Here is a 144,179-nt window from a genome sequence, read left to right as displayed (position 1 = left end):
TGCCTAATTTCACAAGTACTATAGAGATTGTAGTTTTCTTTCAAAGTAAAATAAATGGTTTTATTCTAGTATGAAATCAATATTTGTACATTGATATAAACAATAGTATGAGATTTGAAGATAACACTATTGGGATTTAGCCAAGAAACTGATGATCTGTTTAAATTGGTGTCTTATTTCTGTAGCTACTTTGAAAGGTTTAATGGCTGCTCATGAGCAGCAGAGGCATTAGACAAGACAGCGTCAAGAGACAGTAGATAATATACTATACATATGACTAGTGTCCATATTTCCTCTCCACCCCAGTTAGGCAATGGCTGCTAATGACTCAGTAGATAGACCTAGAGGCACCTTAAAGAAAAGCCCTTCCTAGCTCAAGAGGATCATGACGTTGTGAAAACTGCAGTACCAATAACATCTGTGAAGTTTAGTGCGTTGTATTATTATCAGATTTAAGGGAAGTATATAATTTTCAATGTGCAAGTTTAACACACCTGAGTAATCATCCACTTGGTCTGCTATAACACTACCACCTAGCCACTTACTAGAACAGCATTATCCTCAAATTGTTAATAGGCTACAGTTGAAGCATTATAATGAAATACAACTTGTATAAGATTACCTAAAGTATGTAAGCAATGTCTTATGTTGAGATATGAAAATAAAATACACATTCAAGCATATTAGACACAAAGACAGCGATTTGTGCATTGTATTTTCATAAAATAATTAAACTGAATGAAATATATTAGAATGCTAAAAATGTACACATAAAACTGGAACGCAGCATGTTATTGTTAAATTCAGCCTTAGAGTCTGTATAGTATCACAGTGAGCAAAGTATGTATGCCAAAGAAAAAGATATATGTTTCCTGCATCTTTTAGTAACTTTATATGAAATAGGATCAATATTTAGATTATTTTTTTTTCTTTTTAATATCTTTGATGCAAACTCGAGTTTTGTTGCAGAACCGTATCTCACAGTCACCCAAACCATCCCACTCTCTAGTTCACCAAGATGATGAGATTGTAGAAAGAGTCATGTAGGTCTAGGGTTGCAGACAATACTAGAAACTATCGAGTTTTGAGCAGATCTCGAGCTCCCGTCCTATAGATTGCCAGGCAGGGACGTTTCCACTAGGCTACCACTATTATTATTATTATTATTATTATTAGCCAAGCTACAACCCTAATTGGAAAAGCAAGATGTTATAAGCCCAAGGGCTTCAATAGGGAAAAATAGCCCAGTGAGGTAAGGAAATAAGGAATTAATAAATGATGAAAACAAATTAACAGTAAATCATTCTACAAACAGTAACAACGTCAAAACAGATATGTCATATATAAACTATAAAAAGACTCATGTCAGCCTGGTCAACATAAAAACATTTGCTGCAACTTTGAACTTTTGAAGTTCTACTGATTCAACTACCCGATTAAGCAGATCAATCCACAACTTGGTCACAGCTGGAATGAAACTTCTAGAATACTGTGTAGTATTAAGCCTCAATAATGCACGTGATTATAAAGCTGAAAATATGCACATGAAATAGGCAATAGTTAGGATGTAGCTCAACTTTCACCACTCGACCACGAAGGAGTAGAGTAGGTTTACGCAAACTTTTAAATACGTTCAAGAACATACGCACACACAACTTATGTAATCACCGAAATAGGAAATAGGTTTCCCTTAACATGTTCTCTCTCTCTCTCTCTCTCTCTCTCTCTCTCTCTCTCTCTCTCTCTCTCTCTCTCTCTCTCTCTCTCTCAAATTTCACTTCTGGTAAACTAGATTATTTTTTTCTGCTGAGCTTTGTGCTTTGTAAACTGTACCAGGTTCTATAGATCTGTCACTTAGTAAGAAATTTAAATTTTAGTTTCATCAAATTTTTATCTTATATTATTATTAATATTATTATTATTATTATTATTATTATTATTATTAGTTAAGCTACAGTCCTACTTGGAAAAGCAGGATGCTATAAGCCCAAGGGCTTCAACAGGGAAAAATAGCACAGTAAGGAAAGGAAATAAAGAAGTGAATAAACCAAGAGAGAAGCAATGAACAATTAGAATAAAGTATTTTAAGAACAGTGACAACATCGAAATAGCTCTTTCATGCATAAACTATAAAAACTTAAAAAAAGAGGAAGAGAAATAAGATAGAAAAGTCTTGATGGTAATTTAGAAGTAATGGACATGTGTTTGGTTAATCAGTTAATTAATCAAATAGGATCTGTCTTTATATTAGAGTATAACATTACCGAAACTCATTAACATAATCAATGGAAACATTTCTGCTCCCACTCATGTCATTTTCTATTAATCATAATTTAGGCCTATTGGAAACGTCCCTTCCTGGCCATCGCCGAACTGGGGTTCGAGTCACGGTCAAGTTGGATAGTTTCTTGTAGTGTCTGCAACCTCACCATCCGTGTGAGCTAAGGATTGGGGTTTGGGGGAGCCAATGGGACTACCTGCTGAGTCATTAGCAACCATTGCTTATGACTGGTGCTAGCTTGGGTGGAGAGTGGGTTTGAGCGCTGATCATTGTAGCTATCATTATCCTACTAGCTACGTTGCCATTGCATCTTGGCTCTACCATTCATGAGCGGACTTTAAACCCTTTAAAACAGCCAAGACGGACAATGGCTGCCCTAAACAAATTCGAATCTTGAAGTATTTTGACAAAGGACTCCTTGAAATCGGACAAGCCTCTCAAACTTAGGACCAGTGATTTAAGAAACAGAGGAGAGTAGAGAATTATATCCCGAGAAAAGAGTAGGAAGGACAGGAGAGGAGGTCAAGTCGCTTGATCCTGAGGATCGCACATCAAAGTGATGTAATTGTAATTATGACGGATGTGAATGATAATTGGAAAAATGAATGAACTCGATTGACATCTCCCTTGTATAATAAAGGGCAGATGTCTGGTTATATATATATATATATATATATATATATATATATATATATATATATATATATATATATATATATATATATATATATATTTATATATATATATATATATATATATATATATATATATATATATATATATATATATATATATATATATATTCCGTCACGCTGAGCAGCATTGCCAAATGTATGAATACTCGGTCTCTCTCCATCCCTCGGGCAGGGTAGAGGGAGTAGTAATATCCTGGTGAGAGGGTTGTAGTTAGGAAAGGGGGATGAATGGGAAGGGTTGAATCTGCGTGTGTGCGTGCATATCTAGCTTAATATTTAGCCGTTATTTTTGACGGGTTGGGTTACGTACAGTCATCGTCGTCATCATCTCCTACGCCTATTGACACAAAGGGCCTCAAGAGGATTCATTGGCAAAATACATCAAAGGATAGCCAGCTCCTTGTGATGCGCAGTGCCTATCTAACTAAGGCAAGAGACCCCTGCCGGTCCATACTAATTCTATATTCAATTTTTTTTAATGAGGCGCATTTGCACTGAATCGCAGCGGTGCCCTTATAGCTCGGAAAAAGTTTCCTGCTATCTAATTGGTTAGAATTCTCTTGTCTAACCAATCAGCGATCAGGAAATTTTTCCTGCGAGTCGGTGCAAATCTGTCTCACTAAAAAGAATTGACTATAGTAAGATCAACCGTCAGGTAACAGGAGTAAAAGCCGAAGAGACAGTTTGTATATCACCTTAAACCCAATATATCCCCCACCTGCCAGTAACTTCATCGAGATTTAGGGGGGGGGGCATTTCCTCCACACCCAAAGCTCGTATTATTCCACCAAGTTGCTCATCCGCTCATACGAGTATAACCGTTGGCAAACATTGATTGCTAAGATACACCGCCGAGCACTGTACAATAGTAAAAGTCTATTCCTATTCCAAATAAGGTAGACTATTCTGGATCGGAAAATTATCTGTATATTTCTTTTCATAGACTGTCTTAGCTCCTTTACTAATTAATATCATTGACTGTTGGCTGGGAACCTGGCTATGTTTTCTGAAATGGTATCCCATGTAGCTCCGACCATGAAGTTCCTTCCCTGGTAACCTGATCATGAGATAAACACAAATTCACACGCAAAAAAATAGATTATAATCAAATGGTTTATGGGAGAGCAAATGTTTCAAAATCCTTTGGCCAGAAGTTTGTTATTATTATTATTATTATTATTATTATTATTATTATTATTATTATTATTATTATTATTATTATTCACTCGTGTGCAAGTATCATAATTCGCATATGCTACTCATTCCAGATATATGTATCCCAACAAGATTCCTGACTCACTCTGACGTTTAACTGATTCTAATCCTAAAGAAAGTGTGAATGAATCCCAGTTTCAAACACGGACTAAATCCCTTTGACGTGTGCATGTAATCTGATTCCCATGAAATGTTGCATGATTCCGTTGTTAGCGTGCATTTAAAATTTTATAAAATGCTGCATTATGATGCAACGGCTGAATAAAAATTGCATGCAATCTTAAAATTGCTTGATATTGCATTGATCAATTCCTTTATTAAAAAGCTAGTCTACGTCTAAATATTCAGATAGATATGCACAAACATGCATATGCATCCCTCTCTCACCATAGTATGACTATTCCCTCTTTCCCATACATGTAGCCAGCCCCTTACTTTTTATTATGTCTACTGTTCTTAAAATATATATATTTTTTTAACCATTCATTGCTTCTCTTGTAGTTTAGTTATTTCTTTTTTTTTCCTTTCCTTACTGGGATATTTTTAAACAGTTGGAGGCCTTTGGATTATGGCATCATGCTTTTCCAACTAGGGTTGTAGCTTAGTTGATAATAATGATAATAATAATAATAATATGAATGATAATAACAACAATCCCCTTTTTCTATTATTATTATTATTATTATTATTATTATTATTATTATTATTATTATTATTATTATTAACTAAGTTGCAACCCTACTTGGAAGAACAGGATGCTGTGAGCCCAAGGGCTCCAACAGGGAAAATAGGCCAGTGTGGAAATAAAATATGGAAACAGATAGAATAGTAAACCTTAGTGTACCCTCATGAGCAAGAGAATTGTAACGTAAGTTTGATTTTGCAGTGGCCTCCTAGAACTGCTTACTAAGCTAAAGAGTATGTTTCTTTTTCCCTTACCAAGAGGACAGTAGCCACTGAGCAATTACAGCACAGTGTTTAATCCTTTGGGTGAAGAAGAACTCCCCAAATAGGAAGAGATGGTAAATGTTACATTGATAAAAAAATGTCGTAAAAACGGTAAAAATCATGGAATAAATGTTGCCAGGGGTTTATCGTTTTAAAACGGATATATCGACGTAAAGCAGTGGTATTACGATCATTAAACGGTAAAAGATAACAACAAATTAGGGTAGAAATACGGCTGAGAACAGTAGGCCTATATTTTTACGTAGAATTTCCGATTAAAATTACTTTTTTTTTCTTTTAACAGCGTATGTTAATTACTCTGAAGCTTCTTCCGCACAAGGAGGGGAGGGTAGAAGCTGGAAATCATAATGCGCGGATTCGAACGAATTTTGAAATCGAAGTCTCCTGTCTGCACCTACCGAATGGCTTTCAGCGTAAACACAGCCTCATTTTGATTCTAGCGTATGTGACATTTGAATTAGTATACAGTGTTCTGGATTTAGATGTTTGAGTTTATATTTCAAAGAGGCATAACTCTACCCTGATGTGCCACACTCTGGTACCTTAATTCATTTAACGTTTTTACTATATATAAAGTATGATCTCTCTCTCTCTCTCTCTCTCTCTCTCTCTCTCTCTCTCTCTCTCTCTCTCTCTCTCTCTCTCTCTCTCTCCTCTCTCTCTCTCTATATATATATATATATATATATATATATATATATATATATATATATATATATATATATATATATATATATATATACAGTACAGCATATGTGTACATACGACAAAACACATCATATTTAATAGGGATACATTTCTACCTCACCATTCTCTCTTACTTCATTAGAAATTTTATAGCTTATATAGATAATACTTATTTTGATGTTATTACCATTTCATAACATACCTTATCTATCCTTGTTTTCTTTCTCACCGGGCTATTTTCCCTGCTGGACCCCATGAGCTTATAGCATCCTGCTTTTCCAACTAGGGTTGTAGCTTAGCAAACAATAATATATATATATATATATATATATATATATATATATATATATATATATATATATATATATATATATATGTGTGTGTGTGTGTGTGTGTATATATATATATATATATATATATATATATATATATATATATATATATATATATATATATATATATATATATATACAGTATGTGTGTATGTATGTATGTATAACTATGGGTGTATATATGCATACAGACATATATAAATATATACATGTATTATTTTTGGACAATGATTTGATGTAGTTTACACTATTCTTATCCTTATTCAATTATACTTCTGTAGTTTGTACTTGTATTCCCAAGGATATTCTCATTTGATTGCAGATTTTTTTTTTTTTTTTTGCTGGCTCCAAATGAATGTGAATAAAATACAATCCATTAATTAAAAACGATGGTGTATTCAGTGCGGACCCTCAATTGGGAGGATATAATATACTTCCCTTCAATGGTAAACAAAAGAATTCCATTTCTATCTGATTTAAAACACCTATTGAATTCCGCTAATATTTGAAAATTAAAGAAGTGAAAATTCTTATATCGATCAATATTTTGGGTTTATGAGCGAATAGGTAATTATATATTGCTCAACGGCAGTTCTATTGTAAGACCACCGAGTGTCCTGTGGGGGGTATTTTTCTCACGCCTTGGGAGGGAGAACCTTTCACACCCCCGTCCCTTCTGATAGAGTTGATCCAAACGCTTATATAAGATTGGGTATTGACAGATTATAAGCGTCTGAAATTCAAATTTTGTATTTTTCTTGTATTCTTGATGTTATTAGCTCGTATCTCTGTAAATTTGATGGTTCTAGACCAAAAGCATAGCATTTTACAGAGATTTATGTCAACCATTGACGTGTCTTATTCGTGATGCAAATTTTACTTTCTCAGAAAAGCCGCGAATTCGAGAGTAAACCGTCTGATGAGTAGCTAGACTGATGGAGAAATCTCTGCTTCGCCCTCTAGCCTGAGTTTTTGTGATATGCTACTGGTTTTAAACGCTTTAAAAGGAAAGTCTACTAACCATCTAGACAAAGAAAAAGAAGAAGAGGAAACAACGCCACAAATGAAGCAATGAAAGCATTATGGGGTCCCGGGATATTGTGGGGAATGGGCGTTGGCCGTGGGAGTAACAGGGCCGAGTGGAAAGCTGGCTGGAAAGGAAGGAGAACGGAACAGTAACGACAGATGGATCGGATCACAAGAGTAGCATGATGCCACGTCCACTCTACCGTATCTCTTGCAATGGCTTCTCTTTGCAAAGCTGGGTATATTATTGGAAACTCTTGAACGTATATCTGCGTCTGTCCTTATTTGTGAATACGAATATGCACTCAAGTGAAAATTTGCCATCTATTAAACAATATAAATGCCCTTTTCCTCTATTATTATGTTGTGAGTTCATTATCTCATTTCCGTTTTCATACAGGTGTTCTATTCCTCCCTCATCTGTTATCTAGCCTTGTAGCGCAGTGGTGCCACTTCAGCACGTGAATCGAATAGCCAGACTTTCATTCCCGAAACAGACTGAAGGGTGACACGAATGGCAAGTTCCATTAAATCCAGCGGCGTGCATCTATTAACTTAATCAGTGATAAACTGTAAGGACCTACTGTAGGTTTTTAGGTGTTTGTCGACTGTTGGAGAGAGAGAGAGAGAGAGAGAGAGAGAGAGAGAGAGAGAGAGAGAGAGAGAGAGAGAGAGAGAGAGAGAGAAGGTTATCCTTATCACCTTTCGTTGCCATTCACGAGTGACCTTTAAATTAAGCGTTTAAAATTCTCACATGTCTTGCATAGAAAACGCGAAGCACTTGGCTTGCGTCTTTACGTTTCCATTTAATTATCAGAATTAAGTGTGGTATTGTTTACGAAAAAAGTTGGCTATGTTTATATTAAACTGGGTTATGTGGCGATTTGCAGTAAATGTCAAGAACTTTTCAGAGGGGGGAAGTTGAAAAAAAAAAAAAAAAAAAAAAAAAAAAAAAAAACTGTTGCCCGGCATCACGAAGGTTGTAATAAGCCTTAGACAGCTTAAGGCTTGTTACAGCCTCCGTGTTGCCTGGCAACCCGGGCTGGATTTGTATAGTACATAGATTCCTACGAGACCGTTAACAGAGAGCTGAAGATGCTGAATTCAGCCTTCTTATCGTAATTATGTATTTCAAATTTCCTTTTCAGCCTGCTCTTGCCTGCAAGCGTAGAATTGCTGTCTGTGTGGACCCAGCCTTTAACATTTTTTTTTAAGAATTTCAAAGAAAAATATCACCAAATCTCGTTCCCAACCAGAGAACACCCTTCAACTACTGAACGGTAGTGCCGCGAAGTTAACCCATATGCGAAAACCTACTTGTACTGTATCTGAATAACTTACCCATACTAAGAAACATTAACAGTGAGATTGCCAGTCACTATGGGAAGCCCTGTCATAACATTAACCTCACTGGTGGCCGATGTGTTAGCGTCCCTGACTGGTGAGCACCAGGCTTGGGTTCGAGTCCCGCTCAAACTCGTTAGTTCCTTTGGTTGCTGCAACTCCACTATCCTTGTTAGCTAAGGATGGGGGTTTGGGGGAAGCCTGTTGGTCTATCTGATGAGTCATCAGCATCCATTGCCTGGCCTGCTTTGGTCCTAGCTTGGGGGGAGAGGGGCCTTGGGCGCTGATTATATGTGTATATGGTCAGTCTCTAGGGCATTGTCCTGCTCGATAGGGCAATGTCACTGTCCCTTGCTTCTGCCATTAATGAGTGGACTTTAAACCTTTAAACTATGTCTGTCAACATAATACCATCTGAGTTCATCATTTGTGGCTAATTCAAGATCCATAACTGTGAAGAACTACAGATAACTTTGCAGAAAGAAATTGACCATCGATAACCTTAAAGGAACGTAAGAAATGCCTAGTTCGCAACCTTCCGACGACTCATATCACACAAACGTATATAAATCAGCTATAAACTGTTCCTAAAACCACATGATTAAACACAAAGGATAACGCAAAATGAACGTTTGATATGCTGAAGCTTATTTTAACCTCTTTAATGCATACTTGCTAAATTTGATCCAACATGTTGGCCTATTGTTCCTGATTGAGCACGCTCGCATGGCCGTTGTACTAACCGTGTGTCACACGATCGTACATAGTAACGACATTTCATTTTGTGTATATATTATGCTTGTACCTTCGCTGTCCCCTCGCACTAATAAAAACCTGAAATAACATGTCTGTTTTTCTTACCGTTAACTGTTAACCGGTGCGGTATCGGTTTGAACATGAAATTGCCTGTTATGTTTTGTATGCCCTTTTTTCCTGGAGTCTTTGTATATAAAAGCGAGTGTTCTGTAATAAAGTTACTCAGTTGCTTTCATCCTGCCTTTGAGTCACAACCTTGGCTCGTCACACCGTCAATGTAAAAAGGGATACAATTTTCTCACTTTGCTAATACCTTATGACTCGAGTCTTCAGGTAACTTTGCTATCAAGTTAATTTTCACTTACTGGCTGTCAACGCAAGAGCACGTGCCACACATCAAGGGACGAACGAACAAAAAGAGGTAGGCCTACAATTCTCTTCTCTTAGGTGCAACACTTGTTCTTTGGAATTATTTTGTTGTCTAATTTTCTTGTTAGTTTTCTCTCAGATAATTCAAAATATAATTGGATCTCATATTTTGTGTATGTGTGTGTAAGAAGGTTTAAAGTTAGTTCTCAGATCAGTGAGATAATAATAATAATACCAAGATGAAGAAGAAGAACAACAACGTTAGGTTGGCACTAAGAGTAAATAAATAAATGTTTACTCATGGAGATTGTCTATTAGCAAGAAAACAACATTACGTATAATTTTCCCCCAACGGTTTAGGGAAAACTAGATGTAACAGGTTCTCTCTTGATATGCTTGTCGGAGCATACACGAGTAATATGCTTCATGTGTCCTTCCTGTGTTTCTCCTTACGCGAAAGCATGGACATATTTTCCTTCTTTACGTAATTCTTCAAAAATGAATGATGCACAGTTTAACATTTTCCTCTTGTCGCGGGAAACACTTTTGTACATATATCATATTTTCATTTTCCTAGTTTTCTTTCATGACTATATATCTGGTATAGTAATGTTGCAATGTTAGCCTAGGTCTAGACATCTATTGCATTCTTGGAGATGTTAACATGGTTTTTGCAGGATATTCAAGATGTTTTTGGAGACATTTTAACACTGAAGTTATTCTGTTTTAGATAAATATTTTAGTTCAAATGTTTTAGTTGTCAGAAAGTGTTATTCTTAGATATTAGGTTAATTCGTGATATTTTCTAATCTAAGCAGATTCTCATACAAGTTTAATCCCCCTGATTATTATTATTATTATTATTATTATTATTATTATTATTATTATTATTATTATTATTACTTGCTAAGCTACAACCCTAGTTGGAAAAGCGGGATGCTATAAGACCAGGGTCTCCAACAGGGAAAATAGCCCAGTGAAAAAAAGGAAACCAGGAAATACTTAAGTTACAAGAGAAGTAATTAACAATTAAATAAATTATTTTAAGAATAGTAACAACATTCAAATAAATATTTCCTAAATAAACTGTAAAAACTTTAACAAAAAAAGAGGAAGAGACTTGAGATGGAATAGTGTGCCCGACTGTACCCTCAAACAAGAGATCTCTAACCCAAGACTGTGAAAGACCATGGTACAGAAGCTATGACACTACCAAAGACTAGAAAACAGTGGTTTGATTTTGAAGTGTCCTCCTAAAAGAGCTGCTTACTATAACTAGAGTCTCTTCTACCCTTACCAAGAGGAAAGTGGCCACTGAACAATTATTATTATTATTATTATTACTATCCAAGCTACAACCCTAGTGGGAAAAGCAAGATGCTATAAGCCCAGGGGCTCCAACAGGGAAAAATAGCCCAGTGAGGAAAGGAAATAAGGAAATAAATACATGAAGAGAACAAATTAACAATAAATCATTCTAAAAAAAGTAACAACGTCAAAACAGACATGTCATATATAAACTATTAACAACATAATAAACAAATACGTCATAAATAAACTATAAAAAGACTCATGTCCGCCTGGTCAACAGTGCAGTTAATAACCCCTTAGATGGAGAAGAATTGTTTGGTAATCTCAGTGTTGTCAGGTGTATGAGGACAGGGGAGAATATGCAAAGAATAGGCCAGACTACTCGGTGTATGTGTAGGCAAAAGGAAAATGAAAGGTAACCAGAGAGAAGGATCATAATATGTAGTACTGTCTGGCCAGTCAAAGGAACCCAAAACTCTCTAGCAGTAGTATCTTAACGGTTGGCTGGTGCCCTGGGCCCTGGCCAACCTACTACATGTGTCTATTAAGGTTGGTATACGTTACAAAGGCTCTTCATAAATTGGAAAATTAATCCACCTAGCGATTTGGAAATTAGTATTGATTGCAAATCTGAGGAATGGCAACGTACTTACATCTAGATAGAATAGACATGAACAATAAAGCATTATAATAAGAAATTCAATTAACGACATTCATAATCTCTCTCTCTCTCTCTCTCTCTCTCTCTCTCTCTCTCTCTCTCTACGCAAACACACACACACCCACATAGCCTATATATATATATATATATATATATATATATATATATATATATATATATATATATATATATATACATAAATGTATATATATATATATATATACATAAATGTATATATATATATATATATATATATATATATATATATATATATATATATATATATATATATATATATATATATATATATATATATATATATATATATATATATATATATACACGCAGAGTGGAGATACCTTACCGTGGTGAAAGGATTTGTGATCGGCATGACCAGCAAAACTGCTACTCAGAGCCACCCATGCTATGTTGGTTTGCTGTGAGCGATCAGTAAAAAATCTCCCACTATTACCAGTCTGCAATGGCCAACGTTGGTGGTGAAAACTGACCAAACCCCAGGCATGAATTGACATGTCTGAGAACTTTGTCTTGTAACAGACTAGAAACGGCGGCATTTGTGTTGTATTGGGATATATTTGTGTTGTATTGGGATATATATATAAGATTAGGAAAATGTAGACATCAATATCACTGGGGAATATCCTAACAACTTAAGATTTGCAGATAACAGTTGCGACTAGTGAATCATGGAAGGAATTACAAAAAATTAGATAAAAGATTTTAATGAAGAAAGCTGAAATGTACGACTGAAAATTAATATGAGTAAAACTAAGATAATGTTCAATGAAAATGCTGATAGACAACAAATAAGAGATATGGATGAACTTGTAGAGGTTGTTAATGAAAAGGCGTACCAAGGACAGACAGTGTTTCCCCAGGACGCCAGACCGAAATTAAAAGAAGGGTAAGCATGAATGGAAAGCATTTGGTAAACAAAATAAGATTATGAAAAGTAAAATGCCACTTTCTCTTAAGAGAAAAGTATTCACTCAGAAGGTCTTACCATTATCAACTTGTGCATCAGAAACGTGGAGCCTTAATAAAGCCTAAGAACATAACCTAGATACAACTCAAAGAGTTATGGAAGGAATAATGATTGGATTAACACTAAGAGGCAGGAAACGAGCATCATGGATACGAGAGCAAACTAAAGTAGAGGATCTTCTATATATATATATATATATATATATATATATATATATATATATATATATATATATATATATATATATATATATATATATATATATATATATATGTGTGTGTGTGTGTGTGTGTGTGTGTGTGTGTGTGTGTGTGTGTGTGTGTGTGTGTGTGTGTACGCTTACTCATACAAGACAGACGTAGGCGGTGTCAAGTTTACCTATACTAATATTAAACGTAGAACATAACCTCATGAGCAGACATGGTCGTCCAAATATAGTTTGAATGACGTCATGACTGGCAAGGCCAATAGAAACGATAAAAAGGGAACATGAATAAATACATTAACAACGGTAATAATATTAAGCATGTCTTGCCTTTTATTATTATTTTATTATTATTATTATTATTATTATTATTATTATTATTATTATTATTATTGAAACTGATCTCGTTTCCACTGAATGACCGTGTCTGAAAAGACAGAAGATCGTGAGATAAACAAATAAAGATGAATCAACAGCCATGTGTAAACAATCATACAACAATAGCAGGTATTTAATATAAGCATTATTAATCACTATTTTTGCCGACGGGTAGCAAACTGCTTAGCGGTGTCGTTGATACGCGTTTAAAGGTTTAAGGGCCACTCATGAATGGCAGAGGCAAGGGACTATGACATTGCCCTATCAAGCAGGACAATGCCCTAGAGACTGGCCATATATTATGATCAGCACTCAAGCCCCCACCCCACCCAAGAAGGGCCAAGCAATGACTGCTGACGACTCAGCAGATAGACCTACAGGCTCCCCCAAACCCCACATCCTTAGCTCACAGGGATGGTGAGGTTGCAGCGACCAAAAGGAACTAATGAGTTTGAGCTGGACTCAAACCCCAGTCTGGCGTTCACCAGTCAGGGACGTTACCACATCAGCAACCACAACCACGAGAAAACGCCAATAAGAGTTCGAAGACAGAAATAGAAATGAATTTATACTTTCCTGCGTGATTTATGTAAGGATACAGCTGCATTACCTCATTCATTATGTTTGGCTGCAGATCATACAGATGGAGGTGAACTCAAACGTTTTTTTTTTTCTTTCTTTCTTTAGCCGATGCGGTTGATGCAGGAGTATCTGGGCAGAGAAAAAAATTTCTGAAGTTAGTCTGAATGGAATTGCCTTGTTATTATTATTATTATTATTGTTAATATTATTATTATTGTTAATATTATTATTATTATTGTTAATATTATTATTATTATTATTATTATTATTATTATTATTATTATTATTATTATTATTATTAAGCTACATCCCTAATTGGAAAAGTATGATGCTATAACCCCAGGGGCTCCAACAGGGAAAATAGTCCACTGAGGAAAGGAAACAAGGAAAAGTAAAATATTTAAAGACCAGTAACAACATTAAAATAGATATTTCCTATATAAACTATGAAAGCTTTAACAAAACAAGAGGAAGAGATATAAGATAGAATAGACTGCTCCTGAAAATAGGCAGGCTATGTTGCTTGAAATAGGTATAGAAGATCACTCTTGTGAATGGTATGGTAGGAAAGAATTAACGTTGTGGTTAATCCTTGAGTTCGCGACTCCCACGGGGCATCTTTGGGACTGTGAAGCCTTCAAGCCTGACGTGTGAGACGAGGGTGACTGAATTATTATTATTATTACTATCCAAGCTACAACCCTAGTTGGAAAATCAAGATGCTATAAGCCCAGGGGCTCCAACAGGGAAAAATAGCCCAGTGAGGAAAGGAAATAAGGAAATAAATAAATGAAGAGAACAAATTAAAAATAAATCATTCTAAAATAACAACGTCAAAACAGACATGTCATATATAAACTATTAACATCAAAAACTTATATCTCATAAATAAACTATAAAAAGACTCATGTCCGCCTGGTCAACAAAAAAGCATTTGCTGCAAGTTTGAACTTTTGAAGTTCTACTGATTCAACCACCCGATTAGGAAGATCATTCCACAACTTGGTAACAGCTGGAATAAAACTTCTAGAGTACTGCGTAATATTGAGCCTCGTGATGGAGAAGGCCTGGCTATTAGAATTAACTGCCTGTGGGAGGCCTACTGCTGTGGGTGACGTGTGGGGAAAACTGAGACCGGACTTGATTGCCCAGGTAGCTTTCATGTGACTGTCAATGGAGACGAGGGACACAATGTCTCAGTTTATTGATACGGGGACTCAGAAAGTTGCTGGATATTGTACCAACCGTGTGTCACACAATTGTACATAATTCCTTTTGTATATAATATGTTTGTATCTTCGCTCTTCCCTCGCACTCAAGCGAACTTGAAAATTCATGTCTGCTGTTTTGCTCTGAACATTGTCTGTCTCTCGAACATGTTATGTCCTGTTGCCTTGAGGTTTTGTATATAAAGAAGAGTGTTCCTTAATATATAACTCAGTCTATTGCATCCTGCCTTTGAGTTCACATCCTTACTCGGCGCTGTCACAATATACAGATCCCATTCGAAGATAATTTTCCAAAAATGCTCCCGGCACATAATGAGATCTTGAGGCACTAAAAAATAACAACGAAGAGAAACAGACATTTTCATCATTTCTTTTAATGGTTGCAACGATGCATTAAATATGTTAAACTTGCAAAAAATAAAAAAATAAATTAACAAGAAAGAATGGAACGTTACTACCAGATAAGAATTGGGAACTAAAATTCAGATGTTTTTAACCAAATTAATGACATACATCCCATCAGTTGTTAATGTACCAGATAAACAACCTTCTTTAGGCATGTCTACGGAAAATCGGCGTCAATAACCTTAGATGTCACAGGATGCCAGAAACCTCAATTCAATCAATCAATCTATGGAAAAGTATTTTGAATTGAAAAAATCTGGTTATCTTAGCACTACAGTATATTCAAAGGACTCATCAATGGCCTGTATACTAATAAAACAAAGCACTGAAAATAAAACGAGTAATAGTGCGAACAAGCCTTTGTTCCTATCAGAGAGAGAAAAAGAAAGGGTAATACATTCATCAATGCCAAATTATTTTCAATCTTTGGTTTGTGCCATTGCCTGTAAACCATTCCCTTCCACAGTTATGGGTTGAAGTTCGGTACATAGGAAGTGCACTCATTGCATACTTTGTTTATTAGTCTATGTACTGTTTACTTACTGTTTTCTGTTCTATATCAGTCACTACTACAACTATACATTAACTGCTGAATCGTGGGTGGACTCCATGTACAGTTAAAACTGTTGCTTCATATACCAATACAGAAGGATAATCAAAGGTCTTGGTATACTTGGGGATGACGTCTCTGATTCATGAGTCTTGGGGCTGCAGTTTGAATCTATCTTGCAGCACAAAAAAAAAAAAAAAAAAAAAAAACACTTTTCAAACCCAACAGTTCATGTGAGATAGGGGTGAGAGCTTTGGAATGCCTATAGATCTGCCTTATGAGTCATTAGTTGCCATTAGCTGTCTTTCATTGATCTTTCCTTGAGTGGAGAACAGTCTTAGCCCTGATCATATATGTATTATTGGTTGCTAGGAATTTATCCTGTCCGTTGCCCCTACAGCTCATGAACAACCTTTAAATCATTATCACTTTAAATGGTGCATCTAATCCCCCTACACACACTGTGCTATTTAAAGGCTCATGACTGGCAGAGGCAAGGGATAGTGAAAATGCCCTAGAAACAGTACATTGTCCTAGAGACTGACCATACATAACTATGATCAGCACCCAAGCCTCCTGTCCACCCAAGCTAGGACCTGGGAGAGCAAGGCTTACTGTATGCACTCTTGTGCTTCCAGAATAGCAATAACTCTCCAATACAATACATCCTTTACATCACCTATTAAACCCTTCTGAGGTATTCCTTTTATCGTACTACCTAGCCCTTCTGAATCATACACTCATTTACTGACCCATTACGTTCCATTCTTTCTATATGACCAGACAATCTTTGAATACACTAATTCATTCTTTCACTTATGCTAACCATTTTCCTAGTTCTGCATATCACTGTAATTTCCACTCAATCAGTTTTGCTTTGTGTGAGGCACCAGTTAGATCCTGGTATTTTAGCTCGATGTTTGTTTGATAAAGTTTAGTTGCATTTACCTTACCTCTCAGTTATCACTTATCATTTCTTTGTAGCATCCCCAAATCTGGAATGGTAGTAGCATAACTGCGGCTGATGGGCATCAGTAAGTGGCTGGAGAGGTTGTTGGTCGGGGCATAAGAGAGGGCTGGTATATGTGGGTGGGGGGAGCCTTTGTCGCTGCTCTGGCACATCATGGGGTGGGCGTCTGTGTCCTACCACATTCACGTCAGTTTTGGTCAATATTGAATAGTTGTCATCTTTGTCAGGAGTGGAGGCGTTGATGGAGGTCTTGAAGTGGCTTTCCATATGGGCGTCGACTTTGGTCATCAGGTCCTTCATGGGCAAAATGTCGGCATCAGGGATGGCAGCGCGTACAGGTTTGGGTAGGTGCCTTACCCAAAGGGCCTGAAGAAGATTCACTTCACGAGGAGACACTTCTGTGGCATGTTGCAGGTAAGCGATACGGGTCATTTCCCTGAGGGCGAGTGAAGCCTTTTGGTCCCCCAACGGTTGTTAAGTGGGCTGAAAACGTTTAGCTATATGGGTGGCTGGCAATAGTGAGAACTGTTTTGAGGGTGTCGTACGCTATTGAGGTGTCCCTTTGGTCGCAAATCCAATCTAATATTTTCGGGAAAGTGTCCTCGGGGATCACTAACTGTCTTTAATACACATTCTGCTACCTTTCTTGCTTCTTCTATAATGTGACTCACTCCTCTCATATTGTCTGTGGGCACACTATATCTACCCCATTGGCAGTTTTCAAGTCCAGGTTGCACTGCTTAATACCACAGCAGTAAATAGTCTGACCTAATTCGAGTGATTGCTTTTGGCTTCAACAGGGAATGGATCATCCGTGCTAATATATATATATATATATATATATATATATATATATATATATATATATATATATATATATATATATATATATATATATATATATATATATATATATTTATACATGAAAATATGCATTTTGGTATCATAGATATCTATGATTAATCTTCAATGATATGAGCGTTCAGTTTCTTATTAAATAAGACATTAGATATTCTATTGCTACTGAAAAGAATTTTTATGTTGAATATTATCAATAGCAGGCAAAATATCACAGTTGCAGTAAATCAACTAAAGAATAGTCATATCATGATATATATATATATATATATATATATATATATATATATATATATATATATATATATATTTATATATATTGTATATATATACATATATATATATATATATATATATATATATATATATATATATATATATATATATATATATATATACATTTCTTAAATTGTGATCAAACCCTAGGTTCTTCGAATGAAAGGCAAGGTAGCTAGCTACCAATCATGCCTCCACTGGGGCATCATTCGTAGCTACCTTGCCTACATAAGATTAGGGTTTGATCCCAATGTGAGGTAGAAATTATTCCTAACGAACACGGCATTGTGTTGATTTCTTTCATATATATATATATATATATATATATATATATATATATATATATATATATATATATATATATTCCTCCTCTTTCGACCTTCTTAATCTCTTTGCATTGCAGGGTCGGCTGCTCAAGTCAACTTTTTCTATTTCTTGTATCCTCTTCACTCGGTACCATATCCTTCCTATGCACCACATAGGCTACATCTATCTGGTTTGCTGACGTCCCATACTCCTCCTACTCATCATTGGCTTGCTCTCGACTCTCTTCATTGCTGCCACCTCCTCTCTTCTTATTATATGAACATAGTATCCAAGACAAGCTTCCATAGTCTTTGCTTTTATATTACATATACCACAAATTCTTATATCTTTCCAGTGGTGATATTCCAGCACTCCATCTCACTATCCACATCTCGTTTCATTCCACCAGTACCTCTTAAGTGCTCAAGTTTCTGCCCCATATAATATTAAGGGCCTGATAACTGTCTTATAAATCTTCATTTTGAGCCTTAATGGCATTTTCTTATCTATAACCATTGCAGCTACTTCTCACCATTTTCACCACGATTTTTTCTGTCTCACTGCTTTCTAGGTACCTTCCTTCTCTGTTATTATTGAGCCTAGGTAGTGTGACGGGCCGAGAGAAGGTTGTGACTCAAAGGCAGTATGAATGCAACTGAGTGAGTTTATTATAGAACACTCTCCTTTATATACAAAAGCTCAAAGCAACAAGAAATTTCAGGCTCAAAAACAGACACCGTTACAGATGAGAAAAATAGACATGTTTATTCTGGTTCTTTTCAGAGCGAGGGAAGAGCGAAGATACAAGCATAATATATACACAAAATTAACTATGTACGATCGTGTGACACATGGTTGGTACAGTAGTTAAACTTAGTGTTCTGTTTTAGCACTGTACCATCTTCTACTTGAATGTTTTCTCCTTCATGCCCTCCTCTACTACTAATCTTTACCTCTGTGTCTCAAATATTCTTTCAATCATTTTCTTTTTGGAGATCTTTTCTTGCAGTTCTTCTTCTGTGTTTGCTATAATAATTACAATATGCACTGTATACCCCTTTTGAATGTGGATACCTTGATGCGGTGAAAGGGTTTGTGTATCGTTTTGGTCAGCTAAGCTGTACTAGTCAGGGCCACCCAAGTTGGTTTGCTGAGAGCGATCAGACAAAAGTTTCCCACCATCATCAATCCGCAGTTGGTCGGCGTGGTGATGAAAACTGGCCAAACCCCAGACATGAATAAGGACATGTCTGAGGCCTTTATCCTGCAGTGGACAAAAATGCATGCATTTGCTGTTGTTTATATATATATATATATATATATATATATATATATATATATATATATATATATATATATATATATATATATATATATATATCATCAGCTGTAACTAGTCTGTTTATGACCTTTCTATGTCAGTTTATACCAGCAAATTTTCTTAGTTCGTCAATGAATTGTCTTTTCTTTCATCCCCTGCTTCTTTTACAGTCTCTAGGGACCCATTCTGTTATTCTTGATGTCTATCTCTATCTGCCATTCTCATTATATATCCTACACATTCAACATTTACACGGAGCGAGATTGATACCCCAATTTTTTTTTTTTTTTTTCCTTTTGCATCTCAAGTTGGGTGGTAAGCCTGGAACAATTCATGGTCCAATAGTCCATTTCTTTTAGCGATGCATATTTGCACCGACTCGCAGCGTTGTCCTTTTAGCTCGGAAAAGTTTTCGGATCGCTGATTGGTTGGACAAGATAATTCTAACCAATCAGCGATCAGGAAACTTTTCCGAGCTAAAAGGGCACCGCCGCTAGTCGGTGCAAATATGCATCGCTAAAAGAAATGGACTATAGGATACCTAATCCAAACTCTGTAGCACTTAACCTCAAAGCTTTTTCTTCTTAGGCGGATCGCGCCTTTCAAACACTGCGTCAGTCACTTCTATCTTTCGCACTCTTACAGTAAAATACATTGTCCTCACCACATACACACACACACACACACACACACACACACACATATATATATATATATATGTGTGTGTGTATATATATATATATATATATATATATATATATATATATATATATATATATATATATATATATATATATATATATATATATATATATATATATTGTGTGTGTGAATATATGTACAGCATACATACATAATATATATGCATGATATTGTTCATATGTATATATATATATATATATATATATATGTGTGTGTGTGTGTGTGTGTGTGTGTGTGTGTGTGTGTGTGCATATATGTACAGTATATTTACATACATAATATATATGCATATTATCGTTATTACTATAAGTTAAGCAGCAACCCAAATTGGAGAAACAGATTGCTACAGACCCTAGAGCTTCAGCAGCGAAAATAGACCAATAAGAAGAAATAAGGAAATAAATAAACTGTATATGATTAGATAATGGAAAATATGAAGTATTTCTAGATTGGTAACAGCATTAAAATAGATATATATATAGAGTCGTAGACTATGAAAAGAGACGTGTGTCAACTTGTTAAACAAAAAACATTCACAGAAAGTTTGAACTTCTGAAGTTCCACCTATTCAACGTCAGATTAGGATGAGAGAGAGAGAGAGAGAGAGAGAGAGAGAGAGAGAGAGAGAGAGAGAGAGAGAGAGAGAGAGAGAGAGATTTTAAACGGAAGAGTAACAAGAGATAAAGCTGATTATTATTCGGGTAAAGAAAAGTTAGTATAGACAAAAGTTTGGTAGGATGAGGTATAAATGTGTTTGTGAATGTAACTTAGTAAAATGAGAAGATAAGATGGAAATGAGATTATAATAAGAGGTGAAACTAGATGATATGTGGACAAAGATTAAAATACAGATGTGGTGGATTAGATAAGGAGGTTGTCAAATTCTATGACGGAGTAATGGAGACAGCAGGGAGTGCTTGTGGGTATAATAGGTAGGGAGGGGGAATAAGAATATCAAATGGTGTGATGAGGAGATAAAAGGTTAAAAATAAGCAAAAATATATTATTTGAAACACAGTTACATGATAAAAAAGGACAGATTAAGGCATACGAGAGGATTGATAACATAGTCAAGATTAAAGAGATAAAAATGGCTAGTGATGAGAATAGAAAGGTGAACAGGAACATTATGAAAAACAAAAAGTTTCTCTACAGAAAGAAGATACAGAGACAAGTATTATTGTACAAATGGATTGAAGCGGAGGTATACTGTCCAATGTGAGTGAAGTTATTAGTAAAAGGAGTGACTGAATATTTTAAAGATTCGTTAGATATAGAGGAAAGGAGACAAGCAGATCTGAGTGATGTAACACTTGGAAGATTTAGTGAGCAGCTATGAATTATAGTGAAAGTGACTGATGAGTATGTGAGGTATGTTATCAAAAGGTTAAAGAATGTAGACATCAGATATTGATGAGACTATATGTGGAACGATACCGTATGGTTGTGATAGTAATGGCATGACTGACCAGGGTTTATAAGGTATTTCTGGATGAGGGAATCTCTCCAAAGGGATAGTTGAGAGGAATAAGTATATTGGTATATAAAGGTTAAAGTCGTAGAGGCAGTTTTTAGAATTAAATTAGGTTATATTAGGATTTTGATTAGGAGGTAGCATAAGTAACAGAAGGGCTTATGGGAAAGACATATGAACCCGGTGTTTATTATGAAACAGACATGTGGGATATTCAAAATTTGCATGAGACAGGCCTGAGAATATAAGAGCTTATACCATTGGTAGAGAGACAATGTGAAGGGTGTTGGTTCTGTATGGCACGAAAGACAAATCATTAAGAAAAATTTGAAGTCATAATGATGGAAGTAAAAGTATTTCAGAACGTATAGGCAGGAGAGTGACTGGTTTCATGTGAAAGTCAGTCTAAAAAAAGTTATGGAGTAATGTGAGAGGACAGAGGAAATATAGTAGATGTAGATGTGAAGTTGTGTAATAAAAAAAAAGGGCTGTAAGTGAAATGTGGAATTGTTAATGTTTGCAGATGATATTATGCTGATTACGGACAGCAAAAACACAGCAGAAATTAGAACTAAAATATTTAGAAGTGTTTGCAAATAAAATTAGAAATTAGAAATTAGAACTAAAATATTTAGAAGTGTCTGCAAATAAAATTAGAAATTAGAAATTAGAACTAAAATGTTTAGAAGTGTTTGCAAATAAAACAACAAATGAGAGTAAATAGGAGCAGGAGTAAGGTTTTGATGAAAATGGAAACCAGTGACATGTAACAATGAACGATGATATGGATAATAGAAGCATGGAACTGGTAAATTCACATAAACATTTGGGATAAAATAAAAGATATTAGTAAGAGGAGAGAAGAGGTTTCGCTGATTAGGTGTATCAAGAAAAGTGGGAGGTCACATGTGAAAGACTGGGAAGAGACTTACATATATGGGGAAGTCAAAACTCAGAACGAAAGAAGTGGTGGCTGCCAAGACTCGCCTGTACCGAACGTGTTTCATACACGTTCATACACTGTAATACTATTGCATTTTGTAAACTCTCACTCTCTCCCGGACTGATAATAGAAAAACATGTTTAAGCTTACCATTGCATGTTTTACATTGATTTTTTTTATATTTTTCCCTCAACTGTAAGAATATAAAAAAAAGGTTAAAGCTGTTGAGATGAAATATTTTTGCAATATTATGGTGTGAAAGGAACTGATGGAGTAAGAAGCGTGGAAATATATAGGAGTGGAGATAAATTAGCCTAGGAAAAGCTGAATCCAAATAATTGAGTGCTTTGATGCTATAAGCCCAAAGGCTCCGACAAGGAAAATACCCTCAAGCAAGAGAACTTCTAACCCAAGACAGTGAAAGACCATGGTACAGAGGCTATGGTACTACCCGATACTAGAGAACAATGATTTAATTTTGGAGTGTTCTTCTCGTAGAAGAGCTGCTTTCCATTGCTAAAGAATATCTTCTACCCTTACCAAGTGAAAAGTAACCACTGAAAAATGTGTAAAGAATATGTCAAACTATTCTGTATATATGTAGGCAAAGAAAAATGAGCCATAACCAAAGAGAAGGATCCAATGTATTACTGTCTGGCCAGTCAAAGGACCCAATGATTCTCTTGGGGAAGTATCTTAACGGGTGGCTGGTGCCTTGGCCAACCTACTACCTACTAAATATTTAGAAATCATTTTTGACTGGTTGCGGAGTTTCTGTTCAAAAAACAATCCTGTCATTGGAGGTACTCTTTTCCAGCACAAGGATATCCACAAATATATATGGACTTCACCATGTGACAATTACAAAAATCAAATAGATCACATAGCTATTTATAAAGAGATATGGAGGACTCTGAGAAATGTAAGAAGCTATAGAAATGCAGATATTGGTAGTGATCACTAGGTCCTCATTACCACACTGAAATTAAAACTGAAAGCACCCAACAGAAATGTAGACAGTACCAAAGCTTTGATACAACTAAGCTTCTAGAAGATAAGCAAAGAGAAACATTTGCAATTGAATGCAGAAATCAATTTGCAGTCCCAAAGACTTTGAGAAATGAAGAGCAGGCAATTGATGAAGAATAGTGTGATATTGAGAACGTATATCAGTCAGTTGATAGTGGAGTTCTGTGACATGCTGTTACAAGGAGAAAGCTATGGATATCAAATGATACTTGGAATACTATAAAGAGGAGACAAAGCCAGAAATTGATTGGTGAGAGTTTTCGAGGAAGTAATGAAAATAGCAAGGTACATTAGAGCATGCTAAGTATTCCAGTATAGATAGTGAAGTCAAAAGAAAACCCAGGAATGACTGGAGAGAGTTTGTAGACAGGAAAGCAGATGAGGCTGACAAAGCTATGAATTCAGAGAGTGGTTATGGTGTAAGAATTGCTCAGAGAATTATTAATAAAATCTTTATGGGGTCAAAGAAGAAGAAGCATATACTCATCAAAAAGAAGGATGGATCTGTTATAACAACAGAAAATGGAGAAAGGCAATGCTCCATGGAATGCTTTAGTGAGGTCATGAATAAAAGTTATGAAGGGAATAATTTGACTTATATACTTGAAGCTGATGAAGAACTTAATGTGCCATGAATGAATTTAGTGTGTTTGAAATCGAAGCTATCATCAAAAAACTCTGGAGATGGAAAGCCCCTGGTTACGATGAAATAACTGCGGTGCTGATACAGGCTCAAAATGAAGATTATTTTGTAGAATGTGCTATGAACAAGCAAAACCTGATGAATGGGCATTAGGAGTGTTGGTGAAAAGGCATAAAAAAGTAGACCTGACTGATTGCAAAAATTATAGTGGCCTCACATTTATGTCAGTTGTCAGGAAAATATATAGTATGCTTATTCTAAAGAGACAAGGGATAAAGATTGATGAGAAGCTGAGAGATGAACAAACAGGATTTAGAAAAGGCAGAAGTTGTACTGACCAGGTGATGAGGTGTGGGACAGAGGTAGATGAAAAAGCTGACCAGAAACATCGACCCCACATAGAAGTGGGAAAAGATGTAGACAAAGAAGAAGTTGTACTGACCAAATTTTCATTTTGAGACAAGTTGTACAGCAAAGTGTAGAATATGGAAATCCACTTGGCATTTGTGGACTATGAAAAAGCCTTTGATAGTGTGCACCGGTTAATTTTGTTGAGTTCTGTGTTATTATGGAATTCCTCTTGAATATGTAAATTTGATCACGTCTGTTCATGAACAGTAAGTGCAAAGTTAATGTTAGTGGAGTCCGATTAAATGAATTTCCAGTAAACAGTGGAGTACTCCAAGACCATGTGTTGTCACCTAAGTTGTTTATTCTCCTCATACTATATCTGTTTAGTGACATTGATGTTACTATACGGGCACGAGTCATGGTATGACTATGAAACAACACCCAACATGTTGGAGAACAAAGTCATCCCAAGAATATAGGGAGGTAAGTAGCAGGACATGATTAGAAATTAAACGAATTAGAGAGATTACTCAAGTGCCATATGTGGATGAGATCATGGTGAGTGGTAAATGAAGATGGGTTGGGCATGCTCTTTGCACTCCCAAGAGAGATTAGTTCACCAAACATTGAACTGGGCTCCACAAGGTACTAGAAGAGTTGGAAGACCCAGGCCTACATGGCTAAGGACTAAGCGCGAAGTCGGAGATGATGAATGAAGATAGAGACGACTGACGAAATCTAATCGAGGCCCTTTGAGTCAATGTAATTGTTCAGTGGCTACTTTCTTCTTGGTAAGGGTAGAAGAGACTCTTTAGCTATGGTAAGCAGCTCTTCTAGGAGAAGGACACTCCAAAATCAAACCATTGTTCTCTAGTCTTGGGTAGTGCTATAGCCTCTGTATCATGGCCTTCCGCTGTCTTGGGTTGGAGTTCTCTTGCTTGAGGGTACACTCAGGCACACTATTGTATCTAGTTTCTCTTGTTTTGTTGACGTTTTTATTGTTTATATAGGAAATATTTATTTAAATGTTGTTACTATTCTTAAAATATTTTATTTTTCCTTGTTTCCTTTCCTCACTGAGCTATTTTCCCTGTTGGGGCCCCTGGGCTTATAGCGTCCTGCTTTTCCAACTAGGGTTGTAGCTTAGCATTTAATAATAATAATAATAATAATGGGCGTAGACGATATATATATATATATATATATATATATATATATATATATATATATATATATATATATATATATATATATATATATATATGTGTCACAGATACGGACGTAACATACACGGCCAGACCTATTACAACCTATCATAAGGCAAGGATTTTCAACAGCAACAAAATATAACACCGAACAGCTCTGAAGATATCTTGAGACAGTTTTAGAAGTCAGGGATTACAGCCTTTTATACCTTTCCTGTACGCTGACCGCAAATAAAACTGACAGCATCTCACGCATTTGATGAAGAAGACTACACTGAAATCAGCATTTTATCGAGAGATAAAAACGAGAACAAAGAATGTGGAGCTCTACTTTGATTATTACGTAATGAAAACGTGGATTTGGAAATGAAGAGAGTAAGGATGTCACATTCCTTTGGGGAAAAAAGTCAGCTGAGTTTCTTTGATATTTATTCATCTTATGGAATGACAACACATACTTGAAAGTACAATAAGAAAGGCAGCAAGGGTAAGCAAATCTCAAAGAGGTGCTGAGAAAGAAGGGAGCATTGGAAGCACAGGGGAATGGCAAGGAAGGGTGGATAGTGAAGGGAAGAATGGTGGTGATGGGGGATTTGGGGTTTGGGGGCGGGAGGGTAAATCTCCCGCAAAATGGGGTGGTGGGGGTATTAGTGGTGGCGATGTAATGGTGGAGAGAGAGAGAGAGAGAGAGAGAGAGAGAGAGAGAGAGAGAGAGAGAGAGAGAGAGAGAGAGACCTGCCGCGCGCGAGAGCGTGAGAGCCTGCGCGCCCGCATGTGGGGTCCCTTTGGGGTGGCGTGAGCAGCGGTCTGTCTCGATATCATGAAATATGATAACAAAATTATTAATAAGGTAAAACATATTCTAATGTTGAATAATGGAGTTTTCTGAACAAGCTAGTTCATATATTAAGCTTAAAAAGCTTACTCTAACAGTTGTAATAAGTAAAATGGTGCCCAATTAAGAATGGGGGCAAACATGGGAGTCATGGTAAAGAACGCGCTCGCGCGCGTGGAAAAGAGAGAGAGAGAGAGAGAGAGAGAGAGAGAGAGAGAGAGAGAGAGAGAGAGAGAGAGAGAGAGAGAGAGAGAGAGAGAGCGGGCAAGCGCGTTTCTCCCCCAAGAGGGCCGTTGCGAGATAGGCTCTCTCTCTCTCTCTCTCTCTCTCTCTCTCTCTCTCTCTCTCTCTCTCTCTCTCTCTCTTTCCCACTCCCCCCTCAGTAACCTACCCCCGTCGTAACTCACCCCAACCCCCTTAATGCTGTAAATGCCATGCCTTGCCTGTTCTGACGTTTGCTTGTTTCAGCACATTTTCATTTACTTCTTTACTTTCATTGGTTACTTCTACGGTTTCCTATTAATTTCAGATATACGAAAGAACAAATACAGAACACTGACCTGCTCATGTATTATGAGTAAAGCGTTACATAAGCTATGCATTAAAATGAATAATGAAAACTCATGAATAATCTGAGCGCTAACTCAACCCCCCCCCTAACCCCCCTGGCTTATTCCACCCCCATTCCCTTTCCGCATCCACTAGAGCGGTCACGCAACTCCAACGGCCACCTCGACTGAACGACCAGTAGAGTTTAATGCCCTGGTGCTTCTGAGGTCAATTCTAAATTAACCCTTCCGAATATTTGAACCATGAGTCACGCATTTGGAAACTAACTAAAGATTATGTCAAAGGAATGCATCAGAATGGCCATTTTTCTTGTAGACATGAAGAGCAAAGGAAAATCTCCCTTATGATGCATATGGATTGTTTCTCAACTATCGAGACTATCCCGGAACGGCCCTAAAATGAAAGCGAACAAAAATTTTATTTAGCCGTTCTGGCCCCTCTACGGGGTCGCCCAAGCTATCGTGCTTCTTGCAGTGACGTCATAGAAACCCCGCCCATAACTGTAAATCCGAGCGTGCCATTGGCTCAAACGCCACGTTGATGGGCTCTAGGTTTAAGGGGGACAGAGACTCAAACGATGGCTGCTAGATCTGTTAGAACTAAAACTAATTAGTGTATTAAAAACAGTAGTAATAATTTTTTTTCTTGAATAATCAATATAATTAACACCTAAGATTCAAGTAAAGTGTAGCAGAGGGTAAATTTTTTTCTTACATTCAAGTTATGTGTATTTTATTATAATTTAATTGAATAAACGCTATAACCGAGTGAAAAACAACTATTCTGCAGATTTTACAAAAATCGCCAATACAGCAAAACGTAAAAGTTGAGGCTGCAAAATGTGATGGAAAGAGAGGCGAGTCTCGGCCCCTTTAACATCATGGCGTCCCGCTTACCGGCCGGAATTTTGCTAAGGCCCAGCGCGAGGCTAGACTGTTGCCGCCGAGCTCAGTTGTTTCTTGTAGGTGAATGAGAGAGAGCGTTTACCGCCAGCGCCGCTAAATATGTGAATTATTATAAAGTGTCGTGATCATTTTGGATTTACTCTCCTGTTCTTTGATGCAGCTGGTGCAAGAGATTCCTTCCAAAATGACAGAAAATACCACTACAGGTGAGCCACAGATGGGTTGAATATGGCAGTCGAAAACAATTTTGTTTACATTCTGCTCCCGCCATTTGTCCCATAAGCACGTGTTGACGTAAATTCCGTTATTCTTGCTCATTTGTTCGTCATTGCCGAGCTAAATATCAGTCATTTTTAAAACGGTAACCAAAATTTTAATTTAAAGATTTTAATGATTTGACTTTATAAGCTTGTCGATCTCGACGAAGGGGGAGCAGGGCTGCCAACTTGCCAGCGGGCGGCGGCAGGGGGTGTGTTACAATGTGGGTGGGGCTCTACCGGCATTTTAGAAAATCCTCATTTCTATTTGATTAATGATCTAATTGATTGTTAGCATGCACGGCTATGCTTATTAAGCATATTTGACCTTACGTAATTCGCTAGATTTGATCCGGCCCAGGAAGCATTGGGAGGGTTGGCAACCGTGGTTGTGATCAGCTGGGCTGTCAATGGGACTTCATCGTTGCATCCGAGTTTCACTGAAGCAGAATCGGCTGGAGTTTCACTTATGGTCTTACGAGTCAAATATATCTAGTTTCACTGGACCTTCGAATTTCTAATTATCTATATTCCTTGCCCAAGTATTAATAAAATCATTCTTTTCCCCGGTTGTAGTTAAGTTTTAAAAATCTTGAATGAATTTTCAGTTATTTTATATTTCGTCGTAAATAAAGTTGCTAGTTTTTAAAAATTTCCATTGCTTTTTAATTTGTCAAGGGAGACATAATTATTAAATTGAAGAGGGTATGATTTTCTCACGGTTAGGTTAGGCAAAGGGGTTGTACCGGCACATTTGTAAATAACAGCTATTTCTTGCAAAAATACCTTAACGGAAACCATATTTCCTTCGTAGTAATGAGAGGGTATTAGAATTTGCATGAATAACACCCTTTTTCACCTGCTTCATTTATTTAAATTGAAGGAAGAAGCGTCGTAATTTGACAGCGTAGACTAAAGTAAATACACTCCTTGGCAGTAATCCTATAGTAACTTCATTTATAAAGTAAATTCTATTCAAAATATTCTTGGAATACGACGCTGAAACTGCTACTCTTAGACTAGGTTTGTTTGAAAAAAGTTATGACCACTGAAGAACATAGTGTGAACAATAACAATATAGAACATGGTGTGATCACAATTTAGCTACCATAAGTTTTGAAATAATGTTTTAAAGTAGAAAATTTATTCATATATAATAAAACCAATAGTTGTGGGGTGGAGAAACCATTTTATTCTACATGCGTACCCTTTGAGCTTCTAACAGTCCGAGATCCAGCAGTTGGTGGGTATCGCAAATCCCTAGGAAGAAATGTGATAAGAGGAGAATGTGGCATTGTTAATCGGGGATAAATCAGGGTACAACTGGGAGTGCAACGTTTACGTGGTCTTGCCTGTGAATTGTTCCAGTAGTACTGACCTAACCTAAGTTCCAGTAGTGCTGACCTAACCTAACGTAGGGTGCCATGTTTTGCCTGACTTTGTTTAGCACACTTTTAAGTGGTCTTGTTTATTGCTTTCCTTATTTATAACTGGTTTTGAGTTATCATAATATGCAATCATGCATGCTGACATAAGTATAGTTTGACTATGCATTGGTGAATGTTGACAAACAGTCAATGTGCCCTTGTTGAATAATATTGTAATTGATTTTAAGGTTTTTATTCTGCACTGTATTTATTTTTTCACATTCTTATGTCAGTTCCATTGTTTTTTTCTCTTTTTTTGCGTTTTTTTTTTTTGGCTTACAGTATGTAAAGGAAGGATTACCTTGTGTTTCACAACCCTTTTAGGCAAGATATGATTAACTTGTTGACGGCATGAATGTACGTTACAGCTTATACTCGGCTGATTTATTAACCATTTCATAGCTATTGGTACAATATTCAAACAGTTATATGGACATGTATGTGAATGCTTACTATAACTGTCTTTAATAATAAAATTTGTTCCAGTCTCAATAATAATAAAATTTGTTCCAGTCTCAAAACTGGATTTGATGACTGTGTTGAATTTCAGACTTGTGTACATATGATCTTGTCACATTGTATTTCAGAATTCCTCCAGTTTGTTCTTGCTACATTGTAAATATTGCTATATAGATTAGCTTAAGAGAGTTGCCATGTAGCTTAACATATGTTTGAAAACTTGAATGACCTTTCGTATTTGGCTAGGCAAGGTACTGAAATTTGTTTATATCATTCGCTGTTGCATTGAATTTTTTTAAATGCTACAGGCTTATCTCTAAGACCAAAGAGATTTGGTATCAAATATACCACACACCTATGAATTACTACTTCAATCTTGAAACAATTGTTAACTGTCCAGCACAATTTCTTTAATGAGTTTGGCTATCTCATGCTTCATTTGATCTCATAAACTCAGTTTCTTTTCTGTCATCACTGTTCAAACAGTACACTCATGAATATGAAATAGCCAAGTTTCTAGAAATCCTGTCAGGTGAGTAAAGATATAATGCAACCATTGTTTAGCTTGCCTCTCAAGATGTGATGACGTTCTGTTGCAACTGGGAAAGTTATATACTGTACAATTAAGAACTACAGTAATGATGATTCACTTGGGGAAGGGCTTTGATGGAGTGGAACTGTTTTAGTGTTATTATATTATGATTAATAACTAAGCTACAACCCTAGTTGGAAAAGCAGGGTGCTGTAATCCCAAGTGTTCCAGCAGGGAAATAGCCCAGTTAGGAGGGGGATTAAGTAGAGATAGAATATTGTCTGAGTGTACCCTCAAGCAAGAGAACACTAAACCAATACAGTGGAAGACGGGGGTACAGAGGCTATGGGGCTACTCAAGACTAGAGAATAATGGTTTTATTTTGGAGTGTCCTCCTAAAAGAGCTGTTTACCATAGCTAAAGAATCTCTTCTACCCTTTTCAAGTGGAAAGTAGTCACTGAACAATTACAGTGCAGTAGTGAACCCTTTTGAGAGAAAAATGGTTTCTGTTACATGTACAGTATTATCTTATTGTCATGTGTATGAGGAAAGAGGAGAATGTTCGGCAAATAGGCTAGACTACTGGGTGCATGTGTAAGCAGAAGAAAAATGGGCTATAACTAGAGAAGGATCTAATCTGGCCAGTCAAAGTACCTAATAACACAAGTGGTAGTGTGGCCAGTAAACATATGCTTATATATGATTATTTGTATTATATAGTATATATCACCATCATCATCTCCTACGCCTATTAACGCAAAGGGCCACAGTTAGATTTTGCCAGTTGTCGTCTATCTTGAGCTCCTAAATCAAAAGTAATCCGCGCTTCATATTAGGCCTGGGTCTTCCAACTCTTCTTGTGCCTTGTGGAGCCCAGTTAAACGTTTGTTGGACTAGTCTCTTGGGGCGTGTGAAGAGCATGTCCAAACCATCTCCATCTACCCCTCACCATGATCTCATCCACATATGACACTCGAGTAATCTCTTATAGTTTTGATTTCTAATCCTGTCCTGCCATTTAACTCCCAATGTTCTTCTGGGGGCTTTGTTCTCCAATCTACAGAATCTGTTGGATATTGTTTCAGTGTCATACCATGACTCATGTCCATACAGTAACACTGATCTCTCTAAACTGAAACAGTGTATAGCCTAGCTTTTATATGTAATTCCAGACAGTTTGATTTCTAAATTTTATTTAACCTAGCCATTGTCTGATTTGCTTTTTTTCAGTTTTTCATTGACTTCAATTCTAAAGACAATGTGTTTAGACATATACAAATACTTGTTAAGTTTGACACTATCACTTAAATCTGCAATATTTTTAGTTGTCATTGAGATAAAGGAATTGTTGAAAAAACATTGCTTTGACCAGGTACTTCCATATTTTCTCACTTCAGGGTCAGTGGGTGCAAAAATTATTGGTAGCAAGTTCCAACTTACTTATGTTATGGCTTTTGCTGTCATTATTGGTAGCAGGTACTGGCTTGTGTTATGGCTTTTGCTATCATTATTGGTAGCAGGTTTGGTGTGTGTAATGGTTTTTAGTGTCATTACTGGCAGCAGATTCCAACTTTTTTTTTTTTTAAGTTTTGTTATCATTGTTGTTAGCGGATTCTTAACTCATGTTTTGTCTTTTGATGTCAGTATTGACAGCTGGTTCTGACTTGTGTAAGGGTTTTTGCTATCATGATTGGTAGCTGGTTCCAACTTGTTTTATGGCTTTTACTGTCATTAATGGTGGGAATTTCTAACTAGTGTTATGGTTTTGCTGTCATTATTGGTAGCCGGTTCTGACTTGTGTAATGGGCTTTGCTGTCATTATTGGCAGCAGGTTTTGACTTGTGTTATGAGTTTTGCTATCATTTTTGGTAGCAGGTTTTGACTAGTGTTTTGGGTTTTGCTGTCATTATTGGTAGCAGGTTCTGGCTTTTGCTGTCATTATTGGTTGCAGGTTCCAACTTGTATAATGGCTTTTGCTGTCATTATTGGCAGAAGGTCCCAGTTTGTTTTATGGCTTTTGCTATCAGTAATGGTAGCAGGTTCAGACTTGTGTTATGGGTTTTGCTCTCATTATTGGTAGCAGGTACTGACTTGTGTTATGGCTTTGGCTGCCATTATTGGTAGCAAGTTCCAACTTACTTATGTTATGGCTTTTGCTGTCATTATTGGTAGCAGGTACTGGCTTGTGTTATGGCTTTGGCTGCCATTATTGGTAGCAAGTTCCAACTTACTTATGTTATGGCTTTTGCTGTCATTATTGGTAGCAGGTACTGGCTTGTGTTATGGCTTTGGCTGCCATTATTGGTAGCAAGTTCCAACTTACTTATGTTATGGCTTTTGCTGTCATTATTGGTAGCAGGTACTGGCTTGTGTTATGACTTTGGCTGCCATTATTGGTAGCAAGTTCCAACTTACTTATGTTATGGCTTTTGCTGTCATTATTGGTAGCAGGTACTGGCTTGTGTTATGGCTTTGGCTGCCATTATTGGTAGCAAGTTCCAACTTACTTATGTTATGGCTTTGGCTGCCATTATTGGTAGCAAGTTCCAACTTACTTATGTTATGGCTTTTGCTGTCATTATTGGTAGCAGGTACTGGCTTGTGTTATGGCTTTGGCTGCCATTATTGGTAGCAAGTTCCAACTTACTTATGTTATGGCTTTTGCTGTCATTATTGGTAGCAGGTACTGGCTTGTGTTATGGCTTTGGCTGCCATTATTGGCAGCGGGTTCCAACTTATTTTAAGGCTTTTGTTGTCATTATTGGTAGCAGGGTCAGACGTATGTAATAGTTTTTAGTGTCATTATTGGCAGCAGGTTCCAACTTTTTTTTTTTTTTTTTTTTTTTTTTTTTTTTTTTTTTTTTTTTTTTTTGCTGTCATTGTTGTTAGCAGATTCTAACTGGTGTTTTTTTTTTTATGTCAGTATTGACAGCTGGTTCTGGCTTGTGTAAGGTTTTTGGCTATCATGATTGGTAGCTGGTTCCAACATGTTTGATGGCTTTTACTGTCATTAATGGTGGGAATTTCTAACTTGTGTTATGGTTTTGCTGTCATTATTGGTAGCAGGTTTTGACTGGTGTTATGGGTTTTGTTGTCATTATTGGTAGCAGGTTTTGACTGGTGTTATGGCTTTTGCTGTCATTATTGGTAGCAGGTTCTGACTTGGGTTGTGGCTTTTGCTGTCATTATCGGTAGCAGGTTTTGACTAGTGTTATGCTGTTAATATTGGTAGCAGGTTTTGACTTGTGTAATTTGTTTTGCTGTCATTAATGGTAGCAGGTTTTGTAATTTGTTTTGCTGTCATTAATGGTAGCAGGTTTTGTAATTTGTTTTGCTGTCATTAATGGTAGCAGGTTTTGTAATTTGTTTTGCTGTCATTAATGGTAGCAGGTTTTGACTTGTGTTATGGGTTTTGCTGTCATTAATGGTAGCAGGTTCTGACTTGGGTTGTGGCTTTTGCTGTCATTATCGGTAGCAGGTTTTGTAATTTGTTTTGCTGTCATTAATGGTAGCAGGTTTTGTAATTTGTTTTGCTGTCATTATTGGTAGCAGGTTCTGACTTGGGTTGTGGCTTTTGCTGTCATTATCGGTAGCAGGTTTTGTAATTTGTTTTGCTGTCATTAATGGTAGCAGGTTTTGTAATTTGTTTTGCTGTCATTATTGGTAGCAGGTTCTGACTTGGGTTGTGGCTTTTGCTGTCATTATCGGTAGCAGGTTTTGACTAGTGTTATGCTGTTAATATTGGTAGCAGGTTTTGACTTGTGTAATTTGTTTTGCTGTCATTAATGGTAGCAGGTTTTGTAATTTGTTTTGCTGTCATTAATGGTAGCAGGTTTTGTAATTTGTTTTGCTGTCATTAATGGTAGCAGGTTTTGTAATTTGTTTTGCTGTCATTAATGGTAGCAGGTTCTGACTTGGGTTGTGGCTTTTGCTATCATTATTGGTAGCAGGTTTTGACTTGTGTTATGGCTTTTGGTGTCATTATTGGTAGCAGGTTTTGTAATTTGTTTTGCTGTCATTAATGGTAGCAGGTTTTGTAATTTGTTTTGCTGTCATTAATGGTAGCAGGTTTTGACTTGTGTTATGGCTTTTGGTGTCATTATTGGTAGCAGGTTTTGTAATTTGTTTTGCTGTCATTAATGGTAGCAGGTTTTGTAATTTGTTTTGCTGTCATTAATGGTAGCAGGTTTTGACTTGTGTTATGGCTTTTGGTGTCATTATTGGTAGCAGGTTTTGTAATTTGTTTTGCTGTCATTAATGGTAGCAGGTTTTGTAATTTGTTTTGCTGTCATTAATGGTAGCAGGTTTTGACTTGTGTTATGGCTTTTGGTGTCATTATTGGTAGCAGGTTTTGTAATTTGTTTTGCTGTCATTAATGGTAGCAGGTTTTGTAATTTGTTTTGCTGTCATTAATGGTAGCAGGTTTTGACTTGTGTTATGGCTTTTGGTGTCATTATTGGTAGCAGGTTTTGTAATTTGTTTTGCTGTCATTAATGGTAGCAGGTTTTGTAATTTGTTTTGCTGTCATTAATGGTAGCAGGTTTTGACTTGTGTTATGGCTTTTGGTGTCATTATTGGTAGCAGGTTTTGACTTGTGTAATTTGTTTTGCTGTCATTAATGGTAGCAGGTTTTGTAATTTGTTTTGCTGTCATTAATGGTAGCAGGTTTTGACTTGTGTTATGGCTTTTGGTGTCATTATTGGTAGCAGGTTTTGACTTGTGTTATGGCTTTTGGTGTCATTATTGGTAGCAGGTTTTGACTTGTGTTATGGCTTTTGCTGTCATGATTGGTATTAGGGGCCAACTTTTTTTATGGCTTTTGCTGTCATTACCTCCGCCAACGAAGTTGTTAGGAGGTTATGTGTTTGTCTGTGTTTTTGTGTTTTTATTTTGCATTGTGTTGGCAAACAACTTCCTGGTGGCAATTTTAATTGTAGAATAATGAAAATTACATAGATTAACTCATGTAAAAGCTGGAAATTATTATATTTTGGAAGGTCAAGGCCATAGTCAAGCAAAATGTCTAATTCACGCAATCAGCCATTATTTTGGACATCCTTGTTACAGAGACTTAAAACTTGGTTCATATTTGTTGGTATAAAAATCCACGCCAATTAATACTTGTTAAGGTCAATGATCAAGGGCGAGAAATAAGTTGTCGCAGTGGAGGTCTGCGCTTTACCGAGTGCCCCTTAAATTGGTAGCATGTTCTGATTTGTGTTATAGCTTTTGCTGTCATTATTGGTAGAAGGTTCTAACTTGTGTAATGGCTTCTACTGTCATGATTGATATCAGGTTTCAGATTGTTTTATCTCTTTTGCTGTCATTATTACCTCTGGCAACGAAGTTGGAAAGAGGTTGGTTTTTTGCCCCTGTTTGTTTTTTTATTTTTTGTGTGTTTGTAAGCAGGTTCCTGACTGCAATTTTAATCATTAAGTAATGAAACTTGCAGGGATTAATTGTTGGTAAAAAGCTGGAAATTATTACATTTTTGAAGGTCGAGGTCACGGTCAACCAAATGTCCCATTCACATAATCAACCATAAGTTTGGACAGCGTTGTCAAAGACTTTAAACCTGGTTTTTATTTGAGTGTATGAAAATCCACGCTAGTTAATACGTGTTAAGGTCAAGGTTGAGCGAAAGGTCAGGAAAGAAGCCTGTTCTGACTTGTGTTATGTTTTTTGATGTCTATTGATAGCAGGGTCTGACTTGTTTTATGGCTATTGATGTCATTATTGGTATCAGGTTTTGACTTGTTTTATGGCTTTTGCTGTCATTGTTGGTAGCAGGTTCTGACTTGTTTTATGGCTTTTGCTGTCATTGTTGGTATCAGGTTCTAACTTGTTTTATGGCTTTTGCTCTCATTGTTGGTAGCAGGTTCTGACTTGTTTTATGGCTTTTGCTGTCATTGTTGGTAGCAGGTTCTGACTTGTTTTATGGCTTTTGCTGTCAATAGTGGTAGCAGGTTCTGACTTGTTTTATGGCTTTTGCTATCATTATTGGTATCAGGTTCTGACTTGTTTTAGCCTATGGCTTTTGCTGTCATGGTTGGTTTCAGGTTCTGACTTGTTTTAGCCTATGGCTTTTGCTGTCATGGTTGGTATTGGGTTCTGACTTGTTTTATGGCTTTTGCTGTCATGATTGGTATTGGGTTCTGACTCGTTTTAGGGCTTTTGCTGTCACGGTTGGTATCGGGTTCTGACTCGTTTTAGGGCTTTTGCTGTCACGGTTGGTATCGGGTTCTGACTCGTTTTAGGGCTTCTGCTGTCACGGTTGGTATCGGGTTCTGACTCGTTTTAGGGCTTCTGCTGTCACGGTTGGGATCGGGTTCTGACTCGTTTTAGGGCTTCTGCTGTCATGGTTGGTATCGGGTTCTGACTCGTTTTAGGGCTTCTGCTGTCACGGTTGGTATCGGGGTCCTATTCGTTTTAGGGCTTCTGCTGTCACGGTTGGTATCGGGGTCCGACTCGTTTTAGGGCTTCTGCTGTCACGGTTGGTATCGGGTTCCGACTCGTTTTAGGGCTTCTGCTGTCACGGTTGGTATCGGGTTCCGACACGTTTTAGGGTTTCTGCTGTCACGGTTGGTATCGGGATCCGACTCGTTTTAGGGCTTCTGCTGTCACGGTTGGTATCGGGTTCTGACACGTTTTAGGGCTTCTGCTGTCACGGTTGGTATCGGGTTCCGACTCGTTTTAGGGCTTTTGCTGTCACGGTTGGTATCGGGTTCTGACTCCTTTTCTGGCTTTTGCTGTCACTGTTGGTATCGAGTTCTGACTCCTTTTCTGGCTTTTGATGTCACTGTTGGTATCGGGTTCTGACTCCTTTTCTGGCCTTTGCTGTCACTGTTGGTATCGGGTTCTGACTTGTTTTCTGGCTTTTGCTGTCACTGTTGGTATCGGGTTCTGACTTGTTTTCTGGCTTTTGCTGTCATTGTTGGTATCAGGTTCTGACTTGTTTTCTGGCTTTTGCTGTCATTGTTGGTATCAGGTTCTGACTTGTTTTCTGGCTTTTGCTGTCATTATTGGTATCAGATTCTGACTTGTTTTATGGCTTTGCTGTCACGGTTGGTATCAGGTTCTGACTTGTTTTATGGCTTTTGTTGTCATTATTGGTTCTGACTTGTTTTATGGCTTTTGCTGTCATTATTGGTATCAGGTTTTGTCTTGTTTTATGGACTTTGCTGTCATTATTGGTATTAGGTTCTGACTTGTTTTTATGGCTTTTGCTGTCATTATTGGTATCAGGTTTTGACTTGTTTTATGGCTTTTGCTGTCAATAGTGGTATCAGGTTCTGACTTGTTTTATGGCTTTTGCTGTCATTGTTGTTATCAGGTTCTGACTTGTTTTATGGCTTTTGCTGTCATTATTGGTATTAGGTTCTGACTTGTTTTATGGCTTTTGCTGTCAATAGTGGTATCAGGTTCTGACTTGTTTTATGGCTTTTGCTGTCATTATTGGTATCAGGTTCTGACTTGTTATATGGCTTTTGCTGTCATTATTGGTATCAGATTCTGACTTGTTTTATGGCTTTTGCTGTCATTGTTGTTATCAGGTTCTGACTTGTTTTCTGGCTTTTGCTGTCATTGTTGGTATCAGGTTCTGACTTGTTTTCTGGCTTTTGCTGTCATTGTTGGTATCAGGTTCTGACTTGTTTTCTGACTTTTGCTGTCATTGTTGGTATCAGGTTCTGACTTGTTTTCTGGCTTTTGCTGTCATTGTTGGTATCAGGTTCTGACTTGTTTTCTGGCTTTTGCTGTCATTGTTGGTATCAGGTTCTGACTTGTTTTACGGCTTTTGCTGTCATTATTGGTATCAGGTTCTGACTTGTTTTCTGGCTTTTGCTGTCATTGTTGGTATTAGGTTCCGACTTTTTTTCTGGCTTTTGCTGTCATTGTTGGTATCAGGTTCTGACTTGTTTTATGGCTTTTGCTGTCATTATTGGTATCAGGTTCTGACTTGTTTTAGGGTTTTTGCTATCATTGTTGTTACCAGATTCTGACTTGTTTTATGGCTTTGCTGTCACGGTTGGTATCAGGTTCTGACTTGTTTTATGGCTTTGATGTCATTATTGGTATCAGGTTCTGACTTGTTTTATGGCTTGGATGTCATTATTGGTATCAGAATCTGACTTGTTTTATGGCTTTGATGTCATTGTTGGTATCAGGTTCTGACTTGTTTTATGGCTTTGATGTCATTATTGGTATCAGATTCCGACTTGTTTTATGGCTTTTGCTGTCATTATTGGTATCAGGTTCTGACTTGTTTTAGGGTTTTTGCTATCATTGTTGTTACCAGATTCTGACTTGTTTTATGGCTTTGCTGTCACGGTTGGTATCAGGTTCTGACTTGTTTTATGGCTTTGATGTCATTATTGGTATCAGGTTCTGACTTGTTTTATGGCTTGGATGTCATTATTGGTATCAGAATCTGACTTGTTTTATGGCTTTGATGTCATTGTTGGTATCAGGTTCTGACTTGTTTTATGGCTTTGATGTCATTATTGGTATCAGATTCTGACTTGTTTTATGGCTTTGATGTCATTATTGGTATCAGAATCTGACTTGTTTTCTGGCTTTTGCTGTCATTGTTGGTATCAGATTCTGACTTGTTTTATGGCTTTTGCTGTCATTATTGGTATCAGGTTCTGACTTGTTTTAGGGTTTTTGCTATCATTGTTGTTACCAGATTCTGACTTGTTTTATGGCTTTGCTGTCACGGTTGGTATCAGGTTCTGACTTGTTTTATGGCTTTGATGTCATTATTGGTATCAGATTCTGACTTGTTTAATGGCTTTGATGTCATTATTGGTATCAGATTCTGACTTGTTTTATGGCTTTGCTGTCACGGTTGGTATCAGGTTCTGACTTGTTTTATGGCTTTGATGTCATTATTGGTATCAGATTCTGACTTGTTTTATGGCTTTGATGTCATTATTGGTATCAGATTCTGACTTGTTTTATGGCTTTGATGTCATTGTTGGTATCAGATTCTGACTTGTTTTATGGCTTTGCTGTCATTGTTGGTATCAGGTTCTGACTTTTTATGGTTTTTGCTGTCATTATGGGTATCAGGTTCTGACTTGTTTTATGGCTTTTGCTGTCATTGTTGTTATCAGGTGTTGACTTTTTATGGTTTTTGCTGTCATTATTGGTATCAGGTTCTGACTTGTTTTATGGCTTTTGTTGTCATTGTTGTTATCAGGTTTTGACTTGTTTTATGGCTTTTGCTGTCATTATTGGTATCAGGTTCTGACTTGTTTTATGGCTTTTGCTGTCATTATTGGTATCAGGTTCTGACTTGTTTTATGGCTTTTGTTGTCATTGTTGTTATCAGGTTTTGACTTGTTTTATGGCTTTTGCTGTCATTATTGGTATCAGGTTCTGACTTGTTTTATGGCTTTGCTGTCACGGTTGGTATCAGGTTCTGACTTGTTTTATGGCTTTTGCTGTCATTATTGGTATCAGGCTCTGACTTGTTTTATGGCTTTTGCTGTCATTATTGGTATCAGGTTCTGACTTGTTTTATGGCTTTTGCTGTCATTATTGGTATCAGGTACTGACTTGTTTTATGGCTTTTGCTGTCATTATTGGTATCAGGTTCTGACTTGTTTTATGGCTTTTGCTGTCATTATTGGTATCAGGTCTGACTTGTTATATGGCTTTTGCTGTCAATAGTGGTATCAGGTTTTGACTTGTTTTATGGTTTTTGCTGTCATTGTTGTTATCAGGTTCTGACTTGTTTTCTGGCTTTTGCTGTCATTGTTGGTATCAGGTTCTGACTTGTTTTCTGGCTTTTGTTGTCATTGTTGGTATCAGGTTCTGACTTGTTTTCTGGCTTTTGCTGTCATTGTTGGTATCAGGTTCTGACTTGTTTTCTGGCTTTTGCTGTCATTGTTGGTATCAGGTTCTGACTTGTTTTCTGGCTTTTGCTGTCATTGTTGGTATCAGGTTCTGACTTGTTTTCTGGCTTTTGCTGTCATTGTTGGTATCAGGTTCTGACTTGTTTTATGGCTTTTGCTGTTATTATTGGTATCAGGTTCTACCTTGTTTTAGGGTTTTTGCTATCATTGTTGTTACCAGATTCTGACTTGTTTCATGGCTTTGCTGTCACGGTTGGTATCAGGTCCTGACTTGTTTTATGGCTTTGATGTCATTATTGGTATCAGGTTCTGACTTGTTTTATGGCTTTGATGTCATTGTTGGTATCAGGTTCTGACTTGTTTTATGGCTTTGATGTCATTATTGGTTTCAGATTCTGACTTGTTTTATGGCTTTGATGTCGTTATTGGTATCAGATTCTGACTTGTTTTCTGGCTTTTGCTGTCATTGTTGTTATCAGGTTCTGACTTGTTTTATGGCTTTTGCTGTCATTATTGGTATCAGGTTCTGACTTGTTTTAGGGTTTTTGCTATCATTGTTGTTACCAGATTCTGACTTGTTTTATGGCTTTGCTGTCACGGTTGGTATCAGGTTCTGACTTGTTTTATGGCTTTGATGTCCTTATTGGTATCAGATGCTGACTTGTTTTATGGCTTTGATGTCATTATTGGTATCAGATTCTGACTTGTTTTATGGCTTTGATGTCATTATTGGTATCAGATTCTGACTTGTTTTATGGCTTTGATGTCATTATTGGTATCAGATTCTGACTTGTTTTATGGCTTTGCTGTCATTGTTGGTATCAGATTCTGACTTGTTTTATGGTGTTTGCTGTCATTGTGGGTATCAGGTTCTGACTTGTTTTATGGTGTTTGCTGTCATTGTTGGCATCAGGTTCTGACTTGTTTTATGGCTTTTGCTGTCATTGTTGTTATCAGGTTTTGACTTTTTATGGTTTTTGCTGTCATTATTGGTATCAGGTTCTGACTTGTTTTATGGCTTTTGTTGTCATTATTGGGGTCTGACTTGTTTTATGGCTTTTGTTGTCATTATTGGTATCAGGTTTTGTCTTGTTTTATGGCCTTTCCTGTCATTATTGGTATTAGGTTTTGACTTGTTTTATGGCTTTTGCTGTCAATAGTGGTATCAGGTTCTGACTTGTTTTATGGCTTAAGCTGTCATTGTTGTTATCAGGTTCTGACTTGTTTTATGGCTTTTGCTGTCATTATTGGTATCAGGTTCTGACTTGTTTTATGGCTTTTGCTGTCATTATTGGTATCAGGTTCTGACTTGTTTTATGGCTTTTGCTATCATTGTTGTTACCAGATTCTGACTTGTTTTATGGCTTTGCTGTCACGGTTGGTATCAGGTCCTGACTTGTTTTATGGCTTGGATGTCATTATTGGTATCAGAATCTGACTTGTTTTTATGGCTTTGATGTCATTATTGGTATCAAGTTCTGACTTGTTTTATGGCTTTGATGTCATTATTGGTATCAGATTCTGACTTGTTTTATGGCTTTGATGTCATTGTTGGTATCAGGTTCTGACTTGTTTTATGGCTTTTATGTCATTATTGGTATCAGATTCTGACTTGTTTTATGGCTTTGATGTCATTATTGGTATCAGATTCTGACTTGTTTTCTGGCTTTTGCTGTCATTGTTGTTATCAGGTTCTGACTTGTTTTATGGCTTTTGCTGTCATTATTGGTATCAGGTTCTGACTTGTTTTAAGGTTTTTGCTATCATTGTTGTTACCAGATTCTGACTTGTTTTATGGCTTTGCTGTCACGGTTGGTATCAGGTTCTGACTTGTTTTAAGGCTTTGATGTCATTATTGGTATCAGATTCTGATTTGTTTTATGGCTTTGATGTCATTATTGGTATCAGATTCTGACTTGTCTTATGGCTTTGATGTCATTATTGGTATCAGATTCTGACTTGTTTTATGGCTTTTGCTGTCATTATTGGTATCAGGTTTTGTCTTGTTTTATGGCCTTTCCTGTCATTATTGGTATTAGGTTCTGACTTGTTTTATGGCTTTTGCTGTCAATAGTGGTATCAGGTTCTGACTTGTTTTATGGCTTTTGCTGTCATTGTTGTTATCAGGTTCTGACTTGTTTTATGGCTTTTGCTGTCATTATTGGTATCAGGTACTGACTTGTTTTATGGCTTTTGCTGTCATTATTGGTATCAGGTTCTGACTTGTTTTAGGGTTTTTGCTATCATTGTTGTTACCAGATTCTGAATTGTTTTATGGCTTTGCTGTCACGGTTGGTATCAGGTCCTGACTTGTTTTATGGCTTTGATGTCATTATTGGTATCAGGTTCTGACTTGTTTTATGGCTTTGATGTCATTATTGGTATCAGATTCTGACGTGTTTTATGGCTTTGATGTCATTGTTGGTATCAGGTTCTGACTTGTTTTATGGCTTTTATGTCATTATTGGTATCAGATTCTGACTTGTTTTATGGCTTTGATGTCATTATTGGTATCAGATTCTGACTTGTTTTCTGGCTTTTGCTGTCATTGTTGTTATCAGGTTCTGACTTGTTTTATGGCTTTTGCTGTCATTATTGGTATCAGGTTCTGACTTGTTTTAGGGTTTTTGCTATCATTGTTGTTACCAGATTCTGACTTGTTTTATGGCTTTGCTGTCACGGTTGGTATCAGGTTCTGACTTGTTTTAAGGCTTTGATGTCATTATTGGTATCAGATTCTGACTTGTTTTATGGCTTTGATGTCATTATTGGTATCAGATTCTGACTTGTCTTATGGCTTTGATGTCATTATTGGTATCGGATTCTGACTTGTTTTATGGCTTTGATGTCATTATTGGTATCAGATTCTGACTTGTTTTATGGCTTTGCTGTCATTGTTGGTATCAGATTCTGACTTGTTTTATGGTGTTTGCTGTCATTGTGGGTATCAGGTTCTGACTTGTTTTATGGTGTTTGCTGTCATTGTTGGTATCAGGTTCTGACTTGTTTTATGGCTTTTGCTGTCATTGTTGTTATCAGGTTTTGACTTTTTATGGTTTTTGCTGTCATTATTGGTATCAGGTTCTGACTTGTTTTATGGCTTTTGTTGTCATTGGTTCTGACTTGTTTTATGGCTTTTGCTGTCATTATTGGTATCAGGTTTTGTCTTGGTTTATGGCCTTTGCTGTCATTATTGGTATTAGGTTCTGACTTGTTTTATGGCTTTTGCTGTCAATAGTGGTATCAGGTTCTGATTTGTTTTATGGCTTTTGCTGTCATTGTTGTTATCAGGTTCTGACTTGTTTTATGGCTTTTGCTGTCATTATTGGTATCAGGTTCTGACTTGTTTTATGGCTTTTGCTGTCATTATTGGTATCAGGTTCTGACTTGTTTTATGGCTTTTGCTGTCATTATTGGTATCAGGCTTTGACTTGTTTTAGGGCTTTTGCTGTCAATAGTGGTATCAGGTTCTGACTTGTTTTATGACTTTTGTTGTCATTGGTGTCAGGTTTTGACTTGTGTTATGGCTTTTGCTGTCATGATTGGTATGAGGTTCTGACTTGTGTTTTGGCTTTTGCTGTCATTAGTGGTAGAAGGTTCTGGCTTTTGTTTTGGTTGTTTGCTCTCATTATTGGTAGCAGGATTTGCCTTGTGTTTTGGCTTTTGCTGTCATTATTGGTAGTAGGTTCTGACATGTGTTAAGGGTTTTGCTCTCATTGTTGGTAGCAGAGTTTGACTTGTGTTTTGGTTGTTTACTGTCATTATTAGCAGCAGATTCCAACTTGTTATATGGCTTTTGCTGTCCTTATTGGTAGGAGGTTCTGGCGTGTTTTAGTTGTTTACTGTCATTGTTGGTAGCAGGTTTTGACTTGTTTTGGCTTTTATTGCCATTATTGATAGCAGGTCCTGACCTGTGTTATGGCTTTAGCATTCATTATTGATATATTATTTCATGGCTTTTGCTGTCTTTGCTACTAATTTATAAAAATATGTATCTTCACGTGTGGAGACAGCTTAACATAGTAAAAGTGTTTGTTTATTGCCATGATCAACAATCAGGCCTACGCATATTTGGTTGGTTTACTGCGAGTGTTCAAACAAAAATCTTCTACCATCACCAGTCCTTACTGGCTAACGTGGTAATGAAAACTGGCCAAGCATTAGACATGAATGAATATGCCTGAGGATTTTTTCCTATATTGGACTAAAAATGGGCTGTGTGAGGGTGTTGGGGGTTTTAAGTGTTCACCCAGGATACACGGTAGAAGTGATCACCTAAATCTCAAAACATATAGGGTCTTCAGATTTTCATCCATCTTTATGACTATAGTCAATGATATCAAAGATTGCAGAAGCTGTTATGTAGGTTAGGTTGAGATTATGTTATTCTACTGTAGCTGTCATGAAAAAAATTGCTGGTACTAGAACAAGGATGAGCTGTGAAGAGTTTTTTCTCTACAGGCATCTGACATGACATTTTGTAGCTGAGGCTAATTGCAAAATTCTCTACAATGATTAAATTTTTACTAGTCTCTGGTGGAGAGACATTACATGAAGTTTTACAAAACTTGAACACCGTAATTTGAATTGGATTTACTGGTGTGAAAGAACTACATACATTAATTCAATAGAATGGCATCATCAAGGATACCAGATAGATTTCAAAAAGCCGAGTGCAACTTGTATACCATCCTAGGCAAGAAGTACCTGTGACCCATGACGTTTTATGAAGATGTCAGTTGTATACAATTTTTTACAGAAATGCACATGAAAAGGAAGAATTGCAAAAAAAAAATCTTATCTCATTAGAAAAATATTTCTCACTTGAGGGTACACTCGGGCACTCTTTTCTATCTAGTTCCTCTTCCTCTTGTTCTCTTAAAGTTTTTATTGTTTAAATAGGAAATATTCATTTGAATATTGTTACTATTCCTGAAATATTTTATTTTTCCTTATTTCCTTATTTCCATTCCTCACTGGGCTATTTTCCCTGTCGGGGCCCCTGGGCTTATAGCATCCTGCTTTTCCGACTAGGGTTGTAGCTTAGCATTTAATAATAATAATAATAATATAGTAAAATGAGGCCCCCAGTTGACAATGACGAACAGTTGCCCATACCTGCCCTATCTAATACAGTACATCTGTGAATTAGAAAATGTGTACGGCAGTGATTTTCAAAATGTGAGACATAGCAAGTTTACTGTATGGTAGTAGATATTGCTTATGATGTAGACAGTTATTTTTTTCTGGACGTGTGCAGATTGTCGAGTTACCAGGTCTGCCTACATAGAAAAGGGGATCCATGTTGAAACAGCGTGATATTTTGAGACTATGTATTGGTTTACTTATGTAATATTATTACAGTATTGCTAATATAGCTACATTCCTGGTTGGAAAAGTAGAATGCTACAAGGCTAGGGGCTCCAACAGGAAAAGCAGCCCACTGAAGAAAGCAATTAGGGGAATAGCAAGTACACTATATAGAAGCAAGGAATAAAAAATATAAGATCATTCAGTATCAGCAACAACATTAAAATAAGTCTGTCATACTGTATAGAAAATGACTTAGGCTGCTTAATTGGGAAGGCACACTTCAGCAGGGAGCTGATCATAAATCTTGTGTTAATAGTGGGAGGTTCATAGAAATCATTTATATGCATATATATATATATATATATATATATATATATATATATATATATATATATATATATATATATATATATATATATATATATATATATATCTATAATATATATATATATATATATATATATATATATATATATATATATATCTATAATATATATATATATATATATATATATATATATATATATATATATATATATATATATATATATATATATATATATATATATATATAAGGTATATATATGCATGTACACATACAGTACTTACATAAACTCACACATACATACACATTCTCAAGGGATTCTTCTCACTTAGCTCTTAATCAATTTACTTATACTATTTTATGATTTTTGATCATTAGAAAAAAGGAAGCACACATAGCCTATATATATATATATATATATATATATATATATATATATATATATATATATATATATATATATATATATATATATATATATATATATATATATATATATATATATGTAGGTAGTAGGTTGATTAGGGCACTAGTCACCCGTTGAGATACTACCACTAGAGAGTTATGGCGTCCTTTGACTGGCCAGACAGTACTACATTGGATCCTTCTCTCTGGTTACGGTTCATTTTCCATTTGGCTACACACTCACCGAATAGTCTGGCCTATTCTTCACATATTCTCCTCTAATCTTATACGCCTGACAATACTGAGATTACCAAGTAATTCTTCTTCACCCAAGGGGTTACTGCCCCGTAATGTTCAGTGACCACTTTCCTCTTGCAAAGGGTAGAAGAGATTCTTTGGCTATGGTAAGCAGCTCTTCTAGGAGGACACTCCAAAATTAAACCATTGTTCTCTAGTCTTTGGTAGTGCTATAGCCGCTGTACCATGGTCTTCCACTATCTTGGGTTAGAGTTCTCTTGCCTGAGTGTACACACTGGCACACTGTTCTGACTGGTTTCTCTTCCTCTTGTTTTGTTAAAGTTTATATAGGAGATATTTATTTTAATGTTACTCTTCTTAAGATATTTTATTTTTCCTTTTTTTTCTTTCCTCACTGGCCCTATTTTCCCTGTTGGAGCCCCTTGGGCTTATAGCATCCTGCTTTTCCAACAAGGGTTTAGCTTAGTGAGTAATTATACAGTATATATATATATATATATATATATATATATATATATATATATATATATATATATATGTATATATATATGTATATATATATATATATGTATATATATATATGTATATATATATATGTATATATATATATATATATATATATATATATATATATATATATATATGTATGTATATATATATATATATATATATATATATATATATATATATATATATATATATATATATATATATATATATATATATATATATATATATATATATATATATATGTATATATATATATATATATATATATATATATATATATATATATATATATATATATATATATATGTATATATATATATATATATATATATATATATATATATATATATATATATATATATATATGTATATATATATATATATATATATATATATATATATATATATATGTATATATATATATATATATATATATATGTATATATATATATATATATGTATATATATATGTATATATATATATATATGTATATATATATATATATATATATATGTATGTATATATATATATATATATATATATATATATATATATATATATATATATATATGTATATATATATATATATATATATATATATATATATATATATATATATATATATATATATATATATATATATATATATATATATATATACATATATATATATATATATATATATATTGTGTGTGTGCAATCGTAAATGGATTGAAATTTTGGGTATATTATTATTACTACTGACTAACTAAGCTACAACCCTAGTTGAAAGAGCAAGATGGTACAAGCCCAAGGGCTCCAACACGAAAAAATAGCTCAGTGAGGAAAGGAAATAAGGAAATAAATAAACAAGAAGTAAAGAACAATTGAAATGAAATATTTTAAAAACGTTAAGAACATTAAAACATATTTCATATATAAACTATAAAAATACTAACATCAACCTCTTCAACATGAAACCATTTTCTGCAAGTTTAAACTCATCTCCATGTTCCCATTTCTAGGATATTTTTATTACACGTTTGAATATTGCCTAAGTAATTCAGAATTATTCCTTGTTATGTTTCTGATGATTACAATGTGTCCATTTTCTATCATCTGGCATCCTTACCTTACAGAAAACGTCTTGGTTTAGAGAGGGTAAACTGAAGAAAAGTTCTCAGGCATATTCAATTTTTTTTTTTCATTTAATGGTCAGTAGTGACAATCTAATGATTGAGCCTTGAAATTAAGAGCAAAAAATATTTAAATCTTAAGACTTTTCTTTGGATACACTACTATTGAATGTGTTTATTTTGACATTTATGTAAATAGTGACAATGTAAAATTAGATTTTTTTGCCAGTATTTTGGCACACCCTTTAGCTGTTTCCTCATACGTTTTTGATAAACCTCTCACAACAAGCCTTGTATCCTGATGGAAAATAAAACAAGAAGTACTTAGGCTATCTAGTTAAGTCTCCATGTGGATTTAATAGGTGCATTAGACAAAAGTGTAGGTATATCATGACATTTAGTAGTCATTTGTTGCTACTAGTAATAAACACCTTACTGTTGTGTGATAAAAGTTACCCTTAGAAGATGTTGGTGTATATTATTATTATTATTATTATTATTATTATTATTATTATTATTATTATTATTATTACTTGCTAAGCTACAACCCTAGTTGGAAAAGCAGGAGGCTATAAGTCTAGGGGCTCCAGCAGGGAAAATAGCCCAATGAGAAAAAGAAAAAAGGAAAAATAAGATATTTTAAGAACAGGAACAACGTTGAAATAAATATCTCCTAAATAAACTATGAAACCTAATAAAACAAAAGGAAGAGAAATATGATTGAATACTGTGCCCGAGTGTACCCTCAAGCAAGAGAACCCTAACCCAAGACAGTGGAAGACCATGCTACAGAGGCTATGGCACTATATACTGGAGAGTATTATCTATACATTATTTATAATGTTAACCTAAAAATGAGCTGATTCAAGTGGTTTCCAAAATGTATCAATGATGTGTACTTCACATTCATTATTTCCTACAAATGTAGTAAATTGTATAATTTAGTAATTGTTACCCCATTTTGTTTACATTATTATTATGAATTATTTTTAGCATAGAATACTGTCATCTCTGAACATTTGCGAGGACTGCAAATTTCACTTCTTCATTAAGTGAAATTTTGGCTACAGTATTAGGTTTTCTTGGGTTATCATGGGATCAGTCACTTAGTGTCCCACCAATATCAGGATTCAAAGTATCTTCACTGTGCTAGTTTCAACTCTCCTTCATTTTTTTACAGCTTATGTACCATAGTCCATTTCTTTTAGCGATGCATATTTGCACCGACTCGCGGCGGTGCCCTTTTAGCTCGGAAAAGATTCCTGATCGCTGATTGGTTAGAATTATCATGTCCAACCAATCAGCGATCCGGAAACTTTTCCGAGCTAAAAGGGCACCGCTGCGAGTCGGTGCAAATATTCAACGCTAAAAGAAATGGACTGTAATTAAAATGTTTTGAAAGATATGCAAAGGAGTTTTCTTTAGTTTTACAAGGAAATGGTGGACTTCGATTGATTCACAGGTATCAAATGCTACAGTATGTAGCCCTATGAAGGTTTAAAGACTATCATTCATTGAAATGTTGATTGTATTACCTGATGTTGACTTTGAATGCAATATATTTTTATGCCTTCCTTTAAATAGTATCATGGATTTTCTATTATTTTTTGTAATTTTGTCTTTGTGTTTCAGCTGCTCCAAAGATCAAGCAGGAGCGGGTGGACGATGGCGAGATCAACCAGCTGGCATTGGAAATGGCGGAGAAAAACCGCCAAAAAATGATTTCTCAGGCAGCGCAAATCGCTCAGCAGAATCAAGCTTCGCAACAGGTATTGAAATAAGCGCTTTTCCCATATTTATGTAAAATTACGTTTACAGTACTCAATGCAATGGTCTTTCCGATGTTGCGCTAATTAAGGATACCTACGAGGGTAACAGTTTAGGTTTTATAGGTATATGACAACGGTATGCTATGTTGAATTCAGTTTGGGGCAAATGGGGTAAAAAATAAGCCATCTCAGTAGAGTAATTTCTCATTACAGACTCGCAAACTTGTATAGTGATATTCATTTTCACTTACTAATGTCTTCTGATCCAGGTCTCAACAAATGCTTAATATCCTTGTCAGCTAGCCAGTTTTATCATTATTACTTTTAATCTTTTTTTGTTTTGATTTTATGATTATTATTAGCTCATTCTTACAGTTTGTCTGTGTGTAGAACAAAGTAAAAAATTTAAGAAAATCATAGAATTTTATTACAATACTGTATTTATGCATTAAATAGCAATAGATAGGGCAGAATTATTAACATTAAACAATAAGCATAATTGAATAATGTTACTGATAACAGATGCTCTTAATAGGAAGTGAAACTTTTAATAGAAAACTATAATAGATAAGGGAAATGTGTAATGTGGTAAGAAGCTAAAGCAAAACAGTTTAATTCTGTTTGTATTTTGGCACAACCTAAGGGTTGGGATAATTGGCTATAAGGTCACACCCCAATGTTAAACAACTAAACATGAAGCCTAAATCGGCCAAACAGTGACGCTCATACTTCAGTTGATTAAGCAGATAAACAAAAAACGCATATAATGTTCATTATAAGGCAAATGTAAGGAAAGTAATGAGCAAAGAGAGGTTATTGACTACAGTAAATTAGTGAACCTTGTGATTATTGACTACAAGGCGAGTAATCAGATCATTACTTTACAGAGAAAAGGGATGTTTTTGTACCATAACACAAGGTGTAGTGAAGTAGGTGGCAGGTATATCAAGATTTTGAGGTAAGTGTTGGTATGATCAGCACTTCCTTGACTATTGTATTGAGAAAGGGTATGTGTATAGAAATAATCTTGGAAATGAATTTGTGAGGAGAGAGGGTTTCCAGTTAATGGGAAAACTTAGATATCTAATATTGATATGATTGGACATGCGAGGAGAAACAGTTAGTCAGAAGATTGGTAGTTATAGAAGTAGCAAGGAAAAGTCTTGAGAAAACGGATATAAAAGACTGACTTCAAACGAGAAGAGAAATAAGGTGGCAAGTGCCCTGAACTGATGGTAGAGAGAACTCACTTTACATTCTCTCCTGTAAAGTGGAAATTTTGAACTAATTTTTCGATTGAAATGAGTCCTTCACTCCCTTATAATTGATCAGTGAAGGTATGCAGGGAACACTCGATGATATTGCCATGTGAAGTGCTCAATGTATTACAATGAAACAATCTCCTATAGATTTAGTAGATTTGAGAATGAAGTCCTCAGAAGGATATTGGGAGTTAAATGGCAGGACGGATTAGAAATTAAACTATGAGAGATTACTCGGGAGTGCCTTATGTGGATGAGATCATAATGGAGGTTAGATGAAGATGGTTTAGGCATGCTCTTCGCACTCCCCAAGAGAGATTAGTTCACCAAACATTCAGCTGGGCTCCACAAGGCACTGTAAGAGTTGGAAGACCCAGGCCTTCATGGCTTAGGACTATGCAATGCGAAGTAGATGATAAATGGAGAAGTATTGAATTAGAAGCTCAAGATAGAGACGACTGGCGAAATTTAACTGAGGCCCTTTTTAGGCGAAGGAGGAGATGATGATGATGATGAAGTGCCGATATGTTGAGGTATGGTTATGGATCCAAGATATTTGAAGCATACCATACAAGTTTGTTGGGTTTAGTGATTGATCTGAGAACTTACTACAGTACTTGGTAAATGTTTATACTGAATTTAGAATTGTAAATCAGTTGTTGTTTGCGGATGATACTGTACTGGTTGCAGACACGGAAGAGAAGCTTGGCCGATTAGTGACAGAATGTGGAAGGGTGTGTGAGAGAAGGAAGTTGAGAGTTGATGTGGGTAAGAGTAAGGTTATGAGATGTACGAGAAGGGAAGGTGGTGCGAGGTTGAATGTCATGTTGAATGGAGAGTTACTTGAGGAGGTGGATCAGTTTAAGTACTTGAGGTCTGTTGTTGCAGCAAATGGTGGAGTGGAAGCAGATGTACGTCAGAGTGAATGAAGGATGCAAAGTTTTGGGGGCAGTTAAGAGAGTTGTAAGAAATAGAGGTTTGGGCATGAATGTAAAGAGTTCTGCATGAGAAAGTGATTGTACCAACTGTGATGTATGGATCGGAGTTGTGGGGAATGAAAATGACGGAGAAACAGAAATTGAATGTGTTTGAGATGAAGTGTCTAAAGAGTATGGCTGGTGTATCTCGAGTAGATAGGGTTAGGAACGAAGTGGTGAGGGTGAGAACAGGTGTAAAAAATGAGTTAGTAGCTAGAGTGAATATGAATGTGTTGAGGTGGTTTGGCCATGTTGAGAGAATGGAAAATGGGTGTCTGCTAAAGAAGGGGATGAATGCAAGAGTTGATGGGAGAAGTACAAGAGGAAGGCCAAGGTTTGGGTGGATGGATGAAGTAAAGGAAGCTCTGGGTGATAGGAGGATAGATGTGAGAGAGCGTGCTAGAAATAATTATGAATGGCGAGCGATTGTGACGCAGTTCCGGTAGGCCCTGCAGCTTCCTCCGGTGCCTTGGATGACTGTGGAGGTAGCAGCAGTAGGGGATTCAACGTTAAGAAGCTTCATCTGTGGTGGATAACGGGGGAGGGTGGGCTGTGGCACCCTAGCAGTACCAGCCGAACTCGGTTGGGTCCCTTGTCAGGCTGGGAGGAACGTAGAGAGGAGAGGTCCCCTTTTTTTTTTTCATTTGTTTGATGTCGGCTACCCCCAAAATTGTGGGTAGTGCCTTGGTATATGTATGTATGTAGAATTTTGATATGTTAATCTTTTCAATGCCTTCACTAAAAGTTTCCATGGCCAAATTATGGTGAGCTTCAGATATATTCTCTGAACAATTTCTATCCTTATGGTTGAGGAAAGAAATTAACTTGTGTGAAGTTTACATGATTTTAAGATAAAAAAAAGAAATAAGGACATAAAATTGTATGTAAAGAAAGAAACAAAGCAACTACAGTAAAACAAAAAGGGACATCATGGAGAAACTTACCTTGCAAACAGATAGGTTTTTTGCATTAAGAGATAATATGAAAGTTAATTTTAGCATTCTTTTAACCTATGCTGCGTTGTTTTTTAGCTTTACTTTTTATTTATTTATTTTTTTTTTATTTAAGGGTCCAAATTCTTGAGCTTGCTTTTGCTCAAATTTCATCAAATATAAGAGCAAATTCCTTAGGCTAGCCCCACACGAGTTATGAAATGTTACTTGTAGGGTTTGTTATCTAATTTAGTAGTAATCATAATGGCAAAATTTTTGCTTTTTTTTTGTAATTAACATTTGTTCCTACTCGGATACATACTGAGTTATTTAAATGGGGTTACTAATGGCAAAGTTAGTTACGGCCAGTTGAAGAATTATTGATGGTCAGGCAGCCTGGTATGGTTGCATCTCCTCACTTGTATCTGGTTGGTATGATGTTTCTCTTGACTGATATCTCGCTCGTCTTCCGGCCTCTGAAGCAATCGAACGTCTGATAATGGCCTACAGTTTTCCTTTGCTTTGTTTAAGTGCTGTCTCTATGCTACAGAATGAGTGAAAACAAGTGTGTAAAATGAGTACTTGTCCATGTATCGAGGGATGACCTTGTGGGACATTCATGAGTCGCCTTGGAGTTAATTCTCATCCGTTACATCCTACGCATCGTTCTTTGTAGGAAGTGGTCATCCACCCAATGGGAAAAGTTCAATGGCCGTCAGTAGGAGGGCTAAACGCGGTTCTTTTGGCTATGAAAGAGAGTAAGGAATTTGGAATTCCACTTTCTAGCCCAGATATATCCAGGTCTGATCCTTCGTTATCATGTCTTACCCAGCACACGGTAACTGAGGATGATTATTAAGTATCTATCCAGTAACCCGACTACGTAGTCCTTCCTGCCCTCCAACATGAGGCTGAGGATTGTACCTTCGTTGCTGATCTTTTAGCTTCAAACTTCACTCCAGCTCTCAAGATTGCACCATTCTTCCCTACGAGCAACTCCTTGTGGACACGAGCAAGTTTTGTGGGAGCAGGTATCATCCTTAAATCTTTCCTCTGCGCTATGAGCAATGTCACAGCGTATACCCCGCCATCTTGCTGCTGTGCGCCAACCATCGTCGCACTCCCCTGAGCTTCCTCCATCTCTATTTTTTGGAGCATACTTTTCCCCTCGGTGGTGAAGTCAGTAGTGCCTCTTATCCCTCGATGACCATTGGGTCTCAATCCTGTAGTTAGAGAAATTGCAAGTTCTTTCTCTCTTAAGGGGTCATCGTCTTGTGCTCACAAATGCTGAAGTATTGTATCATGTTTTAGGAGCGCTAACCTAGAGTCGGTTCGGGCTCAGCAGTGTCCACATTCCTACAAATTCTGCTTGCGTCCGCTCTTCCACAAGTCTGGGGAAGTGCCCGCCTTACTGCAATACTAACGAACCTACAATGAGCCCCAATGTTCTCGTTATGGATGAATGACCACTTCCAGTGTGGCCCCCCCCCCATTCCCCATTTCTCCCCGTGGATCATCGTTCTGAAAGTTATTGGTCCTTACCCCTAAGAACTCCATCTTCTCCAGCGTTTCAGTTAGAGCGTGATGCTAATCATTCAGCTTATTCACGATCTCAAACTTCAGATAGAATGACACACTGATCCACAACCCCATTGATTATGTAGTGTACTGCCTCCTTTTTTGAGTGAAGGAATCAGAAGGTCCAGAAGAAACCCATTGTGGATGCTCGGTCGTGTCTAGTAGCACTGCCTCTTCATTGTCCTTGATAGATTCTGTATTGCTGTTTCCCAGAGTCACCTTGGTTGCAGCAGAGCTCACTTATCAATCATTTGTTTTATTTTCTTATTTGAATCTGTTTTGTTTTTATTTGGTTAGAGTTTTGGTCTCCGTTCCATTTAAAAAAAAAAGAATTTTCTTCAGCCAGATAAAACTGGATTTTTTATTTGAACAAAATTTTATGTATTGCCTTATCATTCAAGGTTATTCTGATTTTATTTCGTTCGTTTTTTATGCTCATTGAACGTGCTATTACAAAGCTGGATTTCATACAGTGAGCAGTGGTTCCATTAGCATATGTCCTTGAAACCGTTCATTTCACTGAGCAAATGCCGATTGAGGTTCACTCATAACTGCTGATAGAAATGGACTACATTTGAAGCATTTTGTATTCACAAATAGCTCCTTGTCTACTTTTGGTCAAGCATGAGAGAGGACTTTGCATGTTTGTCTAATTCAAATTTATTTTTAGGTTATTCAAAATGGAAGCTGGCAGGAATCGTTTGTGAAATCTAGGTTTGGCTACCATTAAAGCCTACGAAACTAGTTTAGATCTAGGCTTATTACTGATTTGCGTCAATAAAATGGCAAGCTGTATAGACAGAACTTGGGCATTCTCTGAATATGGAGAAAACTCCAACAAAGGCTGAAAAACAGTAAATTATGCCGACTCTAACCCTTTTCATCCAACCCTGCGCAAATACCTATCTCATGCCTGTGATTCTTTTTGGGATGTCAAAAACTATTAGTGCCAAGAACTATAATAATAAAACAATTAGCCTATACCTAAATGAATTTTTTTTTATTGATAAATTGTATTTTGTAAAATCTCATACACTTGTATAAGAGAAAATTACTTGTTATAAGGTACAGTCCTGTATGTCATTGAGGATGAAGAAAGTGAAAATACCCAGATATAGAATAATACGAATGGGATATAAAGGATTAACTACACTCCCGTGCTCCCTATTTCATTATATAACTAAAAAAATGAATTTTGTATTTTTTACCTTAATAGAAAAGACAAGAATTAGTGTTTAATAATATTTAATACCAAATACCCTTATGCTTTTATAATTATATAAGATCAAATACAAAAGACAAAAAGCTATAATAACTTGAGGAGTTGGAAATTCACAAGTGTGAATTCATCTTAATTGAAATGACATAAAATAATGGAGTTATATAAGACGAAAAACAGCACAGCATACTCTTATAAAACAGTGGAGAGTGAATTTAAAGGGATACTGTTATATAAGTGCATATTTAAACCACTGAAATTTTAATTGATTTTGGACTTTTCTCTCAAAGCTGTCTAAGGTCTAATCTGTAATGTATTTTGTTATATAATTGTGAATAAATACCCATACTATGCTTTGTGGAATTCAAGAGTATTCCTGCAAATATAAAAGCTGCTAATGGTAAGGTCTCACTGCTTGGTACAGAGTTATGAAATATAGCTGATGGTTATGGACATTTTACATGTAATTTTACTAGATGGCTCCTTAACCCATCTGCAGTAAATTAAATTTTTATCCCATCGTACCTCTCATGTACTTGGTAGTCATCCTAGTCAAGGTTGTAGCTTGGCTTGTGTGTTTCTTGGAGTGTGATCAGGATTCACGGTCTTTAAAGGCTTCAAAAGGAGCAGTGTCCTTGTTTCCGTGATAATAGTCACTTTATGTCATTAGACTGGGAAGTGGAGCCATTCTTATCGGCATCCACTAGGACAAAGCAACAATCACAGTTACTTGTCTGGATAGCAAAATTAGGTTGCCATCATTCTTTTTATGCAACTGCTAAAGTGTTCTACAAAAGTTCTTTGAACGATACTTCATGTTCCACAAATGCTAAGGAGACCACAAATCATATTTCCAGCAAGGAAGAAGCTTCTATCAATGATCCTGACTTCAGGCTGTGAGCTTTCATCTGCCTGGTTTCTCATATGTTTGTGGTTCATTGCACTTCTTACTTCCACACCAGGATATGACATCCTGACCATGTAGGGTATAATCCGTTCTTTAAACCCTCCTCCTTTGCTTGTTGCCACTGCCTGGATTTTACTTGCCTAAAGCCGACTTGTCTCCAGTATTGCCAGAAGGTAAAGGCTCTGGAGTTGACTATCCCTATGTTAAAAAGGGATCGAGCAAGGCATTGTGTTAAGTCATTTTGCATTAAGACTTTTTCAACTTTACTTTTATCTTGGAAATCATCAAGAATTATTCCTTTGATAATTAAAATTCCTTAGGGAATGGACAGATTTTTTATATGAAGTTCCTTATACAGTAGAGGTGTCTTTTACTTTTTCTTAATGGTTAAGTTCTACATTTGGTGACCTCTGTGTACCAGGATCCCAATCCTTCCTTATTGGCTATCAGTTTCCTCCACTGTAGGTGTTGCCACCCGTTGTGCTTTTGTTGCCACTCGCAGGCACTAACACTCCTGCAGACCCTCTTTATTAATTACTGGTCTGGTTTAAGGGTAGGTTGCTGCTTGTATCATATGTTCAGACCTCTTTTTCTGCTTATTCTTTGGTGTGGATTTAAGGGAAAGTCCTCGGCATTCCCTCACCCTGCTGCTCTTAAGATTGCATTTGATGAGCTCTTCTGGAGAACATAGCATGCTACCTCTACTTGTCCTAGGTTTTAACACCATGCTATCCAGGAACCATGGCCTTGCCTAAAATTATTATGCGAGTGTTAAAAGAATTTAGTTCTTGAATACATTACCCCAGTTGGCCGCATGATAAATGTTGAGGATGTAATATAGATCACTTCGTGGAGGTATGAAGTGTGAAATGATGTGCAAGTGCGAGACACTAAACTTTGATTATTTCTTGGCTGGCTTATTAAGTATGTGACATTGTGTATTGCCAAATAATCAGGAAAGGATATTATCATTTTGGATCTAAAGGTTATTCACTTCCACATGCCATATCATCCTGCATTGAGGAAGTACCTTCAGTTTCTGTGGCAATAGAATTGAGTAACATTTCCAAGACCTGTGTTCTGTCTAGCTTCACAGGTCTTCGCTTTGGCCGCAACCCAAGCGGTGTTTTATGCATTCTGTTAGTGTACAATCTATGTCTGCTTTGCCACCTTGAGAACCTACCGGTCATTGATCTATCGCAGGCCGTGTCAAAGAAGTCACCTCTTCCAGATCTGTTGTTCTCAGGACCTTAAGGACATAGTGTAAGAAATCCAACTTGAAAATGTTTAAATGTCTTGGTTTTTTGTAAGCTAAGTCTTTGCAGGTTTCCATTGTACTCCTGAGTCATGGGAGAGCTGATTCCTCAAAGCCAGTCCCAGCTTTATGCCTTTGTCACAACTGTCCGAAGAGTGGTTGGTATTAACCATGTCTGAGGAATACCTGAATTTTACAGAGTATATATTTAATTTATTTTTACAGTATACATGTATATATTTAGACTTTCCATGTAGAAGTGCATAAGTTTTTCTCAATTTATGTTTGCATATAAACCATTTATTTGTGAATTATTGCCTCAGTAGTCATTCCTAATTTATTTAGTCTGGCTTTCTTTTAATTGTATCTTCTCCATTTTAATTACTATACAGTATTTCATTTCTTTGGGTATTAAAACTACAATACTGTTATAATACAATATGTAAATGTTTAGAAATGCAAAAAAAATTGTCATTTATTTTCCTTGTATTATGAATACTTTTGATGGTCTTGATCTCAAGAATTAAGATTTTAAGGTATTTCCTTACAGTAGCTATAAAGCACTGACATTTTTTGTGTGAAAATACAATGTTCCCTCTGTAGAGTTAGCTATTCAGCTCAAAGAATTGGGTTATTTAAAAACTTCTTTGTGTCCTTCCAGTGACTCCCTTATTAACCTTGGCATCTTTTTTCTTCCAGGCATTACAGCGAGCTGGTGGTCAGCAGATGATCACCTATTATTTTAATCGTGAGAAAAGTAAAAATTCCTCAGCGGAGGATTCTGTGATTCCCAAGAAAGTTGAGGAGAAAAAGAAAGGGACAATAGACGAGGAAAGTCTAAGAGGGAGATTTGGGTGGTCCACCATCCACAATGCTCATATCCCTTACCTGTTTAGACGGGAGGATAAATATTGTGCTGTGCGTATGGTTGAAAATAAGTTATTAAATAAGTACCTAAGCTACCTCCCTCATGAAATTACCACCTGCATCCATGTAAGAAGTTATTTTATAACAGAGGGAGAGGCTAAGTTATTGAATGAAATTAATATGAAACATTGTGAGTTTCAATTTGGACGAGATGTCTTTACGACCAAAGATCTAGTGGTGAGACTTCAGGATGCACGGTGCTTTTATAGGTTCCTAGATACATGCTTTAAAAAATTGGTGCAAAAATCTCCAGAGCAAAGTGAGTTTTGTGGGTTTGTTAGAATAAATGGTGAGAGTGTTGTGCCGTATACAGTGAAAAATAGTAAGAAGTATGTTCCTTTATTTTATTTTGAGGGTGAAACGGATACGCTGAAGTTAAAAGCGGAAAAAATAGATAATTGGGAGCTTGCGTACCTTAAGTTTTGTTGTAAAGTTCAGGGAATCAGAAATGAGTTGTTTGCCAGTGAAACTTGTGCAGTGGTTAGTCTAGAGGATGTGCAGCAGTATTTTCCTAAGGATACCAAGTTTGAGGATTGGTGGCCCCAGAAAACGGCTGAACCCATGAGAGTGGTAAGTCACGGCACAAAACCAGGTGGGGTGTGGACTCAGAGACCTCCAGGGGGCTCTAATAGCAGTGGTGGAATGCAGCAAACTCAGCTTTCCTCTTCAGCCACCACTTTAACCCCTATTGTGAGTAAACCTCATGTGCCAGTAACTACCACCTCCAGCCATATACCCAGTGCAGCCTCTGTGTCTGCTTCAGTAGCCAATTCTAATAGTATAGCATCCCTGACAAGTTCTTTACACAGTATAAATAATCTTAATAGCATCTACTCACAGTGGGCTAATTTAGTGAATGGACAAGCTGCAGCCGTTGCTGCAGCCTCAGTTTACTCTGGGACGCCGAACATGCAGGCATTGTTAACTGGACTTACGAATGAGCAAATGAGAAGACTACAACCACAGGTATCCTTACCTGCATCAATTCCTTCTATATCAGTAAGTATTTGTTTTTTCATAGTTTGGGTGAGAAACTGTACAGTATTCCTTATATATATACAGATACTGTACTGTGTGATTTTCTATTAGTATAGAATAATGTCTAGATAAATTTATTTTTGCGCCAATGACCTTTTTGGAATGTTATTGTGCTTTTATCTAGTCCAACATTTTTTTTTTTTAGATGGTTGAGGGACTGGATTTAGGTGCCTCTACTTTGATTTACATTTTCCTCGGTACTTAACAGTATAATTAGCAAACACTAGAGCATTTTATGTAAGCAGTTTCCTGAATGTGACCCTCTTAAATGAGATGGCTTCAAGAAAGGTTTGGTAATTTAAGACTGAGATTAATGTCTTTTTCATGAGGATGAGAAAAGAGAGGTTTCCATTTGGCCTTACGGTAAGAAGAAACTGTCCTGAATTTCTAACTGTATATCAAGGATTATGGTAAATTATTTTTAGCCTTGAGCGCAAGTCTATTCTACTGTACAGGCTAATTTGAGACAGTTGGAGATTGGAAAGTTTTAGGTATCATTTAATTTTTCCATATTTTAAGATTACCATTTTACTTGAACCACAGAAGGTAATACCTCTAAGTAACAGAGAAAGATTTCATTTTTTAATAGTAAAGTTTTGATTGAAAAGTTCTTTAATACAGATTTTATGAAAAAACTTGTCTATGGAAAAATATCTCTACTTATACTGTACTGAAGTTGAAATATTTTCCCTATAAGTAATGTGTAGCTAATATTTTAAAGTGAAGAGACATATTGAAATAGTAGGCAGAGAATTATGCTCAGTTTTGATTGCTGCTATTGTTGGGATGATGGGGGAATTGTAGTTGATATGCAACTTGAAGTTAAGCAAGAGGTCAATGTCACTTCCTTAAAATCTTCCATTAAAACAATAATTGTGATCAAGATCCAGGTGGTACTTGGTTGATTTTTTAACCTGGCATTAAGTATCATGTAAGTGTTCTAATCTTAGGTTTATGGCTGTGTCTGATTTGAAAATTAACCTGTTAGTTTTAGGTTGTATTTGGCTGAGAAAAGACGTTACAATGGCTAGGGTCATGAAATCAGCTAGTTCTGTAAAACTGACATTGAATCGTATATTTGAATGTTCGCTCATCCTAGAAAATGGGTAGCCAGGGGAAATTGTTCTGATTTAATTTTTTGGTAGAATTATTTTTTATAATATTTGCAATTATTCTGATGTGATTTATTTTTTCTGATTAGCCTTTTCAATTCCAGTGCAGATAGTGGAAAATATGCTATCTGTTTCAGTAATAAGCAAACCTTTAGAAAAGATCCCAATCCATTTATTTTTATAAGAGCATACGTTGATTCAGATGAAATTGTGTAATGTTAATAATGTCGAATTATTTTTCAAGGGAAAGGGGTAAATATCTTTGAATAACATGTACTACATTTTTACTATCTGTACATCAAAGTTTCTCTAAACATTGCACTAGTGAAGGTACTGTATCAAGATACAGGTATCGTTGTTTAGATGAGAAAGGTGAAAAATAAGATCAGGAGCATTTTTTTATGAAATGGTAATACGTATTATATATTAAGTATACGGAAGGATATGTTTTGTATGTCAGGAATTATTAACACTTTCACTGTATCAACTACTGACTACATTATTTAAACTTTCTTTAGCAAAAGATAACTAAAATCATTTGGGGAAGTCCTTGTAGGTCACTGTGTTTTGTCATCAGCAGCATTACCTTGCCTTCGTTGGTCCTATTTGGTGACCTCGACAAAAACATGGTGCTGTTTGTGCTTGTAAGGCATTGTGTCTTGCAGAAAAGTATTAAGAGAATGTAATAATTGTATCAGTTCCTTTTTGACAAAGTCAGGATGCTATACTTTTTCACCTCATTTGGTGTGGGGTTTTGTGGGTGGTGTTTAGGTAACAGACCCTCAAAAGCCATGAATCTGTGAAAAATTTGTGTTCTCACCTGGTAGGACTACCCCTCCCCCTTAAACTAATCACTTATGCTCCCCTTAGTAAGTTAGGGCTGCTTTCTCTCGGTCTATTGCTACTTTCCTTTACGGGTTTCCTTCTCGATGTACCAAACAGAACAGTTCAATGTTCTTGTTCATAATGAAAAATTGGGTGATAACTGTGTAAGACAAACCTTCCCCATATGTAGCAGTATCTTGACCTTTTACTTCAAAGTTATCACTTCCTTCTGCCACTTGAGAGTAGCTTAAGATGATGCTGAAGCTCCCTTGGTGGCCATGCAAAGAAGTATACAGTATAGAATAAGTACACGACATGAGGAGCAAGGAGACTAAATAGCATGTCAGCCATACTGAGACAAAGTGAGTGCAGCAATCTGCCTCCTGTAATATATAGTGTATGGAACCAATTTAAAGGAGACAATCTTTAATTTGGTTCCAAATATCGAGAATTTTTTCCCAAACACAAGAACATGGCCGTATTATGACTATGTATTTGGAACTCATGAATTACAGTATTAGGCTTTCTAGGGGATTTAATTCTAGGTCAATGAATGTCTTGACTGAATAATGTTTAATCCCAAAGCGAAGGGCCTCATTTCTTTGGTTCATTTTAACTAATTTGTGATGTGGCTTTATTTTTGCTTACTGTATCCTAGTGTTTTCCCATCTAATTCTAGGAAGAAACTACATACTTAAAAAAGAGCTAGAACGTTTCTTTTGTAAACCCCGTGAGACACTAAACTGCAGTGTCTTGAATTGAGGAGAACCATTGAGAAGTTTCATAATGGAAAGAGATCACCGGAAATGTAATGTATATAAAGAACAACAAAAGATTAACTTTCATGTGTAGGACTTGTGTTTTGATAAGCTGTGACTAAAGAATTCTGAGGTTCCTGATAGAAAGTTCCATTAATAATTTTTGATGTGAAGGAAGATGATGATTGTAGTGTGCATTAGAGAATGAGATGGTGAGGCCTATTGAATTGGATAAAGACAGATTTAATACTGTAGTATTCAAGGCGATATCCATAGCTCATTGTGACATAACTTTTGGTTAGGCACATTTGGTGTGCGGCCCTTGATTTTATAATCGGTGACAGAAGTAAAAGCTGCTGAAATGTGTAATGGTAAATGTTGATGTGATGATCTTGGGTATCTGCATGGAATCTATATTTTTAACATTTTCATATTCAAACTTATTCTTTTGAATATGTGAATGTAGTTACATACTGTATATGAATTTCTTTTTTATATATTTCTAAGAATTTAAATAAGACAGCTCTGAACGACCTCGCAGATTCTGGTGCCTGGTTTCTGTCCTAAATTTTATAATACTATCCAATCCAATGTCGATTATTGGGAAAGGTCATAGAAAATAAAGTAGAAAGGTAGGGATAAAAATCATGAGACATCCAATTATTTAAAGGGAAAATCCACACATGACATGATGGTAATAGTGTTCTTAATATCTGTATATGTACAGTACTGTATGGTCAACTGATGGTTTCATTACTTTGAGTATAATTGGAAGATCATATGAATTTGATTTATTCATGGATAAGGCTTCTGGGTGTTATAAGAGAAAGCAGTTTTTCATAAATATTTTGAACCAGAGAGCAATGAAAGGCAAACTGATGAGAAGGCAAAGAAAGTCATAGATTTAGACTTTAACTTTACATGAATTCAGATAAAAATGGTGAATAAACTTGTTATAACACTGCAAAGGCAAAGCTTAGCAATGAAAATATTAGCCTATGTATTGGTATTGAAGAGTTCCAAGTAAAGGCTGTAGAATTATTTTTTCAAGAATACATAATAAGTATACTGAAAGAATCTTTAGCTTGAATTACAGGACCTACAAAAGTAAACATTCCACTTTGTAGAATTATGACATTATTTAAGTCACCCCTGAAATATAATGCCAAAGAAAATGATTTTCTTCAGGGATATAGAAAACAAAGGATTCAACACTTCAAGCATTGACTTTTCTCACCTTTACTATAGTAATTGGTTTTGTCAAATTTCTTGGAACCGTTTTATTTTAGAGCCCATGATTTGAATACCTGCTAGTGGTGTTGAGGGAGCTTGTGAAGCCATTGCCTGGAAATTAATAGACAAGGCTAATTTGCTAAAAGCTTTGTAGGCATAAGCTTTTTTATCCTAGTTTTATTTTTGAATGTTACTGTACAGTACTGTGATTGTGTAATGGTCAATTCCAATTTTTGCAAGGTGTTTTTTTCCCCCTCCACAATTATAAATTCAGTAACCAAACTGTTATTGAAGTATAGTTTGAGTGGGCATGCAAAGAAACAAGGAAAAGAGTAACATAATGTGGCAGAAAAGGACAATCAATTCCCTGACTGTGCAGGCTGAGGATTTCAATGTTTCAAAGGCTGACCAAAATAATACCCTCCTATAGATACGAATTGGGTTGTGTGTAGATGAAATTGAATCTAGAGAGATAAAGGCATGGTCAGGGGTCATTGGTCAAACTATTTCCCTCAAATCCTGTTGAGAAAGGAGAGATAGATGAATGTGGATATCTTGCTGTTTTGTAGGTGGACAATATTGTCATATAGTACTGTATTCTTAATCTTTATTTAGACCCCCATTTTATGAAACTTCTAAAGAAATATATTGAAAGTAAAGTGCTTGAAACAGAATTTCAAGATGAATCCAAAATTTATATATATGTTTGAAATAAGTATATGCAATGCCATAGCAGATTGTCATATTTCTGTAAAAGGAAAATATAAATTAATGTAGCTTCATGGGGACTTTACACGGTACTTATGCCTACAAGGAATTAGAACTCGAGTTCATTATGCAACATGGAGGTTCTTTTTTAAAGACACTTACCCTGTAATGTCATTGTCCTTGTTAATTTACTCTCATTTTTTCCATCCATTGAAATCTGTCCTATGTCTCTCATCCATGATTTTCTTAGTCTTCGTCTAACTTGTTCCCCATTGGTTCCTTATCGCATGCCAAAACAATAAAAGTCTTCAAGAGGTCAGTCAATTTTCTAACTTTTGACCAACTCATCTATCATATCCACCTGCCTAGTATGTGGTCTTTCTACCTCATTCTGGGCAGGGAGCTGACCATTTTTTAGTTGCCTCCTGTAGAAAATTTTTTTTCTTGCAACTGTCTGCCTGCTATGGAAGGTTTACAGGCTGTAATACTGTACTTAAGTACTTTTGTTTACACTAAGTACTGTAGATTATTTCAATGAAACTTCCTAGAATTCATGCGCTAAGCCATCTTAAATTGAAGTTTATGCCAAAATGAAAAATACTGCCATGACATGTGTAAAACTCTTGTTCCCTGTGGAAAGAGACCCAGAACAGCATTTGTGTAAACAGTGTCTACTCCCAGACTTTGCCATTTGCTTCCTCATTTGTTCTTAAGCTATGACTTGGGCAAAAAGCAATTGCAATTGCCATGTTTGTTCCCACACAAACAAACTTTGTTATTTTTGTGGGTGTGGATATTTCTTGGGCGAAGCTGGAAGGTAGAGGCATGTCTCCAAAGTTTGTAAAGCCTATATATTTTGTCGAATGAAAAGTGAATAAGCTTCCATCGACAAAGGCGGATCATCACTCAAAAACACAGTGTTGAGAACACTCATGTTCCTTAAGTAGAATTAGTCGAGTGCAACTTGTTATTAGAGGAGCTTATGCCTGATAACTTGGATTTAGATGAAACCAGAGCAAATAATAGGGAAACTAAACCAATGAAGAAAGAGATTAATTATACCAGCAGAACATATCCATACATTCACACACATGTCATAGATACAGTGCAATATTATGTGTAGGTCAAAGATGATGTTGATTAGACTAATATAACCATTGGACATTGGTATGGTTTCTCCATTTTACCAGGTGCAGCAATGGAGAATTAAATGTTTTATAAAGATGAAAGAACCATTTCCTTACCTTACCCATGGGGCTAGACTGTACGTGAAGTAACTTGAGCGCTAAGTGTAGGCACGAACATTAAAGAATTTCAGGCAGGGCTGGGTTCCAGATTTATCAGTCTAGACATTGGATTCGGAAACCTCTTTAGTTTCCGTGTGATTTAAGAACTACCGGTAGTTATATTCTCTCTACCTCAACTTGTAATTCTATACCCACACTCAAGTCCTTACCCATTTAGAATAGAATCCCTCGTTTTATATCGACCACCATTATTCAGTGTGTGCATGTTTTCAAATACATGAGATAAGATCTGAATATCTTTTTGGAATAGCAAGGTTAACTGTTACTGCCAATTACAGTGACCCCAATGCCAGACTCAATTCTAACATGATTGCGCTTTGTGTCCATTTTTTGAGTCGTGTCATCTTCAATGATTACCTAGGTAGCAATATTGCATTTTATGTAGTCTAACTTCATAGGCCCCTTGTGACAAATTGGCACTTTATATATATATATATAAAAAAATCACATGGTGAGTGTGACATAAGATCTACAGTCATAGCTATATGTAATTTAGGTAGTATAGTTTACAAGGCATATGATTTGTGTTATGTATATATACATATACATATATACCAGTTTACAATATGATACCTTGTAATTTTTAGTACATTTTTTTTTTCTCGTGGTAAAACATTAAAACATTAATTGGTCAAGTGTCAACTTGCATTATGTTTGTTTTGTTTATATATATATTTAAATAGATGAACTTCTGTGAAGTACTGTACATTATTCAACTTTGTAACAACAATGTTGGGCATTGTTGGACGAGTTAAAAACAAATCACTTAACATCTCTAGCTTCACAACCTGTGATGTAGTTAAGTATTATATACCGGTACTTTATTGTTGGAAGTCATCGGTTTACTTTTGTAATTTAATAGATGCCATTGAATTTGGCGAAGGGTATACCATATGTAACACAAGTTTCCCTCTACCTCTTCCTGTCGACATTTTTATTTATCTCACCGGACCCTACCTATGTTGAATATCTAGCATGATTATCAATGAACTATATATGGGTGTGTCTTTTCAGAAGAAATTTGAACTGAAACCAGACATTTAACCTTTATGTTTGGAGTGACATTCATACTACTATTACTTCCACTAAGCCTTTACAATTCAATGTTGGTTATTATACCAGTGAAGAATTAAAAAAAGAAAAAAATAGAAGCAGGATAAGTGAGAACAGTAGTTTTTTGACAGTGTATCATGTTGAATGATAATGGCCTAAGAAAGAAATTTGGGTAGCAATAATGAGTAAGAGATTCTATAGAAGTCTAGGTAAGAAAAAAAAAAGTATATCTGGAATTTCCAATTACCAGCAAACATCCTTCAGATGCCATTCAACCTACATAAAAAATGTAAAATATAAGGTTTTTTATCAAGTAGCTATTGTGTTCTTATAAAAAAAAAAAATATCAAGAGTCATTGTTACTTGCAGTTACCTCTGAGCTGTGTAAACAGCATGGTTACATTAAATGACAATGTATAGTGAGAGAACATTAATCCTTTGATAATGTAATAGTTACATCCCACTTTCAGTACCCTGTCTAGTTGACAATGTAGTGACTTGTAAATTATGAAGTTCATTCTGATAGTCATATTTGTTGCGTTACTGGATCACTTTGTAACTTGGTTTCTGGTGACTGTAATTGGTTGTTATTTATAAAGATGTTCATGGTGGTAGCCATATTTTGTTTGTATGGCTCTTATATCCTGGTTTCTTGAGAATGATATGGTTTGGGATTTATGAAGTTTATACAGGTAGCCATACATGTTGTGTTTGTTGATTACATTGTGATTTCTTGGGAGTTTGAAGTTAATGTTGTTCATGCTTATAGCTATAATTTTTGCGTTGATTACTTCCTAGTTTCTTGAGAATACAATGGATTGCAGTTCATGATAATTACTTCTCTTGACTTCAGCAGTCCCCTGTTATGATATCAAAGTTTCCCCGTGCCTGCTGACTCTATGTGACTTGGTCAATTTTGAGAATTTAGTACCTTGCTCAAGCCTTTGCCCTCACCCTAATAAATTTGGTTGGACAAGTACTTTGTTTCTGATTTTGTATTGATACGGGTTAAATCATTATTATCAGCTGCGATTGTTGCTATGAGATAAGATTATTGTAAGGTTTGACCATTCTCTTGTTTAGGTTATAAATTTTGAGAAAATGGTAAAAGATGAAAGTTTAGCATATTTTGTAATAGCTTTGTGACTAGTTGAGAGTTTATCTTAGTATAGAAAGTACTTCTCCACTGTGGGAGTATGCACTGATAATTTGATTATGATCAGGTGAAAAGCAAGGTATATCTTGATTCAAAGAAGTACATATATTTCTTATTCCTGATCTAGATATTAATCTCTTGCACTGTCGTTCAGTTAGTTTGTTATGCATGTTGCGTAAGATTTTTCATAATTCTGACTATCATTTACATTCAGATCTTCATGGATAGTTCCTTCTTGTTTGTAATACTAGGCATGCAGTGAATTCTAATAGTCAGACACATCGTGAGGCTCAATACAACACAGGATTCTAGAAGTTTTATTCCAGATGTGACCAAGTTGTGGAATTATATTCCTAATCGGGTATTTGAATTGGTTGAACTTCAAAAGATCAAACTTGCAGCAAATCCTTTTATGTTGATCAGGCTGACATGTCTTTTTATAGTTTTTATATGAAATAACTTTTTCAATGTTATTGTTTTTAAAATATTTTATTATAATTGTTCATTAATTTTCATATATCGTTTATTTCGTTATGTCCTTTCCTAACTGGGCTATTTTTCCTTGAGGAAGTCCTTGTGCTTTTAGTATCTTGCTTTTCCAACTAGGGTTGTAGCTGAGCTAGTAATAATGATAGAGAAACCTCCTGTACCTAAACATATTTTTATTTTACTGAAGACAAGCTAATTATTTATATAAGACAATCAATAGTTGGTCATTAATGTGTAAAAGTATGCAAAATTTCTTTAATTAAGGTTTTATTTCGTTAAACAGCCTTTATCCCTTCAGAAGTGGCCTTGGTTAGGCTTGGATATTTGAGAAAAACAAATGAGGCTGTAAATCCATCGTCCTTGCCTCCAAATTCATTGTTGTTGTTGTTGGTACAGTATTTTGATATTCAAATTATGCATTACAATATAAATGTAGAAGGTAATGGAAAATTTCTGAAAATGTAAGATAATGGTGAAGGCATTTCAAGGCAGCTATCAACTACATTACCCATGTCCAGGTTTTAGTATTTACGACTCTGTTTACAGTGCTTGTTGGCATATGATACAGGTTTTTCATTCCTTTGATCATAAAAGTCAGGAGTAGTCTTTGTTAGCACACGCATTTTTAGTGGATGGTTGATGCACTATCTATTAGAAAAAGCAATCCTTAAAAACCCCGAAAAGCTTTCTGGCATCATTACTTACGATATTGAGTGCCGAGAGAAATAGATGGCATTAAATGTGAAAGTTAGTATGGTATCTTCCATATACACTACATAATAATGAAATCAAAGCAAATTGTAGAGGTGGCTTTTATGCAAAATTGGGGAATCAAGTCTTGGGTTGCTTATGAAAAAAGTTAAATATAAACTTAGGGGGCACCAAGAATAACAATGTTACTATTTATATTGGGTCAACATATATTTCAGTTAATTGCTTAATTAGCTGAATGATCTCTTTTGCCTGTTTGCAAGCATCCTGAGTATTCCAGGCAATGCATTTCCTATATGCTGGATGGTGGCCATATCACAATGTTATTGAGCTTTGGCCAAGACACTGGCATGGCTGCCTTCAATAGTGATTTTGACTTGTAAACATGCTTTTAGTTATTTATCTATTTACTAGAATTATTTTTATCTCAAAATGTTTACATTTCTATATTTAAGTCTACTTACTTGGTAATATTTCACTGAAACTACCAAAGATTTGTGATATTCCTTCAATGAGGGAGATTCAACAATAAAGATACAAGAAATTCACCCGAACAACAGGCCTTCATTCCTAGCGGTAATATGAGATAGCGCAATAATCGCTGTGCATCCCGGCTTTCATCCTTACTCATCTACCATTTTAGGACCTCATTCCTTTTAAGTCTTTTCTATTATAGAGGTATTTTGTGTTTTCTATTGTTTTGCTTTATTTTTCCCACAGTAATGCACATGTTTGCTTATTGGTATTTTATTTTATATTTTTTCTGCACTTTTTTTGCAGGCATTCAATTTTGTGGAAGTGGCATATTCTTGGCTCTTCAACATATGTCGGGAAAACTTACGTGGTCAGAAATATTATGATGTCACCTTATGAGGGCAGGCAGTTGTTTGTATAATTGAAATTTTTTTCCGTACCCAAAGATATTTCAATGGAAAAGACCTTGTGGAAATTGTAGAAACGATATAGGGACTTCAACCATTTACATAACATTTTTGATTCTCAAACTGTAATTATGAAAGTTTTATGGGAATGATTTTCACTTCAGATTTGTTTACTTTATAGCTTTTTGGTAAGAGGAAGGCTATCTTTTATAGAATACCCAAAAGCATGTGATTATACATTCAATTATCACTTTATATAATGTGTGCATATATATATATATATATATATATATATATATATATATATATATATATATATATATATATATATATATATATATATATATATATATATTTCTGGGTCGACCTGTGACGTCCGGCGAAAAAGTCCTTCTTTGTACTTTTTCTGATATAAATCTTCCAAATATACCAGAGAAAATTAAAAGCATGGAATGCAGAGGTTACAACCCTCGCGCGAGCACCTTGTTGGTGTCGTATATCTAAAAAGGGCGTTTGTAAAACACTATTCACAGGCTGTCTCCCATTTAGATAATCCCTTCATCAAAGGGGGAGGGCCGTGACAGGCCCTAGAGAATACAGTTGGGATACCCTACCGACACCTACCACTCGCGCTCACCAGGTCATCCTTCTGTTTTGGACTTGACCGCAAAGTTGATAAGTTTTTTGCCCAGTGTTTTTCGAAGTGATTGTCGTTAATTCAACATGACTGACGTTGATACTTCACCCTTACCAATGTTAAGTACCATAGTTTGTTTTGGCAGCTTTTGACAGTACCGGGCATTTGTTCTGTTTCCAATATGGTGGTTTTTAGTTTTGGAAGCGATTGTCCGGCCGAGGTATCGGCAGCCATTTTGAGTTATGTTCGCTTCGGTAAATATTCTAGTTAATTTTGCCCATCTGGTACTCTGTCATCTAGGTTATATCACTTACGTTTTATGGCCTTTTAGTGTTATCATTAATTTTTACTATGGTATTTATTTGCTTGCAAGTCCAATTTGGACCTACGAAGAATAGCGATTTAAAGAATAGCGAATTAAAGTTTAGCGATTTAGTCTGTTAGTTTGTACTCGCCTCAGAGGCTTCAATTTAGACTATATCCATGTTTATTTGTTACGTTGTCGTTATTCTTCGTTCTTGGTTATTACTAAGAAAAGCAATCAATTTTATTAATGTTCTTGTTTTATTGTGTGATGTTAGTTTTTTTTTTATTATGTAACCTTGAGAGCGAAAACAGAGACTGCTCGTTCCCTGTTCTACAGATATGAGTATATATATATATATATATATATATATATATATATATATATATATATATATATATATATATATATATATATATATATATATATATATATGTATATATATATATATATATATATATATATATATATATATATATATATATATATATATATATATATATATATATATATATATATATATATATATATATATATATATATATATATATATATATATATATATATATATATATATATATATATATATATATATATATACATATATATATATATATATATATATATATATATATATATATATATATATATATATATATATATATATATATATATAAATATATTTATATTTAAATATTAAACAAGCAAAAGCCATGTCTATTGTAGTGAATTAGTTTTTGTTTTGCTTTTACTCTTGTAAGAATATATTTCAATAGTATATGGAAAAGGTTATTGACCTTAAAAAATAAATGTCCGTAATCGTCCACTCAAGCCAATGAGAGGTAATGAAATGAGAAACGAGGAAAATACTAAAACTACTTCCCTTTTTTCTGATGGTTACCTTATCATTCCAGTACTACCTATGCAGGTGAAGGAATTCCCATCGGTTGGTATGAAAGTTAATTATCATGTATAAATGTGCTTGAATAGAGATCGTGCTCCTGTGTCCGGCAGGATATCTGGTGTTTACCTTGTCATTACAAAGCTCCCTACACAGGTAAAGGGATGCCAGTTATTTGGTACAAAAGTCTGAAAATGTGCTTGAAGGAGATTGTGTGCAGTATCTGTGTCCATCAGGATATACAGTATTAACAGTTAACTTTTCATTTCAAACTCTTTTGGCAAAGAGATTTCATTCAAACTTTGTTCTTTACAAAGGTAAACCATTAGTATTAATGCACATAAACAAAAAATCACCTATTTTATCTGTCCCTCATGAGCAGCAGAGGCTATAGACTGGAAAATGTCTTGGATGCTGTTAAAGATCCAGCGGGAAGACTTGTAGGTTTCCCTAGCTTACAAGACTGTTGAAATTGTGAACACTAGAGAAAATTCTCTTTGGGCTGCTGTTGTGCTTGAACTTGCTACCTCTGAATCGGTAGCCAGATGTTATCCACTCCACCACCTGGCTACCACAATTTTTAAGTGGAATAGATTCTGATCAAACATGGTACCGAGTTAGATATAAATGAATAAGGAATGTTTGATTTCTATTGGTCACTTAGTTTTTATTGAAACTCCAACATGATTGAAGGATTTCTTAATTTATATGAAACGAGTTTGTCGTCTATGTCATCGCAATTCTCTGTCTGGTTGAAAGTATTTGTCAAACTAGTTTAAAAAATATGTCTTCATTTATAGAATACGTGAAGGGCCCGCCAATCTATCTTGTGTTAGTATTTCTGTCTGGTTTACCTCGTCATTGTAACTATTATGGTTAAAGCTATGAAGGTTGATTCTCATGGAGAGATGAGATTTACATGGAAAGAGACAGCCTGTTTGTCTGTCAATTGTATGAATTGCCCGGAGCTTGTCATTGGAACTTTACTGTATGAATGGAGGGATTGCCGTCAAACTGGTTAAAAGTTAGACCATAATGTATGGCAATAATAGAAGGATGAAGGATGGCGCTCGCGTCGTGGCGTGGTGGTGTCGCGCTGGTGCTTGGCTAGGGCCTTTGTATCGGCCCATCCCTTTGACGAAGGAATTAACTAAATGGAAGACAACCTGTGAATAGTGGTTTTCACGCGCCTTTGCTTTATACACGACACCCAAAAGGTGCTCGCGCGAGGGTAGTAACCTCAGCATTCCATGCTTTTATCTTTCTCTGGTATAATTGGAAGGTTTTATCAGAAAAGATACATAAGGACTCTTTTCACCGGGCGCCACAGGTCTTTCCCCAGAAATAGATTTTTCCTTCGTCAAAATCCCTTAATTAGTGTATTTGTTATTGTAGTTCACCTCTTGGGTTGAAGGTTTTTCAGTCAAACTTATATCAATATATATTCATTCTTTGATTTACAGTACAGTAAGGGATGTCTGTCTGTCTTTTCTCTCGCACGTATTGTGTTTTTGCATATTGTCCTACATAGTTAAAGGAACTGGGTATAATGCACTTATTTCTGTGAATCATCATCATATTAACCTTCTGAAGAAGCCTGTTTCAGATACTGTATTGAAAGCTACTGTCATACACAATCTTTTCCTCCTCTTGGGTAGAATGGTGCTATTGAGGCTAAGGGTCAAGCTTAAGCTAATGCAGTGTTTCTTGAGACTATCATTTTGGCTTTTGCCAACGTTACATTTGAGAGAGGTCTTTTGCCTACTCGACTCTTTGAGATCATCGCAACACTGATCTGGCGCCTTGGAACTTAGTATTCTTACTTTAGCTGATGTGATATTTTGGCTCTTAACTTAATAGATATTTTTTACAATGTTTTGGCCAATCTGCAAGCCTAGAGTACTGGTTTCTGATAACAAAGGCACTTATTGACAATTATTGTCCCCCTCCTACACAACTTGAGAGTCTAGTTTAAAAGTTTAAAGGCTACTCATGAATGGCAGTGGCAAGGTACAGTGACATTGCCCTAGCAAAAAGGACAATGCCTGCGAGACTAATTATATAGAAATTTAATCAGCGCCCAAACCCCCCTCCCCCCCCCCTCTCCACCCATGCTAGGACCAGGGAGGACCAGACAATGGTAGCTGATGACTGCTGGTAGACCTTTAGTCGTCTCCCCCCCCCCCATTCTTAGCTTACAAGGATTGTGAGGTTGCAGATACTAAAGGAACTAACAAGTTTGAGTGGGACTAGAACCCCAGGTGTGGTGATTTCTAGATAAAGATGTTACCAATAGACCACAACAACCCTGGCTATTGATGCAAGGTTTTGGAATACTAGAGACATAATGTCATCTAATTTGAGGTGTCAGGTGTTTCTGGTTCTTGACAAGTGGTCTTGGATTTCCCAACTCTATGTTACCAGACTAGCAATTTTCTTCAACCACATTATTCTAATATTTGAGGTATTTCCATTTGCTTTTGCCTGTTGGTGTTTCTGATTCTTCTTTTACCCGTTTGCTGTTTTTGCCTTGCAGGCTTTAGTCATTGTTACTCATAGATTTCTTTTCAACAGGATCTCCCATCATTTTTTAACTCCTGCTGCTTACCATCTTCCCTGTGCCTTGATATTTTCACGGTATCTGAAGTTGCATCTGGAATTTATCATCACTTGCTTCCTGTTATGTGGTTGTGCATTCAAAGTTTTATTTTCTTTTGTGTACTAGTAGAAAGACTTTTTTTTTTCTCCTATGGCCTTATCAGCAATTTCCTATGCATGATTCATGATGAAAATTACATTTGGTTTTGAATGTTAAATATTGAATGGTTTTGCCCTATTTATGGCTTTTTTTATTTTTTATTTTACTTATTTTTTTAGTTAAATAATTGGCTTGTTTTGAGTTTTGTTCTTGTATATAGATAAAATTTTGCTGGGTGTTACATTTACAGTAGTCATTTCCCTCTACCCCTGGTTAAGTAATGTGGCATGTTTAGTTTCCTGTACAGTACATAGAATATTGATTTAAGTTCTTCAATTGTCTTGCATTACATAGTTCATGTTCTTGCAGGAAGCTTCCTGAGTAATGTCAATGGTTGGTTTGAAGTAACACCTTACCAGTACATTACTTCTGTATCGCTACCCCTTTTTCCCTGTTGATTTGAGGATCTGTATTTGCATTCCAATTTAAGTTAAGAAAATTGCATTTGGATAGTATTATTTTATTCAATTACTGTTCATTCAGTAATATAGTTATCATTTCTTTGCTGATGTTTCATAGAATGGTGATATTTGAGATCGTTTTATTTCTGTGAACCTCCCCAGACATTCATATTGCTTTTCCAGAAGCTTGGTTTTATTGACCTTTGCCCATAGAATTAAAAAGAATTCGTATTTTTGTAACTTTCAATGAACACATGCCTCTGGTAAAGTAATGAAACACTAACAGTAATTAGAAGAAGCAAAGCAGACACACTTCAAGGCTCTGTTATTTCAGTCTTTCAGTTGTTTCTCTTCGACACACCCCTTCTTTAAGTTTGTGATAAGTCTTATTCTGTTATAAGTTTTCTTCCCCAGAATTAGTTAACAATTAGGAGGTAGGTCATGCATAGAAATAGAATATGAAATACAGTATGTAGAAATTTTAGAATACTGGTTTAGGAATACAAGTAGAAATACGCGACACTAGATTGTTTTTAATATTTGAAATCGGGGCCTCAAGAAGTCGTCAAGTAAGCATGAAGCTCTCGGAGGTAGCGACACCAAAATGGCTGCCAGGGGAGAGGCATCATATGACACTGTACGAGACTAAAATTAACAATATTATGAAAATTTTACGAGTGTCGCTACCTCAGCTCATCAAAATTGATAGTTGTGATACTTAACTTAGGAGTAGGAGTCCCCAGAAGCTCAGACATCTTCACTAAACACAAAATAAAGGTTCTGAACACAAGAATGCGTGTTGATATCACGGTGCTATAGAAGGAATGATGGGAGTAGCGTCGGTAGTGGTCGGGGGGGGGGGGGGGGGGGGTTCTAGTAGCCGTAGTAAAGGGCAGTAGTCGGATGTAGAATGGCACCTCGTAGTAACGGGGGGGATGTTGAGTAAGGAGAAGACTAATTGGTAAGGGACCTCGGATAGTGGTTTTAACACGCCCCAGTTACTATACCAACACCCTAGAGGGGTGAGTGAGCTAGGTATATTCCTGAGATTCCATGCAACTTTTTTCTCTGGTATATTTAGCAGTATTTATACCTTAGAAATGGTGCTATAAGGAGCATTTCACGGAGCGACACAGGTCCCTCGCCCAGAAATAGATTTTTCCTACGTCAAATTCCCTTTTTCAAAAGTTGAAATGATCAATTAACTGAAAAAAATTATAGACCACATCATTAGTAGCCATTATAGGACCCAGAATCCAGTAATCTTGACAAGTAAAACCGGATTCTTCAAGGTAGTACGCTGATGAGATGCAAATTATGGACGCTACCTTTAATGTCCATAGTTTTGTCAAAAAATTACTGAATGGGTCTTACTGGATAAAAAATCTATTTTTTTTTTTTTCCTCGGGAAATGCTTGCTTCCTTTGTAAAGAGGGGATGTGAAAAAATTGTGGCAGACTTCATGTCCTAAAATAAATTTTAGTCCGTAGGCAAAAAAGTTATGTTATACTGTACTCCTAAAACCTACTTGAAAAGATAGTTTCAGTTTATTATGTGTTTAGCAGAAGTCAGTACTAATAGGAAAACTTAATTTGGACATGAAGACTGCAAGGAAAGGTTTTCCAATGGTTGAAGAGTTGAACCTTATAAATATTTTAAAAGCACGTCCAGATTAAAAAAAAAAAAAAGATAAAAAAATGACCTGACTGCTGGAGGCCTTAAAATACTAAAAGTCTTGAATACATCTGCCATAATATAGTACTTTGAACAGGTAGATCTAATCCAAGAAGCTTCAGTACACAGAATTAAGCTTTGATCTACTGTATATCCCTTATAGGTTGAGATTGAAAATTTCCTTCAGTAAAAGGGAAATGTAAAAGATTTAACTTTTATGCTAGCTGGTTCTAATCATGGATACAATCTTAGATTGGCACTATCAAAAATAAACATTTCAGTGTCTGATACAAAATAATGTTAGACCGTCTTTTAGCCTCTAAAAGACAATAATCTAGAGGGCTGCGTAAACCTTAAGTTCCGAGAATGTGATGGATAGTCTTCATTTGGTTAGATGTAGTACAGATAGGTATGGATGAAGAATCACTTGAAATTAGTTGGCTGAGCAGATTGATTTTTCTGGCAACCTTTTTCAAACACTGACCACAGAGGCCGCAGATGAGTGTACTGTTCCCCTTGTGACCTGAATTAGACTGTTAGTGTCATATGGCTGTTTGCAAAGTTCCTTAACTTATTTTACAACTGTTAAAACATGGCAAATGATGGTGTTTTGTAAAGATCCAGATTTCACTACTTTGTAGCTGAGCACTCTTCTATTTCTTTTAGGAAATCCAGGTGAAAGCAGGATGCTATAAGCCCAAGGGCTCCAACGGAACAATAGCCCAGTGTGGAAAGGAATTAAGGAAGTAGATAAACTATTAAGAGAAGTAATGAACAATTAGAATAAAGTATTTGAAGAATAGTAACAACATTAAAGTAGATCTTTCATATATAAACTGTAAAAATTTCAATAAAGCAAGAGGAAGAGAAATAACATAGAATAGTGTGCCCAAGTGTACCCTCAAGCAAGAGAACTCTTAACCCAAGACGTTGGAAGACCAAGGTACAGAGGCTTTGAGAATTATTTGAGTAAAGTTGTATTTATTTTTGTCACCTGAAAAAAGAAAATTGACCAGTCAGACTTTTTCAGTCAGACTTTTTCATAGATTGTTTATTATTACTCTTTGTGTTCCTTTGTCATTGATTGAAGACCAATTTAGGTGGTTTTTGTAATATTTTAACTTATTTTTTTTATATTGGAATTATCATTTAAAAATTTCATAAGATTTCTGTTTTTCTTTTTCCTTTCCATTTAAATAAATAACTTTTTTCAAAATTATAGCTTGATTACCGAAGTCTATCTTATATAGAATTTTATGCGATCCATTTACTGTACTTGAAATTTGTTTAAATTGGATATGAAAACAATTACTGTACTAGGTACATTTTATATTTTTGTCTATAATCAGTGAAGGGATTTGTTGTGACTGTATTTTGTTCCAGCTGTTTAAATTTACAAAAAGATTTTCTTAATTTTATGAATATATATTTTTTTTTGTAGTACAGTAATACCTGACTAAAAGTCGTGTCATTAAATATATACAGTACAGTTAGACATTAATATTCAGTGGGTAGTTAAGACACAAGTGAATGTTGAAAATTGGTATTGATTACTGCCCCCCCCCCCACCCACCCCTAAATGACACTTACACTCCATACCTACCTAAAACCTGTAGGGTGGACAGTGCCACAAGCTGTAGGGATTGCTCAAGGGTCTTTGGAGTGTTTCTTTGGCCTTTAGCTGTTCTTTCCTTGTATCCTTATACTTTACCTTGGTTCTCGCTTCCTTTCTGCCATTTTTCTGTTCAACCTCTTCAACATTTATCTCGGTGTCTGAAAGCCTTCACAGTTATATAAAACCAGATAAAAAGACAAAAGGCTAGTATTGCACAAAGGCTTGAAAATTCCCATATCATGACGCTATCAGTCTCTTACTGGTATAGAAGTGAAATTTCCTTTTGTATGATACTGTAATGGCTTTTTGTTTTTCTGTAAAGGTACTATCCTGTATGTTGTGTTATATAACTGAATCTTTTCCTTTATTCAGTGGTAGATAATTGTGAATTTTAAGATCTTTTCTTGTGTCAGTGCTAGATAATTGTGGAATTAAGGAATACATAAAAATATTACTTTAATGTAATTCCTAGGCCTTTTCCCATAAAAGTTAAGGAATGACTGTATGAAATAACTAGTCATATACAGTATAAAGTCCATTTTATATTGTAATCTAAATTCCTCTCACAGTTTACTGTTAAACTTGAGGTGCTGTCACACTAGCGCTATTTCTGTGGGCTTTTTTAGTCTGTTATCGACGTTTTAAAGAAGTTGGTGTCATTTCATACTCCTGGTTGCCCTAAATATGTGTTCTTCCTATCGTGGTTGTCGTTGTCAAAATTTGTAAACAAACTGCCATGGCTTTGACTTTCAAGTATTAAGACAAGTATGCCCTTTTAACAGTTAGATACTGTATATTAAATGTTTCATGCTAAGTTAGCATCATGTCTTCTTTTAGTTCATGTGTTGCTGACTCGCCCATTTGAAAATTAGTAAACAAAGTCTATATCGGTGCAAACTAGGGTAGGAAGGCGTAGGCATAGCCTTTGAAAATATTTCATAAGCTAGGGGTAGGCCTAGATAGGCTATTATTAATGTTTTTACACAACCACAAATCCTCCCTCATTTCTTTGAGCAAAAACTGCTCTGATAATCTTGTCCACTGTACATGTACTAAACTCTATCTTCCTTTTTGGTGATTTTAAATGCAAGCAATACAGTCGAAGTAGCTGTTGGTTGATTTGGATTTTTTTTTTGTGTGGAATGTAAGTTGTGGCAATGACCTGACAAAGAAAAACTTTCTCTTGAACATGACTAATGTAATATGCTTTCTCCCATACATAGCTGTCACAACAGTGTGACATGACGATAGCCCTCCAAAAGAGGCTGGTAACCAACTTGAGGCCCGTGTCAAGCCACATGAGGCAAGTAAATCATTTCATGGTGTACTTGGGGTCTTTGTGCGAGAGCATGAGGATGACTGCCTGGAAGGGTTCATGGTGAATGCACAACAACTTGCCATGGAGTATTTCCCTTTTGAAGAACATCCATCATCATCACCAGATCATACAGTGATGCCATCTCTTACCAACTACCTACATATTTACACAAAATAATGAGAAAGCAAAGGAAAAGATATTTGTGGGTGTGACCCTGACTATCCCAGACGGTACAGTTAAGTTATTTGGAAAACTTACTGCAGGAACTGATATTCGAAGACAAGATGTCTTTCGTAAACTTTGTCAGGTAGTAGTTTGGCCAAGGTACCAACCATCCGTTGAGATACTGTATTGCTGCGAGAGAGTTCTTGAGTGCTCTGACTGGCCATATAATACCACATTGTATCCTTCTCTGGTTACGGCTACTTTTTCTTTTGCCTACATGTACACCAAATAGTCTGGCCGATTCTTTACACATCCTCCTCTTTCCTCTTACATCTGACAACACTTAGATAACCTAAATGGTCTTCTTCACTCAAGGAGTTATCTACTGTGCTGAAATTGTCGATTGGCTACTTTCCTCTTGGTAAGGGTTGAAGAGACTTTAGCTATGGTAAGCAGCTCTTCGAGGAGAAGGATATTCAAACCATTGTTTTCTAGTTTTGGGTAGTGCCATAGCCTCTGTACCATGGTCTTTCACTGTGTTCAGTTAGAGCTCTACTTGAGGTTACACTCAGGCACACGGTTCTTTGTTTCCTTATTTCCTTAACTCGCTGGGTTATTTTCCCTGTTGGAGCCCTTGGTCTTATAGCATCCTGCATTTCCAAATAGAGTTCTAGCTTGGCAGGTAATAATAATGATAATAATGCTGGGAAGGGTCAAGCACTGAATTGAGAAGAAGTAACATTTTGATGGAAACCCCTGGAACCAGGGATAGGGCTAGTCATCGCGGGGATTTTCCAATTGCAACATTCCATTCATGGTCCTCTTAACATCACACAGCCAACCTTGGTCTTCTATGCCTATGCATCAAGTTCTGCAGAACTTTCCGTCTTCGTCCTCTTTTTGGCACATCACTTAATACCCCTCGAGGCCAATCTTCATGCTCTTCCTCCTCATATTAGTTTTGTTCGTCTGTATATGTTCTTGTTTATGTATTAAATAAGTTGATTATTGTACTATTTTTTTATGAATAAAAAGATAATGCAGAAAATTCTTTCAGAACCACAAAAAGAATTGAATTGATAAAAAATAGAGTATTATTGCATAGAATATATAAATATAAACAACAGGCTCCATATGATTTGGTTTGAGTGCCGCGATCATCAGTAGTCTTCGCAATCTAAGATTTAATTGGTGAACACAATGCAACTACAAGCATACATTTACCATATGATATTGATGCAATTCATGATGTAACATATGACACAATACACAACCATTAGCCAGTATGCCAAAGGCATTCTCAACCACTCCTCTTGCCGTGAAAAGTCGATACTTGAAGATCCTTTTTTTTTACTGTGACAGTCCTTGATGGAGGAATGGCTTTTGCAGGTACTCTCAAGTTCAAATGCATCATCACTTACAATGAAGTTGGAGATGGGGCAAATATCTCCAGGTAATGGCTCCGGTGGTGGCAGTCCGATTGTATTGTCTTCTATGGTGCCCATCAGTTGGGTGTGCATGAAGAAACCAGAACCACTTGTGGCACCAACGTCAATATGTGGGAACTTACAATCACTGTTGAGCAAAGCAAAGAGGGCAATTTAGTGGAATTCTTTATAATTGAATTAAAAGAACTACTTTTCCTGTTTGCATGTAGTGCAATATGCTTCCCGTCTGGAGCACCTACAGTGTTGTGGAAATTTCAGCAACCTGAGAATCCTTGTACAACAGCCTTCCAGCCCCCTTCCATTGTTGGATAATCAAACATCTCCCCGAGGTACTTAAGAGATGATTGCCACACAGATCTCGTACAAAATGAAAGCATTAGTGTTTGGTGCCGTTCTGAAACCATATGACAATTAAACATAGCTGTTCCCTCAAATTAGGTATCATAGCTGAAGTCCTGGTTCCAGGTGCTTCCTCCAAAACATTACTTTCTTCTCAATTTAGTGCTTGATTCTCCCTAGTATTTCATTGAATAAATTTTCATCAATCCATAAGAAATTTACGAATGTCTCGTCTTCTGAAATCGGTTCCTGCAAGTTTTCACACTGGCTGAACTGTAGTCTCCGGGATAGCCAGGGCTGCACCTACAAATGCAAAGATCTTTTTCTTTACTTTTTTGTTTTCCCAACTCTCCTCCAAATTGAATTACAAGAGTATGGGTCTTGATAGTCTGCAAAGTCAGGTCACATAGCTGCAATATCCTCTCCACTTAATCCTCCATCAACGAGAGACCACTCTCATGAAAGACTTCCATGTTCCTCCAAAGTAGATTCACAACCGAGATGTGATGGCTCTTACATCCCCTTTTATATCTCCTGCATATGCTCAATACAGAAATTATGTAACATGAACACTGTTGGCACATCTGCTCCAATGCTGTCGGAACTCTGGCTAATTGTAACTTTTCCATGATGGCCTAAATAACCGTTATTTTAAAATTGAGATGCTTCTATAACATTCTGGATAATTGTCAAATCATTTCTGTCACTGCCATAGGTATTCGTGAGATTGTGTACAGTCAGACCCAGAATTGTATCTATTTTACCAAATACATCACGATATCACGTCCTAGCACATTTTGGGCGTGAATCTTGAATGTGTATGGCAGGCAAAAGTTGACGGAAATTTTGCTAGTGTGAGCCCATATTAGACTAGTAAAAGCAGTTGAGAATAAGGTTGAATTAGATATCCAAGGGTTTTTTAATCCACATTCTTGTGCAGTACTGCTCTACAGTACAGTACTTTGCTTTCTGAACAGTATTGGTTTCAAGTAATGGATAAAGTTATTCACTTGATTTAAATTTACTGTATCTGATATTTTTATAATCTTTCCTCTAAATTTCTCTAAATGGACAACAGATAGAAATAAGGATAATTTTTATCTGGTCTCTTTTCCCCACTACAAAGTATAAGGGGTCTTCATGCTTGAGATTTTATATATAAGAGTACCTCAATGTGGTGTTCTCCTGCAAGCTCATGACTAGGGCAGTAGCTGGTTTTCAGTTTTATTTTTTCAAGAGAGGGAACCCAGTTGCGATTATTCTGAGGTTCGACAAATAAGAGCAATTACTGTAGATTTGTTGGTTTATACCAAGGAATTTTCCTTTTCTTTTTTACTTGTGGTTTACCAAACAATTCTTTTTCACCCAAGTGGTTACTGCAATGTAATTGTTCAGTGGCCACTTTCCTCATGGTAAGGGTAGAAGAGACTCTTTAGCTAAGGTAAGCAGCTCTTTTAGGAGAAGGACACTCCAAAATCAAACCATTGTTCTCTAGTCTTGGGTAATGCCATAGCCTGTATACCATGGTCTTCCACTGTCTTGGGTTTGAGTTCTCTTGCTTGAGGGTACGCTTGGGCACACTATTTCATCTTATTTCTCTTCCTCTTGTTTAATAAAGTTTTTATAGTTTATGTAAGAGGTATTTGTTTTAATGTAACTGTTCTTAAAACATTTAATTTTTCCTTTTGGCTATTTTCCCTGTTGGAGCCCCAGTGCTTATAGCATCCTGCTTTTCCAACTTGGGTTGTAGCTTAGCAATTTATAATAATGATAATTTCCAGGTCATCTTATAACTGAAGTGATCATCTTTTCCTTCTTTCTGGCCTTAAAAGAAATGGTTGCCAAGCGTGTGACTTAATCTATTAAGTCCCCCTCAGTAGATGCCTCCCAAGGATGGTCTTCTCAAACAATCTTCCTCCAATCACAACCAAACTTCAAACTACTGTACTTATTCTACCACATTACAATGAAGTTTTTCCTTGTGTCTCCTCATAGCTTGGGTTTCTAGTCATTCAAGCCGGTGCAAGGTTGTTTTGAAATGGTGTCCACTAGCAGGCCTGCGTTGTGCCAACAGTTTTTTTTTTTTTTTTTTTTTTTTTTTTTTTTTTTTTTTTTAGGTGTAAGTATTTTGATGGATTCACAATACCATATAATGTTCTTCAGTTTTTCAAGTTAGGCAAACTAAATAACGAGAAATTCTTCGAAAAAACACTGTGCCCAAACAACTCAACTTGCTCGCAAGATCCAAAAACAGAAGGATCACCTAGAGGGCGTGCGTGGTAGGTATCGGTGGGGTAGTTCAACTATGTTCTCTAGGGCCTGTCACGGCCCTCCCCATTGATGAAGGGATTATCTAAATGAAAGACAACCTGTGAATAGTGGTTTTTCGCACACCTTTGTTTAATACACGACACCTACAAGGTGTTCGCGCGAGGGTTGTAACCTCTGCGTTCCATGCTTTTATCTTTCTCTAGTATATTTGGAAGATTTATATTAGGAAAGGTACAAGGAAGGACCTTTCTCGCTGGCCGTCACAGGCCTCTTCCCAGAAATAGATTTTTCCTTCGTCAAAATCCCTTTTCTACCATTGAAGGTTACAGGTCTGTGTTGGCCTCTGGTCTTCAACATACATATTTAGATGATATGGTACCGTACTTCATGTACAATATTCGGGATGTACACGTAATCAGATGATATTGGAATTCCTTCCAACTCTAAATTCATTTTGCAGAATCCTAAGTGTAATACTGTAAAATTTATTTGGTTGTTATGAACTTAATGATTATTGATTCAAAGAATCCACATGGAATAGCCATTAATGACATGAGGGTTCAAAGAATCACCATTGAAAATTCTTTCCTATTAACTCTGGTAGGCTATTTGCAAAATAAGTAAGTGAATTTATGTTGCAAATTAAAGTCTACTTTGGGTGGATGCCCATGATTTGAGGGAGCTGTTTTCTTTCTTAATGTTCTCATGAATTTATTTCTGGAGAAGTTAATTGATTTTTTTTTTTTTTTTTTTTTTTTTTTTGAAAGCTATGAATACTATAATTCTTGGAGTTCCTTGGTTTTAGGAAGGGATGTTACATCAAGTTACATGAAATTTTTTTTCCCCCTTTTAATATTAGATGTTTTAGTTTTAGAAATTTTAAATGTCCATTTTACCTTAGCCTTTTATATGATTAGCATATGTGTTTTGTATGTGTGTCCCAAGAACTGGCTTCCTGTGTGTTAGAATTTGACGTTCTTTTATGTGTACAGTATTTCTCATGACATGTCAAAGAGAAGTCTCATGTCTTTAAATTGAATTTTTAGAGTAATATTTATTTTATAATCCTGTCTTATAGTGGATTTGTATTTATATAAGATTTATTTAGAATGATTTATAGATGACACCATGAGGAGTAAGGGCTATCATCTCTCTGAGGGTAGAACTTCAATTAGATTTATTTTCTTAGTTTTACATCATTTAATATACCCTGTTATTATTGGTAAAGTAAGTGTTGGTAGGACCGGCAGTTTTGTTACTTGAAAATTGCTACCCCCTAATCTTACTGTTAATCTAATGTGCAAATATGAGAATCTAAAGCTAGTAGCAATTTGTAATGATAGTGAGGCCAAGCATAAGATGAGTTTTATGGAGAAAAAATCATGCAAGTAAAAGGCATAATTTAAGGTTTACGCTTGATTGCATAAATTTTAACAATGACTGTGCATGATGAGTTAATAACATTTTATCTCAGGTAGCTAATGAGGATGGAAGGGCTGATTTTGTGGTTAATGTATTTCCAGTTTTTACCATCATCAGTAGTTATTCATATTGTAAATAAACAGTTTATTTATATACTTACCTAATTGTCTTTACTAAAATTGAAGATTTTGCAAAGGACATGTATTCAACCACCTGTTTCGTCTATTTGTTAGTCTATTTATTTATAGATTGGTTTGTGAGCGCCTTTGGTCAAAATCGGTTACACAAAAACTACTGTACCGATTTTAACCAAACTTGTTAGTCATGATTGGGTATGACCCAAGGTTAAATCTTAACATTTTGAATGAAGTTCAGTATATCAAAGTACAAATACGCAGAAGTTCGTTGAAAATTATTACAATTTTAAATCTTTATTAGTGAACAACATTATGCAACAATTACTGAATCAGTTTCAGCAAAATTTGCTGGACATACGGGTTATGATCCATGCAAGAAGAAAATGCATTGAAATACAAATATGCAGTGGAGTTAAGAGCAAAATCAGGCTGATTGTTTTTTGTTTGTGATTAACATTACGATTACGCCAAAATTACTGAATAAATTTCAACGAACCTTGGTGGACGTATGGGGTATGACCCAAAGACAAATCCATTAAAATTTGTAGAAAATACATCGAAGTACAAGTACACGGTGGAGTTGAGAGGAAAATAAGTCTGCTTGGCGAGGTGATGGCATGTTCGCTACTTAGTGCCCCTCAAGTGTTCATAATGCTTCTCTTTCTCGAAGCCTGTATTACAGTATATTTACACACACTAAAACTAAGAATTGTCCATAGTGTTGAGATAATGTGGGAATTATTAGAGATAACCTCAGCTTGGTTTTTCTGCAGCTCCTTTGGGGAGTAAATAATCCAAATTTAGGATGATAATGTTTCCAGAGCATATCCATTGGTTAACGCTTTTATCAGAGTTGCGTATACTGCATTTTGAGTCCCTTCCCCAACCGATTTATCCATTTTTAGACAATTATGCTACATGAGTCCCCCCCTCTCTCTCTCTTTTTTTTTTTGGGGGGGGTTACAAAAGCAGATTCCGTTCCATTTTTTCCCTTTTATGTAATCAGACAAATTTGGTCACATGATAACCAGCCAATTGCTGATTTGATGAAAATTCTCAGCATGCTGTTGTGTTACTTGGTGAGATATCCACATCTAGTTACTATGCAAAATTTATCTATAAAAAAATTTAGGACAAAGGATCTGACACTTTGTGATAATCATGAAATCTTTGACATAGTTGAGGGATTTTGACGAAGGAAAAATCTATTTCTGGGTGAGGAACCTGTGTCGCCCAGTGAAATGCTCCTCTAGCACCATTTCTAAGGCATAGATATTGCTGAATATACCAGAGGAAAAAAAAAAAAAAAAGAGATGTATGGAATGTCAGGAATAAACCTAGCTCGCTCACTCATTGAGTGTCGGTATAGAAAACTGGGGCGTAATTGAACCATGACCATAGATCCCTCACCAATTAGACCTCTCCTTCATCAACATCCCCCCCTCTCTACCCCTACAACTCACCCCCTATCCTCATTCCTCCTCAGCACTTGGCGTTGGTCAGACATGTTTTGTTTTGCTCTGTGTTGTTTTGTGTTTTTTGGAAGATGTCCGATGCTTTAGAGATCCCAGCTCCAAGTTGAGTATTGTGAGTATTATATTTGTCTGTTAGGTTAGTGTAACTCATTGGGTGCAGTGTTTACAAGATTCTCATCAAATGGTCACAATATCCAGGATAATGTTTAATTTTGACATATTGGAAGTTCTTTTTATTTTACACAACCTGGTACTACTTTGCAAGCGGGTAATGTGGGCGCTTTTACATCTTCATGGGTCATTTGTTGACCTGTTTCAGACTTGTACAAACCTTTGGTTATTTTACAAGTACAGGTACTCTAGTAGATTCCTACCAAGAACAAAACAAAAATTAATGTCTCTGACAGCTACCACCGCATAGTTAAACAGCGGTAGTCTCCACCCGGAAGGACACTTCACCTCTAACTGGGTGTAGCAAAGATCTGACAGTAATTTTAGCCTTCTGAAAGTGTTGTAAACTTTATTGATGCTGTCTGAGCAAAGATCTGTCTGTAATTTTTTGCCTTCTGGAAGTGTTGTAAACTTTATTGATGCTGTCTGAGCAAAGATCTGACAGTAATTTTAGCCTTCTGGAAGTGTTGTAAACTTTATTGATGCTGTCTGAGCAAAGATCTGTCTGTAATTTTTTGCCTTCTGGAAGTGTTGTAAACTTTATTGATGCTGTCTGAGCAAAGATCTGACAGTAATTTTAGCCTTCTGGAAGTGTTGTAAACTTTATTGATGCTGTCTGAGCAAAGATCTGACAGTAATTTTAGCCTTCTGGAAGTGTTGTAAACTTTATTGATGCTGTCTGAGCAAAGATCTGTCAGTAATTTTTTGCCTTCTGGAAGTGTTGTAAACTTTATTGATGCTGTCTGAGCAAAGATCTGGCAGTGATTTTATATGCCAATCTCCAGACCTTTAATGATACAAATTGAAGGCAAAGGCTGGTAGGTGATAGTGATAATACAACTAGAAGTAGTGTGTCTTGGGACTACATTTCACAGCAAGAGAACAATGATTGGAGAGACGATGATTTGCCTTTTGTTATTTGGCTAAGAAAATTGAAAGGTATCTGGAAAAAGTCAAGTGGATGGATCTACCTCTGTGGATGAAAATATTTTGACTTAATCTCTGTATGTTGGATGTCAACCTCAATTTTCAGAATCTTTTATTCAGTTGTTAACCAAATTGAGAACATAGCTAATGACTTTTTTTTGTTCATCTCTATTACATCCATATTGGTTAAAAGTATAAAGGATAAATACATTTATCACTTTCTAACAGTATTCCCAGGGCAATTTATTTTGTTATCTCTGCTAGTGAAGTTGGAAGGAGATTGTTTTAATCTCTGTTTGTGTGTGTGTGTGTGTGTGTGTGTTTGTTTGTGACCAGCTTCCTAGCCACAGTTTTAATCATAGTATAATGAAGCGTGCAGGGATAACTGTTATGTAAAAAGCTGGAAATTATCAAATTTTGGAAGGTTAAGGTTACGGTGAAGCAAAATGTCCAAGTCACGTAATCAGCTGAGAGTTTGGACATCGTTGTCACAGAGACTTCAAACTTGGTTCATATTTGAGCATATGAAAATCCACGCCAATTAATACATGTCAAGGTCTAGAAATAAGCTGCCGCAGTGGAGGTCTGCACTCTACCGAGTGCCCCTCTAGTTTAAGCCTTTGATGAGGCTGTTAAAGAATGTAATCTGAATTCTGGTTGTACAGTTTCATACTAGATAATTATAAAACCTTAATTGACACTCAGGGTAGAATTTTAGAGATGATGTCTTTCCTAGGCTTATTTTAGATGTTATTTTTTATGTTAGCATCAGATTTTTAAATATCTAGATTTTACAGTTCATTCTTGTACTACCCATGCTATGTGGTTGTTTATTAATTTTGTTATGAAAAGAAGACATGATTAAGTTTCTTTTTTTTGAAGTCGCTCTCAATGGATGCCTCTCAGCTAGGATGGTTAGCAACCTTGAACAATATCTATATTTCAGACCAGATCTGAAACTTTTGGCACTCATTAAGCTGTGGACTGAGTTTCAGTTGTGTGTACAGTACAGTATTGGTTTGGCAGTAATAGTGGATATTCAGGAGCTTCAATATTGGTTGGATAGAGACTTTATTAGTCAACTGTCTATTGATTTGGCAGTACAGTAATTGGCTGAGAGTCACCCATGACTTTATTTGCTGAGCAGTGGCTGACTACTGAATTGTTTGGATAGTAATTGGTTGATGTTCACCTATGTATATTGATTAGATAGTTACTGACTGGTATTCAGCGGTTTGTATTGGTTGGACAGTGACTGACTGACTGATGTTAAGCTGTCTATTGGTTGGCTATTAATTGGCTAAAATTCAAATGAAGCTGTATTAGTTGGGCAGCTGTGCACTAATTGGCAGAGATTCAACTGTCTTTCTATTGATTGGTCAGTAATTAGCTTATATTCAGCAGGAACTATTGGTTGGACAGTGACTGTATGATATTAAGCTACCTGTTATTTGGACAGTAAATTAGCTAAAATTAAACTGTCTGAACAGTGACATATCGTTTATCGCTGTAGCTGGGTTCCAAGTACGGTCATGGTACTGTACTTGAATTTCTGCGAAGTATGGACACCATGTACAGTAGTATTATATTTAATTATTTAGCATGTATTTGGACTTTTTTTTTTTTTTTTTAACCTTTCAAGGACTTAACAACCCACCCTGTATTCTATCAATAACAAGGACAACTGTTAAGCAATGTGAAATGGGTAGGTAAGTTTACAGTATCATATACAAGGGCTAAATAACAATAGTACTGTATAGTCATAATTTCCCAGATGGTTCCCCTCTATGCGAGTTACAAGTCCAAATACAGTAAATGTTTTTTTGCTATTTTACACTATTTTTGTTGTTCCTAGACTATTAAGTACTATCCATTATTAATATTTTAATGGATTTAATGAGAAATTTTTGGATGTTCATATATATATATATAGCAATTTTTCTAGCATTTTCAAGAAAATCCGCAATATATTTTCCATATGTATATTAAATGGTCTGTGAAGTCATGAATTCGAGATAGTGGCGAGGGGTCGCTGTATTTATGTATTGGACAGCAATTGTCCGAGATTCATCCGTATCTTGGTTGGGAAATAATTGGCTGAGATTCAGCTGTGTTTTAATTGTTTGGTAGTAAGTGGCCGATTCACGGCTGTCTTTACTGTAACTGGCTAAGATTCAGTTGTCTTTATTGTCTGATCAGTAACTATTTCAGATTTGTCTATATTGATTGGTTAGTGAAGTGAGATTTTGCTTTTTTCTATGAATTTGGACAATTTGGGTGTGATTCAACTTGTTTGTATATTTGTTGGGTGGTTAATGGCAGAGATTTGGCTGTCTATTTTGTTGGCCACTTTGATTGAGATTCAACTATTTTTATTGGTTACACTTTGGGTGACGTGAGAGGTAGCTGTCTACACTTTGATCAGTAAATGTCTGAAATTCAGCTTTTTATATTGGTTGAGCACTCAACTAGGTGAGATTCTGTTTTGTATTGGTTAGGCAGTGACTCATTGAGATTCAGGTGTCCATTAGTTTCAGCTTTAATTGATTGATATTAAATGATTTATTAATTAGTCAGTGCTTCGCTCGGATTCAGTTGTGTGTATTGGGCATAAGTTGGCAGACATTTGGCTGGTTAGTTTCTTGAGATTCAGCTGCGTTTATTGGTTGCCCGTGATCCGGCTGAAATTCAGCTCTCTCTCGTGTAACTGGTCAAGATTCAGATGAATTTATTCTTTTAACAGTAACTGGTAGAGATTCTTCTCTTTCTATTGGATAGCCAGTGAGCTGAGATTCAGGTCTTGTCTATTAGTTGAGTAGTAATTGGCTATTTATGTCCATATTGATTGGGCAGTGAGTGGCTGAAATTATGTTCTGTGGGCTTTTGGTGTATTGGTTGGTGGGCTGTGGTGATGAGACACTCCATAGATTGATGAAGTACATAAAATTTATCTATGAAATTAGATAATGAGAGTTATATAAAAGAAAATATAAAGTCTTGTGTATTATATTGGTTGGCCATTGACTTGCAGATATTCAGTTGCCGGAGCCTTTGTAGGGTGACGGCCAGATCCCGTAGAAAACGGGAATATTCTGAACTGTGGCCGTCGTTCTAAAAACTATTTTGGCGGGAGAAGCTAACTTAAAAAACCCACCTAACCTATGCTAAAAGCCATATCCTTACCCGGGGGGGGGGGGGGGGGGGGGGGGCTTCCCCCCCCCCCCCCCCCCTTACACAACAGTTTCCTTACCTACGAGTACGACGGGAGAAGCTAACTTGAAAAACCCATCTAACCTATGCTAAAAGCCGTGTCCTTACCCAGGGGGCTGCCCCCCCCCCCCTTACAGAACATATTTAAGATCCGTAGACCATTTCCAAACTTTTTTATTCTATACAAGATAACAGTCGGAGCGATAATAAGCAAATTAGGACGCTTGGCCGTAGCGCTACAAGCTAGCCTACCCCAGTTGCCTATTGTTTTGGCAGTAACAGGTCAAACTTCCACAACTGTATCTCTTTATTGTTTGGGCAGAGACTGAGCTAAGTGGGAATTGATTTTTCAGTAGTTGACTGACTTTAACTCTATCTGTTAGCAGGAAAGTAATTGTCTCAAATTCAACTGTTGCTATTAATTGGCTCAAATTCAATTATTGCTATTAATTGGCTAAGATTCATCTCTCTTCTCAGTTGGGCAGTAATTGGCTAAGATTCAACTTGTAGTTGGTCAGTTAATTGGCTGAGAATCTAATATGTGGGAAATAAATGGATCTTATTCTCTTGTCAATAATTAGACAATAGCCAGTGAAGATTCACCTTGTTTACCAGTATTTACTGTTTAGGCAGTGATTAGCTGAGAACAGCTGTGTGTGAATTGGTTGGGCAATAACTGACTTGAGACTCGGCTATGACCGTTGGTTGTACAGTGTTGACTTCCACATCGGGCTTATTGTTCCCTTCAAAGGTATATGTTTACAAGACCATGCTCTCCATTTACTACTAAATTTTGCAATCCTGCAGCTTTCCTCCTCTTTTACAGTAATAAGGAGGCTCTTTAAATGCCGGGAAAGCAAAAAATGACAAGATATGTTGAGCAAAAGGAGGGGTAATGAAAAAGCTAGCTGGAAAGAAAATATACAGTAATGATACTCGGCAAACATTGAAGAAGTACCCATTTTATCCTTAACATACACAGTACGACTTACCGGAACTTTGGAATGTTATTAATGTTTTGTATTTTATTTTTAGATTTTTTTAATGACGTATTTATTTTGTTTTTGTAATATCCTTTCTATGATTATTTTTCTTACAATCTCAGGAAAGATAAAAAGATGTGTTCACCATAGTGTGTGGTTATCAATTTTGCATTAACTAGTACACAAAATTTTAAGTGTTGCACATTGAGATTGGGTTGCATGCAAGTATGTAGGGTAATGTATAATATACATGGAATTGGCTTACAATAGTATCAATATTTTTTAATTGATGCATTTTTTATTTGAAAGAGAGCATTACATGAAAGATTACCATCAAAGCACAACATTGTTTTTTGGAAAATTGTCAACTGTGATGTAGTCATAAACAAAGTGAACTTACGATAAACTTGTAATTTGCAATAACTTGTAAATTAGTTTTTATTAATATGGCCAGTAACAGAACAATGCAATATTTATTCAGGCAAGTAACAGTTTTAATATACTGTAGCTATATAGTACTAAAAACATTGGTGCAGCTCTCTGTGGCCTATTGGTTACCTTGAGTAAACTGAAAAAAGCAAATTACAGTACTGTACTGTATCACTTCTTTTCTATGGCTATAATGTACTTTTGAAGCCGAGAGCACCAAAAAAAATTTCACAATGACGAAGTCCAAAAAGAAGGATGTTGTTCAGATGGCGCTCGCGTCGGGGCGTGGGTGGTGTGGCGCTGGTGGGTTGGCTAGGGCCTTTGTATCGGCCCATCCCTTTGACGAAGGAATTAACTAAAAGGAAGACAACCTGTGAATAGTGGATTTCACGCGCCTTTGCTTTATACACGACACCCAAAAGGTGCTCGCGCGAGGGTTGTAACCTCAGCATTCCATGCTTTTATCTTTCTCTGGTATAATTGGAAGGTTTTATCAGAAAAGGTAGATTAGAAGGACACTTTTCACCGGCCGCCACAGGTCTCTCCCCAGAAATAGATTTTTCCTTCGTCAAAATCCCTTTTTGAGTGTTACCAAGTATAACAGATTCATTATGATTTATTTAATATTGGTAATAATACGAGTTGTAAAGCTTGTTAGGCTTTCTTGCCATCATTTATAGCTTTGTTGTTGGGATTCCTTTTATTATTATTATTATTATTATTATTATTATTATTATTATTATTATTAATTGCTAAGCAACAACCCAAGTTGGAAAAGCAGGATGCTATAAGCCCAGGGGCCCTAATATGGAAAATAGCCCAGTGAGGAAAGGAAACAAGGTAATATCAAATATTTCAAAAGCAGTAACAACATTAAAATAAATATTTCCTAAATAAACTATAAAGATTCTAACAAAACAAGAGGAAGAGAAATTAGATAGAATAGTGTGCCCAAGTGTACCCTCAAGCAAGAGAACTCTAACCCAAGACAGTGGAAGACCATGGTACAGAAGCTATGACACTACCTAGACTAGAGAACAATGGTTTGATGTTGATTTTACTTTATCTCAGCTGTAGTAAAAATGAAATTTTGATGATAAAATCTGTTATATCTATACTCATCTTATGTACTGTACATATTTCTTCTTTCTCGAAGCTTGCGTATGTCGACGTTTTCCTCAAAACTTTAAAAGGATTCTCATTTTCTTTTCTGTTGATAAGCTCAGACCTTAGACCTCTGGGCTAAAAGCAATAATCATGGCGTGGTTAGGCAATACCATCTTTTGTCTTTGTCTCTGTATCGTTCTTGCTGTAGCAAGTATACTTTATTCCATTAAATTCTCCAGATATGTGTTATTTCGGATGTATTCTGAATATGTTAGAAAATGGCTAGGGATTTTTTCTGGGCGTTCGTATTCCACATTCTAGTTAAATGGGGGGGGGGGGGGGGGGCTTAATACTGTGCTTTAGATTATCTGTGAAGAATGTGAGCCTCAGTTTCGCTTGAAGGAAAATATGTACAGATGATTGCAGACAAGATTTAAGAGCTCCAAACCTAAAAGAAGAATAACTTTTAATTTAAAGATAAATCCTAAGAAGACAAGGTTAATTGGTTATTATTGGGATAATAAAGATAAGTACATTCTATCCATTGAAATGATGAGCTTCAGGAGCTCTGGTCTATATAATATTTTTGAGCAGCCTCCGAAGGCTTTAGGGTTTTTAGCCAAAGGTAGCTGTGCAGTCTAGCCTAACCTATCAAGTTTTCTCTAATGCTTCTAGTGCATTACTCAGGAAGGGTTCTGATGGTGCACGGCACATAACAAACTCAAGATTGATCATCTCTCAGGTCCTCAAATTCTATATATACTTCAGATCCCTTTCCTACAAAAAACCTTACGTTTTCTGAGCTCTAATCCTCTCCGTTAGACCACTAGATCTCTAGGTAGACGACAGAGTTGAGCATGGAACTTTTAAACTTTTACAGTTCTTTTTAACATTAGCAAATTGTTATATCACACCTTCAGGAAGTCATGTTGCTGTTCTTCAAAACCAGTTTACTACAGGATTATGTACTGACTCCATAGTTACAAGCATTAAAGGTGATAGTTTGAGTTGATAAGTAAATTTTTTTTTTCTTCCCCAAGATTACACCAGTTTTTTTGTATAGTTCTGATCTTTCATTTCCATTCTTCACTTCAGTTAATAAAGACCATTGCTCCTCATTTTCATTAATCATTATAAACCATTTTTGTTGGTCACTATAAGAATGAAAGGAAATTGTGTAATTTATTAAATATGTTCTTGCATCTTAAAGAAATGGGGTATTCTATGAAAATTTTCATATATCAGCTGATTAGTAATTTTTCTGTTAGTAGGTTGGCCAGGGCACCAGCCACCCATTGAGATACTACTGCTAGAGTGTTATTGGGACCGTTGACTTGCCAGGCAATGCAATAGATCCCTCTCTCTGTTTAAGGCTTATTTTGTCTTTGCCTACACATACACCGAATAGTCAGGCCTATTCTTTCCACATTCTCCTCCGTCCTGATACGCTTGACAACACTGAGATTACCAAACTCTTCTTCAGTCAAGGGGTTAGATACTGCAATTATATTTCCATATTCACGGTTACAATCCCATCAAGTGCAAGAAGTAAAAGGTCAAATTTTTCAAGCAATTCGTTTGGTGATCAATGTCATATCAAATAAACCAATACCTTTAATGGGCTGTAATTGTCCACTTGTAGATACCTATCTCAACTGGCACTTTTAACTGTTGTCATTTCTTTAGATATTTAAAATCTTGGTGGTAGAATCAAACACACTAAACCTTACTGAAGGTAACTGGCACACATATAGAACAAATTGCCAATTACAGGTTGTTCAGAAAAGTCTTTTTTAAAGGTTTTAAAGGCCACTCATGGCAGAGGCAAGGGACAATGACAATGCCCTAGTCTAGAGACTGACCACGTAGTCACAAACCCCCTCTCCACCCAAGCTTGGACCAGGGATGGCCTGGCAATTAATGCTGATGTCTGCAGGTAGATCTGTAGGCTCCTTCAAAACCCCAATCCTTTGCTCACAAGGATAATAAGGTTGCATACACTACAAGAAACTATTACCCTGAAAGGGTCTCAAACCCAATTCCGGCAGAATACCAGGCAGGGACGTTCCCAATAGGCTACCACAAATATCAACCTCATGAAGGTACTGTATAAAGATGTTTTAGGGATTTAGATATATTGTAGTTTTAAATATTTAAACATTTATGATAACCAAAGGCTATCCCAAAATGTCCTAGGGGCAATGTACAGACACAAAAATGGCCCTACTCCCATTCTCCACCCTTGTAAGAACTCTAGAAACTAGGCTAATCACTGTTGATGATTCAGCCGGTAAACTTATGGGACCTCTCCATCACCCCTTCTAGCATAATCATACTCTACTTTACCTCTGTTCCCATGGTCTTCCTTTTAACTTTTACTTCATAGTGCAACTGCTGGTTTTTTCCCAGTTGTATGTGGTATTGAATTGGCCTTACAGTCCCCAGCAATGGGCTATATTGCCCAAATTTATAAATCTAGTCCAGTGGGAATCGATCTAATGCTGAGGAAGATTTGAACGTTAGGCTAATGCATTGGCCAGTAGCCTAGGGTAACATTTTGCCAGTATGACCCAGTCAATGCTTAACTTTTTTTTATTAGGTTTTTTTTTAGTTGAGGATTGTAGCACAAGCTGTTGGTTTTGAAGGGACAGGGTGGACAGTAGCAGAATACTGTACATCTTATTTCTCGACCTTTTGCTCAACCTTGACCTTTGACCTTTACATGTATTAATTTGCGTGAATTTTCATACACTCGGATATGAACTAAGTTTATCTCCCACAAGGATGTCCAAACTTATGGCTGATTACAGGAATTGCACATTTTGCTTGACAGTGACTTTGACCGTGACCTTCCAAAATTTAATAATTTCCAGCTTTTTACATTAGTTAATCCCTGCAAGTTTCGTTATTCTATGATTCAAATTGTTGCCAGGAAGCTGTTCACAAACAAACACAAACAGGGGATAAAACATGACCTCCCTCCAACTTCGTTGGCGGAGGTAAGTAATAGCTACATCTTGGATATTACTTTGAAAGAACAGTACAAACAACCAAAGAACAGATCGGTAACTATAGCTAGATTAATTATGACCTCAGCCTTTAATTTTGCCAGAGTTTGATTTGTTAACTGTATTAACTTATATCAAGATGAGTTAAGGTTCCTAGGCAGCATCCGCACTGAACATAATCTTGTTGTGTGTAAAGAAAATTTTATATCAAAAGAATAAAAGATTTGATTACTGGTAATAATGATCTTAAGTGACCAAATACTACATGTATAACTGTTATATAGCAAGGGAGAGTAATTTATGATTGATAGTTATAAAAAAGTATTTTGAAAGCCTTTGGCAATGACATTTTTGCTCTTTTTTTTTTGTTTTTTGTTATTTATACTGTAGCTGTGAATGCCATTATTTGTCTGTGTCGATTACTTAACCCTTATGAATATAAGGTCTGACTGCGCCTATGTACTGTAGCTCATCTTTCCCCTTGTGTCAATAGGCATAGGAGGAGGAGATGATGATGATGATGATGATATTCGTATACTGTCCACTCTCCTTGCCACCTGCAGAAATTTACTTACATGGCAAAAGAATCAATAGATGAACAAGTAGATATCCAGAGTTCGAGATTACTATATCGACTCTCCCGTTGCCAAAGAAAACTCTCTCTCCCACCATAAAAGTGATGGTTGACTTAGACCATCCAGCTAAGCCAAATCATCGATTTTACGTCAACTCTACAAAATAATTCGATTCCATGCAAAGGTAGAAGTACTTATAAATTGAATATTCCCAAGGTCTGTGATCCCAAGGAAGAATGAATTCCTATCATTATTTTTTTATATAGTTCCTTGTAACTAGCTTATGTTCTAAGGCTCCAAGTTTCTGATGCATAAATGAATATTGGTAGAACCATCTGATTAAATACTTTTCCTTTGAGAGAAAGTGGCATTTTACTTTCATAATCTCATTTTGTTTACCAAAAGCTCTCCATCCCATACTTATCCATCTTTAATATATGCCGTATGTATGATGTATGTGTAAACAGCTCTTCTAGAAGAAGGACACTCCAAAATCAAAACCTTGTTCTCTATCCTTGGGTAGTGCCATAGCCTTAGTTATCATGGTCTTCCACTGTCTTGGGTTAGTGTTCTCAAGCTTGAGAGTACACTCGGTCACACACATTCTATATTATTTCTCTTCCCTTTGTTTTTTAAAGTTTTTTATAGTTTGGATATGAAAAAATTTATTTTTATGTTGTTACTGTTCTTAAAAAGGGATTTCGGAAAAATCTATTTCTGGGCGAGGGACCTGTGTCGCCCAGTGAAATGCGCCTTATAGCACCATTTCTAAGGTATAAATACTGCTAAATATACCAGAGAAAAAAGTAGCATGGAATGCCAGGAATATACCCAGCTCGCTCACCCTTATAGGGTGTCAGTATAGTAACTGGGGCGTGTTGAAACCACTATCCGGGGTCCCTTACCAATTATTCTTCTCCTTCCTCAACATCCCCCGTTACTACGAGGTGCCGTTCTCTACGGCTACTGCCCCCCCCCCCCTCTACCACTACCCATGCTTCTCCCATCATTCCTTCTTAGCACCTGTTAAGGTTCAGACGTGTTTTTTCATAGCTCTGTTTTTTTTGTTTTTGAAGATGTCACTCATTTTGGAGATCCCTGCTCCCAAGTTGAGTAATATATATGTCTGTTTGGGATTTCTAGGTAGCAACACACATTCAAAATGCTTTAATTGTTCATTGCTTTGCATTTAGTGTGTTATTTTAGTTTGGAAATTATTGAAAATTATAAAGAAAAAAATTAATTTTTTTTTATTCTCAAGGGAAATCTTGGGAAAAGTTTTAATTCCTTACTTGTGTCATGTTCTGAGTACAGTGTTGTTCTCCACTCTGGTTTTTAGCCACTGACTCATCTTAATTTGCTAGGCAAAAACTAGTGTGTTGAATTTCTTATCCCTGATTTCTGGATATTAATCTTGTCACCTTCATTCAGTCAGTTCCTTGTGTATAGTGTATAAGATATTTCATAATTTAGTCCAACCTTTGCATTCAGATCTTTGCATACTGTGCCATCCCATCCCATAATAAATATGAAGGTAATTCCAAGTCTTTCCTTCTGTTACATATGATTTAAAACTATATACTGTATTCTAGAAGTTTTATTCCAGCTGTAACCAGATTGTGGATTGACCTTCCTAATCTGGTAGTTATAATTGTGGTACTTAAAAAAGTTAAAACATGTTTCAAATACTTTCTGTTGAACATGTTGACATAAGTCTCTTCATATTTTATATATAATGTAGCTATTTGACTTTACTGATCTTGATATATATATATATATATATATATATATATATATATATATATATATATATATATATATATATATATATATATATATATATATATTTATATATATATATATATATATATATATATATATATATACTGTATACTGTGTTCTAATTTTATTATTATTATTATTATTATTATTATTATTATTATAAAATTTATTAAAATTATTATTATTAAAAGTATTGAAATTATTAGCATTAAAATTATTATTACTATTAAACAATAAAATAAAAAAACTGGGCTGCTTTCTCCTGTTGGTGCCTTTGGTCCTGTAGCATTATGCATTTCCAATTAGGGTTGTAACTTTACTAGTATTGTAATAGTAATAATGATAATTATATTAAAGATATAACATGATATTAGATGTATTCAACTCTACTCCATATAAATTTTCACATGTATAAATTTATCACCATAGTCAAACCAGAATTAAATTTCCCATTACAGCCTGTTACATTGTTAAAGTTAAAACTGTCAACAACACTGTTTGTCTTTTTTGCGCTAGAGTTTAAAACTTGTTTTATTTAGTGAAATGTGGAGAGACAATTATATGAAATTTTATTCTGTAAATTCTGTAAATTCTACTGTACAAAATCTGCATTTGATAAAATTAATAGATAGAATTCTGAAAAGAGAAATTCTGGATAAAAAGGATGATAAGGTATAACAAAGGAAATAAAGGTACTACAGAATAGGGAAGAATTAAGAATACAATATAAGGAATAAGTGTAAACTGAAATGAAAAGGAAATAGGAGAGTGAAGAATTGAAGATACCTTTAAGCCTTCTGGTCAATATCCATTTTCTTGAAACACAACTTTACAGTGGCCTATTCTATGAAGTGAAATGTAATGGCGCGCAATTGAAAATTTTACCCGATGTTTCCAGTTTAGGGGCCACAGTTGAGTGAAATTTTAGTGTATATTTTTCTATAATGTTATTGGTAGTCCGACAGTGCACTATATAATCAAATCGACTTTTGGGAAATTAGCAAATAAAGAGATGTTCCTGCATACAGTGTGCATATATATATATATATATATATATATATATATATATATATATATATATATATATATATATATATATATATATATATACAGTATATATATACATATATATATATATATGTATATATATATATATATATATATATATATATATATATATATATATATATATATATATATATACAGTATGTATATATATATATATATATATATATATAATAATAATAATAATAATAATATATATAGATGGATAGATAAATAGATAGTAATACCTCATTGTATGAGTACAGTAATCCAGAATACAAGCAAATTGGTGTACTAATATATATGAGCATAAAAGTTCAAATCAATATCAGTCTGTGAGCAAAATTTTCATTCTATATACTGTACAATTTTTTTTGTGGACAAATACCGACAAGACAAGCACAAACTCAGTTACTCTGTGCTCTTATGCCACTCACGCAGTGTTCAGACGCATTTTATCATTTTTATCCCCCCAATTTTCATGCCATTTTAAAGAGAATGAAAATAAACGGGATTATCTAAATGGAAGACAACCTGTGAATAGTGGTTTACACACGCCTTTGTTTAATACACGACACCTACAAGGTGTTCGCGCGAGGGTTGTAACCTCTGCATTCCATGCTTTTATCTTTCTCTAGTATATTTGGAAGATTTATATTAGGAAAGGTATAAGGAAGGACCTTTCTCACCGGGCGTCACAGGCCTCTTCCCAGAAATAGATTTTTCCTTCGTCAAAATCCCTCAAGTAATTCAGTTAGTAATGGTGAACCTCCTCTCTCTCTCTCTCTCTCTCTCTCTCTCTCTCTCTCTCTCTCTCTCTCTCTCTCTCTCTCTCTCTCTCTCTCTACTAGAAATACTCATGGAGGGAGATTCTTCTTCCAATCACTAACCACCACCTCCTCACGCCAGCTAAAACTCTTCAAATGTAAAGTGAGCGTTGATTTTTTAATACTGTATACTGGATTTCTATTCATTATTGCTAATCATTAATATTTATTAATTTTAGGGGGTTATAATTGTTCAATAGATAACAGTACAAACTTTTAAAAATAAAGAGTATATTTGTGTGTGTATATATGATATATATATTATTTAGCTTACGCATTTGAATAAGATCGATTATCTATAACATTACTAAATTAGTAAAATTATTACTGTACTTGCATTATAATGTTTATTTTACCATATAAAGATATATAGTTATTATAGCGCTCCCAAACGAAAGTGGCAGTCGAATGACAGTTCTTAGTATTTCGTGTAGCCTACATAGTAGTCTCACAACACCAAATTAATTCGTTCTGGAGTTGCTTTCGTTTTGTGAAAATTTCGTGTTATGAGTCATTTTATGTTTAAATCACCTAATTCGTTCCAAACCTTACAAAAGCACTACGTTGATTTTTTTAATACTGTACTGTACAACCAAATACATTTGAACCATTCAGTATACCTAAACTAACTGTTAATACCTGTAAATTAAGTAGTTATTAGAACATAATGCAATAATAAACGGCGAAAGTAAAATACATACAGTAAAATACTGTACAGTATACAGTACCATATGTCCTGTATTATCATAGTTACCCTTACTATAGACATACATTTTCTTTTGTGTAAACAACTAGTTTTCTTCAATTTTTTTTATGTTGACTTTTTATTCTCGGCCTGGCCGACAAATCTCTTTTCATGTATATATATATATATATATATATATATATATATATATATATATATATATATATATATATATATATATATATATATATATATATCTGTCTGTCTGTCTGTATGTATGTATGTATACACACAGTATTCCTTTTACTATTGTAGGCATTTCATTCTAGGCCCCGAGATAGCTGAATGAAACCACAAAATAGGTAAAAAAATCTATATTTTTAGTTTAAAATTTTTCATATTTTTTATATTCATAAATTTAAGCCTTTATAATCCCTCCTAACATACTGTACTTATGAACCTGTTATAAATCTTTTTAAATAATTTTTTAGCCAAAACTTAATTTTACTGTAGACATTCTTCTTTCTCTCTGTTATCCCTACATTAAGCGGTCTATTACCTGATGCCCCTCTCTAATGCCTTCTATCAAAGGCATCTTCTCTTCCACAAAACCTGGTTCTTTCCATATCATCCTTCACATTTTCTCGCCATTTAATTCTCTCTCTCCTTCTTGATCTCCAAACAGGTTCCTCCCAAGCCCTCATCACTCCCTCCCCAACATCCATCTTTAACATGTACGTCCACCATCTCAGTTGTGACACTTATCACCTCTGTAACCTTTACTATGCCTGCCATTCTCCTTATTTCATAGTCAAACAGTTATATTCCCATTTTCCACATGAGCATTTTCATCTTTGTTCTATCAAACCTACCTTCTCATAGAGGTTTTAGATCCATACATTAACACTGGTTTAATTACAGTGCTATAGATCTTTATTATTATTATGCTCTTGTTATTGATATTGTGCTATAATATACATTGATATTATTGTGCTATGTATCAGCCATACTTTTGTACGTAAACAAAAAATTTAAATCTGAACACGCATTACCATACACTATGCTGAAGGTGTGAGACTATTTATTGTAGCCAAAAAAGTACAGCTTAAATGAAAGTAATAATAACACCGTTTCGCTTAACTGTATCCATTAACAGTGATTGTAGTATTCACGTTAGTATTGCATTATGAAATAAAAGCACAGCGAATATATATCTTTTCCATGGTCTATGTTTGTAAGCTCTTCAAAAACTACCGTTTATGCTTTCGAAGTCAGCCGATTGCCATATTTTTTTTACTCCCACTAAAAGACAATTATTACTGTACTAGCATTATAATTTTTATTTTACCATATAAAGGTATATAGTTATTAGTAGAAACACCTTTTCATTTTATTTACTGTCGCTTTTAATGACAATTCAAATTATAAAGGTGTGTCATCCCTGTTGCCGATGCATGATAAATTTTAAATTTTTACCTTTACGGTGTTTGATTACAAAGCTTAGGAAGTAATTGTGTTTTTCCAACAATAATTTAGGTACAGTAATAATGATGAAATATCAAGTCATATTCTGCTTAGGGTAATTTTTAACAACTACGATGAAGTGCTAGCAAAACGCCTGTAATCTGAATTGGTTATTTCTCTTCTAACAAACAGCTGTTTTTCTTTTGGTAATTATACGTTTATCATTCATTCTCTTTTGCCTTGTTAGCTTATTACAGTAGAAGTTTGGGTAAAGAGGTTGGGAAAAGTGAGATTAGTTGATTATACTTTGATTTCAAAAAAGGAACTTTCATGTTACATAAGATACTGATGCTAGATAAGGAATGAGGGTAGAAGCGTGAGTAGTGGTAGGGGTTGGGGGGGGGGGTTTAGTCGTAGTAGAGGCCAGTAGTTGGGTGTAGAACGGCACCTCGTAGTATCGGGGGACATTGAGGAAGGAGAGGACTAAATTGGTAAGGGACCTACCTCTGGTAGTGGTTCTAACATGCCCCAGTTACTATACCAACACTTTTTTCTCTGGTATTTTTAGCAGTATTTATAACTTACAAATGGTGCTTTAAGGAGCATTTCACGGAGCGAGACAGGTCGAGCCCAGAAATAGATTTTTCCTTTGTCAATATCCCTTTTATGGATGAAAATTTGGTGCTCGCATATGTGAGATTGCAAATGTTACACGAGTATATGCGGTATTACTGTAATTTATATTATTAATTTGTGGGTTCAATATTATTTTAAAAATATGGAGAAAATGAAAAATCTATAACTCATCTGAATATGGAAATGCACTATATAGATTTACTTATACAGTATTTATAAATCTGTGGTGTACAACATGATAATGATAGGTGAACTGAGATATGGCGATGGAATACTGTGTGTGTGTGTGTGTGTGTGTATATATATATATATATATATATATATATAGATAGATAGATAGATAGATATAGATACATACATACATACATTCAGTCGGCGTGAGAAGTGATGATGCCGCGGAAAAATAAAACAAATTTTTTTTTTTTATATTGGTTAATACAAGTTGAAATCTGGTACTTACATATGAATTTAATATTTGGTTATTATCCCCCGACGTTTAATCATCTCTCTTAGTCGTCTGGGGACACTTAGTGATAAGTTCTGCAAGGTTTCTTGGGGAAGTTCCCCCCACACTTGATGAATAGCCGCCTCCAACTGTGTGATGGAGGTCGTAGGAATGTTTTTTAACTTACCTTCGATGATGGCCCAGAGGTTTTCAATTGGGTTCAGATCAGGGCTGTTACCAGGCCAGTCATCAAAGTAAGGGATAGCACAATCCTGCAACTACTTTTTCACACTACGGGCACTATGAAATGGAGCACCGTCGTGCATAAAGAACTTGGCCCCCGATTTCTGAAAACTACTTTCCAATACGTCATTCAACAACTCATAATAATTAAACTGGTTCATCATTTGGTTCTTTGGTAAAAAAACTAAACTCCCCAACACCACCATAGGAAAAACTGGCCCATACCATGAGACTCGGAGGATGCTTAACAGTCTTTTGTGTGTACTGCGGGAGATGAGCGTCTGACCCGGGCGGCCGATAAACACGTTTAGCACCGCTCCCCGTTACAAAGAACGTGGCCTCGTCAGTCTATAGCACCTTCTTCCACTGTTCTATGTCCCAAGCAATGAATTTCTTGGCGAATTGAAGCCGACGGCTCTTATGGCGGTCGGTGAGAAGCGGTTTCTTGCGAGCCTTGTAGCTACGCAAAAGCAGGTCGTCATGGATGCGCTGTTGCACAGTTCTTAAAAGACACGTGACCTAATAATCTAGGGTTCCTTGCTTTTATTTCTGGGGCTGATAATGAAGGATCGGCCTTCAACTGGCGATGTATCATCTTCAGGCTCCTCGGAGAGGTTATACGAGGGCGTCCAGGCTTAGGGGCAGGGACAGGGACGCACGTGCCACCAGAATCCTCGAACCGCTTGACCCAACGTGGAACTGTACGCTCTCCTAAGCCTTTCTTCTTAGCAATATCTTTGTTACTGATACCTGCCTTGTGCAGGTCTATGATCGCAGCAATCTCTTGAGGCCCAACAACACTCCTAGACATCACATACACAAAAAAAAAAACACAGACACAAAGTACGATGCAGCGAACAAAGGGGTCCAAGCGCGGAGCAAAATTGATACACATCCACTCGTGACAAATAGCCGAGAGCAACTGAAGCATATTGGAGACTCACGTGAGATGATGCCAAGCTGTACGATGTTGTCAGACAGGCGCCCTTACTTTGATCTCATTAGGGAAGGTTTTATAGGGTACTGTCAAAAAGCGCTAGAAAACGAGGACTTTCCACTCCGACTGTATATATATATATATATATATATAGATACTGTATATAGATATGTATATATGTATATACTGTATGTATATATATATATATATATATATATATATATATATATATATATATATATATGTATATATATATATGTATATATATATATATATATATATATATATATATATATATATATATATATATATATATATATATATATATATATATATATATATATATATATATATATATATATATATATATATATATATATATATATATATATATATATATATATATATAGATACTGTATATAGATATGTATATATGTATATACTGTATGTATATATATATATATATATATATATATATATATATATATATATGCGTAAAAATCACAGGAAAACGTGATGCTCAGATGCAGAAGAACCACAGGGAAAATGAAAATACAGAATATACACTTGAGTCCTGACTAGTTTCGTGATACTTCCTCAGTATCACGAAACTAGTCAGGACTCAAGTGTATATTCTGTATTTTCATTTTCCCTGTGGTTCTTCTGCATATATATATATATATATATGTATATATATATGTATATATATATGTATATATATATATGTATATATATATATATATATATATATATATATATATATATATATATATATATATATATATATATATATATATATATATATATACATACATACATACATACATACATACATACATACATACATACATATATATATATATATATATATATATAATTCTACACATACAGTATCTTTTTATCTATCTATCTATCCATATATATAATATTTATATATTTATATATATATTTATATATTTATATTTATTTATATATATATATTTATATATTTATATTTGTTTATATATTTATATCTTTATATATTTATATATTTATATATATATATATATATATATATATATATATATATATATATATATATATATATTCATATATACAGTATATATATTTATATATATTTTTATATATTGATATATTTATTTATATATTTATTTATATATATGTTTATATATATATATATTTATATATATATATATATATTTATTTATATATATATTTATTTATATATATATATATATATATATATATATATATATATATATATATATATATATATATATATATATATATATATTTATATATATATATATATATATATATATTTATATATATATATATATATATATATATATATATATATATATATATATATAAGGGATTTTGACGAAGGAAAAATCTATTTCTGGGGAGAGACCTGTGACGGCCGGCGAAAAGTCCTTCTTTGTACTTTTTCTGATATAAAACTTCCAAATATACCAGAGAAAATTAAAAGCATGGAATGCAGAGGTTACAACCCTCGCGCGAGCACCTTGTTGGTGTCGTATATCTAACAAGGGCGTTTGAAAACACTATTCACAGGCTGTCTTCCATTTAGATAATCCCTTCATCAAAGGGGGAGGGCCGTGACAGGCCCTAGAGAATACAGTTGGGTTACCCTACCGACACCTACCACTCGCGCTCACCAGGTCATCCTTCTGTTTTGGACTTGACCGCAAAGTTGATAAGTGTTTTGCCCAGTGTTTTTCTTAGTGATTGTCGTTAATTCAACATGACTGACGTTGCTACTTCACCCTTACCAATGTTAAGTACCATAGTTTGTTTTGGCAGCTTTTGACAGTACCGGGCATTTGTTCTGTTTCCAATATGGTGGTTTTTAGTTTTGGAAGCGATTGTCCTGCCGAGGTATCGGCAGCCATTTTGGGTTATGTTCGCTTCGGTAAATATTCTAGTTATTTTTGCCCATCTGGTACTCTGTCATCTAGGTTATATCACTTACGTTTTATGGCCTTTTTGTGTTATCATTAATTTTTATTAGTTTATACTATGGTATTTATTTGCTTGCAAGTCCAATTTGGACCTACGAAGAATAGCGATTTAAAGAATAGCGAATTAAAGTTTAGCGATTTAGTCTGTTAGTTTGTACTCGCCTCAGTGGCTTCGATTTAGACTATATCCTTGTTTATTTGTTACGTTGTCGTTATTCTTTGTTCTTGGTTATTACAATTACTAAGAAAAGCAATCAATTTTATTAATTTTCTTGTTTTATTGTGTGATGTTAGTTTTTTTTTTATTATGTAACCTTGAGAGCGAAAACAGATATTTATTTATATAGATATATTTTTATATAGATATATATTTATATATATATATTTATATGATATATTTATATATATTTATATATATATATATATTTATATATATTTATATATATACAGTATATATATATATATATATATATATATATATATATATATATATATATATATATATATATATATATATATATATATATATATTAAATATATTTATATATATATTTATGTATATATATATATATATATATATATATATATATATATATATATATATATATATATACAGTATATATATATATATATATATATATATATATATATATATATATATATATATATATATATATATATTTATGTATATATATATATATATATATATATATATATATATATATATATATATATATATATATATATATATTAAATATATTTATATATATATTTATGTATATATATATATATATATATATATATATATATATATATATATATATATATATATATATATATAAATATATATAATGTTTCATATGTAAAGTATAAATAAACTTATGTCATTCTCTTTGATACAAAAACATTTGTTGCAAGTTTTAACTTTTGAAGTTGTACTGATTCAACTACCCTATTAGAAAGATCATTCCACAACATGGTCGCAGCTGGAATAGATAGATAGATATGCATACATACATACATACATACATACATACATACATACATACATATACACGTTCATTTCTGTACTTTTATGGATTAACATCATTGGACTCAATGAAAATATACAACCGAGGTTTAAACTAAAATGTTGATTTTTTGGTAGAGGTAATTAACATGTCTTCTAAAATATTCCTTTGGGAAAAGTATGGATTACTGTCTCAGCCAGCCAATTTAATGGCCTGAGATAGGCCAATGGACATCCAAGACAGTTTGAAGGTTCCCATGATACAGCCATATTATGCTTTTTGGTTCTTATAGATATGCCTCTTAGATGTTTGGCCAACATGAACTAGATTATATTCTGAACATGGATTACTTTATATTACATTATCATTTTGAGAGCTATATTTAATCAGAAGGTTTTCCCATGTGCTATTCTATTTAAGCACTGTCCTTATATTCAGTTTTTTCAAAAGGGGCATGACATCTAAAAAAAATTCCAGAAATAGTAGTTGAAGTATATTCGTCAATTCCGTTTTCTTTAACTGGATGCTATGAATGGTATATTTATATTTATTCTTAAAATTTTTGGAGAAATAAATAGGATAATAAAGATTAATGGCTATTACATAGATTTTAGTAAACTCATCTATGTTCTCAGTACTGCTTTTAATCATGTTAATCATGAGGCCTATGTTTTCAAACTTTAACAGATGAAAGTTAGAGAATCATTTGCTTGTAATGAATTGCGATTCACATTTCATTTTAATAGACTGCAAAGTCTTGTTAATGAAGGTCATAGTTATTACAGGAATGGTATGGCTTTTAAAACAATTAGCATATGTTGCTCTTGAAAATTATTCTCATGGCATCCAACCCATCTCCTGAATATAGACTTTTGGATGCTGTCTCTCTGATACAGATCTAGCGGAAATTGTACACCTCCTGTAGATGAAGTAAAATCCAAGAATAATATAGAAAAAAATATCTAAGACACTGGATTCCCCCATCCAGATCCTTTCATAGGGAATATTTCTGTAAGTAAATGCAACCACATATAAAATGTTGAACATCATTTTACATTGCTAATTTAGATCCAGTCTCTTCAGCTGAACAAAAAGAATTAATACTGCACAGAATTTAGGGGTCCTTTTCACTGAGAAAAAAATGCCATGTTTTGACAAATGTGTTGTATGGTCTTCAATAGGTAGCCTATTCATTGTAAATTGTGGGATAAAAATGTAAGGTCTGTTAAATTCTTTATCCTGATTATGAAATTATTCTTTGGGATCATTCAGTTGGCTCATATGGGTGCAGTGTAATATTCATCCATTTGGAATTAAATCTTCCTGAACTTCAGAATGTACAAGGTAATACTAGATATTGGGTTACTTCTATGTTTTTGTTTAGTTTTGTGAAGATCAATACTTTACTACACAGTGTTCTGGAAGTTATATTTTGGCTGTGACTAGATTGGGATTGATCTTCCCTATTATTTACAGTATAGTTGCTGAATAGAAAAAAAAAATTCAGGGGTTCCAACCTGGTGGAAATACTTTTCTTGGTGGTCATTCTGACACGTACCTCATTTTATTATGTATTTGTTACTTATTTATTTTACTTTTAATATATTTAAATTTTGGTTCTTTTATACTGTAGTTTATTCTTTATTTTTCTTTCTTTGTTGACTTATTCCTTAAAGGTTGCTGTTTGGCTACTGAATATAAAGTTAAGTGATTAAAGTTTTGAGTTTAGAGTTAACAAATTAGGTAGCTATGGCAAAATGCCCATTGCATTACAAAATTACAAAATGATGTCTGTCATGCTTGCTGTGTATTAATATGAATTACATTTGTATGGTTATGGGACATTATTTTGTGTATTGTATGAATATAATCATTGTAAAAAGGAGGTCAGGTGTTTGAAGTGTACTATGAACAGCATATCCTTAGTCAGCTAATGGTGTGATCAAGATTAAAAAGAAAAAATACTACATAACATTCTGTTCTGTATATCATACTGTCATACACGCACAAGTGAAAGGAGAGAGAAAAGAGCATCGCACAAATTGCGAGTGTCCTCATAAATATGCTATCCCCTCTATACTGTAGTCTGTAGTTAGTCATAAGTAAGATTTACTAGCAATTATAATATGAAAATGTTTTATAAACAGAAAATTATATGTATGGTAATCCGCAGTTACAATTAACATTGTGCCTTTTCATGGCACAGTGTGGATGGGGCCATACTAAGGGCTTTTTGTAGCAACCTTTCAGCAACAAGTGTATTTATTTTTGTCCTTTACCTTTCATCTGTCTCTTTCGGTGTTATCTAACCATGCTCCACAACTTATTCAATTTTCACCTTCCATGTGAGATCATGTCCTTGAGGTAAGTACTATAGAGTACTATGGTAGTGCTCAATGGCCTCTTGAAACTAGTAATTCTTGATAATAATGAACAAGAGAACTAAACCCTTATGAATATCTATGATGTCTAGTCACTGAATGGTGTTTTCATTTGAAGTTTTTGGATTATATCATAGGTTATAATGATAAGTTATGTTTCCCATTGCACTTACATTAGAGCATTTGCTGTTTCTGCAGATACAGTTATCTCTAAAGACTTAATGATTAAGTTAACGGTTTGTGCATTAATCTGAGTTTACTTAAATATTTGGGCTGGTACTTTGTTTTATAAGGCCTTTCATTATTTTGTTTACAACTGAAAGATGTCTTGTAAGATAACTGTAGCAGAATGTTGTCAAATTAGTGTACAGTATTTTAATGAATACACTGTACAAAGAAGGTTAAGTATTCTGCGTCTCAACATATTTTTTTGTTGTTAGAAATGTTGTTCATCCAATATTTAGTGCTGTAAGACTCAAGTGAAGAAGGTTAGTGATGTATGACAAATTAAGGAACATATACTTTGTTGTATTCCTGGAATAGAGATAAATGCTTGCTATTTGTTTACCATTTGACTTCCTGTAGGTTTAGCAGTTTTCATTGTATACATGGTTAATGTAAATGTTGGTTCAGATATTTTGATAAAGTACAGATCACTATTGTCTTAATATACAGTACCAAGTATAGTATACTTGAAACTGAATTATCTTATTTTATATTAGAACATTTCACTAAATAATCTTGGTGACATATTATCTGATAATGGAATACTGGCTAGTATTTTGAACATGCTTATTCACACATGGAAATCCTGAAGTTTTCTGATGATTATGTTCAATTATATTCATAAACTCGATAAGCTTTCATAAAAAGCTGTCTGGGAAGAAGATTAAAAATTGGTACAGCACCACATAGGATATTGAATATCAATTTGTGTATTGGTTTTTTTTTTTAGTGTACATGGTATACTATATGCTCAGCTTTTCTAATCAGCAATGGTAGTGACTAATTATATTTCTTCTCATTTCTCAAATGTTCAATCCCATAACTTCCAGATTTGTATAAGAACAAGGAAATGCAGGATAATCATCATTCAAGGGAAGCATATGCTTCTCTACTTCATGATGTTATTGAGGGGAAATCTCTTGTTTTTATCAAACTTAATACAGCATCATGTTTTGCAAATTTTAATGAGTATATTTTTTTATTTTCAGGCCTCACAAAGTACTGTTCGCCCACCCCCTTTAGTTCCATCTTCAACGACGATTAGTCCGGTTTCCTCCGCTTCTACCTCCTCCAGCAACCGCATGTACGTATGTGCATTACTTTTTGTTCCCATTATGTCAGTGTTTAGTTTAATATGGTATTCATTGGTTGAATGTATTTTTTATTTTCTCAAATGAATAGGATCTTGGGTGAATCAGAGGTGACTGTAATGAAGAACTTTTAGTGTTGAAATAACTGAAAAGGTTGTATGGTAATTTTATAAAAAAAAGCTACTCAGCCTGATAACAATACGTATTATGTTGATGCTGTACATAGTTTCTTTTATTCTACTTAATTTACGGTAGATTAATTTAAAGCAAACCCTTCAATTACGGTGTCAATGTTTTCGGATGCGACTTATGATGTGATGATGATTGACGAGATATTAGAGTAACAAATAACGGGGTATTCATGGCCACCTGTGAGTCATTGGTTAGAGGCAAGTACTTAGCTCATTCTACAGTATTTTGTGTGTTCTAGTTGGGAACTTCATCAAGAGACTGTACCCAACCTAGCATCAGCTGTTTTTAATCTACACATCTTTATCGTTTTCATTCCTTTTAATGCCTTCTTATTTTTTAAGGTAATTAATTAGCACTACTTCAAGGTAACAGTATAGTGCTATACTACACTTTTGTTTTTAAATTAAAGTGAATTATACTATTTATGTATACTATAGTTGTGTGATAATTTGAACAACTTGATGTGATCCTAATATTTGGTATTTTGTGTTTAACGCAACAGTCGTAAGTACTCAAGATTTTATGGCAGCACTTGCTATTTCAGTGTTGTCTTCTGCCAATAATTAAGACATTTTTACATGCTATTTCCGTCATAGATGAGGAGTTATCTGACTTTCCTGGCATTCAAAATGAATGTAGAAACCACATTCATCAAGAATTCGGTTGTGGAGATGTCAGTCCTAATTTACTTTGGTGATCTCATGCACAATGGGGAAGGTTTGTACCCCTAGTGTTGGTTAATTATGGTGGGTCAGATTTTACCATTAATGGTTGATGCTGAAAAATCTTCATCCTCTTCAATCTTCTAATTGGCTCCCTGTGGCAACTGCCATCATTCTCAGGAGACAGTTTTCCAGGGAAATAAGCTTGAAAAATGAGTATGCATAATGCAGTCACTGCCCTAAGACATGATCACACACCAGATCTCGCCCTAAAATATGGCAGCAGTGACATACCAAGACAAGAAGCCTCCACGGCTCCAATTCATTATAGAAGAAAACTATATATAAGTAAAAAAGAAACTCGTATTTTTCTATATCATGCTTCATCATAATACTTTTCTAGTCAGTTTGGCTCATTAATCCAGGGTACATTATATCAACTAAAAACTACAGACCTTTTTTTTATTTCCATTGTTTTTCATTAGGTAGTTTCACATTTCTATCAAAAGTGAAATAAAAGAAGACCAAAATAAAAAATGAAATGGTGAATATCATAACTTGTTCAAACCAACTAATGAGATATACTTGAGATATGTAGACTTATTTTGGTGATAAAATAAAAACCAGTTACTTTCAGTATTTCCTAGTTAGCAATGTTTGCTGATTTTACCCACAAACTTTCTATGAGCATCATCACTGTATGACTGTCATAAAATCCTTGTAGATTTTTGTACTGTATTTCTGTTTTTCTCCCTCATTTTGTATAAAGTGTTATTGTATTTGTGGTAATAGTGGCTTGAAGAATCAGGGACTGCAGAATACATGGTTCATGGCCTGGTTATTTAGCTACTCAGTGCCTTGTGAGAATCAGCTGGACACATTCCAGACAAACTTTCCACCGACGCTATTTATCAAAACCAAATGCTCCCACGTAAATACAGTGCAGTAGTATTTGGGCTGATTGTGATTGATAGGTTTGCCAAAAACAAATTTTTTATAAGCTTCTTCATACAAACCCATCGGCGATCTACTAAGGCCACCTCTCACTATACCAGGTCCTATCACTTAAGTAGAGTGAGCTGAATACTTACCCATGACCGATGGTCATCAGGTGTGCATATGCATCAAGCTTTATAATTTCAATGTCTATGAAAATTAAACTCTACATTTTTCATATATTACTTGTGGAAGATGAGGATTCAACTTTTCATTTGGTGAACCAAAGGGTAAAGATCGTAATTGAAGGACAAAGGTGAAATGTGAATTTAACCATTAATTACAACTTTTGAATTATGAAAGTAAATAGTTAGTTGCACCGCCTTACATGTTGATCTTCAATAATTGAATGTTCTCCAAAAGTTACTAAGGTCATCTGAGTTGAATAGTATTTACAACAATGTTATTAAAAAGAAATTTTTTTACTCCTAGTATATCTCGCTAAGGTGATTCTGGACAACGGCAGTCATTTAGGGTGGTTTTGAATGTGATCCTTAGAATCAAGAGTGATATCTAACTTCATTATCTTGAGCTATTGTTTAAACAGGTTAAAGTAATGGATGCTATACCTAGTACCTACAATATTTGTTTTAGGTGTAGAAGTATTGAAAGGTTCACACACCTAGTTCTGAGAGAATCCTAAGGGTTCAATATTTTTTTTTTTTTTATTTGAAAGCTTCATATAATCTAAGAGTGGTTATTTTGGGAAGACTAATTGTTATGCTCTTCACCATGTTTGTCAGGAAAATATGTTGGGGTCATTACAAAAGCTATCATTTTTGAAAAATAAACACTAGTTTTATCACTTTGGATTATGAAAATAGTTTCTTGTTTGTATAATAAAAAAGAATGCAATGCAGTATTTTTCTTTTGGTAATGGCATTTTAAAGGTTTATATTTTTTTCTTTCAGGGTAAACAATCTCGACGCCACCTTGCGACAGTTGGGTTATTCCTCTGCTCAGATCAACCAGTCAGCGTTAAATTCTTTAGCTAGTGCAACCGTTGGGAATTCAAATTTACATACTTATAACACCAGACAATCTACAACAAATACACATCATGTTAGTATGATTTGAGGTTTTGATATTATTGAAATTTAATTATTCCAAATTGAATGTTATTTTTAAGCAGAGAAATCAGACTTGGGTTACAATAACAAAACTGTTTCAACAAAAATTCAAATACAGGGTGTAATTATTTTACCTGTGTCTGGCTACCAAGTTAACTGCATGGAAATGTTGTTGGCAGTTGTCAAAGGAGAACTTTAAATATAGGGAAATTTAGACTCAAGAGAGAATGTTTGATTCTTTATAAACACAACTGCAATGCTTTGGTTGTTGGGAAGGTTTGTAGAAGTGTGCACTTGTTTAATCTTGAGTTTATTATTTTTCACTTCAATGGTTTTTTTCCCCATATTTTTATATTTTCTTGATGTTATTACGGATTTAGAAATTCTTCACCTACTTGTTTATTGTTACAAATTAGTGTTGGTAGGAAACTTAGGTTTGTTCTTATTTTCATAGTAGGTTCTATCAATTTTCTCTAATTCAAAAGACAGAGGTAGATGTGTTCTAAGGGTTACAGGAATTCTCTCCAATAATATTTCCCATTGTACTGTATTGTTTTTTTCAGTTATTTTTAGGGTGATTGAAATGGTATAAAGAACGTAAAATTGCTTTTAAGAAGGAAATAAGTACAAATTTCGTGTATATGTAAGACCTAGTGGGGTATCTGTTCCACTTAATTTCCCTTCTTGCTAGCAATTCAGTGCAGTTAAGATTCAATTCAGTCCCTTTCTGAAACTGCTCTGCTTTTGAATGAATTGAATACTAGTTAATATAGAAAGAGGTGTATGGTAGGGTTTGGAGGAGAGACAGTGACTGTCTTGTATAGTTATTTTAACCAAAGCAGAGGGATGTTTTGGTTAAATGTTAACCGTCTGTTAAATCACGGTTGGGAGGTATTTGAATCTCAAAGCTGTATGTGAGAGAATTGGATGATCTCAGCCATTCCAAAGAAGGTTTTGAGTTTTTTTGGGGGCAGACCTTTTCTTAAAGGTTGGGTCATCGGAATTCAGGAGGATCCAATCCTTTAGTTAGGACTCATCGGGATCTGGCCAGAAACCCCTCAATACAGATACAGGAAGGATGATTCCATGTTCTGGTCTCAGTTCTAACATGTGGGTTTAGCTTACACCTTTTCCTTTATATCTGTTTTGTTGCTATGCCAAGGATAAGGAATGGAGTAGACCATGTGGGAAATATACTTTCACCGTGCCGATGTAGAATGTAAATTTCCTTTCCAACGTGTTATATGTATACTTTTTTAATATTCTCAGCAGGTAAATCAACCAATCAAAAAACAAACATATCATCATTAAGATATGGATCTTTTGGTAAATGATGACTGTGCCACACCCTCTCTAGCAATGTTGACGACCTCTGGCAATTCAGTTAGGGATAATTCTATTGACGACCTGGAAAAATTAAAAAGGACCATTCCTCTCATGTTCAGAAAAGTGATGGTAACGTAAGGAAATTAAAAATCGTATGTGTGATATACCAGTAAATTGTCATTGTGGAGCATTATTGATGACTTCAACCTTATGGTAAGATTACCGAAATAAAGATGAATTTCAGAGATGTAAATGGAAAGCATGCATCTGCTTTAATAATCATGATGAAGCTTTTAAGGCAATCTGTGAAATTTCAAAAATAAACATTTATAATAGGGAGACTACTGGAGTGCTATGCCATTCAGCTCCTGCAAACCTCGACATATATTGCCCCAATGACAATATAAAGCCTGAGCTACTAATCTGGATTACTGCAACCTCAAAGGAAGAATATATTTATTTTAAATTTAGCAAGCTAATGCAGAGGAAAGTAGGTACTATAACATGAGACATTTCTAGATTTGGAAAGAAATCCATATTAATTCATACCAAGTCTAAAACCCAGTCTTTTGTGCTAGATAATATAGAAATAGAACAGAATCTAATTGTGGATGTTATCAAATCACATTTGAATTTTAGTTGTAGAAGAAGGGGGATTTTTAAGTTTGGACCTTTGAGTTTAGTGAGGAAGTAATCTTAGATTTGTAGAAATATGGAAGGTTCATAAGATTCCAAGTACCGCTATGATTATTTTCACTTTTGTACCCTCTAATTTTTATTATTACAAGGTAAGCTGTAACTAACCCTAGTTGGAAAAGCCCAAGCACTCCAATAGGGAAAAATAGTCCAGTGAGGAAAGGAGACAAGCAAATGAACTACAAGAGAAGTAATAAAGAAATAAAAATGAAATATTTTAAGAACAGTAACAACGTTCAAATAGATCTTTTATATATAAACTATAAAACACTTAAACAAACAAGAGTAACAGAAACAAGATAGAGTAGTGTACCCGAATATACCCTCAACCAAGAGAACTCTTAAGACCATGGAAGGCCATGATACAGAGGATATGGCACTACCCAAAACTAGAGAACAATGGTTTGATTTTGGAGTGTCTTAGAAGATCTGCTTACTCTGACTAGAGGAAAGTAGCCACTGAACATTTACATTGCAGTAGTTAACCCCTTGAGCAAAGAAGAATTGTTTGGTAATTTCTGTGTTGTCAGGTATATGGGAAGAGAAGAACATTGAATGAATAGGCTAGACTATTCAGTGCATATGTACTGTAGGCAAACACAAAATGTGCTGAAACTAGAGATTGGGATCCAGTTAAAGAGCCCAATAACACTCCTGTGATAGTATCTCAAAGGATAGCTGGTGCCCTGGGCAACCTACAGCAATTGAAAATGAGAGAAACCCAGTTTGCCTTTACAGTCAGAAATATTTTGCCATGGTACAATTGCTTCAAATTTGGACACCCATGTAAGGTATATAAAAACAAAAAGATCTGTGTTAATTGTTCTGGTCTGGTGCATGGATCAGGTAGTAATGTTGCCAAGTTCGCTAATTGTAGCCATGATCACAAGCCAACCAATAAGAAATGTCCTCAATATCCACTAGAAGAAGCAGATGTTCAGAAGTTGGATGTAGAGCCATTTAGTGTGGGATATGGTAGGTGACTTCTAAGTAAAACATAAAGTTCTGCCAAGGCCTTAAAATCTAAGAATACTGAACATCCAGAGAGAAATGCAACACCACCTAGACCAGATGATGAAAAGCTTCCTCTTCCTAATTACCTTTCAAAACAAATAACATGCTTCATGATTAAAATCTGTGTATCTCGTCAAAGAGGCACCTCCCTTCCTCTGAATCTTCTGCTCCTCATGTACAACCCTAGGTTGTCATCTTGTGTTGCTGGATTAATTTATGGGAAGAATCATCTTGTGATGGGAAGATTTAAGCAAAGGAGTTTTCCACCAAAAAATACAGTGGGGGGGGGGTAGCCGTAGTAACGGGCAGTAGTCGGATGTAGAACTGCACCTCGTAGTATGGGGGGGATATTGAGGAAGGAGAAGACTAATTGGTAAGGGACCTCTGGTAGTGGTTCTAATAAGCCCCAGTTACTATACCGACGTCCTATAAGGGTGAGCTAGCTGGGTTTATTCCTGGCTTTCCATGCAACTTTTTTCTCTGGTATATTTAGCTGTATTTATACCTTAGAAATGGTGCTATAAGGAGCATTTCATGGAGTGACACAGGTCCCTCGCCCAGAAATAGATTTTTCCTTTGTCAAAATCCTTTTATTTTCTCTTCAATCTTGCAGTGAAACTGTTGAGGTCTGAGGGCTAAATAAAGAGCTGAAGCTCCTTATCCATGACCATTTACCTAAAGTTGCTTGTCTTGATGAACACAATTTATTCCATGTCCTACAACAGTTACAGAACACTATGTAATCCTCAGGGAAGAAGTCATGGTGGAAGTGACATGTATGTTTGCTGCAACATTCCCCAAAAACATTTAGATCTGTGTGCAATTCTACAAGCAGTATCAGTCCAAATATATCTAAATAGGAAATATACCAAATGTTCACTTCATTTACCTCCTAATGACAGTATCTTTTATGATGATGTGGCAGAGGTGATAAACCAACTCCCTCAACCATTTCTTCTGGTTGATATGAACAGCAAACATCCATTATGGGGAGATGTATTAGCCAACTCAAAGGGCAGTCTGCTAGCATCACTAATGAAAATCAAAGATATTGAAATTCTATATATTCACTTCCATATCCAGACAGTATTTTGTCATGCACTGATCTTCAATACTAAGTTCTAACTGTCTAGCTGATATTCACTGGAAAAAAAATGGATGACTGGCATACAATTGATCATGCTCCAGTAGTAATTATAACTAACAATGGCTTACTTGAATACAGATCATCTCAATGGTGCTTGGATAGAGGTGACCAGAAAGTATTAAAAAAAAAAAGTGAAGTAGAAGGGGTTAACCACTACAGTGTAGTTATTCAATGCTAATTTCCTCTTGGTAAGTGTTGAAAAGACTAGCTATGGTAAGCAGCTCTTCTAGGAAAAGGACACCAAAATCAAACCATTGCTCTTGGGTCTTGGATAGTGCCATAGACTCTGTACCATGGTCTTTCATTGTCTTGGGGTAGAGTTCGCTTGCTTGAGGATACATTCAGGAACACTATTCTATCTTATTTCTCTTTCTCTTGTTTTTTTTTAAGTTTTTATATGTAAAACGTGAGAGATTTTTTTTGATGTTGCTGTTGTTGAAATATTTTAATTGTTAATTACTTTTCTTGTAGTTCCCTATTTCCTTTCCTCCCTGAGCTATTTTCCCTGTTAGAGCCCTTGGGCTTATAGCATTTAGGGTTTTAGCTTAGCAAGTAATGATAATAATTATGCATACGAATTTGGAAATATTGATGATGCCATAGATTTACTGAATGGAACACAACACTGCTGGAGTGCATTCCATCATTAGATTGTGGCATTTGTGGGTTGGGTGTATAGTTTTCAGGTGCCACCAATTATGATATATTATTTAATATTGAAGTAAATAAGATCTGGAGGTTATATTATTAAATTTATTGAACTTGAACTGAACATTCTTTTTCTTGCAGAGCTTGATTACAACTTTAAGATTTAATTGGCTACACATAGACATTTTTACTATTTATTGAGCTTCAGTGAATAGCACAATGAGCTTTAAGCCAATTATCCAAATATGCAGGTCCCTACAAGACACCCTTTATTTGCAGATAACACTTTTTATGGTCTTATGCTGACACTTTTGGTTCATGATATCAGCAGAAATATGAATTAGTGTCGGAAAACATTCCACAGTGTACTGTATTCTGCGGACATTATTAAGGCTGCACTGCACTTCACAGCAAAATTGTTAGTCAGAATTCTTTTAATTCCGCTACTCCTTCCTTATAACTTATGGATATGTAGGTCATTATCTACTTTTGAGTATATTTTATGTGGATGTCCAAACTTGATCCAAGAAAAATTCAATTTTGTAAACAATAAGGGCAAACCATTTAGGCAGGGTTTTTGTAAGTTAAGAATTTATCTCACTGGTCCAGTTGAACTAAGGAATGGTAGTGATATTGATGATAATGCCAGTATTCAGCAAAAAGTTAAGATTATAGCCTTGAACGCATCATCACCAACACAACAGTCTAATAGCTTGCACGACAATTCTTACTATGGTTCTAAATCTCCATTTGGCTTTAGATTTCTTACAATTTTGTTGTTATTATTTGTGCAAGTTAGCAAGAAGAGGAACTTTTAGCACTTGTTGAAGAATTGGTAATGTTACTCCACTATGTAAATTTGTTTGGTAGCTCAATTCCAACTGATTACTGTCCAATTTCCATAACTCCCATGTTATCTAAATTTTTGAACAGCTTTTGGGCAAAACGTTCTAATAGGTTTACTGCAGGTAACCATCTGTTCCCGAGTTTGCAATTTGGTTTTCGTAAAGGGCTTGGAGCATGTAATGCCCTTCTTACAATCTCCAATGCTTTACAGAAATCCCTTGATTGTGGTCAGTTTTTTCATATAATTGGCTTTTATTTTAGTGCTGCCTTTGAATCATGAGGCCCTTGTTTTCAAACTCAAACAGTTAGCAGTGGGTGGGAAGTTTCTTAGCATCATTATTGAATTTTTAAGTAATAGATGCAAACAGTTGTTGATGGGCACCGTAGTGAGTATAGGAATGTGATATCTGGTGTTCCTCAGGGTACCTTAGTCCATTACTCTTCATACTATATATACATGACATGTGGTTTGGAATAGTTAACAAGTTTGTTGTACAGTATATGCAAATGATGCTACTCTCTTTGCATCAATTCCATCTCCTGAATGTAGATCTGGGGTTGCCGGATCCTTTAATAGAGATCTAGCTAATATTAGTGCATGGTGTAAATTATGGGGTATGAAGTAGAATCCTAACAAAACTCAAAATATGATTGTAAGTAGGCCAAGGACAGTGGCCCTCAACATTCGGATCTCGGCTTTGATCATGTTTCTTTAACTTTGTATGACTCCTTTAGAATTCTAAGTGTGACTCTCAACAGCAAATTTACTTTTGAGAAACACTTTAGGTCTGTGTCTTCTTCAATTGCACAAAAAACTGGCTTATTGAGAAAGTCTTTTAAGATTTTCGGTGATCAATCTATTCTGAAGAAGTTAATTCTTTCACTCTACCTTGTTTCTAGTATTTCAGCCGCCCGTTGAGATACTACCGCTAGAGAGTTATGGGGTCCTTTGACTGGCCAGACAGTACTACATAGGACCCTTCTCTCTGGTTACGGTTCTTTCCCTTTGCCTACACAGACACCGAATAGTCAGGCCTATCCTTTACAGATTCTCCTCTGTCCTCATACAGCTGACAACACTGTGATTACTAGACAATTCTTCTTCACCCAAGGGGTTAACTACTGCACTGTAATTGTTCAGTGGCTACTTTCCTCTTGGTAAGGGTAGAAGAGACTCTTTAGCTATGGTAAGCAGCTCTTCTAGGAGAAGGACACTCCAAAATCAAACCATTGTTCTCTATTCTTGGGTAGTGTCATAGCCTCTGTACCATGGTCTTACACTGCCTTGGGTTAGAGTTCTCTTGCTTGAGGGTACACTTGGGCACACTTTTCTATCTAGTTTCTCTTCCTCTTGTTCTGTTAAAGTTTTTATAGTTTAAATAGGAAATATTTATTTTAATATTGTTACTATTCCTAAAATGTTCTATTTTTCCTTATTTCCTTATTTCCTTTCCTCACTGAGCTATTTTCCCTGTTGGGGCCCCTGGGCTTATAGCATCCTGCTTTTCCAACTAGGGTTGTAGCTTAGCATTTAATAATAATAATAATAATAATAATTTTTCTCCTGTCTGTTCTTCAGCTGCTGATTCTCATCTTAATTTATTGGACAGGAACTTAAGGTGTATTAAATTTCTTATTCCTGATCTAGATATTAATCTCTGGCACCATCGTTCAATTAGTTCATTATATGTATGTTGCATAAGATTTTTTATAATTCTGACAATCCTTTACATTCAGATCGTCCTGGACAGTTCCATTCTGTTCGTAATAATAGGCATGCTGTTACTTTTAATAGTCAGGCCTTCTCCATCATAAGACTCAGTACTACACGGTACTCTAGAAGATTTATTCCGCTGTGACCAAGTTGTGGAATGATCTTCCTAATCGGGTTATTGAATCTGTAGAACTTCAAAATTTCAAACTTCCTGCAAATGTTATGTTGAACAGGCTGACATAAGTCTTTTTATAGTTTATATATGAAATATTTGTTTTAATGTTAATGGTTTTAAAATATTTTAATTGTTCATTACTTCTTATATAGTTTATTTCCTTATTTCCTTTCCTTACTGGAATATTTTTCTTTGGAGCCCTTAGGCTTATAGTATCTTGGTTTTCCATCTAGGGTTTTAGCTTAGCTAATAATGATGATAATAATAGTAATAATAATAATAAGAAATAATTTTTCTTTACCGAATAATGCTTCTGTTTTTATAACAGAATTGTCTGCATTGGAGCCAACATTTAGTTTATATAAAGATGGGTATATTACTACAGTATAGAGATTTGTAGTTAATGACTATCAGAAGTGGTATCAAAGCCTTCCAACCTTAATTAACAGCTCCAGTTTTTTTATTGGTCTAGTTGTTGATGTGTGTCTAAGTAGAAATTGAATGAAGTTTAAACAAATTAAACTTTCTTAAATTTTACCATTCTTTGTTTCCAAAGGAATGCCTCATTGAAGTGTTTTATCTTTACTTTGAATTTGTTGCAATTGTTTGATCTGTTGGTACTTGGTGAATAACCCACATAACCCATCTCAAGAATAACGGAAAATAGAAAAATATCAGTTATAAAGATATATTTATGTAACTGTCCAATTTTCAACGAAAATATTATAAAGTCTTGGGAACAAAAGAAACTCAAATTTTTAGTCTATAATAGGGAGGTATATATAATTGCTGTTGCAGGTGTTGAGGTGCCGGTGATGGGAGATGAGAATGAGAGAGAGATTACAAGAGAGGAAGTGAGGAGAGCACTAGATGAAACGAGAGGAGGAAAAGCATCTGGTATGGATGGTGTGAGAGATGAGATGTTGAAGGAAAGGGGTGTGACTGTACTTGAATGGTTGGTGAGATTTTTAAATGTGTGTTTTGTGTTGTCAATGGTACCAGTAGATACGGTTTGTGCGTGTATTGTACCACTATACAGTGATACCTCGGTAGTCGAACGACTCTATACTCGAACAATTCGGAGTTCGACCAAAATTTTCGAGAAATTTTTGCTGCGGTGCTCGACCAAAAATTCGGTACTCGACCAGCCGAACACGTGATGACCGCATGGGCTTTGTGATGATCGCGCCATCTCGGCCACTCTCGCTTGTTCGGGAAGCATCAGTTCTCTCGAGAGCGTCACTCAGACAACGCGCGATCAGCATTCGTTGTGATTTAGTGATTTTCAGTGCTTTTAATTGCTTTTTTAGCTTTCATAATGAGTCCCAAGAAAGTAATGAGTGTTAAGGGGAAGGAGAAGAGGAAAACAGTGCGAACAACGATCGAGTTGAAGAAGGAAATTATAGCGAAATATGAGAATGGTGTACGAGTGTCCGATTTAGCGGTAGAATACGGAATGGCGAAGTCGACCATTTCTACGTTTTTAAAGCATAAAGAAATGATTAAGAAGGCGAATGTTGCAACGGGAGTTACGGCGGTAACTAAGCAAAGGCCACAAGTGATTGAGGAGATGGAAAAGTTGCTTTTAATATTTATTAAAGAAAAACAGTTGGCCGGGGAAAGTGTTAGTGAAGCGTTCATTTGTGAAAAAGCGTTGCATATCTATGAAGAATTAGTGAAGAAAAGTCCGAGTACCAGTGAAAGTGATTCATTTACATTTAAAGCGAGCAGGGGTTGGTTTGAAAAGTTTCGTAATAGAACAGGTATTCATCGTGTTACTAGGCATGGGGAGGCAGCTAGTTCGGATCAAATTGCAGCCGATAAATACGTGGGGGAATTCGATCGGTACATAAATGAACAAAATTTGATCGCACAACAAGTCTTTAATTGTGATGAGACTGGGTTATTTTGGAAGAAAATGCCAGCCAATACGTACATTACCAAGGACGAGACGAAGATGCCAGGTCACAAGCCAATGAAAGATAGGCTAACATTGTTGCTGTGTGCAAATGCAAGTGGCGATTGCAAGATCAAACCCTTGTTAGTGTACCACTCGGACAACCCCCGGGTGTTCAAACGAAATAATATTTGTAAAAGTGCACTACCAGTTATGTGGCGCTCGAACACTAAATCTTGGGTCACAAGACAATTCTTTACTGAGTGGATAAACGAAGTGTTTGCCCCCCAGGTTAAGGCTTACCTCATTGAAAAGAGCTTGCCAATGAAATGTCTTCTGGTTATGGACAATGCTCCTGCACATCCTCCAGGTCTCGAGGATGACTTGAAAGAAGAATACAGCTTTATCAAAATCAAATTCTTGCCCCCCAATACTACTCCCATACTCCAGCCCATGGACCAACAGGTCATTTCAAACTTCAAAAAACTCTATACCAAGGCCCTTTTCAGAAAGTGTTTTGAAGTGACCAGTGACACGAAGTTGACCCTAAAGGAATTCTGGAAGGAACACTTCAGCATCCTCAACTCTGTTAACATGATTGACCAAGCTTGGCGAGGTGTGACCTATAGGACATTGAACTCTGCCTGGCGTAAGCTGTGGCCATCATGTGTCACAGAGAGGGAGTTTGAAGGTTTCCAACCAGAGGCGGGTCCAAGCACTGCTACCCCTGTAATTTCTGATGACACTGATGTCGTTGAGGAAATTGTTGTCATGGGCAGGAGTTTGGGGCTTGAGGTCGACAAGGATGATATTGATGAGCTTGTAGAAAGCCATTCTACCGAGTTGACTGTGGAGGAATTGTTGCACCTGCAACAACAACAGCAGCAGGATCTGATTGTGGAGCAGGAATCTTCAGAAGAGGATGAGGTAAGGGAGGATGTTCCAAGTTCTCTCATCAATGAAATTTGTTCCAAGTGGGCAGATGTGCAGGCTTTTGCTGAAAAATACCACCCAGAAATTGCAGTAGCAAACCGGGCAGTGCATATGTTTAATGATAGTGTCATGTATCATTTTCGAAGAATACTGCAGAGGAGGAAGAAACAATTAACAATAGACCAGTTTTTCACAAAAGAAAAGAAAGCTGCTACATCAAAGCCTGTTTCTCCTCCAAAGAAGAGACAAAGAAGAGAAGAAACCCCTGAAATAGATCTGCCCACCCTTTCATTGGAGAGAGAAACAACTCCTGAAGGAGAACTACCCCGCCACATCATGGAAGGGGACTCTCCTTCCAAGCAGTAACCTCCCCCTTCCATCCTCTCCACATCCATCCCTGTATGCCATCGAACCGCTGCTCAAAGGTATGTTCACTACAGTACAGAAAATGGTTTAAAATTGTTTTATTTTAGTACAGTAAATGGTTTAAAATTGTTTTATAGGATTTTCTGACCAATTTCATACACATTTAGATAATTATTGTTGTTTAGGTACACGTTTTATTAATATTTTGGGCCTGTTCGAGTGCTTGGGAACGGAATAGAATATATACCATTATTTCTTATGGGGAAAAAAAATTCGGTACTCGAACAAATCGGAGGTCGAACACGGATCTCGAACGGATTATGGTCGAGTACCGAGGTATCACTGTACAAGGGTAGGGGAGATCTGCATGAGTGTTGCAATTCAAGGGGTATTAGCTTGTTGAGTGTAGTTGGAAAAGTGTATGGTAGAGTACTGATTAATAGGATGAAGGATAAAACAGAGAATGCAATCTTAGAAGTACAGGGTGGTTTTAGAAGAGGTAGGGGTTGTATGAATTGGATTTTTACAGTTAGGCAGATATGCGAGAAACATTTAGCAAAAGGTAAGGTGGTGTATGTTGCGTTTATGGATCTGGAGAAAGCGTATGATAAAGTTGATAGGGAAGCAATTTGGAATGTGATGAGATTATATGGAGTTGGTGGAAAGTTGTTGCAAGCAGTGAAAAGTTTCTACAAAGGTAGTAAAGCATGTGTTAGGATAGGAAATGAAGTGAACGATTGGTTTCCGGTGAGAGTGGGACAGACTGTGATGTGTGATGTCACTGTGGTTATTTAACTTGTTTGTTGATGGAATGGTGAGAGAGGTGAATGCTTGAGTGCTTGGACGAGGATTGAAACTGGTAGACGAGAATGACCACGAATGGGAGGTAAATCAGTTGTTGTTTGCGGATGATACTGTACTGGTTGCAGACGCGGAAGAGAAGCATGGCCGATTAGTGACAGAATGTGGAAGGGTCTGTGAGAGATGGAAGTCGAGAGTTAATGTGGGTAAGAGTAAGGTTATGAGATGTACAAGAAGGGAAGGTGGTGCGAGGTTGAATGTCATATTGAAAGGAGAGTTACTTGAGGAGGTGGATTAGTTTAAGTACTTGCGATCTGTTGTTGCCCCAAATGGTGGAGTGGAAGCAGATGTACGTCAGAGGATGCAAAGTGTTGGAGGCAGTTAAGGGAGTAGTAAAAAATAGAGGTTTGGGCAGTAATGTAAAGAGAGTTCTGTATGAGAAAGTGATTGTACCAACTGTGATGTATGGATCGGAGTTGTGGGGAATGAAAGTGACGGAGAGACAGAAATTGAATGTGTTTGAGATGAAGTGTCTAAGGAGTATGGCTGGTGTATCTCGAGTAGATTGGGTTAGGAATGAAGTAGTGAGGGTGAGAACAGGTGTAAGAAATGAGTTAGCAGCTAGAGTGGATACTAATGCGTTGAGGTGGTTTGGCCATGTTGAGAGAATGGAAAAAGGCTGTCTGCTAAAGGTGATGAATGCAAGAGTTGATGGGAGAAGTACAAGAGGAAGGCCAAGGTTTGGGTGGAGGGATGGAGTGAAGGAAGCTCTGGGTAGATAGATGTGAGAGAGGCAAGAAAGCGTGCTAGAAATAGGAATGAATGGCGAGCGATTGTGACGCAGTTCCGGTAGGCCCTGCTGCTTCCTCCGGTGCCTTGAATGACCGCAGAGGTAGCAGCAGTAGGGGATTCAGCATTATGAAGCTTCATCTGTGGTGGATAATGTGGGAGGGTGGGCTGTGCCACCCTAGCAGTACCAGCCGAACTCGGTTGAGTCCCTTGGCAGGCTGGGAGTAACATAGAGAGGAGACGTCCCCTTTTTTGTTTCATTTGTTTGATGTCGGCTACCCCCCCAAAATTGGGGGAAGTGCCTTGGTATATGTATGCATGTATAATTTTCTAAATATGTAATATATTCGTTAAGAAAAAAAATTATCAGGTCGGTTCAGAGTTAAGGATGTTAACTCATCAGTCTAGTTACACTGTTTTATAGTTGTAAATTCCTTTTTAAGTTTTTATATTTTACGCCTCCATCATCTTATCTTTTAACATTTTAATTTCATCCCCATAATGCCATCATCTCTGCTCATACCTCCTAGCTTTATATCTCTCTCCTCTTCTAACAGACCTCTTTATCCTGTTTTTCTTCTGTATGAACATTTTAAGTTTCCTTTCAATTTAACATATGTGATATTTGTATTTCACCTAGATTTGAAAAGTTTTTTATTCTTTTTGGCAGCCTTACCCACCATTGCAGGTATTTTGATTAATTGTTCACTTTATGGAGAGCCATTCCCTTTCTGTAGTCATAGAACACCTTCCAGGCCAACATATCCACCTTATACTTGTTTGGGTGTCAGTTTTATAAATGTGGTAGATATTGTAGTTTATTTCTGGGTGCAAAGAAACAGGAGAATTGTAATTGGAATATATTTGGGAAAAAATCATAACCTTCAGATGTTTCAGTTACACTTGGAAATATTGTTGTTTTAGTCTCAAGTTAAGGATCATGGAGTCCTCATTTCTGTCAACCTTCCTAACAAGGTCAACTAATTTTGACATAATCATTGCAGTCTTGCACAAATGCCAACTAGTATTTCAAAATAAATGTCAGGAGGAACTATTGATACTGTACACACTTTTTGGTAAATGATTTAACCATTCTTAAATTATTTATCAATATATCCTGTACCTATTCAACTACAGCCAAATAGAACTAATCAAGGGAGTGCTGTGTAACTTCACTAGTAAGTAAGAGCACTTACTTCACCTTTACATGTGATGAGTTGAAAGTGAGGAAACTAGTATCTGCCAGAGTGATCACACACATGAAATTTTTAATAATGGAAAATATAAAATTTACCAGCACGCATTAATCCAATGATACATAAATGAGGTAAAAGATTGCCCATTCAGACCCTGACCATAATAGTTTCATTATGCCAATAAATACTATTTGACACTGACTAAAGAACAGCACGCGATAGAATTCAAGAAAGTAAGAATCAAAATGTAACCAAACTGGATGTTTTTGAAGTTGCTTTCATATCGAATACAGTATATCAATTTCCTAATCTGCTAGGAACCTATTTGTTCTTTTAATGCATATCATATAATTGTTGTTAATATTATTATTATTATTATTAGTATTATTATTATTAGTATTATTATTATTAATTTCTAAGCTACAATCCTAGTTGGAAAAGCAGAATGCTATAAGCCCAGGGGCTCCAACAGGGAAAATAGCCCAGTGAGGAAAGGAAAAAATAAATATTTTAAGAATATTAAAATAAATATCTGTTGGTGTTATTTTTATGCATTAGGTACTAACTAAACTTTCCTGAAGGTTAATATATATTGGGTAGAAGCTTGACAATAATACCAATAGAGATTAAAAGGAAAGAATTAAGAATAAAAAGTAGAACGTAACTGTAAAGAAAATAAAAAGGAGAAAATATAACTGATAAGAATTGTAAAAAGTACTTATGTGAAATTGGATAAGTATTTATACATCCTATTTGTAGCTCTTAATGTAGATATCTTGTTAGGGTATCAGTTAAATTTTTTAATTATCAGTGTAATAAATTTTTTCACATCTGAACAAAATGTGTGGTTGTTTATGACTCGCAGGGTAATGCACAAAATGTGTAATACTGTATGTCATTTGCACCATTCGAAGAAAAGATGGAGCTCTCATTACCATAAGAGAAGGAAAAGGAAAACAATATAACAATGGATGTCTTTGCAGAGCAACAGATGTTGATTATGATTTTCCATTGTTTGTGTATCATGAAGTACAGTGGGTGTCTACCTTTCCAGCCTCTGGGCTATCAAAATTGACATGGTTGCTGATGAGAATGGTGATGATTCCCTTTCTATGGGAAAAAAGAAAACATGATTTTTTTTTCTTATCCCAAAGAACGTGAAGATACAATTATTACACAAACTGTATCACCAATTTGGCTATATTTTTTGTCGTTAGTTCCCTTATGCTGTTACTCATTTAGGTACATTGTTTTTTGTTTAATTTCCTTATACTGGACTGCATTTTGTACAAATTAATAATCTTTTCTTTGATCTCCATCTTGGACTAGCCTGTTCAAGTGTGTACAGTATAAACCAGTTTAATAAATAGGCTAAATCAGCATATTGAGAAAATGGAAGAATAAGGAACACGGCGTAAAAGGAATAATAGCAAAACTTTCCAATTTCAGGTTGTTGCCGACTTGGAAAGGAAACTATGCTATTTTAACAAAACTTAGTCCTCCAAAATCGGGTAAAATACCGATCTCGACAGGCAGGACTAAAATGAATGAAAACGCGTTACAATTCCCCCGTAAAAACTCAACAAACCAAGAATTCTCGCATGAAAGGCTACCGACCGAAGCCGCTAACTAACTGTCCAAATAGCCTGAATAAAAGATAAAATCATGCCAAAACATTGAATTAGACGTCCATAACAAAAAAATAAGACTACAATTAGTAAAAGACACCAATAGAAAGTCTTACAAAACAAAGAGATCCCGAGGAAGTGACACCAAAAGACCGCATACACACCCGTAAGGGAGCGTCAACAAAGGGGCTGAGATAAAACCCAACAAGGTTATAGAATGTACGTGTGTCGCTACCTAGAAATCCCAACAGACAAATATAATACTCAATTTGGGAGCATGGATCTCCAAAACGCCTGACATCTTTCACAAACAAAATAACACAGAGCTACGAAAAACACGTCCAAACGTTCACAGTTGCTAATAAGGAATGATTGGGAGAAGAATAGGTAGTGGTGGTGGTGGGGGGCAGTAGCTGTAGTGACCGACACCTCGTAGTAACGGAGGATTTTGAGGAGGGAGAAGTCTAATTGGAAAGGGATCTCTGGTAGTGGTATCACTCGCCCCAGTTTTAATACCGACACCCTTTAGGGGAGAGCGAGCTGCATATATTCCTAGTATTCCATGAAGCTTTTTTTCTCTGGTATATTTAGCAGTATTTATACCTTTGAAATGGTGCTTTAAGGAGCATTTCACTGGGCGACACAGGTTCCTCGCCCAGAAATAGATTTTTTATTCGTCAAAATCCCTTTTTTAGTGGTCAAGTTGCTAATCTTAAGTCTAGGTAAACTGAACAAATAAGAACCAATCAAATCCAATTTTGTATTTTATACCTATCAAAAACTTTGTGATATTGAATTAAATTGGATGTAGCAAACACTGGTTAGACTATGGGGCAAATGATAAAATCAGACTAACATAGAACTGTGGCATTTTCTCATGAAAAGGCAGGCAAGCATTAGAACGATTTGCACTGAAGTTGTAGGCTACAGGTTCTTGCGCTAATGCAGCCTGTAAGAGGGAGGTCATGAAAAGGGTAATATTGAAGTAGTTTTAAGTGAACTGGGATAGTTTTTTTCTCCATTCACCTGTGCACAGGCAAAATGATGTAGGTCCAAGTAATGGTAATTTTAAGAGAGCTAGCTACACGTTCCCATAGAATTCAAAAGATGAAATGAAATGAAACTTGGTGTGATGTTAGTTGGGGTGTAGAGGATAATTCCCAAATTTAAGGGCTATAAATGTTTCATTGAAATTTTGCCTTTAATACATCAGATGTACCAAGTCATGAAATGTATATTGAATAAAATTATCCATAAATCATTATTTTTGAAAATTAACTTTTATCCTGACAAGAAGATTGCAATTGTATTTGTAGAATATTTTAATCTAGGTTTGTATGCTTTTTTTAATTTTTTTTTTTTTTGCTTAATTCTTCTAGCATGTAGTTCACATTAGCCAATCTTGTGACTTTTGTTTGAACTTTGAAATCTTTACTTGTATCTGTTGTGGTATTTTGTCCCTTTCTTTCAGGATCCTAATACAGTATTCAGCTTTTAGTAATTAAAATTTTACCTGCACTTTTATTATAATTTTTTTTAGTCAAATATTAACTGCTTTTGGAGGAGTGTTCAAAAACTTTAATTGTGTTTTATCTCGCTTTCAGAATTCCAACTCGAACAGCTCAAAATCCAAAGCCCCTCCACCTCTCATTCCTGTGGCCAATGGCTTAAGGCCTGACAATCTCTCTAGTCACAAAGGTGTGGGTAGAAATGGATTGGATAAACAGCGACTGGTAGATACCCCTGCCTTCAGACCTGATCCTACAATACAGGAACCACCGTACAAAGTCAGGAAGGTAACTTCAATGTTGGGTTTAATTTTATCTTTTAATTCTGACTGAATTTTTTTTGTAATATGCTTTGCACTGTTTGTGTAAGCACTACTATTTTATTTCCATATTTACTGCACTTATTTGAGTTAGTTGTAGTTGCTTGCTTTGTGGTAAAGAAAATAATTATACCCTGTATCATGAATGTTTTTTATGTAAGCTCTTCCCTTCAATATCATTAGTCTATCACCTTTTACCATGATTTCCAGGTTCCTACTGGTCTATGTCTTGTCACTTCCCTATATAATATAATGCTCTTTTCATTAACTGTGTTCTTATTCTTTTTTGCCACATGTCCCAAACCATTTCAATGTAGGAGTTCTTCTTCTTCTTTGTCTACTTCTTTTCCCACTTCTATGTGGGGTCGATGTTTCTGGTCAGCTTTCTCCATTTACCTCTGTCCCACACCTCATCACTGGTTAATCCCTTTGATTAAATGATGGTAATGATAAATGGAAAGTAAAATACAGTAGCTTGTATTTAGAGGTGCTCTGGGCTACATAATTTATATAAAAAGACAGGCAACATAAGGGATTTGAGAATCTTGTGATAACAAAGCAGGTCTCAAAAGAGATGGACACGCACTGGAATGTGAAGCAGGAGCTTAGAGATAAGTAAGAGTGTGAGCAGAAAAAGCACAGATGAAATTGAAAGAGAAGGCTCAATTACTTTTAAATAAAAATTTCTTGAGGAAAAGACTTATGATGAGTAAATAGGGTCAGTAACACTATGTAGATGTTAGTACGTGATCACTGTTAAGGTGTAAACTTTTTCAAGGCTGGAAAAAGGTAGTAAAATGAGGATCTCAGAAGCTGGAAAAAGTTCTGTGAACTCCTACATTGAGATTATACTCACTGACCATACAGTAGTTGTTATGGCTAATTTTTCATGGCTGGATGCCTTTCCTGCTGCCAACCCTCCCCATTTGCCCGGGCTTGGGACCGGCACCAAGTTGAAACTGCCTTGTCACCCCCAGTGGCTGGGTTCACAGAACTTTTTCCAGCTTCTGAGATCCTCATTTTACTATATTTTTCCAGCCTCAAAAAAGTTTACACCTTAACAGTGATCACGCACTAATAAGTGTTACTGACCCTATTTACTCATCATAAGTCTTTTCCTCAAGAAATTTTTATTTAAAAGTAATTGAGCCTTCTCTTTCAATTTCATCTGTGCTTTTTCTGCTCACTGTCTTACTTCTCTCTAAGCTCCTGCTTCACATTCCAGTGCGTGTCCATCTCTTTTGAGACCTGCTTTTTTATCACAACAAGATTCTCAAATCCCTTATGTTGCCTGTCTTTTTATATAAATTATGTAGCCCAGAGCACCTCTAAATACAAGCTACTGTATTTTACTTTCCATTTATCATTATCTTCATTATACAGGCATTTTCAGTCCACTCTCACTTCTATTCTTCCTCACATTTTAATATTAATAATACAGATCATATGCATAAAGTAGCTCCTAGGGTCTACGTTTTCTACACTTCTTTGTAGGTTCCTCCATTACTTTAAATTATAAAATATTAAGAATAATAATGATAATAATAGAGGGCTCAATGCTGATCCTTTATGGATTCCAATATTTATCTCAAACCATTCTGATGCTCAGCCTTCTTGGCCTAAATTCATAAATAGTCTACTCTAAATTTGGTGTTACAGTAGAGTAAAATCAAAATCACTAACCTAAAGTTTTTGTGATACCTCTTGCCTTCATAATGCCCAGCTACTTCTCTTGGTACTGTATAAATTAGCTCACAAGGATGATGAGGTTGCAGCGACCGAAGGAACTGATGAGTTTGAGCAGGACTCAAACCCCAGTCTGGTGATCACCAGTCAGGGACATTACCAATTAGGCCACCACAACCCTGTTAGTCATTGATTTCTGTCAGAAATACTAAGTTAACATTATCAATCCTTATCATTTTTCTTAGCCATTTGTCTAACATTCCAGGGCCTTTTTTAATATTTCTAACATGTTCAAGTATTGTTTCTATGTGAAACTTTGTATTGGAGTACATCCCCTTGGCTTTTATTTCATTTCTGTAAGACACTTCCCACACCAATGGCCCTATATCTTACTTTATCAGGTGTTCATATACAATACTCCTGTAAGCTTATGGTGTTATTAAGTTACCGGTACTTGTTATCTTGGAAGATCCTGGGACTATTCCGTAAGCTATTAATTTAGAAGTGCAAGCTTCATGACGTTAGGAAAAAGTTACATTCCATATCATCTGACCTATCCTAGCCCAGGCAATGCATCATATCTCCTGTAGTAAAGTATTAGGATTATCTTGTATTATATTACCTAATTTTCATTTCAGAAACCAGAATCCTTAGAATACTTTTGTTATATATATGTATAACCTTTGGTTAAAGCTTGAATTGCAACTACCCCTACCAAAAAATATTGTACAATATATAAAAGCAGTTAATGTAAGAATGAATACCTGACTTACTAAATTCACTCCTAAAGAATAAGAAAAGATCAGTTAATTTGTTTACCTATTCTTTTTAACACAAGTATATTCTGAGGTTTTGCATACATTTGCAAAGAACTTATTCAGTATAATGTCATTTTATCCATGGAATATTTAAGACATAAACATTTGCACTGAAAAGGCAGGCCTGACTTTATTTGTTCATGAAGGTGAATCTTTCATGTCCTTTCATCTGCATTTATATTAAGGTGCACTTATTATTATAATTATTATTATTATTATTATTATTATTATTATTATTAGCTAAGCTACAGTCATAAGAGCATTATAGTGAATTTTTGAAGCAAGTATATTAGTATATCTAGGAAATTTGTCAAATGATCTTTTACACATGGTTGACTCTTATAACTTGAAAATTTCTCAAACTTTCAAGATTTGAATTTTATGCTAAGGAAAGTAAATTTTTTTGGTACAGGAAGTGTTTATATTTTACATGAATTAGGTTATACTGTATCTTTGAAACATGCATTTTATAATACTGTATTAGAATATTTTTATTTTTTTCAATTGCAGGTTATGATGGATGACAAAGGTGTATTATGTATAAACCGTACTGCGTATTCTCATCAAAGTGCATCAGATTTTAATATGGTTGCAATTCAGGATATCATAAAGGATTTCTTCCCTGCTGCAACCTTAAATGAATGCATAGAGGTGTTTCAGAACGTCCTAACTGTAACCGTTTACAAAGCCAACTGGTAAGGTTCAATTTGTAGTCTTTGTCAAGAACCCTGATTAGGATTAATTGGCAAGCTAAGTTTATTTGAATTTAATGGTTAGTTGTTCCTACACGAATACAAACTTCATCCTTTGATAGGAGTATGCTTTCACCGATGCTGAATATGCTGCTAAGAATTTAAGGAGATGATGATAATTACTGTTGGGTAATGGTGAATCCACACCCACCCGTAAGGCCACTGAGCCCTCTCTTTGTTCTTAACCATTAGGTAATACAGAAGTACTGTATGTCAGGTGCCCTCAACTGACTGTTAATCTTTTTCTTTTGCTCTTTTTTGGGTTTTGGCAGATCGGTGAAGGAGAGGGATATTTAGAAGGAAGGACAGATTTATAGTGGTTTCCCAATAGCTAGCTGTGTTACAATTGTTTGCTGTATATTCCCTCGTTTGTGTGTCTGGATGGTGATGGCAACCACATATCCTTGAAGGGATGGTAATCCTTAGACACTGATGTGTACTGTTGGAGGAACACTGTGTTTCTGTCACCGAATGTGAAGCAGAGGGCGCTGCCCCTCTCTTCTGTCTTCCCGTACTCCAAAAGGTCCCTAGGATATATCTCCGGTTTTACTCTCTTTGTGATCTCTTTTCTGTTGGAGCTTCATCATCAGCCGTAATGGAATTTATTTTTTCCCCTTGATGGAAGAAGACCGATCGATAAGAGTTACACATGTGCAACTCCCACTGGTTCATTCCCCAATGGGAGAAAAGTATATCATGCTTACACGTGCAAGGTCTCTACGTATACAGTTACTGGTAGTGCTTTGTATACAGTACTGCCTTTCTCGAATATACCTATGGTAACTAGTTCACCTGTTCCTGTTACTTGCTCCTTACCAGCACTCATACTGCCTTGAAGAGTAGGAAAAGTCACCACAGCATAATATGACCATCTGACAATCTTTTGAGACTTTGGCCCATTCGTTTGCATGGTTTCATTAGAGGAGTATACTTCCAATCTTTAATCTTACCAAACTTGAAGACCCTATTATCTTCTTGGATTTCTGAATTAATGGTGTCTTTACCTTGAATTCACTTCCAAACCCTCCTTTACCATGTGAGTTGACTTGCTAACAATTGATCCTAAATATGCATGTCCAGGTCATAGGCAACATTATGGTTGCTATAGGATTGTAGTGTAGTGGTTAATGATTAAGTTTGATGGAATCACAGCTTCATGAGCCATTAAATGCCCTTGGATTTTAGCAAACAAACAGTAGTTTTATAACCAAACTTCTATACAAGCCAAAAGTTGTAGCCTAGTACAATTGCTCTCCCCTTCCCACCCTCATTCAGTTTTCTTGTTGCACAACAGGATGGAATGAAGAATATTTGGGCCTGTTGTGGTGGGGACAATTTAATTATTGTTACAGTAGGCTGGTGTAATTCATACTAAGAAATAAAAGTGAATGTTTCCATGTGAAGAAATAAGTGTAGAAATAATGGACTAGAAGCACAGAATTTTGTATTCTGAACTGATAGGTTTGTCTGAAGGATTCTTTCTTATGAGGGGAAAATTGGAGAGAAGTAAAGTTTTGTGGGAAGAACCTGAATAAAACTAATAAAAAGCATAGGAAGGGAGTGGAAGGACATGTTAATTCATAATAAAGTTCATGCTGAAGTTTGGGTTCAAATATCAGTTTAGTTAGTAAAATAATGTAGTGAAAGTATTGTATCCCCGTAGTAGCAAGAGCTAAAATATTGTGTGTAAAACCTACAGAGGATTGCTGTAGGCAGCAGAAACCTGAATACTGGAGTGTTAGTTTTCAATAAGTGTAATTCCAAAATGTAGAGGTCTGTTAAACTGCAATAGATGTGGAGTCCATATGCCTGATACTGGGCCAATTTCTCAGATATAATATAGACAGGTAATAAGAACAGACAGGGTCTTATGATGGGAAAGGTATGTGATGATAATGAGCCGGGAGCTTTAGGTGTTGAAGTTATCAATCCATTAGCATAATCTTGGGAAATCTATGTTAATTCATTCTCCTTGAAAGTAGAAATTTAATTGTGTATGAGCTGCTGCTTGAAAAGAATTAAAATTTTGTTTGCGAGTCCTGTGTTGCAACAATTCATGAACCAGTTACATGTAATGAAATTCACATACTCTTCTGGTGACCCTTCTGGTGACCCTCTTTTAAGAGTGCCATGTTCTTAATTAATCTACTTTAGCTGAAGGAGTCTGAAATTGGTTTTCTGAATTTCAATTTATGGTAATGTAACCCAAATGTTCTTACTTGTAAGTACTGTAGAAATCTGGTGGTAGGAATCAGTATACAGTGAAATTATCCAGTAGCTTCTTTAATGAAGGTTTTGATTGCTCTTTTGTGGAAAAAATAATGTATGTAAAGCGAAAGTGTTCATCACTATGTGTAGGTATTACCGGTTATTAGTGATAATATTATGTACGCCATAGGTTACAGTATATTAAAATATTGCAATCAATAAAATAAAAAAGGGAGCTATTAAGATTTTATAAAAGAGTAGCGCGATTGTAAGTACATATAAATGATGCTCTTTGCTTAATAATTTGATTCTATTCCATTTTTCAGGCACCAAGTCAACACCCTAATGGATGCTTGGGGAAGTGCAGTGGCTCCTGACTTAGTGCCACTTATTTATACCAATGACCTTGTGACATATCTTTCTCAAATTAAATACATTTTCCAGCGACACTCTACCCTCGGTCAGCCCCAGGCTAAACGTATAAGAACTACCTGATGGTTAGAGGGGTTGTAGTGAAGCTAGAATTTGAAAAGAAAAAAAGAAAAAAACTAGTGTCGAATGATAAAAAATGATGAACAGAGTATGGAACTTTTTTGTGATCTATACCAAGTGATTGGAAAGTATTCCGACATAGTTTTGAGATTTTTTTACAAAATCAGTATTGAAAATACTGAATGATTGACATAACCAAAATACAAACATTAAATTAAGATAGATCACATTGTTATCAGTGAGTTTGAGGATGTAGGTCCTCCTGGTTGTTGAGTGATACAAGACTGGAAATCATTCGGCGAGTGGTTTGCACAGAGAATCATCTTGTGGTGTTATTGTAAATGAAGAGAGGAATCAAATTGTACCTGAGCATGTCTGTATAGAGAAATAAATGGTTCATAATAAAAATTGTGGGATAGTATTTCCTTACCTAATTCATCTTACCGGTAAGTGTCTTGAACTTTTTCTTTTTGAAGGAATATCACTTCTCATTGGAAAAAGACAGCATATTGACAAGGACTGCAGTGATATATACAAGGGCAATTGCTTATTTCTGAGAATTTTATTATCCAGAGAATTTGTTTATTAAGTTATCTTATTGTTTCAACAGCGGTGTAAAATTTTCTTTTTCGTTTAAGCACATGTTGCAGGAATTTCTAATTTCTTCCTTTACATTATACCGAGACTTCTATTGAGAAGACTAGTAAAAGGAAAGAAAAAAGCAATATTGTCTTGCCAATAATTCGGTTTCCTACATTTTAATGATGGTAGTAATATTCACATAATTCATGTTATAAGTCTGAAAATTCCAGATGGTGCATTTTAAAGCACAGTTCATTATAAATAAATATTTATGTTAAATATGAAAATTTAAAGTTGTAAAGATATGAAAATTGTAAGTTATCTTGTTCAGTCAGTTTTTTCAAAATGTTATGGCTATTGAAATTGTCAAAATTATTTTGCAGTGTTTTGTAGACTCGTGTGAACAAAACTCTTTTGTATACATATGTAAGCTTTACTCTCAAAATTTGTCGTATTACCAAAATTTTTTACTACAGTATTCTCAAAATAGATCAATGGAAAGATATTTTGTGGTAAGATTGTCTGTGATGGTTTTATTTATTTTATATTTACAGTCCGCTACTTTTGTGGAATCTCAATCCTGAGCCATGATTACTTTTCAAAAACAATTTCTAACTTTATACTGTACTGGAAATTATTCAATGTTTCTGTTGGCTATGCCTAAAATATCAGGGAACCATTACTATGTAATGAATAAATGGGCTGTATAAAGACATCATAATATTTATGGCATTTCACACAAATGTTTCAGCATAGTTAAGTCACTACAGTATTTTAATGTTTTTTTTTTTTAATTCTTTAAGCGTGATTATCCTAAAATGGCCTCCTAGGCAAAGGAATAGTTTTTTATGTTAGAGGTTTTTATTTATTTACTTCCAGTTCTATTGGTTTTATTACTTGAGTAAATCAAGAAATTAATGAAGAAAAAGTTGACGATCAGTTGCCTTTAATTTGTTTTCTGAACACTTAATGATTGGGAAATACTTCCAGATCAGACTTTGGTTGTCAAACATTGGAATATCGTAAACTATGATAAACCATGGGTATGTAAATAAAAATCAATCATTTATGTCTTAAATATCTGTTTTTTTATCCATTTTTGGACTATGTCTTCATGTAAAATAGCAGTATAACCTTTCAGCATACACAAGTTACCCTATTTAATAGCTTTCCAATGTAAGAAAATTACATGGCAATGGTGTATTAGTTTAAATCTCCTCCACTGGTATTGAAGTTTACTATTTTTGTGCATTTTTTCCCAATTGGCCAACAAGCTAATATGATGAAATATAACATTTAAAAAACATTTAAGTTTTGTACCGCAAAATTTAAAGAGTTCTGCTAAGAAATTGTTAAAGTGAAATTATGAAGCAGCATTGCTATTTTGTAATCGGCTATTTTCCGCCTCCTTTGTTTCAGGTGATATACAGTATTATTGGAATCTGTAAATTTGGTAAAGAATCAATTCTTATTTTCTTACATGAATCAAGGATGATTTTAATTTGGTAAAACTGCTTTTGTATCTTTAGTTCCATGAATGTACATTAGACCCAAAATGAAGGTTTATCATTATAATATGTTGTACAAAATATAGATGTATTTTATTATTTTTGCAGTACTGCATTGTAACTTGATTGGAATCTTCCATCTCTGATCTATGAAGAGTTTGCAGAAGAGATTGAAGAAGAGACTTTTGATTTATGATTTATTTACCAATTGGAAGAAAAAAATATTTGAAAATCATGTAATATATTAATATACATTTTATATAACGGTTGCTTCCATCTAATGAGGTTATATTTTGGTTTGGTCTTAAATTTTTAGGGGCGTGCAGTGCTAGAATTCCATTGCATAGCATAATATAGCATTAATCAAACATCTTTACAGAATGTAAATTTTAAATGAAATGTTAGAAAAGGTTATATCCTGATATTTTTTTAATATCCAGAATTAATGTTTATATTTTCATCCATAGTAGTTTGTTGGTAGAACACTAATACAAGATATATAAGCAAATTCCTATTTTTCTTTTATTTTGAGAATTAATTTATCTAGGCAGGAAAGTAAGAATGTGCTACTGTGTAATTGGGTATTTTAATGATTGTTATTTAAAAGCAAGTAGTTTTAAAATTGTACATACATACATACATATACCATGGCACTTCCCCCAATTTTGGGGGGTAGCTGACATCAACAAAGAAACAAAAACAAAAAGGGGACCTCTACTCTCTACGTTCCTCCCAGCCTAACAAGGGACTCAACCGAGTTCATCTGGTACTGCTAGGGTGTCACAGCCCACCCTCCCACATTATCCACCACAGATGAAGCTTCATAATGCTGAATCCCCTACTGCTGCTACCTCCGCGGTCATCTAAGGCATCGGAGGCAGCAGCAGGGCCTACCGTAACTGCATCACAATCGCTCGCCATTCATTCCTATTTCTAGCATGCTCTCTTGTCTCGCTCACATCTATCCTCCTATCACCCAGAGCATAATTCAAGACATTTGAATTGAAAAACCTTGCCTCCACAAACAAACCTTATATATTTACTCAAATTTGGAGGAATAGGCATATGAGATATAGGGGTCCAACAAGTCTACCGAGATTATCTAATTGCCTTTCTGAACTATGCCAGGATATCTTCATTAGCAAGAACTTGTTCAGTCTTGAAACATCAAGCTGTCCTTTCACCTCCTGAAGATTTAGAACCAAGAAAAAACCTGAGCTTGAGTGTTGGACTTCCTTAACTGTCCTTCAACAAACTCCTCCTTTAAAGTCTAAAACTTTTCTAGTACCCTTGTAAGACTGAGGAGATGGATTGAGGTGACCCAGTTTTAGAATGGAGACAATCGGTCTCGGAACGAGGGGCCTCATGGATTTGGGTGATGGGACCAGTTGTACAGCAGGTGTGTCACTCCTAATAGTTGTGCCCTTGGACCATTACTGGCAGAATCTTAATCTTTATCCCTCCTGACTTACCAGTAATATCACAAATTTTAAGTAATTTGTATTTTTCCTAACAGTACTTACCTCGAACTACTTTCTTAGGGGTATCTGGGATCTCCTCCCAACCGACCAGAATTTTGTGTAGTTTACCCTATCTCCGTTTTCTATGCGGGGGAACCTCTGGCGGAGGGATACGCGCCATGAGGCGACCCGGGGTCAGAGAGCGTGCTTGCTCAGGTCTCGACCTCCAGTAAGTTTTATGATAGATAGGTTTCTAAAAGTCCTGTAAGGCACTTGGGGCAGGATGGGTGGGCTATAACCCGAAAGTAGTTCGAGGTAAGTACTGTTAGGAAAAATACAAATTACTTAAAATTTGTGATTTTTTCTAACACGGAGTACTTACCTCAAACTACACTCTTAGGAGACTTATACCTTAGGAGGTGGGAGTGGCCTTCTGGACCTAGAGACCGTGATGAAGGGAAAAAAAACTAATCTAGATAGGAGGCTAGGTTCTGCTGACCCAAAAATAGAAACGGGAAATGAGGGAAAACTACCTTAGTGTCTAAATAACACCTCTGTAATAGTCCTCGGAGACGTATTCATTCACTGACTGTGTATCCCATGGAAGGTGAAGGAATCAAGGATCATGTAGGGGAAGGGGGAAAGGTAAGGCAGGAACCTGTGTCTCTTCACTTACCGCCCACGGCTTCCCCGGGGCTACACCTTAAATCTTCTGGAGCGCAGAAATGACAGGACCAATCGAGAAACCGTCCAAAGATTTTCTAGAACATTCCTTTAGGTGTGAGCTGTAAAGGTGGACTGCCTTGACCAAGTGCCTGCCCTCAGGATCTGGCCCACTGCCATGTTTCTCTCGAAGGCCAAGGAAGTGCTCAGGCCCCTAATGTCATAGGGTCTCGGTTTCCCCGAAAGGGAGACCCCCGAACTGCCGTAGGCTCTCATGATAACCTGCCGTAGCCAGAAGGAGATCGTGTTCTTAGAGACCGACTTCTTCACTAGTCCTGAGGAGGAACAGACTTGATCCCAGGTCGAAGTCTGGCAGTTCCCTCTAGGTACTTATGTAACGCTCTGACCGGGCACCGTAGCAAGTCCCTCGGGTTGTCCGAATGCGGAATCGCTGGCACTGTGAACTCTTCAAACCTAGGGTCCCAAACAGCTAGGTTCTGGGTCTTGCTTACGAAGTCGGGTAAGAACCTGAAAGTTGCTTCTCGCCACCCCTTCGAGTGTGAAACCTTGTATGACAGCCCATGGATCTCACTCACTCTTCGCCGACGCAAGGGCTAACAGGAAGACCGTCTTGAGGGTGAGATCCTTGTCTAGGATATCCTTGAGGGGTTTGAAGGGAGGCTCTGAAAGCACTTTCAACACTAGCCACATCCCACTGGGGCACCCTAACGGCCTGGGGGGAACACGACTGCTTGAAGCTCTTGATGAGCATCGAGATATGTCTGGAGGCTCCTAGGTCGATACACTTCAGAAGGGAGACTTGGCCCAACGCTGCTCAGACTCCTTTGATGGCTGGTATGGACGTCCCCACTTAATCCCTCAGATAGACCAGGAAGTCGGCTATCTCATGAATAGAGGCCACTAACGGCCTGATGTTCTTCGAGGTGCACCATTTCGTAAAGGTAGCCCACTTTGCTTGGTATACCACGACCGAGGACTGTCTTAGATAACCTGACATCCTTGATGCGGTCTTCGATGAATATCATTCCCTCCTCAGGAGACGCTCGATAACCTCCACGCATGAAGGCGGAGGGACCGAGGGTTTTC

The 144,179-nt window shown here is 35.6% G+C and overlaps 1 protein-coding gene across 2 annotated transcripts; it reads left to right on the top strand.

Annotated features, from left to right (window-relative positions):
• Nucleotides 1–28,405: 28,405 nt before the first annotated feature.
• LOC137618183 (uncharacterized) lies at nt 28,406–140,519 on the top strand. 2 transcript variants are annotated; one of them, XM_068348252.1, is made up of 9 exons: nt 28,406–28,595; nt 50,485–50,621; nt 59,451–60,677; nt 112,878–112,972; nt 115,741–115,891; nt 128,922–128,939; nt 132,680–132,871; nt 135,918–136,102; nt 138,694–140,519. In XM_068348252.1, the coding sequence occupies exons 1-9, from the start codon at nt 28,544–28,546 to the stop codon at nt 138,860–138,862; spliced, it is 2,226 nt and encodes a 741-aa protein (XP_068204353.1). In that variant the 5' UTR covers nt 28,406–28,543; the 3' UTR covers nt 138,863–140,519. The 2 variants fall into 2 exon arrangements, with proteins under 2 accessions (XP_068204353.1, XP_068204354.1); XM_068348253.1 differs by lacking the exon at nt 128,922–128,939 and having other exon boundaries at nt 28,407–28,595.
• The last annotated feature ends 3,660 nt before the right edge of the window (nt 140,520–144,179 follow it).

Source organism: Palaemon carinicauda, chromosome 24, assembly GCF_036898095.1.
Source record: "Palaemon carinicauda isolate YSFRI2023 chromosome 24, ASM3689809v2, whole genome shotgun sequence".
Lineage (NCBI taxonomy): Eukaryota > Metazoa > Arthropoda > Malacostraca > Decapoda > Palaemonidae > Palaemon > Palaemon carinicauda.
Note: the sequence above shows the minus strand (reverse complement) of the source record. Positions and strands in the feature narration are given on the sequence as shown.

Coding starts and splice junctions, on each gene's coding strand:
- LOC137618183 (XM_068348252.1), top strand. CDS start 28,544: ATGCAGCTGGTGCAAGAGATTCCTTCCAAAATGACAGAAAATACCACT. Junction 50,622..59,450: donor AGAATCAAGCTTCGCAACAG/GTATTGAAATAA, acceptor TTTTTCTTCCAG/GCATTACAGCGAGCTGGTGG. Junction 132,872..135,917: donor CACCGTACAAAGTCAGGAAG/GTAACTTCAATG, acceptor TTTCAATTGCAG/GTTATGATGGATGACAAAGG.